Source organism: Bufo gargarizans, chromosome 6 (genome assembly GCF_014858855.1).
Source record: "Bufo gargarizans isolate SCDJY-AF-19 chromosome 6, ASM1485885v1, whole genome shotgun sequence".
Classification (NCBI taxonomy): domain Eukaryota; kingdom Metazoa; phylum Chordata; class Amphibia; order Anura; family Bufonidae; genus Bufo; species Bufo gargarizans.
Genome location: NC_058085.1, coordinates 100,125,911 through 100,270,089, shown reverse-complemented (window position 1 = coordinate 100,270,089; position 144,179 = coordinate 100,125,911). Strand labels below are relative to the sequence as shown.

At 43.9% G+C, this 144,179-nt stretch overlaps 1 protein-coding gene across 1 annotated transcript; it reads left to right on the top strand.

Moving 5' to 3' along the window:
* The first annotated feature begins 35,427 nt into the window (after nucleotides 1-35,427).
* Nucleotides 35,428-134,904, top strand: CFAP97D1 (CFAP97 domain containing 1). Its single transcript, XM_044299492.1, has 5 exons — nucleotides 35,428-35,538; nucleotides 98,976-99,094; nucleotides 123,799-123,922; nucleotides 129,573-129,623; nucleotides 134,738-134,904. The coding sequence occupies exons 1-5, from the start codon at nucleotides 35,428-35,430 to the stop codon at nucleotides 134,744-134,746; spliced, it is 414 nt and encodes a 137-aa protein (XP_044155427.1). The 3' UTR covers nucleotides 134,747-134,904.
* Nucleotides 134,905-144,179: the final 9,275 nt, after the last annotated feature.

The following is a 144,179-nucleotide window of genomic DNA, read 5'->3' as shown; positions in this document are numbered from 1 at the left end:
ATTTTTGACAACTTTGGATTGTCGGATGTGCATATATGGGGTGGTTCTTATGACTCTCTCTTGGGTCAGTTGATAGTGTTTCAACTCTTGTGCAACACCCTTCCTATGCACAGCTCTCCTAACACTGAGCAATTTAGAGCAGGTTGCGCTACAAACATATATTGCTGCTGTTACACACAATAGTCCTTACAAGGACTTTTGGGTCTCTGAAACGTTTTTGTACAAAAAAATATTCAATTACACTTCCTACACTCTCTGTCCCTTCCTATGCTTAGCTCTCCCTGACTACTAATGAGCAGAACATGCTATATTGCACCCGATGACTCGTTCCGGCCAGCCAATCACTGTAATGCCAATAGCCAACATGGCTACTGGCATTACAGTGAGGGCAGTACTTACCTGCACGTTTATTTATAAACGTGCGGGGAGGAGACTTGAGCACGGCGCTCGAACACATGCGGTACTCGGCCGAGTATGCTCGATCATCATTAGCTGACACACATCAGCAAATGGATACGCACCGTCTGAACAACCAGGTTCAGTCTTACCTGGACTGCTCTGTTTCTCTACCCTGTTCCCTGACTCCATGGTCTTCTGAGAAGGCAGATTGGAACAGTAGCCAGAACTAGCTTAGTTTGCTATCAGTCTGTTGTCTTATTCAGCCTCTAGTTTATTGTCAGAAGGGTAATAATCACGGCAGGTGGCATCGTCACACCCAAGCAGGCATTGTGTCATGGATCGATGAGGATCTGCAATTACTGACAGTGGCTATTTATCACCGACCCAATCACGCCACAGCTTCTGTCTGCCTGTCCTTCAAGTTCCATACTGTATTGCTGTTGTTGCCGTCGCAGCTTCTATTCGCCCTACGGCCACTACTACTACCCTTACACAGCTGCACGTCTGTCAGGTTCCATACTGTAGTTCTGCAGCCATTGCGTCTATTACTGCCACTACTACTACCCCTACACAGCCATAAATCTCCTGCCTTATCTGTTAAATGGGTTGTCTCACTTCAGCAAATAGCATTTATTATGTAGAGGAAGTTAATACAAGGCACTTACTAATGTATTGTTGTTATTTATATTGCTTCCTTTGCTGGCTGGAATAATTTTTTCATCACATTATACACTGCTCGTTTTCGTGGTTACAACCTACTTGCAATCCAGCAGTAGTGGTCGTGCTTGCACACTATAGGAAAAAGCACTAGCCTTTGTGCGCTTCCATGGCCCGGGCCACCACAGAGCTTTTTTTTCTATAGTGTACTGGTGCAGCTGCCCAAAAAAAAATATAATTTTGGGATGCTTGTTCAGAAAAAGCCACTGCTTCTTCTGATTCTACTATGTGTTCATAGACACAAGCAGTGGAGTAGCTATAGGGCTTGCAGCAGTGGCAGTTGCAACCGGGCCCCTCAGCCAGTGGCGCTCTGCCAATTACCATATTTTTTTGCTTTATAACAGTGTGTCTTATAAAGCGAATACTATTGATCTCTTCCATTATGGAAGCATTCACTAGTATGCAGGAGACACAAGGAGCGGTGAGTGAAGCGCTGTACTCACCCCTCTTCCCTGGTCTTCTCTGGACCCATGCTGCACTGTCCTAACTGTATATAGCGTCAGGACGTAGTGCACGCACTATGACCTGAAGTTGTACACAGTGTGGCACAGTGCCAGAGAAGACCAGGGAGCAGTGACTGCAAGAGAGAATGCTAGACCTGCAGATTAGCGGTGCAGCAGGAGAGGTACGTTTATTTTGGGTCTGATGGGGGTCTGACATGGAGGTCTAAAGGGGGTCTAATATGGTGTCTGATATGAGGATGTGATATAGGGGTCTGATGATCTGTTATGGGGGTTCTGATATAGTTGTCTGATATGGAGGTCTGATGTGATATGGGGATCTGATCTGAAGGGTAAGGGGGTATTAAATGGATATTTTTTGTACTGGCACACATTACCAAGGAGTATTTTTTTGTATTGACACACATACAGTAAGTGGGAATTTTTCTACTGGCAGACATTATAAGGGGGTATTTATGTACTGACACACATTACAAAGGAATTACTACTGGGGGACTATAGGAAACATGATTACTAGTATGTGCACAATGGAGGCATTATTACTATTGGGGGCACTGTTAACATTATGCAGTCTGGGAGTTAATTGTTTCTATTGGTGGGACTTTGGGGAGGACTATTATAGTGGGGGCCACCCTGACACATTATCAGCTTAGCACAATTATTTTTGGGGGACATTGTGTTTACATCATTAATGTCAGGGACACAATTTGCTGGGCCTAGTTATTTTTAGGGCACTGTGGGCCAATAATTATTGAAGGGGAACTATCTGTGTCGTAGTAGTATTTTCAGGGGGATTATCTGTTTCTGCAGTATAGTATTGGGTAGCATAGCAGGTACAATATTGGGAGTGGCAGGATGGGGTGTTGAGAAGGCGGGAGAATGATGGAAAGTAGAAAACTAAGATGTCTGTTTGTCAAACTCTGCAGAGATAAGAGATGGCGGAAAGAAATCATCATGACGGTCTAGTCTGAAAGGAGAAGCTGAGGAAAAAGAACTTGTATATCGTAGGAGATATGATTTGATGTAAGAGATATGTGACACTGTAATATCCTGTATATTTAGTAGCACTGTATGTAATGTTTTTCAAGTATGTCTTTGACAGTAGGTCTGGAGGGAAGGAGTTAGGTCCAAAATTTGGCATATGGAGAAGGGGGGGGGGCCGTTTCAATATTTGCCTCAGACAGCAGAAAGACTTGGTGCACCCCTGCCTCTAGCCACAAAGCACTGATGAGAGAGGGGCCCAAGCTTAACTCTTGCACCAGGGCCCACGAGTCTTTAGCTATGACCCTGAATACAGGCAGGCATGTACCTCTAATAACGGCGGACAATTTTTGGAATGTTTTTAATCAGGCTGATTGTTAACACCGTCAACTATGCGTTTTCCATTGCTACAGTATATATTTCACTTTGACATTATTTACCATTGCTGTCTTGAAAGGGTAGAGAGAGAAATAGAGAAAAAATAACGAGTGCTAGGACAATCGGGAGTCATAAACCAATTTTCAGGCTAATTGGAGCACTTTTGATTCAGGTAAAATCTGTTCGAACTCGAATCCAATTAGCTGAGTGATTTGTTAGACTCAGACCCAAAATTAATTTTTAAGAAATTCATGCATCTCTATTTGAAACACTTCAAGGGTCTCACTTGCATGACTGCATGAAGACACTGTGAGAAAACTAGATTTTCGTGGTGATAATCAGTGTTTTCGGAGACATAGGCAAAAATTTCTGTGTTGTATATCTTCTGGTTTTTCATCAGGGAGGTTTTTCATTGGCATTTGGCCACTACAGTTGGTTATCTCTTACCCAGTCTCAGCCATGCAAATCATGTACTGTATGCTACTTTTGGTTGGTGCAACCTATTCATTTCAGTCTAGGATGCCTATCAGCAGGTCCAGTAGCTTACAGATGCTGTTTAAAGTAACAGAAGTATATCCAAAGCTGTTTTTCATATTGGACCTACTGTATCTTCGAGTTAGGTGTCCTGGCACGTTAACAGATTTTCATGTGCGTTCTTAAAACTCTACAAAAGGTTCCTCATGTAAACTTCACAACTAAATTGAAGGTGCGGGATGACGTGAACACAGCACGTCTCGCTCTCCCGCGCCGGCCTCCTCCCCCCAGGCTCCCGGCTTACCCGATCAGCTGACTAGCCGATGCTGTGCAGCTGACGCTGAAGCGTTGATGCGCTGAGCGGCGTCTCTGTGCTGGACGTGGCTCCTGGATCCTGGATCACCTTACCTGCCGCTCATCGGTGCTTGGCTGCTGGACGCGCTGCACGGGACCCTCCGCTGCTCTTCTCTTGCTGTTGGTTCTCCCCCCCGCTTGTGCTTGACTTCGGCTGCTTCACTGCTCCAGGGACTTCCTTTCTCCTTTCCTTGTCGGCTGGCTCTTGTCTCTTGTCTTCTCCCTGTTTTGGATCCGGTGACCTCGCTGTTCTGCCTGCGGCTTCTCCTCTGCTGTCTCCCTGCAACTTGGACTGCTGGCCATCCCTGGACATTCCTGGACACGTGAGAACACAGCCTTGGTTGACCCTGTCTTTGTATAGTGCTGGTTTCTGTGTTGCTGAGTTGCTGGGAGGACGTATATTTAGTGCCTTGCCTTTTTCCGCTTTCCTTTTGCGGTGTCAGGTAGGGGGGGAGGAAGCGGCGGTTAAAAGGGGGGAGAAGAAGGCGAGAGAGAAGCTATAAGGAGGTTTTAAAGGAGAGCATAAGCTGGCAAAAAGAAAGAAGCAGTGAGGTGTGAAATCAACAGGGATAAAAGGAAGGAAGAAAAAAGAGAGAAAAAAAGGAAAGAAAGGAAAAAAAAAAAAAAAGGGGGGGGGGGGATATAAAGAAACTGGAAAATTTATAAAAAAGGGAGAGTACCAGCCAGAAAAAAAAAAAAAAAGGGGAAGAGAATGGCCCCAAAGCGACGATCAGTGGACTCCTCGGCAACCAAACTGGGGTCTAAAACACCAGAAAACAAGATTGATAAGTTTTTGAAATCACCCTTCCTTATTGAAAAAAATCCACCTAAAATTAAACCCTCTGCTAACGTGAAGAAAAATGCTAAAACGCCCCAGTTTGAGGAACCTTCTGAGGACGGATCAATGGAGGCAGATCAGGAGACGGTAGAGGAGGGTTTCCCTGTACAAACGCGAACAGAATATGATCCATCGGTATTAGATAAGATCCTTTCTGCCGTGGAAAACAACGGCTCCCTGGTGCAGGGGATGTCCACTCAATTGGGCTCAGTGCAGAGCGATATCACCCTAATCAGGGAAGATTTAGTAAAGATCCGTGACCGAGTTCTCAATGTGGAAAAAAACTGTTGTTTCACTGCAAACCGATATAGCCACATTAAAATCTCAAACTTTGCTTCTCGCCTCAGAAAACAAAGTGCTACAACACAAGCTGGAAGACCTTGAGAATAAGTCAAGGCGGAACAATGTCCGTATAATTGGTTTCCCAGAAGGGGCTGAGGGTCGGCAGCTAGAGGAGCAACTCAAAGATGTCGTCACACACAATCTAGGCAGCTGAGAATTTTTCTTCTATGTTCCAAATAGAAAGAGCTCATCGAATACCAGGAGGAAAATCTATTCCAGGGAGGCCGCCGCGCACAATTTTAATGAAACTTTTATTGTCCGCTGATAGGGATATGATATTAAGAAGAGCTAGAGAATGTACTCCCATTGAATATCAGGGCTCTAGGTTGCTCTTTTTTCCTGACTTTGCTCGCCAGACTCAGGAAAAGAGACGCAATTTTATAGAGATAAAGAAGCGCTTGGCGCTAAAGGATATTAAATATTCTTTACAGTATCCAGCGAAATTAAGAGTGATCTACAATGGGACTTCCTTGTTTTTTGAGACACCACAACAAGCGTCAGACTGGATCGATCAAACAGGCATTTGAAATTGCGTAATATTATGCTTGAAGGGATGCTGGGGGGCGGGGCTTGGCTGGGGGAGAGTGGCCGGGGGTTAGAGGTTCGCTGAGTAGTTCGGGCGGATCAATGGAGAGGAGGTTGGGAGGGTGGGGGGGGCTGGGAACACACCTTGCGGGCTGGGAACACACCTTGCAGGCTGGGTTTTTTTTTTTTTTTTTTTTTTTTTTTTTTTTTGATTGATGTCTATCAGAATTGTATCTTGGAATGTTAGAGGGCTTGGGGAAAGGGTTAAAAGGCAAGCTATTATGGATGCAGTAAAAAGATACCTTCCAGCAATTATATGTATAGTAGAAACTCACCTTACTAAAGAAACCCTGCGCCGTCTGACAACGGGATGGCACTCCCAGTCTTATCACTCCACTTTTAGTGGATCCTCCAGGGGCGTTTCAGTCCTGATTCATAATTCTGTAGACTTCATCCTTATAAAATCCTATATAGATGATCAGGGCAGATTCATTTTCCTACATGGCAAGCTGTATGGCCACAGTTACATTCTGGCTTTCTTTTATATACCCCCTCCATTCTCAATGTACCCTCTGAATCAGCTATTGCTTTTTGCTGAAAATAGACCAGAATGCCGGCTAATCCTGATGGGGGACTTCAATGCGGTTATGGACCCCAACAAGGATAGATTTACTTTAGATGCAGATCGGGGGAGGAACCCCTGTAACTCCTTGTTGCCCCAGTTCTGTTTAGAGGTAGGAGTGGTAGATATATGGGAACATCTCGGCGGAGGAAAGAGAGTATACTCCTGCGTTAGCAGGGGGGGGAGAGCAATGTCTCGGATCGATCTAGCACTCACTAATGAGAGCAATTTGAGTAATATCAGCAAGATTCGATACGGAGTACGAACCGTTTCGGACCACTCACCCGTACTAATTGAGGTTCGCACTGGGGAGAATAAGGCCATAAGGGGGCTAGGATTCAAGTTGAACCCATATTGGCTTGCCGTTATGGAGAATCCTCAGTCTATTACATTATTGATATCCTCCTTTTGGGAGGTAAACTTTCCCTCTGCTAATATCAATGTAGTATGGGATGCCTTGAAAGCGTATCTAAGAGGGGTCTTTATCAGTGAGATCGCTGCAGCAAGGAGAATATTTAGGTGTAAAGAGGAGGAATTGGTTAAGATCGCTGTCTCTACCAATGAGTGTTTTACCAGTCAACCCACGGAACACAACAGGGAAGAGATGCAGAAGGCTAGCTGCTGCTTGGAAAGGTATTTAGTAGAGAAAGCAAATCATAGAGTATTCTTTAAGGGGCTTAAATATTTTTCGGAGTCCGGACGTCCTGGTAAGCTCCTAGCAAGAATAATTACTCAACAAGATAGGAAAAATCAATCCATCACTTTAATTCGTAATTTAGAGGGGGAAACCATAACAAATTTAGAGGGGATTAGGGATACCTTCTTACAATATTTTGCTCAGATATATAGACCCCCTCCCGATACGACACCCGAACTGGCGATGCGATTCTTGGAGAGGATTCCACTTTCTACCTTGAATGAAGCTCAGGTGGAATTTTTGGAGGAGGAGCTGTCCCTTTCTGAGTTGAAGGAGGCTCTGGGGTCTATCTCGGGGAGCTCATCGCCAGGATTGGATGGCCTCCCATATGAAGTTTACCGTAGGTATGGTGAGACGCTCCTCCCCCAGTTACTTGAGGTGTTTTCCCAAGCGATCCAGGGAGGGGGCTTACCATGCTCCATGATGGAGGCTCTTATTGTTTTAATTCCGAAAAAGGATAAAGACCCGGCAGAATTGAGCTCCTATAGACCAATTTCCTTATTAAATACCGATGTTAAGCTACTATCAAAAATTTTGGCTAGGAGGCTCTCGCGGGTTATATCCACTATTATCCATCCAGATCAAAATGGTTTTATGCCAAGAAGGGGCACCCATCATAACTTGCATAGGCTATTTATGAACATCCAGTCCCCGGGGAGCGGCGCCCGCTCCATCCTGTCGTTGGATGCTACTAAAGCCTTTGACAGGGTCGAGTGGACCTTTCTCTGGGAAGTGATGAAGAAAATGGGCTTTGGCCCAAGATTCTTGGCGATGGTACAGCTCCTATATAACTCCCCAGTTGCTAGGATAAGGATCAATGATATGATAACAGAGAGTTTTATATTAGGAAGAGGTACCCGTCAGGGCTGTCCTCTCTCCCCCCTGTTATTTAATATTTACATTGAACCCTTAGCGGCTAGTATTAGGCAGGATCCGAGGGTGGCTGGTTTTGGCACAATGGGGAATCACGATCGAGTATCACTTTATGCAGACGATATCTTGATTTTTATACATCAGACAGACACTACTCTTCCTCGCATAATGGACCTGGTTGGTCTCTTTTCCGGTTCTTCCGGTCTCGAGATCAACTGGGAGAAGACCGTTCTCCTCCCTATAGATGAATTGCGGGGCGAACGGTACAACCAGCTAACGATCTCAGATTCAATAAAGTACCTGGGGATAACAGTTTCTGCCAAACCACAGGAATATCTACAACTTAATCTGCTCCCTCTGTTGACAAAGCTGAGGGTTAAAATAAAGATATGGCAAAAAATCCTGTCGGCAAGAGCCGACAGAATTTCATTAATAAAAATGGTGGTGCTGCCCCAGGTTCTATATATCTTGCGCAACTCGCCTGTATGGATCGTAGATAAGTATTTTAGATTGATAGAGCGGATGCTTAATGATTTAATATGGGGGAGGAAGCGTGTGAGATTGAAGGTACTCTATTTTTCTATGCCTTATAGTCGGGGAGGCCTTAACCTCCCCTACTTTAGGGGGTACTTTGTGGCCTCTCAACTCTGCTTGTTTAATGAATGGGAAAATAGCCAGTTCTGCAGCAGGGTGGTGAAAGACTCAGGCTTCGCAGATTTTTTTACAGTACTTGAGTCTGACTATTTACTAAATGCATTAAATGGGTATACACTCTTCTGCAGAATGGCTATAAAGTCCTGGCGAAATATAAGGAACTGGTGTGGAGCTGGGGCATCACTTATTTGTACTCCACTGTGGCATAACCCAAAGCTCTTGAATTTAAATGACCTTAGTTGCAGCCAGTATTGGAGGACCAAGAATATTCAGTACCTGCATCAAGTTGTCAGTGGTGGACACATTTTGCCCCTTGCGGATTTAAAGCAAGGGGCAAATCTAGGTGAGGTGGCTTGGTATGCATATTTTCAATTAAGGTCAGCACTTTCTAGCACTGCGAATCGCTATCTTCTTATTATAGAAACTCCTGAATTTTTACATGATTTAATTTCCAAGAAAATTGGCACGAGAATTAAAGTATCTCACTGTTATAGACACTTAATGAAAAAGTTTTTTTCTGATGTTCTTTCACCAGGACAGAGAGCCTGGTCATCTTCGCTTTCAGCGACGGGCTCTCCAAACTGGGAGAATATAGGGGAAAGTTTAAAATTGGTTTCGCATAACTTTAATCACATTGTGGTACAATTTAATATTTTGCACAAAATATATGTGACACCCACATGGTTATATAGGAGAGGACTTAGAACCTCCTCTGACTGCCCACGCTGTGGTAAATCCGAGGCAGATTATTTACATCTGTTCTGGGACTGCCCAATGGTGAGCAGGTACTGGAGATCGGTTCAAACCAATCTGGCTCGTAAACTCAACATTGCTGTTCCCTTCACTCCCAGGATATGGGTTCTGGGAGACCTATCGGAGGTCAATTACCAACCCGCAAATGGTCGATTGTTGATTAAGGTGATGTTTCTGGCTAGGCTTCTCATTTCTAGAGTATGGTTTTGCTCCTCCGCTCCAGATTGTAATAATTGGCTGGGTTTGGTTGAGAAGGTGAAAAGCTACGAGAAGATCTTGTATAAACAACGAGGATCATACTTAAAGTGGGATAAATTGTGGAAAGACTGGGATATGACCAACTAATTTAAATATTTTACTTTTTTTTTTTTTTTTTTTTTGTCTGCAAGGTGGGGGGTGGGGGGGGGGTAAGGTGGGGGATTCTTTGGGGAAGATCCAATTTGTCCGGCTTTTTTTTTGTATGCAACGTATTAATGCAGAATGTGAAGCCATAATAAAGCATTGGAGCATCTTTAGAAATGCCGGGGGCTGGCAGGACTCACCGGTATTAGATATTGGTTAATTTTTGATTAATCTAAAATATTGATTAATATTCTGGTGAGGGTTCGGGGTTCGGAATCTTGGGTGGTCCGGGCATCGGGTGCGACCCGGGATGCGGCCCTTCCTCTTGGACGTGAGTTTTTACTACGGGCAGCGATTTGACACGGGTGTGGTCTGGGTCCCGTAATTGTCCCTTCTTAAATGAACTGGAGTTGATGCCGGGCTCTGCTCTCTTAACAAGACAGTGCTGGCTGGCTACGTTTTTTTTTTTTTTTTTTTTTTTTTTCTTCCCTCTCCCCAAGTGCTGGAGATTGCTGAGCGACACTGCGATTTGTGTCCCCTCTCCATGAGGTGAACCCATGCGAGTTATGTTTAAACAAGCTATTAACATTTAATCCAACTATATGGGGATGAGGCAGGAAATCCTGGGAGTGGGTTTTATACCACTGGGATAGAAGACTGCTGGACCCCCCTCCCCTCTCCTTCGGCTCTACGGAAGGGTGCGATCAAAGATCGCTGTGAGCTTGCCCCATACGGGATAGGTGAGCACCAGAGATTCGCCCCACGGGTGTTGGTCCTGCCCGTGGTGCTTGCTTGCGTCTGAGGGAGGCCGTGGGGGGTGCGTGTTCGCTGCTCGGTGAGCCGCCCGGGCCTCGGGCCTATGCTCCCTCCCAGTATGGAGATAATAATATTAAATAAGATCTCGTTTTCTATCTGTAATGTTAAACCCTTTGATGCCGGGTTAGTCCTGCTTCCCCCCCCAGGCAGTGAGACCTCTATTTGATATTTGATTTGATTTTAGTCAATATCTATATAATTATGGGTATTTGCATGAAATCATATTTAATTATGCTTTAAGGACTAGAACTGACGGACTTTTGGATTTTATAGCATTGTAAATGGTATATTGTTATGTATCTTTTTGTATGATAACTAAAAAATAAAAGTTTATAAAGGAAAAAAAAAAAATTGAAGGTGCATTGAAATTCTTGCCGATGCTTTATGAGCTACCTTGTGATCACACTTCTCATGGCTCCATTCGGAGAAGAGCTCAGTCATGCTAATTCAACTGTGCATTTTTGACAAGTGTGATATTTATCTATCCTCCAGCCATACACACTCAGCCAATGAGGACGACTAAAACTGGGCCAATTATATGATGTCATTCCATCTTATGTACAATGCACACAGCGTACCCATTCTCCCTGTGATTCATCCCTAGTCTCAATGTAATTATGTTATAGAAAAGGGGATTCGTCTGGAACTAGTCAGAGAAGACCTTGCCCAATATTTCTACAAATGTCTGCTGGCTTGTAAATAAGGGTCACGTATTTATAGTAAACCTGTCACTGATGGGTCAAGGACATTTACAACACACCCCTAATTAGCTTGTGGTAGATATTAATTGGTCTAGCTAATCAGCCCTCAAAGTGAACAGCAGCAGTGAGGTACCTATGCTACACATCCATACTACAGCACCCACGGAGTATCTCTTAGTCATTCAGGACACTCACAGATCCCAAGAAACATAACCAACCAGGAGCAGATTGACCGTTCTGGCATTAGGGCAGTACCCAAGAGCTCATGAACATTAAAAAAGGCCTACACTAGCTGATCAGTGGGGATACCACACCCCGCACCCCTGCTGATCAGCTGTTCGGGTGTAGCTCCATTGCGAGAACTATACAGCAATGTCAACCTTGCAATGAAGGGAGCTCAGCCAACTACAAATCACATTTCTGTGTCGATAGAGACCAGGAAGTATAGAAACCAGCATGGGACATGAGAAACAGTAGAATTGGAGCAAAAAGGGATTGGTAAGGTGAGTATTACTTCTGTTATTAATATAAAGGCTATGGCCACCTTTAATATGGAAAAATCTTTTTTATACATTTTAGTGGTTACCTTGAGAAAAAAAATATATTTATAAAGTTTCATTCTGCAATCTTCATTCTTTCATTCATTTTCAGACCTTCTGATGTCCAGTTTATAAACCTACACCTAGTTTCCGGCTTTTCTCATCTGCTGTCTTCCCCCTCCTTGTGTGCGCTCTCCTCCTTGTCTACAGTCTGTGTGAGCTGCCCTCTTTTTGAGTGCTTTCTACCACTCCATGCATCTGCCATGTACGACCTCTTCACCCTCCCCGCTGCTAGAGAATGGAGGGGGGAGCAGAGAGAGCCTTCAGGCAGGAGCAGAGCTCTGCTTTATGTCCGTTTTAGCAGCAAAATGGTAGGAAATATTATTAGAAAGTTGCTTTGTTTTAGATTTGGGAAGCAAATGATACAAAATAAATAAATAATCAATGCAAAGATTTCCATAGCTTTTCATTGGGTTATCCGTGATTTTCTTTTAAATCCCCTCAGCGGTACATGAGAAGAGATCTTTACTGGTCCTATGTCTTCACTGGACTTTTAGTCCTGCCTGTCAACTTCTGCACAGGCGAGGGTCAAGTGCGCCGCAGCAGCCAATGACTCGCCTCAGCTGTAAAGTGTCCTTAAGTGGCACACCAATGCTGGGTTGTGTGCCACTTGAGGACATGTCACGGTCACCCCTGAGACCAGTTGTTGGCTGCAGCGGCGCACATGACCCCGTCTGTGTAAGAGTCAGAAGCAGGAACTGGAAGTCCAGTAAAGAGAGCTCAGGAGTCAGAAACAGAGCGACAGGAAGCAGCTAAGTATAGACTTCTTCACCGATACCGCTGGGTGTGGGGTGGGAATAAAAAAAAAAAAATTCCTTGACAACCTCTTTAAAGCACTCCGAATGGTTTTTTAACACATTTTACGTGGTCGGAGAACCCTATTTAATACACGGTTTGACCAAACAACACAGTTTTGTCAGCACAATTTGTTACAATTTTAAGAAATTCACTTAAAAACTGCTGCAGTACCACAGCAAAGCCATTATCCAGGCATTGGGGGTCACTTACAAATTGTGTCCAGACGTAAAAGATGGTAAATTTGTCTGGGCTGAAGTCCCGAGCCGGCCCCCACACTCCTTCCCCTCCTTTATTGCCCAAGAACCAACCACATCTAAGTCCACCCTTTCTAAGATCTGAAAATTGGAATGCTCAAAATTAGACAAATTATTAATAAATAATAATGCTATCATTTCCAAAGCCTAAAGAATTAAATAAACATCTGTATCATCTGTCAAATTGTTTTTTGCTTCCATTCTTGCTTTGATATCCTTCACAGTGACTCTCATTGTATGCTTTTTCTCAGCTCTGCTATGCTATCAATATCCAGCTCAGGTTGAGCAGATCTTCAAAGGCGGGGGTCACTGTGAGATCTAAAATACTTTGCTTCATGTAGATTCATGAAAATAAAATATGAAATATCGGGATGTTAAGAGGCTGCCAAGAAAACAACGTGAAATCATTGCTGTAGTCTTACATCTCCGTCATGAGGTAGACTAGCTGTGCCCATGAGGTGTTCAGTAATTTGGAAACTCTTTGAATATCTTAAAGGGGAAAAACTGTGTTTTAACAATTTACAGCATGCCACTGTTAAAGGCTATATAAAATTAAGAATGAGTTTGTAAATCCTTTGCTTTATTTATTTTACATGATGGTTTATTCTCTATTTCTGCCTAAAAAAAAGTTGGTTGGTGTGTAATAAAGAATAAAGCATTATTTATTAGCTTTTAAGCCCCAATGCTTTTTTTCTGGCTTTTGAGTAAGGTGGACAGTCAGTTGCGGGTGAATAACATCACCAGCTGTGTTTGCCCTCACCATTCATTTAAGCTGGAGCTACATGTCGGTCTACATTAGGCACGTGACTAAAGATCACAGTGTAGCACTACAGCATCACCACATAAGGAAAGGGAATGGGGTAGCATGGGGTTGCAATGTAATCCCATTCACTTATATTATTTGCGATACAGTCGGTGGTGCACAGCTACCATGGTCAAAATCAGTGTGCAGTTCACACTAAGGCCACATTCACATGGTTGGTTTTTAGTCAGTTCTTTGCATCACAGTTTGTAAGACAAAATCAGGAGTGAAACTTACACAAAAAAAAGTATAATGGAAAGATTTGTGCTTCTGTGATTTGGACCCACTCCTGGTTTTGGCTTAAAACACTGCTAAAAGAAATGTTGCCCAAATACTGACCATGTGAAAGTGGCTTTACAGTCACCATGACAGGTGAAAAATGGCCGCCACACAACCTTTTGAATAAAAATGATAGTCTATGGCAGGGTTGGCCAACCTGTGGCTCTCCAGCTGTTTTAAAACTACAATTCCCACCATGTCCAGCTGTAGGCTGTCTGGGCATGCTGGGAGTTGTAGTTTTGCAACAGCTGGAGAGCCGCAGGTTGACCATCCCTGGTCTATAGGGTTATTCACACAGCCGTTTTTTGACGGCATCAGTGAAAATTACCTTCGGGTGAATGTAGCCTTCGGGTATGGCCAGGGGCGTTGCTAGGGTCTGAAAACATCCGGGGCACAAGCCCACTGTATCACGCCCCCATCACTGGGGGGGGGGGGCCTTCACAGTAGTTATTAACCCCTTTCAGCAGTCCCCCTTCACAGTAGTTATTAACCCCTTTCAGCAGTCTCCCCTTCACAGTAGTTATTAACCCCTTTCAGCAGTCCTAGCTCTCTGGGCAACCTCACATATCATCCCCCCACCCCCCTTGTACTTTAATCCCTTTCAGCAGTCCCGCCTTCACAGTAGTTATTAACCCCTTTCATCAGTTTCCCCTTCAGTGAATGGGGGACTGCTGAAAGGGGTTAATAACTACTGTGAAGGGCCTAGCCATCTGGGCAACCCCACAGATTATCCCCTCATCCCCCTTATACTTGTTCAACTTCAGTCTCTTCAGTGCGCAATCCCGTCCTGCGGCGCGTGATCCTGCGAGAACCGTGACCTGCAGGATGAGATTGCGCACCGAAGTGACTGAACTCATACCCGCGCAGCCCGCAAGTAGCAGAACAAGTACAAGGGGGGGTGGGGCCAGCATAACATTCGGGGCACTGGACAAAACATCCGGGGCTCAAGCCCCAAATGTTTTGACCTAACGACGCCCCTGGGTACGGCCACACGGACAGGTTGTCTCAGATGGAGTAGCCCCCCCTGGGAATTCATTCAGCATTGCGACTTCCTCATCTTCCAGCTCCTGCTCCTCGATGGCTTCATCAATGACACGACACAATGCACGCTCCAGAATGAAGGCGTAAGGTACGATGTCACTGATGACGCCCCCTGGCTGCGACTGAGCAGTCTGGTGATCTCATCAAATGGCCACAGAAGTCCGCATGCGTCGAGCAGCCACTGACGCGGTGAAAAGAAATCAAGCTTGTTAACGGCACATTTCTGCTGGAGCAGCCTATCAAGCATATACAAGGTGGAGTTCCAGCACGTCGGGCTGTCACAAATCAAACGTCTGACGGGCAGGTGGTGTCGCCAGTGAACGTCAGCAAGGTGAGCCATGGCCGTGTAAGATCTTCTAAAATGGCCAGAGATTTTCTTGGCCTGCCACAAGACATCCTGGACCCTGGGGTATTTGGCAACGAATCACTGCACGACTTAGTTCAGGACGTGTGCCATGCACAGCACGTGTGTCATTTTGCTCTGTATCAGCTCGCTCAGGAGATTGGCACCGTTGTCGCGCACCACTTTACCAACTGTCAAATTGAGCTGGGTTAGCCACTGATCGGCTTGTGACAGCAGAGCTGAAAGGAGTGCAGGACCGGTCTGGCTCTTGGCTTCCAGGCACAACAGCCGCAGCACAGCATGGTAACGTCTCACCTGGCACGTCGAATAGGTTCTGGGGAGCTTGGGGGGTGCAGCGGAAGAGGCTGTAGCAGAGGAAAAGGAGGAGTCAGCTGAGGAGGAGACAGAGGATGGAGTAGGAGGAGGAGAAGAAGAAGCAAGCCTGCATGCAATCCGTGGCAGTAACACCAAATCCACACGGGTGCCACTGGTTACATGCTTGACGGCCATCAGAAGGTTCACCCAGTTGGTAGTAAAAGTTATGTACCTTCCCTGCCCGTGTTTGCTAGACCACGTGTCTGTGGTCAGATGTATCTTGGCACCGACACTGTGTGCCAGAGATACATTCACTTGCTGCTGAACGTGGCCATATAGCTCTGGGATGCCCTTTTGGGAGAAATATTTCCTTCCGGGGACTTTCCATTGCGGTTTGCCAATGGCCACAAATTTTCTAAAGGCCTCCGAGTCCAGTAGTTGGCGGGCTAGCAGTTCTGACAAGCCAGCGGTCAGCCGTTGGGCAAGAGGGTTATCCGGCGTCATCAACTTTTTACAATCGAACATTTGGGCCACGGAAGCCTGCCTTCTGCCAGATGAACGCCACAACGGCACGGTGAAAGGTGGAGTGGAGGAAAAATGGGAGGAGAAGAGGCAGGATGTGGGGAGCCGGGAGTATGGCTTTGTGGGTTCTGACAGTCTTGCTCCCACTGGGCTTGGTGATGAGAGGCCAGGTGCCTTCTTAAGGCGGTTGTCCCTAGGTGAGTGTTGGGCTTACCTCGACTTATGCGTTGACAGCACAAGCTGCAGATGGCAACACTATTGTCAGCAGCTGACACGTTAAAAAATGCCCACACTACGGAGCCATGTGCCGGCGTCCTGGGAGCGCAAGATGTGACCGTGCATGGTGGATGGCTCGCTCCAGATACATTTACAGTCTGCTTTTTGCCTCCGGTGCACTGCGAGTTCTGCCTGCATCTCCACCTTCTCCTCCCTATCTGCTGCTCTGTTTCTCCCTCTGAACTCCCCTCCTCTTCCTCTCTTGTGGGCACCCAAGTGATGTCCATCTACACGTCATCATCGTCAACTTCACTACCACTGACATTAGAGATCTCATAGTAGGCAGCAACAGTGGGGACCACCCTCCTTGTGCTGATCTGGGTACTGTCGTCAGACCGCTGGGTGGCGGCCGTTTCTACCTTCTCTTCCTAATCCGATGCCAAGAATGGCTGCGCATCGGTAAGGTCTGAAAATAAATGGGAAAATAATTCCTCTGACTCAAGTGGAGTGGCTATAGTGGTGGTGGTGTCTTTGGGGGTGCACACAGCAGAGAGTGAGGAGGGTGCAGATACAGAGGATGAGGAGGGTACAGAAGCGGAAGACTGAGTGAGCCATTCAACCAACTCTTGTGCGTCCTTTGACGTAATTGCACGCACCTTCTCCAACTTCCCACTTAGGCTGGGATATCAAACCCCTTAATCAGTATTTTGTGGAAGCAGGTGTATTGCAGGCCTCAATCAATATTTGGTGGAAGCAGCGATATCAATCCCCTAATCAGTATTTTGTGGAAACAGGTATATAGAACCCCTTAATCAATATTTGGTGGAAGCAGAAATATCGCACCACTCAATCAGTATTTTGTGGAAGCAGGTATATCAAACCTATTAATCAGTATTTTGTTGGACGCAGGTATATCAATCCCCTTAATTAGTATTTTGTGGAAGCAGGTATATCAAACCCCTTGATCAGTATTTTGTGGAAGCGGGTATATCGCACCCCTCAATCAGTATTTTGTGGAAACAGGTATATTGAACCCTTTAATCAATATTTTGTGGAAGCAGGTATATCGCACCCCTCAGGCTGGGTTCACACCTGAGCGTTTTACAGCGCATTCCTATTCGCTGTAAAACGCTCAACAGGCAAGAACTAATGATTCCCTATGGGAATGGTTCTCACCTGAGCGTTTTACAGCGCGTACGATCGCGCTGTAAAACGCCCGACGCCCCAAGAAGTACATGAGCTTCTTTGGGGCATCTTGTCACGCAGTTCCCGTACATAGACTTCAGCGGGAACGCACGACAATGGGCGTTCGCTTGTCTCTGTATGCGCGATTGCAAACGCCCGTACAATCGCGCATACTGAGCGTACATTCAAGGACGCTCAGGTCTGAACCCAGCGTCAATCACAATTTTATGGAATCAGGTATATAAAAACCTCTTAATCAGTATTTTGTAGAAGCAGGCATATCGCACCCCTCAATCAGTATTTTGTGGAAGCAGGTATATAGAACCCCTTAATCAATATTTGGTGGAGCAGGTATATCAAACCCCTTAATCAGTATTTTGTAGAAACAGGTATTTAGAACCCCTTAATCAATATTTGGTGGAAGCAGGTATATCGCACCCCTCAATCTGTATTTTGTGGAAGCTGTTATATCAAACCTCTTAATCAGTATTTTGTTGGAAGCAGGTATATCAATCCCCTTAATCAGTATTTTGTGGAAGCAGGTATATAGAACCCCTTAATCGATATTTGGTAGAAGCAGGTATATCACACCCCTCAATCTGTATTTTGTGGAAGCAGGCATATGAAAACTCCTTAATTAGTATTTTGTGGAAACGGGTAAATTGCACCCCTCAATCAGTATTTTGTGGAGACAGATATATAGAACCTTTTAATCAATATTTTGTGGAAGCAGGTATATCGCACCCCTCAATCAGTATTTTGTAGAAGCAGGTATATAAAAACCTCTTAATCAGTATTTTGTGGAAGCAGGTATATAGAACCCCTTAATCAATATTTGGTAGAAGCAGGTATATCAAACCCCTTAATCAATATTTTGTGGAAGCAGATATATCGCACCCCTCAATCAGTATTTTGTGGAAACAGGTATATAGAACCCCTTAATCAATATTTTGCGGAAGCAGGCATATTGCACCCCTCAATCAATATTTTGTGGAAGAAGGTATATAAAAACACCTAAATCAGTATTTTACGGAAGCAGATATATCGCACCCCTCAATCTGTATTTTGTGGAAGCAGGTATATAGAACCCCTCAATCAATATTTGGTGGAAGCAGGTATATCAATCCCCTTAATCAGTATTTTGTGGAAGCAGGTATGTCTTTCCCCGCAATCAATATTTGGTGGAAGCAGGTATATCGCATCCCTCAATCTGTATTCTGTGGAAGCAGGTATATCAAACCCTTTAATCAGTATTTTGCGGAAGCAGGTATATCGCAGGCCTCAATCAATATTTGGTGGAAGCAGGTATATCAAACCCTTTAATCATTATTTTGCGGAAGCAGGTATATCGCAGGCCTCAATCAATATTTGGTGGAAGCAGGTATATCAATCCCCTTAATCAGTATTTTGTGGAAGCAGGAGTATTGCAGGCCTCAATCAATATTTTGTGGAAGCAGGTGTATCGCAACCTTCAATCTGTATTTTGTGGAAGCAGGTATATCAAACCCCTTATTCAGCATTTTGTGGAAGAAGGTACATCGCACCCCTCAATCAGTATTTTGTGGAAGCAGGTATATCAAACTCCTTAATCAATGTTTTGTGGAAGCAGGTATATCAATACCCTCAATCAGTATTTTGTGGAAGCAGGTATATAGAAACCCTTAATCATTATTTGGTGTAAACAGGTATATCGCACCCCTCAATCTGTATTATGTGGAAGCAGGTATATCGCACCCCTGATTCAGTATTTTGTGGAAACAGGTATATAGAGCCCCTTAATCAATATTTTGTGGATGCAGGTATATCGCACCCCTCAATCAGTATTTTGTGGAAGCAGGTATATAGAACCCCTTAATCAGTATTTTGTGTAAGCAGGTATATTGCACCCCTCAATCAGTTTTTTTTAGGCAACAGGTATATCACACCCATTGCAAATAGTTGTTTCAATAGCGCTTGTCCCTCTATATACCTGCGGTATCGCAGCAGAACCTCACACAACTTCTGCACAATATAGATGCACTATATACTTTCTATGTTAGTAAGTATATTATATAGTAGGTATATCGCACCCCTCAATCAGTATTTTGTGGAAGCAGGTATATCAAACTCCTTAATCAATGTTTTGTGGAAGCAGGTATATCAATACCCTCAATCAGTATTTTGTGGAAGCAGGTATATAGAAACCCTTAATCATTATTTGGTGTAAACAGGTATATCGCACCCCTCAATCTGTATTATGTGGAAGCAGGTATATCGCACCCCTGATTCAGTATTTTGTGGAAACAGGTATATAGAGCCCCTTAATCAATATTTTGTGGATGCAGGTATATCGCACCCCTCAATCAGTATTTTGTGGAAGCAGGTATATAGAACCCCTTAATCAGTATTTTGTGTAAGCAGGTATATTGCACCCCTCAATCAGTTTTTTTTTTAGGCAACAGGTATATCACACCCGTTGCAATTAGTTGTTCCAATAGTGTTTGTCCCTCTAAATAGCTGCGGTATCGCAGCAGAACCGCACACAACTGCTGCACAATACAAATGCACTATAATATAATTTTTATGTTAGAAAGTATATTATAAGTATATCACACCCCTCAGTATATCACACCTATCAATAGCACAACTATACCAGTCCTTAAAAGGACTTTTGTGGCCCTATAAGCTAGCGTTTCGTGTCCATAACTGTCTGTCCCTGCTCCACAAAGCAACCTCTCCCTACACTGGCAACACACAGAATGTAAAATGGCTGCCAGATCGGGTTCTGTTATAGGGTGGGGGTGTGTCCATGTGCTTAAATGTCTCAATTGGCTGTCCTGTCCCACCTGATGGATGTGTCATGGGTCAAAGTTCGCAACGCAATGCAAAAGAATATGGCACATGCAAACATTGTCATATGTTCGCATGTTCACCGAATCGCGAACGAGCAAAGTTCGCCGCAAAACGACCGCCGGGAGAACCGCAAGGCCATCTCTAACTACAAGTCCCAGCTGTACAATGACACTGCTGATCTAACCCCTACCTGTTCTTATGCAATGCTCTGCAGAACTCCTCTGTCAGCTCCTGTGCCCAGTATTTGTCTCCTCACTGCCTGCAGCTACTCAGTAAAGCCTTCAGCCCTGAGTCTGTGCAGCTGAAGGGGTTAATGTTTTCTCTTAAGAATCCAGGGAGAGAGCAATAAGCAGCAGCCACAGTGCAGGGGGGCGTGGCTGTGACCATGTACAGGCACATATCTGCTCTCTCAGGCTTGTGCACAAAATTATTATCATCAGAGCAGGGAGAGAGACTGATATCACAGGTCATGTGACCCTCAGTGAAATCTGAGAAAGCAGCAACTGGAGATAAAGTAAGTGAATTGTAAAGTCCTTACATTTGCCTAGTTAGAAACATACAAAGAACAAAAATATAACTCAGAAAATCCATTTAAGGCTCGTGCAGGAGTAGGAGGGTATGAGATGGTTTTTTTCTTTGGTTTTCTTTAAATCACTGTCATGCACAAACGGTTCAGCACCTGGACTAGGTATTACACAGTGTATGTGTATTCATTTTAGGGTTCATTGCGGCCTTTGGAAGTGCTACAATTTGGATTGTAGCCCTTGGACCAGAACAACTTGTGTGCCCCTGATTAGGTTAACAAGGTCTAAGCAAAAAAAGCTGCATGGCCTGTAACGGCACCGCGTGCATAAAAGGGGGTAAAAGCCGTTTAAGAGATATTCCCTTTCCAGATGCAAAGGCAGCTACTAAAGACACCAATCTCCCGAACTGGAAACCATATGAATGCTGCATACAGCCGAATAGGAAAATCCATATGAAAGGTTTACACACCTAGCAGTCAATTGGAATAGCATACAATAAATCCCCCCCCAAGAACAAGACAAGGCGTCATGTTGAGGGTCAAGCAGTGGTCAGCCAGAGCTGTGTGTTTATTGTTCTTATATACACATTCTTACACATTAGTACCACCCACAGGGTTTTGTAAAACAACCAGTAACCACGTACAATACACTCAGACACTCCCACACAAAATCCTCCCCTCTGCCTGTGATACAATTACCTTACACAATGGGTTAATGTAATTATAACAGGCAGGGGAATACACAGTTTTACACAAAGCCTTCTGTCCTAGAGACAATTGGGAAGTAATCCAATTTATCCCCAAGGGCAGAGGCAAAACTCCATTAGCCACATGGTAGCAAAAGACAATAAGAGACATAAAAATATTTAACTGTGCAGCTATTGCATAAAACATAGACATTTAACATATCCCCAGATAGCCCAGGTCTGAGCGCATATTATTAGGTCAATGGCACTCAGACTAAACAAATACAGTAGAATTGCCATGGAGCCAAAATCTTTCACATAGTCCTTCGTTATTCGAATGGGCTCCATGGCATGGCTATCTGGGGTATCACTGTGCAAATAGGGAAAGTACCAAATTACCCGGCTTTCATGTCTTTACAGGGGAAAATCAAGTATTAGTATATTAAAATAGTATACGTACTATTGGTGGCTCAGTGCGGCTTTGAGTATCTGGCGTCTCCATCTGTGCTGTGTGCATGCGCTGAATCAGAAAGCCGGTCCCGTCCTCCCAGCACGCACCGCGTACCCACGTTCACACGCTCCCTTGAAATGCGGCGTAATGACATGGAACAAAACGTACGTAGTGCTAGGAGAGGAGGGGGCGGACATATGGAGACTAGAGATGTCCCGAACTATTCGCCGGCGAACAGTTCCAGGCGAATATCGCATGTTCGGTCCGCCTCCTATACGTCATCCTTGAGCAAACTTTGACCCTGTACCTCACAGTCAGCAGACACATTCCAGCCAATCAGCAGCAGACCCTCCCACCGCCTATCAAAAAGCAAGGACAGCATCCATCTTAGATTAATTCTGAAGCTGCAGTTATATTAATTGCATTGCGATTACAACTTAGAGCTGGGTTCCTAATGGTTATATTGATAGAATATAGTGCTATATTCGATCTAAGTTGTAATTGCAATGCGATTAATGCAGGTTATATTAATCGCATTGCGAATTCAACTTAGAGCTAAGTTCCTAATGGTTGTATTGCTAGAATTGACGAATATAACGAATATAGCACTATATTCTCAATCTTCGTTATATACTAGCAATACAACCATTAGGAACCCAGCAGCTCTAAGTTGAATTCGCAATGCGATTAATGTAACCTGCATTAATCGCATTGCGATTACAACTTTCTCCGTTCCGTTCCGCAAAAAAAATGAATGCACGCGGACGTCATCCGTTTTTTTGGCGGACCGCAAAATACTGAAAAAGCCATACAGTCGTGTGCAAGAGGCCTTAGGCTTATGATATAATTGGCGATTAAGATTTTTCATAAGGATGTCTTTTGGGGGCAGTGAGGGTCAGTGTTCAAGGATAGATCTAAGGAAAGGTTCTGGGAGAGTTGTCTAGTGTCAGTTATCAGTTTTTTCATCTCTGGTTATCATCATCCAGCTTTCCTGTTACCTGCTAGTGTTGTGATATAGACTTCATATTATTCTTCATTCGACTATCCACCTTTTTCACAATTTGGCCCTACTGTAAGTCCTGGGGGTAGCTAAGTACTGGGAGACAGTGTTATTACCCAGGAAAGGTGACAGCTATAGGTGAAGTCTAGTTCTAATGTCCAGCCAGGATCGGTACACCCACAGAATAAAGTGATTTATCCCATACAGTGAACGTTGTAGTAAAAAAAGGCCAACATTTTCCACCCCCTTCTCACGCAATAAAATTAACCAAAATTATATAATACATTGTGTACCCCAAAATGATACCATTAAAAATACATCTTTGTGTCCCTCATACAGTCATGTATAGAGAAAATCCAGTATAAGAAGCCAATCTAAAACAGCTCTGTGTAATAATAACCATTGGGCCCAGTGCTGTGAGCAAAATGTGCATGGCTTAATAGTAATAATAAAAGTGGTTTATTGTGCCATGAAGAGAGCTGGCACGTCTCTGCTTATACACATTGCTTCCTATTCAGCGGCACATTGTGTGCCCTGTAGACGCTGTACTGGAGTAAAGTTATTATAGCTAATAAAATAAGGCAGAAGAATTGTAGGTAACAGCATATGGTAGAAGGATCTCGCTAGAACATTTCTCAACGGCCCGTTTTCTGGAACATTCTAGCGTTACTACAGTTTGTTTGTATTAACCGGATTTTTGGCTTTTACAGCATTATGATGTCTCAACAATAGCAGCCGCCTGAAGAGGAACTAAAAATAAGTGTAGATTATACTCCAAGCCACCTTTGGAATTTAATCAAAACATTTTAGGAATTTTCCATCGCTACCACAAAATCAGACTTCGATTTTCTTTGGTATGAAATGTAATTAGCTGGAAAAAAGATATTTCTTTTTCACTTCAACAAATGTAAAAATAATCAAACTAACTTTACTAAGGCCTCTTTCACACGTCAGTGAATCGCGGATGTGTGCTGTCCGTGGACAGCAGATGTATCTATTGACTTTTATGTGTGTATTCACACATCGGTGGTTTTCCATGGACCATGGGTCTTCAGTGACACCACAGAGGCATGTCCTATTTTTGTCCATGATTACGGATCCCAAACGCATATTATAGTCATGAAAACCATAGACACAACACAGATGACATCCATGTTTGGTCCATGGTTTTCACGGATCATGTCCAGAATATTCTCTGGAAATTAACTCTCAGCCTAGCAGTGTCTATGGAATACTGATGACACACGGAGGACCCAAAAGAAGGACACATGGACCAAACTCGAATCCTTCACAGACAACTTCATGGATGAACCACTGACCATCTTCTTACAGATGTCATCACAGACACGGATGTGTGAAAGAGGGCTAAGGAAACAAATACAACAGTAAAAATGATGTCATGGTAAAGGTAAAACTACCTGGTTTCTGTGAATGGGAAAGTATGGTGGTAAATGTGCTGGGGGGAAGAAGAGACAAAATGTATATAATACACCTTTAAAGGGGTTGTCCTACCATTAACATCTTTTAAAAAGCCCCCATGATTACGGTAATACAATAATTCAGTACTCACCGATCCTCCACTGCTCCCCTTCCTACTCTTCATGTCCCCCTTTGAGCGGTTCACTGGTGCTGCCAGTGATGGGCTAAGTGAGTATTTCCTGTGTTTTAAGCAGAAAATGTCGGGGGACTAGGGAAACATGAAATGTTGGAACGGAGGCGGTGGAGGATCAGTAGGGTAAAATTTTACTCTAGGATTTTATGACATGAGGAGTCCTTAAAAAAAAAAATGAAATGGCTGGACAGCCTCTTTAAAAGAGTATGTGCACTTCAGCAACTTTTATCATTGCTCCAATGTGTCTATTCTAAACAAACAAAAAAAGTGAATAAAAAAAAAGGCTGGAGTATATAGCGCCTATGCCGAAATCATGTGTTACTTCTATCTAGACAAACGAGTAGGGGGTAGTTTGAACACTTGGCTGCAGGATCAGACCACACACAGAGCATATCTGTTATATGTTACTGTGGAGACATCTGGATCTGCATAGGTTCTGTGTACACAAAAGTGTAGTATTTTTTAATAAAGACTATCTGAAAGGTTGCTTCCTTTTTATTTATTTTTGATTTATTGCATAGTACCCCAGACCTGGGGGTACTATTGTAAATGTTTTGTAGTGTAATGCAATGTAATGTCATGCTATACACCTAGTACATTAGAAGATGGGGTACGGTTGGTAGTGTTTGGCAACAGGAATGGGACTTCCTGCCAAGGGAGGGGCACAGCTCATTAGGGAGTTGGAAAGAAGAAAGTGTAGGGAGTGATAGAGCTTGCAATCCAGCTCTGGCTCCTCCGGGCCATGAGGATCTCAGAGTCAGTTCATCTTGGAAGACCACTACTCTAGAGAGTCTTTAGGGTCCCAGCCGATAGAAGATCTGTAAAAAACATATTTTTTGTCAGCAGAGTCATCAAGCAATTAAGCTATACAGACTCCCCTGCAAGCTGGCGACCTGTGGGAGTACACTGTGACACAACCACTTCCATCCTCTGCACAGCTCCTCAGGTGCTCTCTGCATTTGAATTAATGTAAAAATGGCCCCTTAATAGCCACTCATTGTCTTTTGTTGTAGCTGTTTTAGAGGGAGAACACTTCTGGGAGCACTCGTGCTTTACAAACAAACTATGATCATCAGCTGTGGTTCTTAGAGCAGCTTTTTGCTCTACAGCCAGGACAGGAGGTAGCTCCAATCCCAACTGTTAATGTTTTAAGTTCCACGGTCTGCATGATCAAAGGGAATTTCTGCTCTAACTGGATCCCAGTGATCTGATTGGAGGCTGGGTAAGCTTCCCCTACAGTCCCTGGGGACCAAGTTCAATATTCACAGCATGTGTGCCACAGAGACACAGAGCATAATGTATTAGCATATAGTAGTATGATTTTACATTATAAGTATGTAAACATTTTGTAAGACAGTAATTTCTTAATGGGATAAAAAAAAATAAAAAAATTAAGAAAAATAAATAAATGAAAATTGATTCCAAGTGATTATTTTACATAAAATACAAATTATAGTGCATAAGTTACGTAAAAGCAAAATAAATTATACCTATTAGGTATCCATATGACCAAAATAATCTGCACAACTCATTTAACATGTTAGTGTTAAGTATGTAAAGTATAAAAAGCAATGTCAACAATAGTTTTTTTTCTATATTTGTAAAAAACAAATGTGTTTACAGTAAATTACAAAGAGTGCCAAAATACAATTTCTTCTGCATAAGGGCTCTTACACACGACCGTATGATTGGGTCCGCATCAGCTCCGCAATTTTGTGGAATGGGTATGGACCCATTTATTTCAAAGGGGCCACAAAAGATGCGGACAGCACACCGTGGGCCCACAAAAAAGATAGAGCGTGTCCTATTCTTGTCTGTTTGGCGGACAAGAATAGGCATCTATTCTTGGGCCGGCTGTTCCATAAATTGCGGAACACACACGGGCGACATCCGTGTTTGCAATTTGTGGACTGTAAAACACAGCGCAGTTGTCTGAAAGAGCCCTAAAACTTACAGCCATGTCAATGAAAAAAAATTGTTAAAAAGTTATGGCTGTCTAAACATACTGGTCCATAAGGGGTTAAATACTCTGTTACAGCTGCTTAGGTGGGTGAGGGGCCTCACTACACTTGGCTCTTGCATATACTGCATATTGGTGAGTTTTCATGTCAGGCTGCTCAGCCATGATGGCATATCATAGGCAGGATCACATCATTACCATCTACTGTAGAACAGTGTAGTGTGTAATGCGGCCCCTCACCACCCAATGCAGCTCTGCAAGTAAAGGGCAACCAGTCCTGTTCACATTCTAGGACATGCTGCTGGTGGCCAATTTAAATCATTCCCGAAGAACCCCTTTAAGATTGCTTTTGATTGGAGTATTGCATACTATTGGTTGTTTTTTATATGAATAGTGCTATGAAATAATGCTGGAGACCAGAGTCTCCCGATCTGTGAACCACAGATCGGGAGGCTCTGGTCTCCAGCATGATTTCACTGGTTATTAATATCTACATGTAGTGTTCTGTCACCGGTTTTGTGCCATTAAATATGATTATTAAATCAGTGCATCATTCACAGAAATGTAAGCTGGACATACAGTACATCAATTTGGCTCAGGTACTATAGATTTGCATACACTGCTAAAAATCTGCACTTGTTATAATAGACCCCAGCTATTGGCCTATGACCAAGTTGATGATTTGGAGGCTCATACTGTAAATGTAAAATGATGCCATTTGTGTCTCCAGCAACATCAACTGGTCTTCATTTCATAGAGTGATAAGGTGGACTATGCTGCTGGAGAGAGGGGCCTGGACTTTGCTGGTCCCATCCACTTTGCAAGTGGATGGTAAGTACCTGTGCAGGACTCCACTTTCCAGAGGAACTGCTTTCTTAGAAAACAAGGGGGTATGATGTGAGATCAAAATGGAGAAAGAATTATAAGGGTGGGGGTGCACCGCTAGCAGTCACACCGAGGTTTTTGTGACACAAGGACTAGAATTTACCCTAGATATTTTGGATGGAGTTCCCCTTTAAAACATTTCAACACATAGTACATTGAATTATTACCAATAAATCTATGCAGGTGGAAATACCTTGGTTTATAAATAATTTATTCTAGCAAAATGATGGCAAAGTTTCTATTTCCTCCGCAGGATACAAATGAAATGTTAGGCTCCTTTCACACCTGCGTTCAGGTGTCCGCTCGTGAGCTCCGTTTGAAGGGGCTCACAAGCGGCCCTGAACGCAGCCGTCTGGCCCTAATGCATTCTCAGTGGAGGCGGATCCACTGAGAATGCATCCGCCTGCCAGCGCTCAGCCTCCGCTCTGCTCAGTGAGCGGACACCTGAACGCTGCAAGCAGCGTTCGGGTGTCCGCCTGGCCGTGCGGAGGCGAGCAGATCCGTTCCGACTTACAATGTAAGTCAATGGGGACGGATCCGCTTGAAGATGACACCATATGGCTCAATCTTCAAGCGGATCCGTCCCCCATTGACTTTCAATCTAAAGACGGAACGGATCCGCTCAGGCTACTTTCACACTTAGAAAATTTTTCTAAGTTCTAATGCAGACGGATCTGTTCTGAACGGAGCCACCGTCTGATCCGATCGAACGCAGGTGTGAAAGTAGCCTTAATCGTACAAAAATTAAAGCTGTGTTCACTCTTCAATTGCAGAGGAGTCTTGCTGCACTTGAATTATTTGTAGTACTCAAATCTGAGATTAGATGCAAACCAGATTATGAAACATTCATTAGCAGTCTATGGACTACAACTCAATGCAGTGTCTGAATCTGAACTTATTCTGCATTTCTTGATCATTGTCATGAATAAATGTGCAGCGACCTCCCCCCCCCCCCCCCCGCTGAGATGACGGTGTAGAGGATAGGAGTGGTAGTGGCCCAGATTAAGTGCTGCGTCACGGTGTAATCCCTCAGGCCATGCTCCCAGGGGAACAGTGCAGTGGAAATATAGAACTGAAGAAGGAGGCCACAGTTAAATGTAAACACAGTCTTTTCTACTAAATGCAACATAAAACTTCAAATATATTCAATAGCAGCAATTTCCAAGTGCAATTCTCTCTGGCACCAGCAAGAAATCTGGAGGCAGGTTGCATGGCTGCAGTTAATCTCTGAGGTCGCACTGGTCTTGTAATGTTCTGGGTGATGGGTGTCTTAGCCATAGTAAATGCCTATAATAGGAAGATGACATAAGTTTAAACAAAAATGGGGTTGGTAACAGCTAAAATAACAAACAGTGAGCCCTCCCCTTTCTGATCCCTCTCCACTGTTTTGGTCCCCACTCCTCTCCACTTCTTGTTCTCAGGCTCGCCATGCTGGAAACTACTTGGACTGGCCTCTCTGCCGATCTAGAAAGAGAGAAAAAAAACTAGGGTTAATCCAATCTAATGGATGACTCCAAGAGACAGGATATAACTAGAGGCGCCAGTGGACGGAGAACAGAGAAAAAACAGAGGCAGGAGAAAAAAAAAGTAATGTAGCAAGGGAGGCAGCTGGAAGGGGTGTTCACACTGAAAGGGATCAGTGGGTGGGAGGAAATGAAAGGGACTTAACAAGTCATGGAGGTTACACCCCTAAAGAGAAGCGCCAAAAACCCAAGAGTGAATCAAAGATTTATCTTAGTATGCAATAAAGTGATCGATTGGTAACCAACTGTAAATAAAAGTTAGTCCACCGCCCAATTCCGGGTGACTAAAAGAGGAAAGTGGAGTCAGTGGACGATGAATATACCACTATAGCATACCTATAATCACAATAAGTGACCACCTCATTCAGGCACTTGTTGCTCTGGGTTTTTCTTTTATGTCTCTGTGCCCCCTGTTCCCAGGAAGCGATCCATGTTTGTTTACATGCAGTTTTCTCCTCGATCTGTCCAATAAGTGGGGGCAGCATCAGAGTGGCATACTCTCAGCCAGATTAAGTCTGATGTGGAGTGTGTGGTTTCACTACTTTCAAGTCTATAGTGAACTATGAAATCCACAGCATATGTTTTTGTGAAACACTCACACGCCCGTGGACATAACATCACAGGAAATAACCGAGAACAGCATGGTCGTGTGACCACAGCCCAGAGAACGGAAGAAAGAAGCAACAAAGGAAAAATAAATACATTACAAAATTTTAGCTACCTTTATAAATGATTAAAGGGGTTGTCTCACTTCAGTAAGTGGCATTTATCATGTAGAGAAAGTTAAAAGTTAAACAAGGCTCTTACTAATGTATTATAATTGCCCATATTGCTTCCTTTGCTGGCTGGATTCATTTTCACTGGATTCATCACATTATACACTGCTCGTTTCCATGGTTACAGACCACCCAGCAATCCATCAGTGGTGGTTGTGCTTGCACAATACGGAAAAAAGCACTAGCCTACAGTATGTGCGCTCCCATGGTCCCGGCCACTAGAGAGGCTGACGCTTTCTCCTATAGTGTGTAAGCACGACCACCACTGATGGATTGCAGCGTGGTCTGTAACCATGGAAACGAGCTGGTATAATGTGATCGAAAAATGAATCCAGCCAGCAAAGAAAGCAATATAGACAGTCACAATCTGTTAGCAAGTGCCTTGTGTTAACTTTCTCTACATGATAAATGCCACTTACTGAAGTGAGACAACCCCTTTAAAGGGATTCTGTCACCAGATTTTACCCTATTACGCTAGCTGACATTAGCGATGTGCTAATGACAGCTAAACCAAACTAGCCTATCCCTACTTTTATCTATGCCCCTGGTACGCCAGAAATCTAACTTTTATAATATGCTAATTAGCCTCTAGGAGCAGGGGGGGGGGGGCTTTGTTCCTGCACCTTGAGGCTCCGTTCTCCCACCTTTGTCGCCTCCCTCCAAGTCCTGATTGACAGGGCCAGGCAGCGCTCGCATCTGTCTGCCAGCCCTGTGCTCTGGTGAAATCTCGCACCAGTCAGTATTCTGCACAGGCGCTGTGAGGAAGCTGGCAGCCTGCGAGCGTCTTTCCCTCACCGCTCCTGTGCCGAATTAGCATATTATAAAAGTTAGATTTCTGGTGTAACGGGGGCATAGATAAAAGTAGGAATAGGCTAGTTAGGTTTAGCTGACATTAGCACATTTCTAATGTCAGCTAGCGTAATAGGGTTAAATCTGGTGACAGAAACCCTTTAAAGGGGTATTCTCATCTTAATGATCACTGTTAAATCTTCTAAATACATTTTTATTACCCAATTCCCACCCTTTTTTAGAAAATAAGTCCCCTCTTACCTGATGTTGTCTTTGGTCTCCCCTGGTTACGGCCACCCTTCCTGTCGAATCCCGCCGGGCTGCGCTTGCGCGGAAGACTGACGATTCTCTCCCGGCCGGGCCGCGCAATGTCCTGAACGCGCACGCCACCGTGCATGCGCCATTATGACTTCTTCCTGGCCAGTATAGTACAGAGCGGCGATGCGTGTTCAGGACATTGCGTGGCCCGGCCGGGAGAAAATCTTCAGTCTTCTGCGCAAGCGCGGCCCGGCCGGGAGAAGAATCCAGGAAGTGAACGTCGCGCTCAAGGAAGGTAAGTATGAAAAGGGAAGATGAGAATACCCCTATAAGGGTAAAGAATGATTCAAGCTGGAAACCCCTTTAAGCTACAACTGTGTCTGCCTGTTTCCTTCTACCATCCTAGAGTGGGAAGCTGCGAATTTCATTCAGGGCAAATAAAAATACTTTCTGTAAGGACTGATCCCCACCACCACCACAAACGCATAAACACAACAGATGGAAATATAAGAGCTGTAGATGAACAATTCCAGGATCGTTTTTATCAAGTCTATTTGCAAAGTTGTTTCATTCCCACTCCTGGGTATTCATTTCATTTTATGCATTTTATTACATTTTATGGATGTTTTTAACATTGTGATTGTTTGATGCATTGGCTTGTTTATAGGATTAATAAAATCTAGCCATTATTCATTTGCTGTTTGTATTCCCTTATACGGAGTGCCCCTCATTTATCTACTATTTTCTCTGGTCTATTCGTGCGGTCTGGGTGGACCGAGAGGTGAGCACCCTTATCCATTCGGTCTATAGGTTGAGTCACTGGTTTATACTAGTTACTCATTCCCACTCCTGATGACTGCTGAAACTCATTGAACTGGGTCATTTTATGGCACTACAATAAATATTTACCTTGACTGGTTGTGGACAGCTGTGAAGTCCCTGGTTAGGACCATACATTACTAACAAGTGATTCTGCACAAAGAAATTGAGGTTCTAAGAACTACCCCCTGGGAGAGGAGAGCAACCAAGAATTGGGATGTCTCATAATACTTACAGCATATATTCAGCGCTCTCCATTGCACACTATATTTGCTGTAAGTAGCAAGAAGGGGGTCTCAATTGATCAAACTTATTTTTCCAGCAGATGGTAGTTCAGGTTGAGATTTGGGGTATTTGGAAGCCAAGTCAACACCTTGAACATTTTATATATGAATTGACTGGTTCTGCAAGTTATAATGACTTAAAAAAATTACAATTTGATACGTTAATAGAAAGGTATAAAAAACAAATACAGTAAGTAGTTTTAATAAAACAAATAGATAAATAGTATCTATTAATTAGATTGAGTCAAATGTACTTAGTAATATAAAAAAGAGGAAATCCATAAATGCATTTAACATAAATATAAAACCAATGTAGTTCTGGGTCCAAACAAGTGCCAATGCGGGGCCCTCGCACTGCTATATATAGCTGCTATAAAAATTAATATATACTGAAAAGAAGCAAAGCTGCATTCAATGGATCACATTTCTCATTAAAATATGCCACTTTTGTGGTATGCAAAAGTCACAAACTGTGTGTTTGTGACTTTTTAAACAGCACTTGTGGGCGCCCACCATATTTATCATCTTCTACACCAGTTTTCCGGCATAAAAGAAGACAGAAATCTACACGAGCCAGGGGCTCGGACTGCTGGATGCTACTTCTCCCGTTGCGGGCCGACCCATGCACGTTGACAGCAGAGTTAAATTCACTTGGATAGTCTCGGGTTTTTTATTGACTTCTTGGGCATTCACGCTAACAATTGGCAGAAGTCAATAGTTTTTGTTAATCTTCGGTTGTCGAATTGTGCGCCGTTACTAGAAATATTGGCAATATTGTTAGGTAGCACAGCCTTGCACAATGCCAAATGCGTTTCGGAACAATCGTGCTCCTTCTTCAGTGGTATATTTCTTGCATTTTGTATGCCACTGAGGAAGGAGTATATTTACTCAGAAGTGCTGAGGTCCAGTGATGGGAAAGCAGCTGACAACAGGTAAGAGCCACTGGGTCATATGAGGGTGTAAACCACTGGTGGTTTACCTGGGGGTAGAGGAGACCCTGAGGTTGAGGCATCTGAAAATGGGAAATGCCTTCATTAAGCAGGGATGTACATAGCATAGTACTAAAATTGTAGGTGATGGCTGGTAGAGATCAGTGGGGCAAAATTAGACCCTGCCAGCGTTGTAGAGTCCCTGATAATTTTTCTGATGGGTTGCAGACTTGTAACTATCAAGCTGTGTGTCCAATGGTAACTGCAAGAAACACTGTTTATAAACTTTATGCTAGTGCCCCAGCTGGAATAAAGGTCTGTTCCCTTAAACTGGGCTTTGTCCACCATCATTACTGTGCCATCATTGAGTGACCCTCTTATAAACTTTTCTATAGGATCAGATTGGGAGTCTGCACTTCCCACATGCATCAATGATTCTTGGGCGCCTGTGACTCAGTCTCCTGTTGTCTTTTCTTAGATCACCATTGCTAGGTACCAACTCTTGTGGTACATACCACCCAAATCCACAGCTCCCCTGGAAGCCAAAATATGGTACCCAATCTATTCAACTATTATATGTAGTGACCAGGAGATGACCTGATGCAGGAATCTGAAACACTCTTGACATCTGATATGTACATCATTAAGGAAATGAGCAGTTGCCAGAACTTTTTACACAGTAGACATCCGCCATTGGAGACAACACCACTCATGGACTTTTAACCCCCCTACCATGGTTATTTGTGACCAGAACTTCTGAGGGGTCATGTACAAGGAGCGTGCTGCTGACCACATGAAAACCATGAAATTGTGGGAGCTATTTGGTTGCTATGGCACCTTGGGGCCCTCTGAAGGCTCCCAGAACTGCAATACTAATGTTCCTATTAAAGAAGTATTCCCCCACAAAAAATCTATTCCCTGACCTGTTAGAAAGGTACATGATGTAAACTGTAGTGAAGGAAATATTCTTACCAGTCACTATATATATGAGTTATAACCTTCTTTCTGATTCTGAGCTGTGTCATGTGACCAACAATCTGATCTCCAACTGACACAGGACAGAAAGTCAGTTACTTCTCTATTCATTCCTATGAGTCTGGCATTGGGGCTCCCATAGGAATACACAGAGGAACTGACTTCCTGTCCACACATAAGATGCTGTGTTATTTGGAAAGTCAGAGTGCTGGTCACATGACACAGCTGAGGGTCAGAAGAGAGAGGATAACTCACAAATACAGTCCCTGGTAAGAAAATGACTTTCACTACAGTTTACATTATGTATCTTTCTAACAGATCAGAGAATAAAATTTTTTGTGGTAGGGCTTCTTTAAGCTCTGCCTGTGGGCTTAAAGGGAGTCTTTCACCTAATCTGAGCGTTTTAGACCGCTCAGATCAGGTTATAGACTCTTTAACCCTCATTACAATCATACCTTTGTCTTATGTGTCCCTCGCCCAGATAATGAAAATAACACTTTTTAAACTTATGCAAATTACCTTCTGAAGGTGCCCAGGGGCGGCGTTACTGGGCGATGTGCCCAGAAAAACACACCTCCAGCCGGCGGACGTCACGAGCGGCACCAGAGGACGGCGGGCTGGGAACTGGCCCGCGCCTGCGCACTGCTCTGCCCATTATGGGCAGAGGAACAGCTTTTCATATTGCGCATGCGCCGGCCAACTAAAGACAGCCGGCCGGCGCATGCGCAATATGAAAGGATGTTCCTCTGCCCATAATGGGCAGAGCAGTGCGCAGGTGCGGGCCAGTTCCCAGCCCGCCGTCCTCTGGTGCCGCTCGTGACGTCCGCCGGCTGGAGGTGTGTTTTTCTGACAGTGCATGCACTGCCTGTTACCCCACTACATGCACTGCCTGTTACCCCACTACATGCACTGTCTGTTACCCCACTACATGCACTGTCTGTTACCCCACTACATGCACTGCCTGTTACCCCACTACATGCACTGCCTGTTACCCCACTACATGCACTGCCTGTTACCCCACTACATGCACTGCCTGTTACCCCACTACATGCACTGCCTGTCACCCCACTACATGCACTGCCTGTTACCCCACTACATGCACTGCCTGTTACCCCACTACATGCACTGCCTGTTACCCCACTACATGCACTGTCTGTCACCCCACTACATGCACTGCCTGTTACCCCACTACATGCACTGCCTGTCACCCCACTACATGCACTGCCTGTTACCCCACTACATGCACTGCCTGTTACCCCACTACATGCACTGCCTGTTACCCCACTACATGCACTGCCTGTTACCCCACTACGTGCACTGCCTGTTACCCCACTACATGCACTGCCTGTTACCCCACTACGTGCACTGCCTGTTACCCCACTACGTGCACTGCCTGTTACCCCACTACGTGCACTGCCTGTTACCCCACTACATGCACTGCCTGTTACCCCACTACATGCACTGCCTGTTACCCCACTACATGCACTGCCTGTTACCCCACTACATGCACTGCCTGTTACCCCACTACGTGCACTGTCTGTTACCCCACTGCGTGCACTGCCTGTTACCCCACTACGTGCACTGCCTGTTACCCCACTACGTGCACTGCCTGTTACCCCACTACGTGCACTGCCTGTTACCCCACTACATGCACTGTCTGTTACCCCACTACATGCACTGTCTGTTACCCCACTACATGCACTGTACTGTACCATTTCACTTGCCTACGATGGCCCTCATCACTGATGTCACTGTACAGGTTGCCATAGTAACCTCTCCAAGAATAGTTGTGCGATGCGACCCTAGGAATCAGCTGCTCAGTTCTTACCTGTGATTGAAAAAGGATGAACACTGTAGATTATTTGGCTTTTCCTCTAATAGTTGCCAATCACAGGCAAAATAACATCCTGAAGAAAAAATGGGACAGCTACCACTACCAATGCCACATGTCACGGGTGAGAGCTGGTAGGTCTATATTTACACCGACTTTATTTGGCTTAGTTATGTATTACAGTGCATGCTGTGGGGATGAGATAGATAGATAAATAGATAATATATAGATATTTGGATAGATAATAGATAGATAGATAGATAGATAGATAGATAGATAGATAGATAATAGATAGATATTTGGATAGATAACTAGATAGATAGATAGATAATAGATAGATATTTGGATAGATAACTAGATAGATAGATAATTAGATATATATTTGGATAGATAGATACAGAGAGATAGGCAGATAGATATAAATAACTATATACAGATAGATAAACAGATCTAGATAGATAGATATATAGATATTGTTTGGAGGTGCTGGTCTAGCTCTGTATTTTGCATTGTATATTTGGGTGAAAGGCTGTCCCCTATTCAGATCGTGCACTCTCGCTCATCTGCCTGGTGCTTTCAATCAGGTCAGAACACAGCTGGATTCTACATTGCCCTGAAATTTGTAGGCCAGAAGCCCAGGAGAGGCATGTGTTAGTGTAGTGTTAGAAGCCACCTTGTCACTGGTAGATGGGCCTGACACAATTTTGATCAAAAATGTGCTCAAAGAGCTTCCGTATAGTAAATATAGCAGTAGTGCAGTAGTGCATGGCAATGTTCTCCTACTTGTAGTCCTTGTTTGCTTATAGATAGATATGAGATAGATAGCTACTGTACATAGATAGGTATTTGGATAGCTATGAAATAGATAACTATATATAGAGATAGATAGATAGAACTAGAAAAATAATCGACCCAACTATTTTTTCCGTCATGTATAACGGAAACAAACTGAACCATTATTTGGCCCCATAGACATGTATTAGGACGGAGCAAAACGTAATCCCTCTTACAGGCTTCTGCTTTGCTTTCAGTCCTAAAATCCAGTTATATTCCATTATAACTCTGTTATACCAGAACCTATAATGGAATTCCCTAACGCCAATGAGAACCCACCCTAACATGGCTCAGTTTGTATATTTTGACCTATAAACTTTACATCAGTGCAACATTTATAGGGATTCTTCACCTGCCCGATCAGCAGCAGTCACTGATAACCGGGCCCCTGCTGTATGCGCTAGCATCGGTGAAAATACAGCCCCCTAGATCTCACAGGCAAGCAGGCTGTAAGTTTAATACACTGTGTCATACACTTAAAGCCAATGCATTACAATACAGATATTGTAATGCATTGTACAGGGGATAAGACCCTCAAAAGTTGAAAAAGTAAAAAAAAAAAGAGTTTTATATAATTAAAAAAAATATTCCAAGTAAAAAAATGTGTTCTTTTCCATAATTAAGTTATAAAAAATAGTAAAAAAAAAAAGAAAAAAAAAAGGAAAAGTAGACAAAAAGTGCAATACCAAGTGATCAAAAAGTTGTATGTATCCCAAAATGATACCAATGAAAACGTCTCCTCAACCCGCAAAAAATGAACTACCACCAGTGGCGTACCGCCCATAGAGGCAGACCACGCCACTGCTATGGGGCCCGCGGCACTGGGGGGCCCGTAGCGCAGAGAAGGCCCCGCCCACAGTATTTGGCCCCGCCCACTCATGAACTGCAGCCGGCTATGCGGCTGCTTTTCTCCAGCCCCAATTCATCTTCCGCAATCGCCGCCAAGTCCCCCCCCCCCCCCCGTTTGACCTGATCCTGACCTGACCTCCTCCTGACCTGATCCTGACAGTCTGCTGACGCGGAATCGGGATCAAGCCAGCCTGTAGCGCTCGAGCCGCTGGCCAATCAGCACAAGGTAACTCTGTTGAGGCAGCTGCTGATTGGCCAGTGGCGCAAGGGGGCGGGAGAATCGGCTCGAACTTCGCCGTCGCCAGAGTGCCTGAGCTGAGGAGAAGATTCTGAAGCACCGGGCCCAGCTGTGTCCCTGGCTGGCTGGCCTGAAGTAAGTCACTCAGACTCAGAACAAGTACCGTTCGTTCGTGCCGCCGTGTCACTGCCGGCTGCACTCCCTGCAGCAGTGCCTGGCCCGGCCGACTCTGACTATGACTATATTATATATTATGCTGCCTGAGGCCCGTATTAGTTTACAAATCTCTGGGGGGCAGGGTGATATCTGTTACTTCTTTACAATGTGCCCCCGTTGCCTGTCACTGCAGGGAGCTCGGCCCATATGCTGCATGTAGTTGCAGCATATGGGCCGAGCTCCCTGCAGTGACAGGCAACGGGGGCACATTGTAAAGAAGTAACAGATACCTGCAGACCAAGAAATCCTTATATGATGTCCCGCCTTTCCTCCTACTCTTTCCTGTATGAGCCCCCCCCCCATGAATCCCCTATGAGCCCCCCTAATGCCCCCATTACCCCAAAATGTCCAGGTTCGGGGAAGAGTAGGAGGAAAGAACACTGTCCTCTATGAGCCTCTCCCCCCCCCCCCCAGTCCTCTATGAGCCCCTCAACCCCTAATGCCCCCCAAAATGCCAGGGGGGAGAGGAGTAGAAGGAAAGCACACTGTCCTGAGCATTTTGGGGGGCATTAAGGGTTTGGGGGGCTCATAGAGGACAGTCTGCTTTCCTCCTACTCTGTCCTGTATGAGCCTCCCCCCTGAATTCTCTATGAGCCCCCCTTATGCCCCCATTACCCCAAAATGCCCAGGGGGAAGAGAAGTAGAAGGATAGCACACTGTCCTGAGCATTTTGGGGGGCATTAAGGGTTTGGGGGGCTCATAGTGGACAGTGTGCTCTCCTACTCCTTCCCCCCGGGCATTTTGGGGGGCATTAGGGATTCTTTAATGGGGGTGTGGCATGGGAGGAGCCAGGACAGGAGGTGGGACGGGCCAGGGGTGGATAGTGGGTGGGGTTAGGGGGCCCAATTCAGATGCTTGCTATGGGGCCCAGTGATTTCTATGTACGCCCCTGACTACCACATAAGATAATCACTCAAAAAATAAAAACCAATGGCGCCCGTAAACCAATCCATCAAAATCTGAGTTGCAAAAGCCATATGGAGCTCCTTCAGTTGTGAGTCCTGCCATGTGCCCACACAGCAGTTTACCACCACATATGGGGTGTTGCCGTATTCAGGAGAAAATGGGTAACAAATTATGGGTGATTTTTCTACTGTTACCCCTTGTGAAAATGAAAAATTTTGGCTAAAGCAACATTTTATTTAAAGAAATTAAACTTTTAATTTTGTGTTTCCAAATTCTGTAAAACGCTTATGGGTCAGTGCTCAGTACACCCCTTAATATATTCTTTGAGCGGTGTAGTTTCCAAAATGGGGTCACTTTTTGAAGGTTTCCATTGTAGGGGTACGTCAGGGTCCCTTCAAATACAAAATGGTGCACAAAAACCATATGGCGCTCCTTTCCTTCTGACCACTGCTCCTACAGCAGTTTACTGACACACATGGGGTATTTCTGTAAACTGCAGAATCAGAGAAAAGTATATTAAGGTTTATTTTGCTGTTAACCCTTGCTGTGTTGCAAGAAAAAAATTGATTGACATAAAAATAAAATCTACCATAAAAAATAAATTTTGAAACTTCACCTCCATTTTCCTTTAAGTATTGTGGAACACCTCAAGGGTTAACAAAGTTTTTAACGTCTCAGATTTATCACTAACATGAAGATTTATCACTAACAAACTGAAAAGAATGGCGTGGTATTAAACAAGCAGGAAGTGCTCAAACCCACATACAGTTGTGCATATATATAGGGGAGCAAATCCTGCACTTGTGGCCCGTTGCTAATGACGATCCCCAGCAAAAATGCATACCACGCCATTCTTTTCAGTTTGTATATATAGAGATGCCTGGAGGTGTATAAACTCCAATTTAACCACTTCAGCCCCGCTAGGTGAAACCCCCTTCATGACCAGAGCACTTTTTACACTTCTGCACTACACTACTTTCACCGTTTATCGCTCGGTCATGCAACTTACCACCCAAATGAATTTTACCTCCTTTTCTTCTCACTAATAGAGCTTTCATTTGGTGGTATTTTATTGCTGCTGACATTTTTACTTTTTTTGTTATTAATCGAAATGTAAAGATTTTGCAAAAAAATGACATTTTTCACTTTCAGCTGTAAAATTTTGCAAAAAAAACGACATCCATATATACATTTTTCACTAAATTTATAGTTCTACATGTCTTTGATAAAAAAAAAATGTTTGGCCAAAAAAAAAAATGGTTTGGGTAAAAGTTATAGCGTTTACAAACTATGGTACAAAAATGTGAATTTCCGCTTTTTGAAGCAGCTCTGACTTTCTGAGCACCTGTCATGATTCCTGAGGTTCTACAATGCCCAAACAGTAGAAAAACCCCACAAATGACCCCATTTCGGAAAGTAGACACCCTAAGGTATTCGCTGATGGGCATAGTGAGTTCATAGAACTTTTTATTTTTTGTCACAAGTTAGCGGAAAATGATGATTTTTTATTTTTATTTTTTTCTTACAAAGTCTCATATTCCACTAACTTGCGACAAAAATAAAAAAATTCTAGGAACTCGCCATACCCCTCACGGAATACCTTGGGGTGTCTTCTTTCCAAAATGGGGTCACTTGTGGGGTAGTTATACTGCCCTGGCAATTTAGGGGCCCAAATGTGTGAGAAGAACTTTGGAATCAAAATGTGTAAAAAATGACCGGTGAAATCCGAAAGGTGCACTTTGGAATATGTGCCCCTTTGCCCACCTTGGCTGCAAAAAAGTGTCACACATCTGGTATCGCCGTACTCAGGAGAAGTTGGGGAATGTGTTTTGGGGTGTTATTTTACATATACCCATGCTGGGTGAGAGAAATATCTTGGCAAAAGACAACTTTTCCAATTTTTTTATACAAAGTTGGCATTTGACCAAGATATTTTTCTCACCCAGCATGGGTATATGTAAAATGACACCCCAAAACACATTCCCCAACTTCTCCTGAGTACGGCAATACCAGATGTGTCACACTTTTTTGCAGCCAAGGTGGGCAAAGGGGCACATATTCCAAAGTGCACCTTTCGGATTTCACCGGTCATTTTTTACACATTTTGATTCCAAAGTTCTTCTCACACATTTGGGCCCCTAAATTGCCAGGGCAGTATAACTACCCCACAAGTGACCCCATTTTGGAAAGAAGACACCCCAAGGTATTCCGTGAGTGGCACGGCGAGTTCCTAGAATTTTTTATTTTTTGTCGCAAGTTAGTGGAATATGAGACTTTGTAAGGAAAAAAGAAAAAATAAGAAAAATCATCATTTTCCGCTAACTTGTGACAAAAAATAAAAAATTCTAGGAACTCGCCGTGCCCCTCACGGAATACCTTGGGGTGTCTTCTTTCCAAAATGGGGTCACTTGTGGCGTAGTTATACTGCCCTGGCAATTTAGGGGCCCAAATGTGTAAGAAGTACCTTGCAATCAAAATGTGTAAAAAATAGCCTGTGAAATCCGAAAGGTGCTCTTTGGAATATGTGCCCCTTTGCCCATTTTGGCTGCAAAAAAGTGTCACACATCTGGTATCGCCGTACTCAGGAGAAGTTGGGGAATGTGTTTTGGGGTGTCATTTTACATATACCCATGCTGGGTGAGAGAAATATCTTGGCAAAAGATAACTTTTCCCATTTTTTCATACAAAGTTGGCATTTGACCAAGATATTTTTCTCACCCAGCATGGGTATATGTAAAATGACACCCCAAAACACATTCCCCAACTTCTCCTGAGTACGGCGATACCAGATGTGTGACACTTTTTTGCAGCCTAGATGCGCAAAGGTGCCCAAATTCCTTTTAGGAGGGCATTTTTAGACATTTGGATCCCAGACTTCTTCTCATGCTTTAGGGCCCCTAAAAAGCTAGGGCAGTATAAATACCCCACATCTGACCCCACTTTGGAAAGAAGACACCCCAAGGTATTCAATGAGGGGCCTGGCGAGTTCATAGAAATTTTTTTTTTTTTTGCATAAGTTAGCGGAAATTGATTTTTTTTGTTTTTTTCTCACAAAGTCTCACTTTCCGCTAACTTAGGACATAGATTTCAATCTTTCATGGACTCAATATGCCCCTCACGGAATACCTTGGGGTGTCTTCTTTCCGAAATGGGGTCACATGTCGGGTATTTATACAGCCCTGGCTTTTTAGGGGCCCTAAAGCGTGAGAAGAAGTCTGGAATATAAATGTCTAAAAATGTTTACGCATTTGGATTCTGTGAGGGGTATGGCGAGTCCATGTGAGATTTTATTTTTTGACACAAGTTAGTGGAATATGAGACTTTGTAAGAAAAAACAAAAACAAACAAAAAATTTCCGCTAACTTGGGCCAAAAAAATGTCTGAATGGAACCTTACAGGGGGAGTGATCAATGACAGGGGAGTGATCAATGACAGGGGGGTGATCAATGACAGGGGGGTGATCACCCCTATAGACTCCCTGATCACCCCCCTGTCATTGATCACCCCCCCTGTAAGGCTCCATTCAGACGTCCGTATGATTTTTACGGATCCATGGATACATGGATCGGATCCGCAAAACACATGCGGACGTCTGAATGGAGCCTTACAGGGGGGTTATCAATGACACGGGGTGATCAGGGTGATCACCCCCCTGTCACTGATCACCCCCCTGTAAGGCTCCATTCAGACGTCCGTATGATTTTTACGGATCCATGGATACATGGATCGGATCCGCAAAACACATGCGGACGTCTGAATGGAGCCTTACAGGGGGGTGATCAATGACAAGGGGGTGATCACGCATATAGACTCCCTAATCACTTCCCTGTCATTGATCACCCCCTGTCATTGATCACCCCCCTGTAAGGCTCCATTCAGACGTCCGCATGTGTTTTGCGGATCCGATCCATGTATCAGTGGATCCGTAAAAATCATGTAGACGTCTGAATGGAGCCTTACAGGGGGGTGATCAATGACAGAGGGGTGATCAATGACAGGGAAGTGATTAGGGAGTCTATATGCGTGATCACCCCCTTGTCATTGATCACCCCCCTGTAAGGCTCCATTCAGAGGTCCGCATGCATTTTGCGGATCCGATCCATGTATCAGTGGATCCGTAAAAATCATGCGGACGTCTGAATGGAGCCTTACAGGGGGGTGATCAATGACAGAGGGGTGATCAATGACAGGGAAGTGATCAGGAAGTCTATATGCGTGATCACCCCCTTGTCATTGATCACCCCCCTGTAAGGCTCCATTCAGAGGTCCGCATGTGTTTTGCGGATCCGATCCATGTATCAGTGGATCCGTAAAAATCATGCGGATGTCTGAATGGAGCCTTACAGGGGGGTGATCAATGACAGGGGGGTGATCAATGACAGGGGGGTGATCAGGGAGTTTATATGGGGTGATCATGGGTGATCAGGGGTTTATAAGGGGTTAATAAGTGACGGGGGGGGGGTGTAGTGTAGTGTGGTGTTTGGTGCGACTGTACTGAGCTACCTGAGTCCTCTGGTGGTCGATCCTAACAAAGGGGACCACCAGAGGACCAGGTAGCAGGTATATTAGACGCTGTTATCAAAACAGCGTCTAATATACCTGTTAGGGGTTAAAAAAATCAGATCTCCAGCCTGCCAGCGAGCGATCGCCGCTGGCAGGCTGGAGATCCACTCGCTTACCTTCCGTTCCTGTGAGCGCGCACGCCTGTGTGCGCGCGTTCACAGGAAATCTCGCGTCTCGCGAGATGACGCATATATGCGTGACTGTGCGCAGGGCTGCCGCCTCCGGAACGCACATCTGCGTTAGGCGGTCCGGAGGCGGTTAAAGGTGCCTGTTTTCCATCTACAGGCCACATTTAGGTGCACCTGTGAGGCCTGGGCCATGTCAGTCTTGAGTGGGACTCGCAGACTCCTCCCTCCTCCCATTGCAAGCATGGTTACATGCTGGAGGTAACTGGTGAGTTGTTTGTGAGTCGGCCTCATGCTCCTGTAATTTGCCCACTGGCTCCGGGTATCACCCATACGGCTCAGGTAGGAGAGTGTTAGGTCCCGGGCTACTTGAGAAACCTTGGCGTGGTGCCCGGGCTTAGACATGTTAAGTAGGACATTTTGACTAATCTCTCAATTTTAAAATCAGTTTGAGGGTTTAGTAAGACCGCAGAGTGTACCTGTCCTCGTTATTATTTTGTTATATTGCTATATTGATTATCACATCCACATAATTTTTATCTTGTGTAGGATGTCTATTGTGGTACTTGTGGTTCGCTGCAGGCATCCTCCACTGTATAATACAGATATAACAAAGAGGTCAGTCCTGTGTCCCAACACGGACAATTACTTGCGCTGCTGCTGGTCCCGGAATAGTGCGGTAGGTTTCACACTGGCAAAGTCAAATCAATAGGTTTTGGAACCGCACTGCTGGACACTATGTGTTCCGGTCACAAGTGGAGGATACAAGGGTGTCCACCCCTCTCCTCAATACCAAGGAATACGATCCTCCCAGATCTCCTCCTCTACAGGATTTAAGGTGATACGAAGAATAGTGAAGCACCCTTGAGAATCTTATCTTAAAAGGTTTTATTCTACTTACAACAGATCAGTAGACAAAGGCATAAAATACAAAATGATCGTCACATTCCTGCCCGACCCGGGTTTCGCTGCCTCGCTTCTTCAGGGGCAATGACTGAGCATGCTCACCATCGAGCCCTTTAAATAGCCCAGCTGTCTCATTATACAAATGGGTGTGATTCGGGTCGGTATAATATACTTTCAAAATTTCAAGTTTTAAATCATATACCATAAAATTACAATCAACAGTTCATTAGGTGCAGTCACCTTTAAAATATAAACAAAGATAAAATGAAATACAAACACACACGAGAGCAACTTCTTACTCCCTATTATCAAATCAAACAGTGGTCTCAACATTGAGTTTGACCTAAAACCATGCTTACTGTAAAATGAAGCTATTGGTGGCGCCATCTGACTGTTCTCTACCTGGCCTCCTAAGGACCTTCGAATGACGTCAGGATCCTGGCTGTTCCATTGGTCCATGACGACTCGTGGTAGGAGCATCAGAGGTGGAGGCTGGGTCGAGAGCACCTGAATGACGCTATCAGAGTGGGTGGTGTCCGCCTTAGTGATGCTCCATGAATGGGTGGAGATTAATTGAGTGACGCCCCAGAAATGAACGGACGCTCCAAAAGTGCGCGGTGAACATCTACGTGATGCTCTGGGAGCAGACGGATATTACCTGCTGAATACTCTAGGAGGGGATGGAATATATAGGAAGATAGGATTATAATAGTTAGAGTGGGAATATTATCAAGATATGAGAAAACTAACTGGAGGAATGATCCCTATAAGAAGGCTGATTATTATATATTGAATGCGGATATTAGCGGAAACCCGAAAGGGTTTGATTTGATAATAGGGAGTAAGAAGTTGCTCTCGTGTGTGTTTGTATTTCATTTTATCTTTGTTTATATTTTAAAGGTGACTGTACCTAATGAACTGTTGATTGTAATTTTATGGTATATGATTTAAAACTTGAAATTTTGAAAGTATATTATACCGACCCGAATCACACCCATTTGTATAATGAGACAGCTGGGCTATTTAAAGGGCTCGATGGTGAGCATGCTCAGTCATTGCCCCTGAAGAAGCGAGGCAGCGAAACCCGGGTCGGGCAGGAATGTGACGATCATTTTGTATTTTATGCCTTTGTCTACTGATCTGTTGTAAGTAGAATAAAACCTTTTAAGATAAGATTCTCAAGGGTGCTTCACTATTCTTCGTATCACCTTAAATCCTGTAGAGCAGGAGATCTGGGAGGATCGTATTCCTTGGTATTGAGGAGAGGGGTGGACACCCTTGTATCATCCACTTGTGACCGGAACACAGTGTCCAGCAGCGCGGTTCCAAAACCTATTGATCCTCCACTGTATGCATTTTTGCTGGGGATCGTCATTAGCAACGGGCCACAAGTGCAGGATTTGCTCCCCTATATATATGCACGACTGCATGTGGGTTTGAGCACTTCCTGCTTGTTTAATACCACGCCATTCTTTTCAGTTAACGTATTTACACCCTTTTTTTTTGCGTTAAAATTTTGCTAATTATTCCACATGCTATATCCATGGCATAATTTGAGGTTTTGTGCGCTTCTCGTCACTTTTCAAAAGTGGCAAGAATAGTGCAGGGTTTTGCGGGAGGGGCGTGCTAGCGACTGCCTGCCAGATCTACTATAATTTACATCAGAAACTGGTGTAAATTATAGTTCAAAATCTACAATAGATTATACTTGGTGTAGATTTGACTGCTGGAAGATGCACCAAATTTATGAAGAGGCCTGTGAAGCATCATCCTCCTGCTGTCTTTTTACTAAGACTGGTGTATGAAACCCCAGGCTTAGCAAGGCCTCTTGCACACGACTGTATGTTTTTTATTAAGTATTTTGCGGTCCGCCAAAAACGGATCCGCAAAAAATATGGTTGACATCTGTGTGCATTCCGTTTTTGCGGAACTGAACATCTGGCACCTAGGGCCCCTTGCACACGACCGTATGGCTTTTTCAGTGTTTTACGGTCTGTTTTTCACGGATCCGTTCAGTTTTTTTTTCTTTCAGTTTCTGTTCCGTTTTTCCGTATGGCATATACAGTATACAGTATTTACATAGAAAAAATTGAGCTGGGCATAACATAACATAATCAATAGATGGTTCTGCAAAAACGGAACGGATACGGAAGACATACGGATGCATTTCCGTGTGTTTTCCGTTTTTTGCAACCCATTGACTTGAATGGAGCCACGGAACGTGATTTGCGGGCAACAATAGGGCATGTTCTATCTTTCAATGAAGCGGAAATACGGAAACGGAAGGCATACGTACCGTCTGATTTTTTTTGCGGATCCATTGAAATGAATGGTTCTGTATACAGAATGCAAAAAACGGAAGTAAACGGGATAAAAAGTTATGCGGACAATAATAGGACATGTTCTATGTTTGAACGGAATGGAAATACGGAAACGGAAGGAATACGGAACACAAAAAGGAACGGAATAGAAATACGGAAACGGAAGGAACGGAACACAAAAAACGGAATGTAAACGGAAAACAAAAAAAGTTTGTGTGCAAGAGGCCTAAATCTGCATCGGTAAGTATTTTTATCAGTTACTTAGAGGAACCTTTATCATTCCCCTTAAGCCAGAAAACTGATTGTCAAAAAGTTGCAAAGTTTGGTGCATGCCTTGGCTTGCGCAAAATATTATGACTTTATGGGGATTTAGAGCCCTGCTCAACACTTTTGCAAAAAGTAAGCCAGATGAGGTGGGGAGTGGGTGGTGCAGAGGCAGCTATAACCAGCTGGGCACAATCACTATTATCTACAGTATTCCAGAGAACTAGCCTAGATTATAGCGCAAATCTACACCAGACCAGCTCTCTTGATGGTCTAGTTTTTCATTTTCGTACACTGACCTACACAGCTGTCACCAGTGGGGGATAGATTAAGACTTGCATGTAATACACCGACTTTAATAGATGTCCCCCTTACCTGTGCCTGGAGCCGGTCTGAAATGAAATGACGAGAACTGCTTGCTCCCGGTGACCACATTTGATTTCAGACCAGATCCCGACACAGGTAAGGGCTTACCTGTGCATCGCCGGATGTGTGAGTCAAGATGGCAGCCCGCATGTGTTCGCTGGCGAACACTGCGAACTGACCATCACTGCTCAGAAGTGCTCAGAACTTTGATGTTTTCCTTTTGGAATGTGCCCTCATTCCACAGCAAAAAAAATATGTATCATGCATAAACTCAGTCACTAATACAAATACTAAGGGGGACATCTATTAAAATCGGTGTATTACATGCAAGTCTTAATCTATCCCCCACTAGTGACAGCTGTGCACTGCAAACTGACCATCACTGCTTCTGAGTCATTCATACTATCCAATATTTTTTTAACTAAGGCTACTTTCACACTGGCGTTTTGGCTTTCCATTTGTGAGATCCGTTCAGGGCTCTCACAAGCGGTCCAAAACGGATCAGTTTTGACCTAATGCTTTCTGAATGGAAAAGGATCAGCTCAGAATGAATCAGTTTGCCTCTGATGAGCCTCCATTCCGCTCTGGAGACGGACACCAAAACGCTGCCTACAGCGTTTTGCTGTCCGCTTGACGAAACTGAGCCAAACAGATCCGTTCTGGCACACAATGTAAGTCAATGGGGAAGGATCCGTTTTCTCTGACACAATCTGGCACAATAGAAAACGGATCCGTCTCCCATTGACTTTCAATGGAGTTCATGACGGATCCGTCATGGCTATGTTACAGATAATACAAACAGTTCCATTCATGACGGATGCATGCGGTTGTATAAGGGTCCATTCACACGTCCATAGTGTATTGTGGATCCGCAATACACCGGGCTGGCACCCCTATAGAAATACCTATTCTTGTCCGCTGGTGTGGACAAGAACAGGACATGTTCTATATTTTTCGGGAGCTGCAGACCAGAATTACGGAGCCACATATTTCCATCCCCATTGAGAATTAATGGATCCGCACCCGTTCCGCAGAATTGCGAAAAGGATGAGGACCCATTCTACGGACGTGTGAATGGACCCTTATTGTAACGGATCATTTTTTGCAGATCCATGACGGATCCGCCCAAAACGCAAGTGTAAAAGTAGCCTTGGCTCCATCACCTATCCTTATTCCCCACCTCCAATGACCTCTAGAGCTCCTAGGGGGTGGGCTCTAGAGCTCCTGGGGGCTGAACTGTGAACTTAAAGTTGCGCTGGAAAAAAACAAAAGTGGCCCTTATGTTGTAGGTGGATCTAAATTGACAGAAGGTGGGGCAACACAAGTAGATGGGGCCAATACAAGTTGTCAGGGTCAGCAATACCATAGTGCAGCACAGAATACTATCCCGAAGAACCAAATATCACAATGCAACACAAAATACCTCCCCAGATGCTTGTCTCTCTGTAACTGCCACATTCTGTCCTCGTCCTCCTCCAGTTAAGATATAGAGCACGGGGCTTACGAAGATAGATGTGGTCGATAGCACCAACCCAGACCTACTTTTACATGCTGCCTAGACTTTCTCTAATAATGACCCCTATAGCGCCCCAATAGTATGTGCCTAGCCAGTGGCAGTGAGGAGGGCTCAGGTGGACCTGTGGGGCATTGGTCAACTGGGACAATTCCCTGTAAGGTCTATGGCCAGTCCGCCCCTGGCCACCATAGTAGTCCAGACCTGAAAGAAACAGAATATAGGTAAGAGTATTATGTGGACTATCAATCCTATCTATAGACCCCATCCATGCATCCTACACTCATAGGGTACGGCCACATGATTAGGCTTCCTGATGCAGTTTTGAATGCCAAAATCAAGAGTGAATTAAAAACAAGAGGTCATAACTGTCCTTTATACTTTCTCTACGTTTATGATCCACTCCTAGTCAATTAAATGTGCTATAGGGCTATATTTATTCTTAGGACTAATTAAGACAATTATGCTGACATACTGTATTGGTTGCTGTCCATTTACTGCTAGTTACAGTGAACTGAGCCAGAGATGTCCTGGCAGAAAATGAGTTAATTAGATTAGGGAACCAAGAAAGAGAATGTTTGTGAATTATGACAGCTGCCAACAATATAATGTAAGATGTGCAGTGTAAGCAGTAATGGAAAACTGCAACAGCTGCAAGGCAGATATGTGACAGATTGATTTGGTCAGGGTGAACATCATCTGTCAATTTTGCAAAGGGAGGAACCTTGAAAATGATTAGAATTTTGTATTTTTCATTGGCCAAGTTTTGTTATAGCGCGAGGCACATTTAACAAAACCAACAAAGTGAATTTCTGCCCGAAGCTTTGGAATATACAAAGCGCATGATCCTCCTACATCAAAACTACACAGCAGTTCAATCACAAATCTAATTTTCAATACTCTACTGTGGGAAAGTCTATAGTGAGAATGCAATGAAACTATAACTAGTGATGGTCTTGCGGTTCGCCCGGCAGTCGGTTCCCGGCGAACTTTGCGCGTTCGCGATCCGCCGAACATGCAAACATATGGCAAAATCCACGCGCACCATATTTTTTTGCATTTCGCCGAACTTTGACCCATGACACATCCATCAGGTGGGACAGGACAGTCAATTGAGACGTTTCAGCACATGGACACACCCCCAACCCTATAACAGAACCCGTTCTGGCAGCCATTTTACATTATGTGTTTTGCCAGTGTAGGGAGAGATTGCAATTTGGAGCAGGGACAGGCTGTTAGGAACTTAGGGACACCAAACGCTAGCTAATAGGGCCACAAAAGTCCTTTTAAGCACTGGTAACGATGTGCTATCGATAGGTGTGATACACAGAGGGGTGTGATATACTTATAACATAGAAAGTATATTATAGCGCATTTGTATGCTTCCAGAAAATACTGATTAAGGGCTGCAATCTATAAGCTTCCACAAAATAGTGATAGAGGTTTTCCATATGCATACCTGTGTCCACAAAATGCAGATTGCGGGTTTTGATATACCTGATTCAACTAACAACTGATTGAGGTCTGCCGTATATCAGCTTCCACAAAATAGTGATAGAGGTTTTCCATATACCTGCATCCACAAAATTAGTGCTTGAGGGTGATATACTTGCTTCAACTAAAAACTGATTGAGGCCTGCCATATATCAGCTTCCACAAAATACTGATTGAGGAGTGCGATATACCGCCTTCCACCAAATACTGATTGAGGCCTGCGATATACCTGCTTCCACAAATATTGCTCTTCTCTAGGGACTTTGGCACAGCGTAATTTTGAAAATTAACGGCAGAGGAAGAGGCAGGCCATTCCGCAGGGGTGTTAGGGGTCGGGCAGGTGCACCAGGCCGGAGCCTAAGTAGAAAGTTGGAGAGGGTGTGTGCGATTATGTCAAAAGATGCACCAGAGTTGGTTGAGTGGCTCCCAAAGACACTACCACCACCACCATAGCCCCTCCACTCAAGTCAGAGGATTTTTTTTTTCCATCCATTCCCAGACCTTACCAATGCGCAGCCATTCTTGGCATCAGATGAGGAAGAGGAGGTAGCAACAGCCGCCATCCAGCGGTCTGACGACAGTACCCAGATCAGCCCAAGGAGGGTGGTCCCCACTGTTGCTGCCTACTCCGAGATCTTTAATGTCAGTGGTGGTGCAGATGACGAAGATGACGTGTCGATGGACGTCATGTGGGTGCCCACAAGAGAGGAAGAGGAGGGGAGTTCAGAGGGAGAGGCATAGAAGCAGATAGGGAGAAGGAGGAGAAGCAGGCAGAGCTCGCAGTGCACAGGAGGCACAAATCCGACTGCAAATGTATCTGGAGCGAGCCATCCACCATGCATGGTCACATCTTGCACTCCCGGGATGCCGGCACATGGCCCTGCAGTGTGGCCTTTTTTTAACGTGTCAGCTGCTGACAATAGTGTTGCCATCTGCAGCCTGTGCTGTCAATGCATAAGTCGCGGTAAGCCCAACACTCACCTAGGGACGACCGCCTTAAGAAGGCACCTGGCCTCCCATCACCGAGTTCAGTGGGAGCAACGCCTTCAGAAACCACAAAGCCACACTCCCGACGTTCTACGTCCTGCCTCTTCTCCTCTCTCCTTCCATTTGTCCTCCACTCCACCTTCCACCGTTCCGTTGTCGCGTTCATCTGGCACAAGGCAGGCTTCCATGGCCCAAATGTTCGAGCATAAAAAAATGATGACGCCGGAAAATCCTCTTGCCCAACGGCTGACCGCTGGCTTGTCGGAACTGCTAGCCCGCCAACTACTGCCATATAAATTGGTGGACTCGGAGGCCTTTAGAAAATTTGTGGCCAGTGGCACACCGCAATGGAAGGTCCCTGGAAGGAAATATTTCTCCCAGAAGGGCAGCTCTAAACTTTATGGCCACGTTTAGCGGCAAGTTAATATAGTACATAACTTTTACTGCCCACTGTGTGAACCTTTTGACGGCCATCAAGCATGAAACCCGTGGCACCCGTGTGGATTTGGTGTTACCGCCATGGATTGCATGCAGGTCTGCCTCTTCTTCTCCTCCTACTCCATCCTCCGTCTTCTACTCGGCTGACTCCTCCTTTTCCACTGCTACCGCCTCTTCCCTGCACCCCCCAAGCTCCCTAGAACCTATTTGACGTGCCAGGTGAGACGTTGCCATGCTGTGCTGCGGCTGTTGTGCCTGGAAGCCAAAAGCCACACCAGTCCTGCACTCCTTTCAGCTCTGCGGTCACAGTCCGATCAGTGGCTAACCCCTCTCAATTTGACAGTTGGTAAAGTGGTGTGCAGTGCCAATCTGCTGAGCGCTCTGAAACAGTGCAAAATGACGCACGTGCTGTGCATGGCACACATCCTGAACTTCGTCGTGTAGCGATTCGTTGCCAAATACCCCGGAGTCCATAACGTCTTGCGGCAGGTCAGGAAAATCTCTGGCCATTTTATAAGATCTTACACAGCAATGGCTCGCCTTGCTGACGTTCACCGGCGACACCACCTGCCCTTCAGACGTCTGATTTGTGACAGCCTGACGCGCTGGAACTCCACCTTGTATATACTTGATAGGCTGATCCAGCAGAAACGTGCCGTTAACGACTACCTGTACGAACTCTGCAGCAGGACAAGTTCTGGGGAGCTTGGTTTCTTTTCACCGCGCCAGTGGCTGCTCATGCACGATGCATGCAGACTTCTGCGGCCATTTGATGAGCTCACCAGACTGCTCAGATGCAGCCAGGGCGCCATCAGTGACATCGTACCTTACGCCTTCTTTCTGGAGCGTGCATTGCGTAGTGTCATTGATCAAGCAGGAGCTGGAAGATGAGGAAGTGGCAATGCTGAATAAATTCCCAGGTTGATCTACTCCATCTGAGACAAGTCAGCAGGAGTGTGAAGAGGAGTCAGAGGAGGATGGTGGCTGGGGGGAGGAGGAGGAGCAAGAAGAGCAGGCTTTGATGGGAGCTATAAAACTTTTTGCGGATCCCTGGTGTTGTCCACGGCTGGGGGGAGGAGACAGAGGATGACATTCTCCTGGGCGATGAGCAGGAGCCAGGGCGCTCCACTGCTTCCAATTTTCCAATGCATTTCCAGGCCTTGCTGCGAGAGATGCTGCATTCTGCTGTTGCGGGCAGTGACAGCCGCCCTCCGGATCCAGCCTCAGGGAATGCCTAGACCGACAGATGTCCGACTACATCGGGTTATTGGCGAGGAACCCCTGGACTACTGGGTGTGCAGGCTTGACCTGTGGCCAGAGCTGGCACACTTTGCCATGGAACTCTTGGCTTGCCCCTCATCGAGTGTCCTGTCCGAAAGGACGTTCAGCGCAGCAAGGGGGGATCGTGACCGATAGACAAACTTGCCTAGCTAAAAAATGAATGAGGCATGGATCTCTGAGGAATTCAATACCTGTGATGACCATGTGTAATTGAATTTTCTCATGCCAGCCCACACATATCTGCCTCCACAGAGAACAAAGAATGGTCCTTGCCTTATGTATATATAGCGGCATAAAAGGCCTTTTATGTCAGATGAATGCCTAATTTTTGGGGCCTGTACTCCACTGGCCGACAGTTACATATTTATCCTGCGACCGCCTAATGTACCTCCAGCCACAGTATCCAAAGTTCTTTACTGTCAGGTGAATGCCTATTGCCTAATTTTTGGGGCCTGTAGTGGCCGACAGTTACATTTTTTATCTCTAGCCACATAATCACACCCCTTTCTCACTCCTCCGCCTCTCATTATGGCAGCGTATGAACTGCATTCACCATAAGGACCTTCTAATGTCACAGGGTCTTTCGACTGTGCCCCCCACCACATACTGTGCCCCTCACTCTGTACTGTGCCCCCTTATACCCTGCATTGTGCCCTCTTACCACACCCTGTGCAGTGCCCCTAGTCATTCTCTGTACTGTACCCTCTTATACCCTTTTATCCAGTCACGGTATGGCAGTGTTATCCGATCACTGTACAGATGTTTTTATCTGGTCAATGTATGGCGGTGGTATCCAATATCTGGATGGCCATAACTGTATCCCTTTCCCTGCACACACCATCCTTTTTTAGACCTGGCATGAGCTGGAAAAATATGCAGATTGCGGTGCTAAGGACCTTTGTGTCAGAAATACGCCTAACATAGATTATTTCTATATAATAAATGACCACCTAATTGTATTATTATTCGGGGTAGGGCTAATATCTTTATATTATATAGATTCTAGTGTATTATACTGTGCCCTGTATTTCCCAGTAGAAAATGATCCTTGGGAAACACAATCCTCATCCCTGACCACAGGACCAGGTAGCGCTCTGTCAGTACATGGTGGCCTCCCCTCTCCGCCACGCTGCTCCGCTGTGTACTGGTGCTTATTCTGACACTAGGGCTGGGTTCACATCCTATTTTTGCCATTCATTTAATGCATACCAAAAATGTATGCGTTAACAGATTCCTCAGACTGATGCCGTACAGTGGTGTCCGTTTACCATACAGTTCCATGGTAGAAAAAAAAATTACTTTAACGTATGTTTTTTTTTATGGACTCTGCAGGATACAAAAACGTGCCGTGCTGCACATTTGTATACATCAAACCGATAGGAAATAAAACTTTTCTAGGCTGCAGCAGGGCACATTTTTGAGAGTTTCCCTTTAAGACGTATAAAAATGGCTCCTGATTAACATTTTTTTGTGGGAATTTTTGCAAATGACCCCCCTCTGGTATATCACTGTCCATGTTGTGGGACTATTTGTGTACTTCTAAAAAGTGTTTGCTGGCTGCAAATATGACCTGAAGGTTTTTCAGGTTCGCCTGCCATTAAAGTGAATGTAACCACGAACATTTCCCGAATCGTCCCGGACGATGTTCGGCCATCATTAACTGTAACCACGTTGCTTGTTTGTGGATAAGTCATCAATATCAGGAGCCTGAAAAAACCCTTTAATGTCATCAATAAAAAAACAACCCTTGTTCACATTAAATAAAGCAACATTAACAAAATGATCAATTAAAGGGGTTGTCAGATTAGAAACAAGGGTCTGCTTTTTGTTCAGGAACATTGGCCCTCTTGTCTGTGGACTCGTCATAAACTAGGTGCAGCATCTGGCAGTCTGTGCAAGTGAACTGAAATCAATGCCAGCCAAAGCGATTTCAGATCTTCTTCCATGCCATAAAATTGGCACATAAAATAACTGTGGAGGGGCTGCCGGCCCTCCCCTCGCCACCCCCTCTATTTGGACAAGTGGCGAGGCCAGTGGAGTAATGGTACTTGTTCAAAAATTTTTGGGCAAGTGGCATTAAAAAAAGAATCACAAAAAATTACAGGGCCACATTTATCATAAAGATAATACCACCTTTTGTGGCATGAAAAAGTCGCAATGGCACTTGCCTAAACATTTTTGCGCCAGTGCCGATACTCTGCAAGCCTCAACACTCTCCTGAAAAGGAGGCATGTAGAGGTTGTGGCCGCCACATTTATCATCTTCTATGACAATTTTCTGCCTTTGGTGTGCCTGGTTATCTTAGCCCGGTTTATGTCACCGACTATGATAAATCTGCCCCAATGTGCAATTCTTTAAGAGGATGTCTCTCCTGAAGACCATTTTTCAATGCAATATTGGGTAGTCATGTCAAAGTGTTTTCATTGCCTATAAATCCTGTTGCATACAGAAGGTTATAATGTGCGTGAGGAATTAAACAAGTTTTTGCTCAAGTGAAAAGAATTGAGAAAATTAAACTAACTGATGCCTCAGTCTACTATTCACCTACAGGGGTTCTGTTCATCTTCCAGTCACATCTTGCCTGCTGCCGTTTCACCACCTAGGACGCTTATTATACACCTTATTTGTGCTGTGTATCCACAGTGTGATCACTCAAATTCTCATGACATCTGCCCTTTATTCACAATTGTAATACCCATAATACCCAATATGCCAGCTACTGATTCACACAGCATCTGTCTACACCTCATCAGGATAATGATAAATAATACATCAGCTTCTCCTCATATTCATGCACTAAAACTGAACTGACATTTTTATCAAAAATTACATTCATTTGTATTCACCTTGTAACATTGGGACAAATATTTTCTGCACCTAAAAGGTAAATTTGGTAGGAAGATAATATCCAACTCATCAACTATTGATGTGTGTTCATCGTGAGTCAGATTTACGTAGCTTAGTTTCACATTCAGACAAAAAAAGGACAAAATATAGTTGCGTGCAACAGTATTTTGTGTGGCAAAATAGTATAGTATAGTATTCTCGCCATGCACTTAACGGACCCCATTATGGTGAATGGGATCCGCCAGTGTCTGGCATATGCCAGATCCATGTAATTCCAGTATTTCTGCCATACCATAATACCAGAATCTTAGTGCAGATGTGCAGTTGGTTTTCTGAAAGTTCAGTATTGATGACCTATCCTCAGCATAGATCATCAATATCTGATTGGTGGAGTTTTGACCCCCAGCACCTCCACAGATCAGCTGTGTCCTCATAGCTTATCAAGCACATTACTGTACATTTTATAGGGGCTGTGTTTGGTGTTGCAGCTCAGGCCCATTCACCAGAAGGCCACGTGACCTAGGAAGAGGCCACAGCGCTAACTAGGGTGCAACCTCTTCAAACAGCTGATCAGTGATGTGCGGGGAGTCAGACCCCCACTTTTTCTAAGAACAGGTCATCAATATAGAACTCCCCAAAAAAAACCTTTTAAGTAAAGATAATAATCTTCACATGTATGAAAATCTGTCCCTATGAAAGTCTTAAACCCAAACTATCAGTGGTGTAATCATTGTGGTCACCAGCAACTGTGATCATGCCTTGAGAGGATGAGGACCTTCTTGGAAGCCCCGAATAACCACCTCTTACTTGAAATTACGGCAATAATTAGACATGAGCAAATCGAAGTTGACGAAGTGGAATTTGATCCGAATTTCAGGAAAAATTCATTTAGCAAAATGGCTGCTGCATATGTTAGGACTTAGGGAGGAATCACCCACAATGCCATGCATGCAGCCAATCAGCAGTCAGCCAGGCCCTGTGGTGTCACAGCCCTATAAATAGCCTCAGCCATCTTAGTTGCTGCCATTTTCCAGTCTACTTAGTGCAGGGAGAGACATCAGCAGGCGCTAGGGAAAGTGGTAGAAAATACTTAATTGTGCTAAAAAAACAATTTATAAGTTCAGGGAAAGCTTATTCACAGTGTAGGGAAAGGATAGGGAGGCATCATCTACACTATAAAAGGAGAACAGGGTGCAATAGGAGTGATTCTATTACACCTTGCGGCACTAACTGGGGATCCAAATTGCACTAAATGATAGCTCAGTAATTCCAGCAAACCTTGCTTGTTATTGGGGTGAAAGTGCTGTGTGATAAAGCCATTTATGGGGTGTATTAATAGGAAATATACATACATCCTATTGCCGTTCTGCAGTGAAGTTACATTGTACTACAGCTATTTACAGGGTGTATTAATAGGATAGATACGTACGTCCTATTAGCCATTCTACGGTGATTTCTTTATTGTTATACCTTTTTTTGGGGGGTTGTATTAATAGGAAAAAAAATACGTCTTACTTGCCGTTCTGCGGTGAAGTTACATTGTGCTACAGCCATTTAAGGTGTGTATTAATAGGAAAGATACTTACGTTCCTATTAATCCTTCTGCAGTGAATTTTGATTGTTCTATTTTTTTGGGGGGGTGTACTAATAGGAAAACGAATACGTCTTAACTGCCTTTCTGAGGTAAAGTTACATTGTACTACAGTCATTTACGGGGTGTATTAATAGGAAAGATACGTACATCCTATTAGGCGTTCTAGGGTGAATTTTGATTGTTCTATTTTTTGGGGGGAGGGTATATTAATAGGAAAAAGAATACATCTTAATTGCTGTTCTGCGGTGAAGTTACATTCCAATACAGCCTTTTTGGGGTGTATTATTTTAATTTTAATGTAATTATTTTATTATACAGCAGGCATCCTCAAACTGCGGCCCCCCAGCTGTTGCAAAACTACAACTCCCAGCATACCCGAACAGCCTACAGGTATCAGCCTACAGCAGGGCATTGTGGGAGTTTTACAACATCTGGAGGGCCGCAGTTTGAGGATGCCTGTTATACAGTATGTCAGACAAACAAGTGACAGGCCCTTCAAAGGGATTCTGTCGCAGAAGAAGGGGGGTGGCAGCAGGAGTCGCTAAGAGAGGCATGAGCTTCCAGTGTCTAGAGGTTGTGTCTTGACCAGCGACCCAGAGGTGCTTGAATGGTTTACTCAGTCTTCGACTTAGTCGCAAGTGACATCAGACACCCCCAGCCAAGAGTCGGGATCCTCTGACACGACGCTTAGTTGGCATGGCCCGGGAGCAGGCCCTGTGCCCCCACCTGTTCTCAACCTGCCTCTGTAATTTTCTGTTCCCTCAGCACGAGAATTATTATATGCCGTAGGCTCGGCTCCACTTTTCATCAAGGATGAGCTACTAGAAGACAGTCAGCATCTACTGCCCAGCCAAGATCTGGAGGAGACATCCACCGTTTCCTCTGGTAGGCGGGCAAGTAGCAATAATGAGAGTTGCATGGGAGCAGGTGTAGCTAGCATTCAGGCTCCTGGCCCTGAGAATGTTGAGGGGGATGTAAGTAATGTGCAGACAGTAGCCGCATGTGATGATGATGAGGGAGCCGGGTGAATAAGGGGCTTCATCATCATCAGTAGAAGAGGATGGCAGCTTATGCATGAGGCAGTGGCTGAGCCAGCAAGGTGGTAGCGTGGCTGTGAGGCAGCAGTGGGAGGTCTGGAGCCAAACGTGCCCTGGGTAGACTGCCCGCTTCGCAGGATCCTACCTGCCCAGAAAGTAGCGGTGCAGGGGTTAATGGAGGCAGCGGTAGCAGGCAGTCAGCATGGAGTGTTGGGGGGGATGCCATACTCGGCGGCGTTGCAATTTTTTGTTAAGCCGCCAGAGGAGGTGAACATGGCCATTTGCCAAACTTGTGGGCAAAAGGTGAAGCGTGGCCAGGCTGCCAATGTTGGCACCACAGCCCTGCATCAACACATGCAGTGTCCCCATAAAGTGGCCTGGGAGAACCGTGTCTCCGATGTGGTGGTCCAGCCTGCCGCAACAACTGCTGTATCGCCCAATGGCACGCACCCGATTTCATGCAGTCAAGGCTCCAGCACCTCAGTCGAAGAGAGCTGTCTGACCTTCCCATCATCTACTGGTCCTGATGCTCCTGCTCCTGCTCCTCGTCCTCCTACTTCTGTCAGCAATCAATCACCGAAGCGATTGCCTAGAGACGATAATATGCATGCACTCATCCAAGGGTGAAGAAGCTGAACATGCTCCTGGTCAAGTTGCTGGTGCTGCAGTCCTTTCCTTTCCAAGTGGTGGACTCTGCACCTTTCAGAGAACTGATGGCTTGTGCCGAGCCAAGGTGGAGAGCCCCAAGCTGTCATTTCTTTGTGAAAAAGGCAGTACCAGCCCTGCACACATATTTAGAACAGAAGGTAGGCCAGTCCTCGAGCCTGTCTGTGTCTGCCGAAGTGCACGGCAGCGCCGATGTGTGGAGATGTAACTAAGGTAAAAGACAATATATGTCTTCTACGGCCCACTGGGTAAATGTGGTTCCTGCCCAGCCACACCAGCAACTTGCAAGACATCCTGAAAATGGCCAGGAAACTTTGCATGCACTTCAGTCGCTTGTACACCGCAAAGCACAGTCTCCTTGAGCTGCAGCAGAAGAACGGCATCCCCCAACATGAGCTAATATGCTACATTTCCACCCGTTGGAATTCCACCCTCCATATGTTGGACCGATTATATGAACAGAGAAAGGCCATAAACGATTTCTTCATAATACAGGTGGACAGAGGTACTCCCCTGAGTAACTTCAATGTTAGCCAGTGGCAGCTTATGCATGACACCTGCTGTTTGATCGGGCCCTTTGAGGAGGCCACTTTATTCGTCAGTCGCCAGGACTATGGGATGAACAACGTCATTCCACTGATTCATGTTCTTGAGCAGATGCTACTAAATCTGGCTGGACAGGGGACATGGAGACTACATCTCACAGCCACATGAGCCCTGTGGGGGCTGAACTAGAGGAGGAGGATGACATTCGCAAATGACCCGATGCATGCTCAGTTGCTTGCGTATTGACAGCCGACTTGTCACCATTCGGCAGAGAGATGACTACTGGTCCTCCACCATGTTAGACCCTGGCTACCAGTCCAAAATGGGGGCCTTTTTTACACCCGCTGAGAGTAAGAACAAACTGAACTACTATCGAGATATCATATGTAGTCAGTTGGCCGCTGCCTATTTGCGCCATCGCCCATCTGCATGCAGGTCTGACCGGGGGGTCCTCTGCGCTCACTTTCCACTGCCATGGCTGCTGAGGGGGGGGGTTGTGGGGACAGGAGCAGTACCTGCTCCATCAGCAGCAACTTAAGTCTAGAGTTGCTGATGAGGAGTTTTCTTCACCCGCCTATTGATGAAACTACTCACCAGCAGCAGGTAGACATAGAGCAGAACCTGAACCAGCAGGTTGTGAAATACTTGGAATGCACCCTACCACCCCACAGCGAAGATCCCCTGTACTACTGGGCAGCCAAACTTGATTTGTGGCATCAACTGTCCGAGTTTGCCCTGGACAAGCTTTCCTGCCCGGCCAGCAGTTAGGCATTAGAGCAGGTAGTGCGGCAGGGGCCATAGTTACCCCTAGGAGAACTTGCCTGTCCACCCAAAATGTGGAGAAACTGACCTTTGTGAAGATAAATTAGGCATGGACCAGCCAGGATTTCCACACACCAGTGCCTAATACATCAGACTACATCATCCATGGTGCCACACCTAAACATTGTCAAAAGAGACCTGTTTCTTCTGGCTACCTGCTTCAGTTGCTATTCTGATGCTACCACCCACCTGATGTCACACACCCACTGCCAGGTGCTCCTACTGCCACCCACCATCTTCAGTTGGTTCTGGTATTGCCTCCCACCTCACCACTATGTCACTCTGTGGTCTCCTCATGCTGCTGCCAGCTCACCTGTCACGGTCCATCCTGTGACAGAGGTTAGAAGATCTGAGAGACTGGCTGCACGTTAAGTTATCTGACAGTTTTCACTTATAGAAGCATAGAAACATAGAATGTGTCGGCAGATAAGAACCATTTGGCCCATCTAGTCTGCCCAATATACTGAATACTATGAATAGCCCTTGGCCCTATCTTATATGAAGGATGGCCGTATGCCTATCCCATGCATGCTTAAACTCTTTCACTGTATTTGCAGCTACCACTTCTGCAGGAAGGCTATTCCCTGCATCCACTACTCTCTCAGTAAAGTAATACTTCCTGATATTACTATTAAACCTTTGCCCCTCTAATTTTAAACTATGTCCTCTTGTAGCAGTTTTTCTTCTTTTAAATATTCTCTCCTCTTTTACCTTGTTGATTCCCTTTATGTATTTAAAAGTTTCTATCATATCCCCTCTGTCTCGTCTTTCTTCCAAGCTATACATGTTAAGGTCCTTTAATCTTTCCTGGTAAGTTTTATCCTGCAATCCATGTACTAGTTTAGTAGCTCTTCTCGGAACTCTCTCCAAAGTATCAATATCCTTCTGGAGATATGGTCTCCAGTACTGCGCGCAATACTCCAAATGAGGTCTCATCAGTGCTCTTTAGAGCGGCATGAGCACCTCCCTCTTTCTACTGGTAATGCCTCTCCCTATACACCCAAGCATTCTGCTAGCATTTCCTGCTGCTCTATGACATTGTCTGCCTACCTTTAAGTCTTATGAAATAATGACCCCTAAATCCCTTTCCTCAGATACTGAGGTTAGGACTGTATCACTGATTTTATATTCTGCTCTTGGGTTTTTACGCCCCAGGTGCGTTATCTTGCACTTATCAACATTAAATTTTAGTTGCCAGATTTTTGACCATTCCTCTGGTTTTTCTAAATCCTTTTCCATTTGGTGTATCCCTCCAGGAAAATCAACCCTGTTACAAATCTTTGTGTCATCAGCAAAAAGTCACACCTTACCATCGAGGCTCTCTGCAATTTCACTGATAAAGATATGAAACAATATGGGTCCCAGAACAGATCCCTGAGGTACCCCACTGGTAACAAGACCATGGTCTGAATATACTCCATTGACTACAACCCTCTGTTGTCTGTCCCTCAGCCACTGCCTAATCCATTTAACAATATGGGAGTCCAAACCCAAAGACTCTAATTTATTGATTTGCCTTATATGTGGGACAGTATCAAAAGCCTTACTAAAGTCAAGATAAGCGATGTCTACTGCACCTCCGCCATCTATTATTTTAGTCACCCAATCAAAAAAATCTATTAGATTTGTTTCACATGATCTCCCTGAAGTAAACGCATGCTGTTTTTCATCTTTCAATCCATGGGATTTTAGATGTTCCACAATCCTCTCCTTAAGTATGGTTTCAAGTAATTTCTCCACTATTGATGTCAGGCTTACTGGTCTATAGTTGCCCGATTCCTCCCTACTACCTTTCTTGTTAATGGGCACAACACTTGCTAATTTCCAATCTTCTGGGACGACTTCTGTTACCAGTGATTGGTTAAATAAATCTGTTAATGGTTTTGCTAGTTCACCGCTAAGCTCTTTTAATAGCTTTGGGTGTATCCCATCAGGCCCCTGTGACTTATTTGTATTAATTTTAGACAGTTGACTTAGAACCTCTTCCTCTGTAAAGAAACATGCATCAAAAGATTCATTAGTCTTCCTTCCTAACTGAGGTCCTTTTCCTTCATTTTCTTTGTAAAAACTGAACAGAAGTATTCATTGAGGCAGTCAGCTAGTTCTTTATCTTCTTCCATATACCTTCCTTCTTTTGTTTTTAATTTGTTAATTCCTTGTTTTAGTTTCCTTTTTTCATTTATGTATCTGAAGAATGTCTTATCGCCTATTTTCTAGTTTTTAATGATTTTGGCCACTTCTGCTGAGTACCACAGTGGTCTCTTCCTTATTTTGCTTTTACTGACAAGTCTAATGCAATTATCTGTTGCCTTAAATATTGCCACTTTTAAGTAGTCCAATTTCTCCTGGACTCCATTGAAACTGTGGTCACCTCATGCTGTTGTCAGCTCATCACTATGTCACTGAACCACTCTATGGTCTCCGCATTCTGCTGCCACTTCATTACTATGTGGTCTCCTAATGCTCCTGCCACCTCACCACTCTGTGTTCTCCTCATGCTGCTGCCACCTCTTTCCAATCTGACTTGCTGCAGTGTTGTTGTTGGTAATGACCACACCCCTTGTCTCAGGTGTAGCTTGTGGTCATTTCTGCTCCTCTATTTAGTCTTGACTTACACTTCATACCATGAGGTTGATATTATCTGCCTGGAGTTTTAAGAGCTGGTGTGAGTTCCTTATCTGTGTTCCTGCTCATTGCTTTTCTATTGAAGATAAGTGTACTTCTCTTTGTATTTTGTTGTTCCCATTTGCTTATTGTTTACTAGGCCTCAGGGAGACTCTGGTTCATTTATCTGGGAGGGAATCAGTGGTCTCAGACCCAGTCACTACTCCTAGGGCTTTCCAGGGTTTCTAGGGCCTAAGTTTCCAGTGTTTGAATATTCCAACCTTCGGGGTCTATTTATTCTGACAGGAGTCAGGGCTAGGTTTGGGGTTTCCTAGGTGGTGACCTCTTCCCTTTCCTTAGCCGTGAGGCCTAGTTTCTGGTTATTTTCCTTTTGTTGTCATTCTGGTGTTCCTCCCCTCCTCCCACTTTGTTACATCACCACTCTGTCACTGGGCCACTCTGTGGTCTTCTCATGCTGCTGCCACCTCAACACTCTGTCACTGGGCCACTCTGGGGTCTCCTCATGCTTCTGCCACCTCACCACTCTGTGGTCTCCTTGTCCTGCTGCCAGCTAACCACTATGTCACTGGATCACTCTGTGGTCTCCTCATGCTGCTGCCAGCTCACCAGTATGTCACTGGGCTACTCTGTGGTCTCCTCATGCTGCTGCCATCTCTCCACTCTGTGGTCTCCTCATTCTGCTGCCACCTGACCAATAAGTCACTGGGCCACTCTGTGGTCTCCTCATGCTTCTGCCACCTCCCTACTCTGTCACTTAGCCACCCTGTGGTCTTCTCATGCAGCGGCCACCTCTCCACTCTGTGGTCTCCTCATGCTGCTGCCACCTCACCAGTCTGTGATCTCCTCATGCTGCTGCCAGCACCGCTCTGTCACTGGGCCACTATGTGGTCTCGTCATACTGCTGCCAGCTCACCACTATGTCACTGGGCTACTCTGTGGTCTCCTCATGTTGCTTCCACCTCACCAGTCTGTGGTCTTCTCATGCTGCTGCCGCCACCTCACCACTATGTCAATAGGCCACTCTGTGGTCTCCTCATGCTGCTGCCACCTCTCCATTCTGTGGTCTCCTCATGCTTCTGCCACCTCCCCACTCTGTCACTGGGCCACTCTGTGGTCTTCTTATGCTGCGGCCACCTTAACATTTTGTCACGGGCCACTCTGTGGTCTCCACATGCTGCTGCCATCTCACCACTCTGTGGTCTCCTTATGCTGCTGCCAGCTCAACACTATGTCACTGTGCCACTCTGTGGTCTCTTCATGCTGCTGCCACCTCACCACTATATCACTGGGCCACTCTGTGGTCTCCTCATGTTGTTGTCAGCTCATCACTATGTCACTGAACCACTCTATGGTCTCTGCATGCTGCTGCCACCTCATTACTATGTGGTCTCCTAATGCTACTGCCACCTCTCCACTCTGTGGTCTCCTCATGCTGCTGCCAGCTCACCACTATGTCACTGGGCTACTCTGTGTTCTCCTCATGCTGCTGCCACCTCACCACTCTGTGGTCTCCTCATGCTTCTGCCACCTCAACACTCTGTCACTGGGTCTCTCTGTGGACTACTAATGCTGTTCCCACCCTCCCTACTCCATGACTGAGCCACTATTTTGCCTTTTTGGCCTGGATGGCATCACCATTTATTTGACCATTCTTCTGATCTGTCAGAAGGAAGGACAAAGTTAGACACACAGCGGATCCTGTCTAATCCTGCTGCCACCTCACCACTATGTCACTGGGCCAGTCTGTGGTCTCCTCATGCCGCTGCCACCTCTCCACTTTGTGGTCTCCTCATGCTTCTGCCACCTCCCCACTCTGTCACTGGCCTACTATGTGGTCTTCTCATGCTTATGCCACCTCAACACTGTCACTGGGCCACTCTGTGGTCTCCTCATGCTGCAGCCACCTCAACACTCTGTCACTGGCCACTGTGTGGTCTCCTTATGATGCTGCCACCTGTCCACTCTGTGGTCTCTTCATGCTTCTGCCTCCTCAATAGAGTTGAGCGGACACCTGGATGTTCGGGTTTGACGGGTTTGGCCGAACTTCAGAAAAAAGGGATCAGAACTTGACTCCAAAACCGAACCCCATTGAAGTCAACGGGGACCCGAACTTTTGAGCACTAAAATGGCTGTAAAAATGTCAAGGAAAGGGCAAATGGCACCACAATGTGGTTAAGAGCATGGCAAGTGCTCTTCAAACAAAAGTGGATAGGAAAATGACTTTAAATAACATAAAATACGTAAAAATAAAAAATAATCTTGATCTAGGAGGACGAGGTTCATATGGAGTAGGAGGTTGAGAAGGCGGTAGAAGCGGCGGTCGATAAGGAGGAGGTAGCCTACACTGCTTTTTGGTTTTACATTTTTATTTATTTTTCTAAATTAGGGTACACCCCAAAATATTGGGAAATATAACCTGTGATAAACCCCTCCAGTCATGCTAAACACACGTTCAGACAATACACTGGCTGCAGGGCCGCCCAGCACCTCCAAGGCGTAAAGGGTAAGCTCAAGCCATGTGCCCTATTAGGAGACCCAGAAGTTGCAGGGGACAGAACCATCAGTCAGTTTGTGTAGGCCCCACCATGTTGCACGTCCCCATGATGTTCACAATCCAATTGGATATCTGCTCTATCGACTTTCGATGATGTTCTTTTCTGAGCCTACCATGTTGATCACGGTTAGCGGCAAATCAGGGTTCCACACCGGAGAGGGAGCGTGAGAATGTAACAGACAAATTTGTGAATTTATTTAACAGTCTATTAGGTATAGCAGTGGTACATCACACCCAAAAATTGATGAATTTCACCCAGAAGTTGACGGGGGCAGACCCGTCATTCAGTACGTGTAGGCGTGTGCAAACATACTGCTCCACCATGTTGGTGAAATGCTGCCTCCTGCTAAGACGTTCCATATCAGCTGGTGGTGCTGGTTGTTGTGGCGTGCTGACAAAGCTTTTCCACATTTCGGCCATGCTAACGCTGCCTTCTGAGGTGCTGGCGGTGCCCCAGCTGTGGTGGCGACCTCTTCCTCCTCCTTTGCCTTCGCCTTGTGCTTCCACTGTGCCCCTGCTGTCAGGTGGGAATGCCACCAGCAGCGTGTCTACCAGCATGCGCTTGTACTCGTGCATCTTATGATCACCCTCCAGTGGCAGGATTAAGGACGGTACGTTGTCCTTGTAATGGGGATCCAGCAGCGAGGCCCAGTAATCAGCGCAAGTTAGAATGTGGGCAACTCGGCGGTCGTTGCGGAGATACTGTAGCATGTAATCGCTCATGTGTGCCAGGCTGCCCAGAGGCAACGAAAAGCTGTCCTCTGTGGGAGGTGTATCGTTTGTGTCCTCTGTATCCCCCCAGCCACGCACCAGTGGTGGCCATGAGCTGGTCTGGGTGCCAACCTGCTATGAACAAGGTTCCTCCCCCTCCTCCATCTCCTCCTCCATCTCCTCCTCCACCTCGTCATCCTCCAGAAATGTGCCCTGGCTGGACAATTGTGTACCTGGCGTTTGTGGGTGCAGGAACCCACCCTCGGAGCCACTTGTGAATGACTGGCCGGAAACCCTATGAAATAATCCCTCCTCCTCCTCCTGTGCCACATCATCTTCCATCATCCCCAGCAGCGTTTTTTCAAGGAGGCATAGAAGTGGGATCGTAACGCTGAGAACGGCGTTATCGGCACTGGCCATGTTGGTGGAGTACTCGAAACAGCGCAACAAGGAACACAGGTCTCGCATGGAGGCCCAGTCATTGGTGGTGAAGTGGTGCTGTTTCGCAGAGGGACTCACCTATGCGTGCTGCAGCTGAAACTCCACTATCGCCTGCTGCTGCTCGCACAGTCTGGCCAGCATGTGCAAGGGGAGTTCCACCTTGTTGGCACGTCGCATATGAGGCGGTTACGCCAAAGTTACGCTGCAGCTCTGAAAGGCAAACAGCAGCAGGATGAGAGCGCTGAAAACGCGCACAGATGGCCCGCACATATCGGGGTAATTTTTAAGGAATCTCTGCACCACCAAATTCAGCACATGCGCCAGGCAAGGGATGTGCATCAAACCGGCTAGTCCCAGAGCTGCTATGAGATTTCGCCCATTATTCCACACCACCAGGCCGGGCTTGAGGCTCACTGGCACCAACCACTCATCGGTCTGTTGTTCAAGGCCTGTCCACAGCTCCTGCGCAGTGTGGGGTTTGTCCCCCAAACAGATACGTTTTAAAACTGCCTGCTGTCGTTTAACCCCTGGCTGTGCTGAAGTTGGTAGTTAAGGTGTTACGCTGAGCGGATGAGGAGCTGGTAGAGGATGAGGAAGCGGAGTAGGAGGCGGAAGCAATAGGAGGCAAACTGAAGCACCCTGCAATCTTTGGTGGTGGAAGGACATGCACCAAACTACTATCCGCCTGAGGCCCAGCCACCACTGCATTTACCTAGTGTGCTTTTATCGAGATATAACGTCCCTGACCGTGCTTACTGGTCCACGTATCCGTTGTGAGGTGCATCTTGCCACAGATGGTGTTGCGCAGTGCACACCTGATTTTGTCCCCAACTTGGTTGTGCAGGGAAGGGATGGCTCGTCTGGAAAAGTAGTGGCAGCTGGGCACGACGTACTGTGGGACAGCCACCACCATAATGCTTTTAAAACTCTCCGTCTCCACCAGACGGAATGACAGCATTTCAAAGGCCAGTAATTTTTAAATGCTGGCATTCAGGGCCAGGGATCGCAGGTGGGTAGGTGGGTACTTCCTCTTCCAATCCAGTGTTTGGTAGATGGAGAGCTGAACGATTCCATTAGACATTGTGGAGATGCTTGGTGACCCAGACAGTGGTGTTGCTTGCAGATCCTCTGTTTGCGGGGTGGCAGGTGGCACTGTCACTGCAGAGGTGGATGAAGAGGCTGAGACTGCAGCAGTAGAGGAAGCAGGAGGAGCCAGAGACCTTTCTTAGTTTTTGAGGTGTCTACTCCACAGCAGCTCGTGCTTTGCACTTAGATACCTGGTCATGCAGGTTGTGCTCCGATTGAGAACGTTTATGCCTCGCTCCAGGCTCTGATTGCACAGTGTACAAACCACTCGTATCTTGCCGTCAGCACATTGTCTGAAGAACTGCCACACCAGGTAACTCCCTCGAGCTGGCTTTGGTGTGCTCGGTCCCTTGCTGCGGTGGGTAGTAGCAGGCATACTGTCTAGGGGATGGCTGCTCTGCTTTTGCACCCTGCTCCCTCTTCTGCTGTGCTGGTAGCTCTGTGCGACCACCACCTCTTCCTCCGAACTACACAGGTCACTCGCATGACCTTGATTCCATGTGGGGTCAAGGACCTCATCATTCTCCACATCATCTTCTGCCCAGTCTTCACCCCTGCCCTCCTTTTCGGTCTTCACACTTTCGAAAGCCCCAGCAGTTGGCACCTGTGTTTCGTCATCATCCAAGACGTGCTGCGATGGTCCTCTCATGTACTCATCTTGAAACATAAGTGGTTGGGCTTCGGTGCACTCAATCTCTTCCACTTCTGGGGCAGGGATAGGTAGATGGCCCTGGGAATCCCTGCTTACAGAGTCAACAAAAAGCAGAAAAGACTGCTGCATGACTTGAGGCTCAGACTGCTTGGCTGATTTGCAAGGGGGTGAGGTGAAAGACTGATGGACATCGGCTGCAGGTGCCAACTCTGATCTTTGAGCAGGAGACTGGGTGGGAGACAATGTGAAGGAACTGGAGGCACTGTCAGCAACCCAATCTACTATCACCTGTACTTGTTCTGGCCCCACCATTCGTAGAGCCGCATTAGGCCCAACCAAATACCGCTGAAGGTTCTGTCGTCTGAGGAAGGGGTTTCACTTGTGCGTGTAGCTGGCACAGATCGACCACGTCCTCTCCCTGCAACAGGAGCTCCACCAGCAGTACCACGACCTGGGCCACGTCCCTTATTTGACACTCTCCTCATATTTCTCAAATTTAGGATCTTGCCCTAAATGGGTGTTTTATTAATAGCAGAATAGAACCACAGTATCTAAAGGGTGTATCTCACAATTTGTTTTTTGTCCAAAATGGGAGTTTTTAGAAATAACAGAATATGACAGCAGTATATAACGCTTGAATTTCACATGTCCAGATGCAGCAAGGGCTGTAAAATTGTATATTTTGTACAACAAGGGTGTTTTTAAAAACCCAGAAAATTATAGCTGTATTTCTAGCTTAAATTGCACACTGACTAATCCTGCAAAGGCACCAGATGTTGGATATTGCCAACAATGGGTGTTTTTTCAAAGCCAGAAAATTATTGAAGTTTTTAAAACTTGTTTTTAACAATCACAGATGCAGCAAGGGCTGCGATTAAGTATTTTGCAAAAAAAAAAGGTGTTTTTTTACTAACAGAATATGAAAGCTGTATATAACGCTTGAATTTTACACGTGCAGATGCAACAAGGGCTGTAAAATTTAGCATTTTGCCAAAAAAGGGTGTTTTTAAAAACCCAGAAAATTATAGCTGTATTTCTAGCTTGAATTGCACACTGACTAATCCTGCAAAGGCACCAGATGTTGGATATTGCCAAAAAAGGGTGTTTTTTTAAGACCAGAATATTATTGCAGTATTTCAAGCTTGGATTTCAATGTCACAAAAGCTCAGATGCAGTGCTAGTGCACTGAGCTTGCATAAAATGACCCCCGCCGCCCACCTAAGTAACAGACAAATAAAAGTTATTTTTCTCTGTCACTGGGCTCAGGGCAGGGTAAAAAGATTGTGCACTGCACCCACACAACTAAATCTATGTAGATCTCTGAGTTCAATTGGAGTTCTGATAACAGATTCTGTCCTTCAATCTGTATTCTCTCCTTCACAGCAGCATCCTCTCCCTACAGTAAGCACAGCAGAGAGACGTGCAGCGCTATGTGACTCCAGCTTATATAGAGGGTGGGTCGCATGCTGGGTAAATGCTATAGCGGCTCACCTTAACACTCCTATGAATATGGTGCATTCTTCAGGAATCACCCAACTCCAAAAGTAAATAATAAAAAAATGGAGGGTCACATGCTGCACTGGCCAATCACAGCCATGCCATTAGTAGGCATGGCTGTGATGGCTTCTAAGGTCACACAGTTAAACGCTTGATGATTGGCTGCTCTGCAGCCTTTCGAAAAGCACCAAGAAATCGCCGAACACCGAACCCGAACTTTTACTGAAATGTTCGGGTTCGGGGTCCAAAAATCCTAAAGTTTGGTACGAACCCGAACTTTACAGTTCGGGTTCGCTCAACCCTACTCCTCAATACTCTGTCACTGGTCCACTCTGTGGTCTCCTCATGCTGCTGCCACCTCTCCACTCTGTGGTCTCTTCATGCTTCTGCCTCCTCAATACTCTGTCACTGGGCCACTTTGTGGTCTCCTCATGCTGCAGCCACCTCAACACTCTCTCACTGGGCCACTCTGTGGTCTCCTCATGCTTCACCCACCTCAACACTATGTCACTGGGCCACTCTCTGGTCTCCTCATGCTGCTGCCAGCTAACCGCTCTATCACTGGGCCTCTCTGTGGTCTCCTCATGCTGCAGCCACCTCAACACTATGTCACTGGGCCACTCTGTGATCTCCTCATGCTGCTGCCACCTCAACACTCTGTCACTGGGCACTCTGTGGTCTTCTCATGCTGCTGCCACCACAACACTGTGTCACTGGGCCACTCTTTTATTTTCTATGCTGCTGCCAGCTTACCACTATGTCACTGGGCCACTCTGTGGTCTCTGCATGCTGCTGCCACCTCACCACTATGTAGTCTCCTAATGCTGCTGCCACCTCACTACTCTGTGGCCTCCTCATGCTGCTGACAGCTCACCACTATGTCACTGGGCCACTATGTGGTCTCCTCATGCAGCAGCCACCTCAACACTATGTCACTGGGCCACTCTGTGATCTCCTCATGCTGCTGCCACCTCAACATTCTGTCACTGGGCCACTCTGGTCTTCTCATGCTGCTGCCACCACAACATTCTGTCACTGGGGCACTCTGTGGTTTTCCAATGCTGCTGACAGCTCACCATTATGTCACTGGGCCACTCTGTGGTCTCTGCATGCTGCTGCCACCTCACCACTATGTGGTCTCCTAATGCTGCTGCCACCTCACCACTCTGTGGCCTCCTCACGCTGCTGACAGCTCACCACTATGTCACTGGGCCACTATGTGGTCTCCTCATGCTGCAGCCACCTCACCACTCTGTGGTCTCCTCATGCTTTTGCCACCTTAACACTCTGTCACTGGGACTACTCATGCTGTTCCCACCCTCCCCACTCAATGACTGGGCCACTATTTTGCCTTTTTGGCCTGGGTGCCATCGCCATTTATTTGACCCTTCTTCTGATCTGTCAGAAGGAAGGACAAATTAGACACACAGTGGATTCTGTCAAATCCGGCTGCCACCTCACCACTATGTCACAGGGCCACTCTGTGGTCTTCTCATGCGGCTGCCACCTCAACACTCTCTCACTGGGACACTCTGTGGTCTCCTCATGCTGCAGCCACTTCTCCACTCTGTCACTGAGCCACTCTGTGGTCTTCTCATGCTGCTGCCACCTCAACAGTCTGTCACTGGGCCACTCTGTGGTCTCCTAATGCTTCTGTTACCTCCCCACTCTGTCACTGGGCCACTCTGTGGTCTCCTCATGCTGCTGCCACCTCACCACTATGTGGTCTCCTCATGCTGCTGCCAGCTCATCACTCTGTCACTGGTCCTCTCTGGGCTACTCATGTTGTTCCCACCCTCCCCACTCAATGACTGGGCCACTATTTTGCCTTTTTGGCCTGGATGGAATCACCATTTATTTGACCCTTCTTCTGATCTGACAAAAGGAAGGACAAATTAGACACACAGCGGATCCTGTCTAATTAGCAGCTGTTAGGCCTGTATGACATGGTCCCTATTTTCAACGTCAACACAACCTTACTGCTGACACCCACTTCACTCTGTCAGGGGGGCTTTACTTGTTATTTGATCAGTTTTGGCCCCATGAAGTTTGCAGTGATTCTAAGAACGTTGTCTGTCATCTGCATGTCATACTGACTCACAGTATTGTTTCACTGCCACAGCAGACTCCCTATGCGTGTTTCTGCAAGGCATAGTGTTCTACACCACTATAAAGGATCTCTGCAGCCAGTAAATAGCTGTTTTTTAAATGAGATTCACCACGAATAAACTCAGATCGAATCAAATCTTTTTGGAAAACTCAGCGAACCGACCGAATTGAATTTTTGAGAAATTCGCTCATCTCTAGCAATAATAGCAATTTTGTATACACAAATGTAAGTGCACCAATGTCAAATAACATGTATACAGGGAGATCTTAACTTATCTATAACGGGGCTGAACTGTATACAAACACTTAACCTAGGAGACAAATTATTAGGCAAATGTGCAAATTCTTTAAAAAAAAATATACGTTATTGAAAATTCATGCATTAAAATTACATTATGTTAATAATGAGTCACACAGTTGACTGACAAGGAAGCAATATGCCATCTAATGCTATAGATAATTACACAAGGTCCCTCCATTAATTATATACATTATAAACTGCACACTGTAAAAAGACCATATTGTACAAAGATCAATATAGTAATATAATACTAACCCATAATTAGCTAAACCAGATAGCATACATGTGGCCCGGCACGTGCTTCAGCACTGCAATGTCATCTAGGGGTAAAACCAAACAGTGCAAAAACACTCTGCAAATATTGACTACAGACTACCGGAAAACTAGAAAAGAACCGCTAGAAGAAGTTAACATAAAAAGCCTATTATACAATATGGCAATGCTGGATGGTGTTACATATAGTGATCAAAGTTCCAAGATTCGTACTTGACATACAGATGTTAATGCCACAGACATTTTTGGTCTGGCATCACTGTGGTTGTTCTTTGTCTTGTACTGCTTTTCATCTTCTTTCTTACAGGACTGTTGGGTATTGTTAGAGTGTTCACTACTCCTGCTGGACAACGGTGTACACCACTTGTGCAATTAACAGACTTTGCTAAGGGCCAAATAGTGGGAATAAGAGAAGCTGGATAGCCCACCTGTCAAATCTCATCAACAGTTAGATGAGAAGTTTCTGTAGTGCATTGGTCTTCTCAACCGTGGTCAGAGGAGGGCACTCGCACACGTAAAGAGTGTTCTGGATGGTCAAGACAGACAGATGCATGCCAAGCTTGCCAGTATAAGTAGAGCTGCTGTATCTTAAAAGACAGCCACAGCATTATAAATTGGTTCTGCAGTAATTCCTGAAGGACCACCTGGATAATAAGAAACCATCTACTTGAAACAGGACTGCATTCATGCACTCCACTAGTTCATTTGCCAGAATGGCACACAATAGTGTTCGTGAGAAAAGCAGGTTCTGTGATGGTACTGATGATGGCCACATCACAGTTTACTAGAGGTCTGGATAGCACTTACTGGCATCATGCATAATGTGGATACACACAGGACCAACAATAGTCCATTCCCATGTGGAGGGAACATTGAGCAGCTTTCAGTATGTCCAGAACATTGTGGAATAAGTCATACTGGCCTTTTTGACTCAGGAGATGCAGTGTTCTATCAAGATAACGCTTGTCCACATACTGCTTGTCCTACACAATGTGCTTTTTAGGGTATCCAGCAGCTCCTCTTGCCAGCTAAATTGCCATATCTCTGCTCCATTCAAAATAGATGGGACAATGGATCTGCCCATGCACAGCAGCCAACAACCAACTTCAGCTGAACAATGGGTCCAAAACGAAAGAATTTGGAATTATATGAGGATATCCAACCTGTATGACTGTTACTATGCCAGTATGGAGGCAAAGGGAGATCCACTATTAATGTGACTTTACCTCAACATATACCCGTGTGAATGTCCCCATACTCATCATTATCTGTTTCACTGAATAACATAGTATTTATTGCCATAAATGTACTCATATCTGTACTCCAGATACAATTATTCAGGTTACAATATCCACAGGCAAGCAAAGGAATTATGATATTAAGAGCAAAAACTCATTGCAAAATGCAAGATAAGTATATACCTCCAAAATAATAATTGAATATTATGAAAAAAACTGCCTGTGTGAAGTAAAAACCATGTGCGAATGAGCCTACATATATACAAAGCTAAAAAAGCATGAAGCAGCACTCTTCTAGTATCATGTGTCCTGGACCTAGGCCCTCCCCTGCTCACCTATGCGGCTATTTCCATGCACCTTAATACGTTAAGGTTTCAGCCATGCACACAAAAGGTCCTGATGGTAAGCAGTATCAGAACGTATGTTGTGTTTTGCGTCATATTGATTGTCCTGATGTTTGCAGTATCTGGACATCATATGTGCTGCAGCACAGGCTGGGCCTGAAGACAAGAGAAGCCAGGAGCAAGGATATATAAGCAGATGTATATTGTGTGTTTTTAAAAAAAAATGTTTAATCTGAGGGTCCCATCTGTGGGTCCCATAATTAGAATAGGTGCTATGGATTTAAAGGCTATGGACACCTTTGGGGGCAATTTTTTTATTATTGCATTGTATTCATTTTGAGCAAAAAAGATAATTTTTTCAATTTTTTTTTATTAAAAATGTGAGCCCCTTTCTCTGTACAGCCTTCAGATTCTCTAGTAGCATGATCTGTGTTTTTACTGTGTTCCATCAGGCAGCTCAGCTGACGGCTCCTTAGATCTGATCCCTGACTTTATAAACAGTCATAGTTCAATTCTTATCTTACTGATAAGAACGTTGCATACATAAGTATTTTTGAGCTATTAGTAATTTAGAGATAAGGGTTATTAGCGTACGATTCTCACAGCTAGGCAAAAAAATTAACCTTTATGACAAAACTGCTGAATATTTTTTAAAAAGAGCAATTTTAAAAATGATTTAAAGCCTTAGGCTACATGCAAACGACTGTGCCGTTTTTGCGGTCCGCAAACAACGGATCCGCAAAAAACGGAAGCCACCCGTGTGCCTTCCGCAATTTGCGAAACGGAATGGGCGGCTATTGATACAACTGCCTATTGCGGACAAGAATAGGACATGTTATATTTTTTTTGGCGTGGCCGCGGAACAGAGCAACAGATGCGGACAGCAGACAGAGTGCTGTCCGCATCTTTTGCGGGCCCATTAAAGTGAATGGGTCTACATCCGAGCCGCCAAAACGGCAGCTCGGATGCGGACCCAAACAACAGCCGTGTGCATGAGGCCTTAAAATGAGTAAAATGCAATAATGAAAAAGCTGCTCCTGAAGGTGTACATAGCCTTTAAAAGTGTGATATGGGGCCCAACATATCACACTTTTTAGCCTAAGATTAATACACTATATATTAGCGTATGTTAGAAATATATAATTACAGGCTGGTGAATCCAAAGGAAAAATAAAACCACCTAAAGACAGTCATTTGTCTTGTTCTTCGTTGTGTTGTTACCTTGTAAATGTATTTTGTCATTAGCCTTGATTTACACCAGCAAAATAGAGAATTTACCACTTGTGAGCAATGAAAAGCCTCTTTATGCAGGTTCCATGGGGATTGTAAGAATTCCCTTCAGTTATCATTTTATTATAAATAGCTGAAATGATGTACAGTATCATAGGTGCAGCGGCTTGACACATGGCAAATAAAGAATGTAATTAACAATGTGGATTCTTTGGTTAAAATTGTCTATGAAGAATTTACAGTATTTGTTTAATAAACCTAGTACAGATTGCTGTGTATAAGGTGTAATAATAACAACCAAGTTTAATAATGTGCATAACCAGTGAGAAATATGATAGAACATGTAATACCTATACTATTTCCTAGGCTATATGTTAATGATTCCTCAACTGCAGGGTAGGGCATCTAAAGTTGGCCATACACATTAGATTGCTGTCATCTCATTTGGTCAATGGCTACTGTACCTGTCCTAAAGAGCAGTATTGATGGGTGACCACAAAATTCTACCCTGCTAATCAATTAAGTGCAGCTTTTTAAATGGGTACAGGATGTTTTCATCAGATTATGCACATCCTACTTTGCCATGCCACCCACCATTGGCACTTTGTGAGTCCTAATAAAACATTACTTGTGATCTTCTAATGGCACCATGCAGGGTGCATTTAAGATACTATTAAAATAAGATCCTCTGATACGTTTCCTGGATACTTTACCGCAGCAGGTCCAAAAGTGATGTGGGTACAAATTACACTCAGTTCACTGCGTTTTGGTGGACCATGCGACTTTCAAGGTAGCCTCTCAAAATAAGAGTTATCCACTCCTGCACATATAGTTGCAAGAAAAAGTATGTGAACCCTTTGGAATGATGGATTTCTGCACAAATTGGTCATAAAATGTGATCTGATCTTCATCTAAGTCACAACAATAGACAATCACAGTCTGCTTAAACTAATAACACACAAAGAATTAAATGTTACCATGTTTTTATTGAACACACCATGCAAACATTCACAGTGCAGGTGGAAAAAGTATGTGAACCCTCGGATTTAATAACTGGTTGAACCTCATTTGGCAGCAATAACTTCAACCAAACGTTTCCTGTAGTTTCAGATCAGAATGTGCAGAACGGTCAGGAGTAATTCTTGACCATAATTCTTTACAGAACTGTTTCAGTTCAGCAATATTCTTGGGATGTCTAGTGTGAATCGCTTTCTTGAGGTCATGCCACAGCATCTCAATCGGGTTGAGGTCAAGACTCTGACTGGGTCACTCCAGAAGGCGTATTTTCTTCTGTTTAAGCCATTGTGTTGTTGATTTACTTCTATGCTTTGGGTCGTTGTCCTGTTGCAACACCCATCTTCTGTTGAGCTTCACCTGGTGGACAGATGGCCTTAAGTTCTCCTGCAAAATGTCTTGATAAACTTGGGAATTAATTTTTCCTTCGATGATAGCAATCCGTCCAGGCCCTGATGCAGCAAAGCAGCCCCAAACCATGATGCCCCCACCACTATACTTCACAGTTGGGATGAGGTTTTGATGTTGGTGTGCTGTGCCTCTTTTTCTCCACACATAGTGTTGTGTGTTTCTTCCAAACAACTCAACTTTGGTTTCATATGTCCACAGAATAGTTTGCCAGTACTGCTGTGGAACATCCAGGTGCTCTTGTGCAAACCATAAACGTGCAGCAATGTCTTTTTTCGCCAGCAGTGGCTTCCTCTGTGGTATACTCCCATGAAATCCATTCTTGTTTAGTGTTTTACGTATCGTAGATTCACTAACAGGGATGCTAGCATATGCCAGAGACTTTTGTAAGTCTTTAGCTAACACTCTAGGATTCTTCTTCACCTCATTGAGCAGTCTGCGCTGTGCTCTTGCAGTCATCTTTACAGGACGGCCACTCCTAGGGAGAGTAGCAGCAGTGCTAAACTTTCTCCATTTATAGACAATTTGTCTTACCGTGGACTGATGAATAGTAATGAGCGGGAGGTGCCATATTCGATTTCGCGATATTTCGCGAATATTCGAATGAATATTCGTGTTATATTCGTCGAAATCCAATATTCGTAATTATTCCAATTATCGCGAATAATATACGAATATATTTTTCGCGTATTGTGATTATTTATCTTGATAGTATAAGGCAACGTTCCTATGCTAATTGACAATGGCTAGGCTAATATGTGTATTTTACGAAATTTCGTGATTTGCTCTAACTTCGTCTCTTAGAATATTACGAATATTCTAAAAGACGAAGTTAGAGCAATATTACGAAATTTCGTAAAATACACATATAGATTGTAATTTAGCTAATATAGTGCTATAATCCCTTTTTTTCCTCTAATTTTTTTTTGCCTCTTCTGAACTTAAGTTTTGTAAAATATGTACACTATTAAAAAATATTACTATAGCAGTATATTAGCTTAAATACAATCTATGTGTATTTTACGAAATTTCGTAATATTGCTCTAACTTCGTCTTTTAGAATATTCGTAATATTCTAAAAGACGAAGTTAGAGCAATATTAAGAACATTTGCAAAAGCCGAAATTGCGATGCGAGTAATATAATACGAAATAATCGCATGAAGATTTCAACTTAGCACTGCTATATTCCATTTTCTAGCCTAATATGGAATATAGCAGTGCTAAGTTAGCACTGCTATATTCCATACTAGGCTAGAATATGGAATATAGCAGTGCTAAGTTGAAATCTTCATGCGATTATTTCGTATTATATTACTCGCATCGCAATTTCAGCTTTTGCAAATGTTCTTAATATTGCTCTAACTTCGTCTTTTAGAATATTACGAATATTCTAAAAGATGAAGTTAGAGCAATATTACGAAATTTCTAAAAGACGAAGTTAGAGCAATATTACGAAATTTCGTAAAATACACATAGATTGTATTTAAGCTAATATACTGCTATAGTAATATTTTTTAATAGTGTACATATTTTACAAAACTTAAGTTCAGAAGAGGCAAAAAAAAATTAGAGGAAAAAAAAGGGATTATAGCACTATATAAGCTAAATTACAATCTATATGTGTATTTTACGAAATTTCGTAATATTGCTCTAACTTCGTCTTTTAGAATATTCGTAATATTGCTCTAACTTCGTCTTTCAGAATATTACGAATATTCTAAAAGACGAAGTTAGAGCAATATTAAGAACATTTGCAAAAGTCGAAATTGCGATGCGAGTAATATAACACGAAATAATCGCATGAAGATTTCAACTTAGCACTGCTATATTCCATATTCTAGCCTAATATGGAATATAGCAGTGCTAAGTTATCACTGCTATATTCCATACTAGGCTAGAATATGGAATATAGCAGTGCTAAGTTGAAATCTTCATGCGATTATTTCGTATTATATTACTCGCATCGCAATTTCAGCTTTTGCAAATGTTCTTAATATTGCTCTAACTTCGTCTTTTAGAATATTACGAATATTCTAAAAGATGAAGTTAGAGCAATATTACGAAATTTCTAAAAGACGAAGTTAGAGCAATATTACGAAATTTCGTAAAATACACATAGATTGTATTTAAGCTAATATACTGCTATAGTAATATTTTTTAATAGTGTACATATTTTACAAAACTTAAGTTCAGAAGAGGCAAAAAAAAATTAGAGGAAAAAAAAGGGATTATAGCACTATATAAGCTAAATTACAATCTATATGTGTATTTTACGAAATTTCGTAATATTGCTCTAACTTCGTCTTTTAGAATATTCGTAATATTGCTCTAACTTCGTCTTTCAGAATATTACGAATATTCTAAAAGACGAAGTTAGAGCAATATTAAGAACATTTGCAAAATTCGAAATTGCGATGCGAGTAATATAACACGAAATAATCGCATGAAGATTTCAACTTAGCACTGCTATATTCCATATTCTAGCCTAATATGGAATATAGCAGTGCTAACTTAGCACAGCTATATTCCATATTAGGCTAGAATATGGAATATAGCAGTGCTAAATTGAAATCTTCATGCGATTATTTCGTGTTATATTACTCGCATCGCAATTTCGACTATTGCGAAATTTAGTAAAATACACATATAGATTAGATTGTAATTTAGCTAATATGGAATATAGCAGTAAGTTGAAAACGCCACTGACTGGAGCAGCCAGGAAGCCAGGAATCCAAAGGACAGGTAAGAACAACTTTAGAGAAGTGGGAAAGAAAAAAATATAATAATAAAATTAAAAAAAAAGAATATTCGAATTCACGAATATATAGAACGATATTCTAAATATTCGCGAAATCTCGAAATTGCGATATTCGAGAAAAAAAATCGCAATTCGAATATTCGCGCTCAACACTACTGATGAACAGCAGATACTTGGAGATACTTTTTATGCAAGTCAACAATTGTTAATTGTAGGTATTCTGAGAGCTCTTTTGTGTGAGGCATCATTCACATCAGGCAATGCTTCTTGTGAAAAGCAAACCCAGAACTGGTGTATGTTTTTTATATGGCAGGGCAGCTGTAACCAACACCTCCAATCTCATCTCATTGATTGGACTCCAGTTGGCTGACACCTCACTCCAATTAGCTCTTGGAGATGTCATTAGTCTAGGGGTTCACATACTTTTTCCACCTGCACTGTGAATGTTTACATGGTGTGTTCAATAAAAACATGGTAACATTTAATTCTTTGTGTGTTATTAGTTTAAGCAGACCGTGATTGTCTATTGTTGTGACTTAGATGAAGATCAGATCACATTTTATGACCAATTTGTGCAGAAATCCATATAATTCGAAAGGGTTCACATACTTTTTCTTGCAACTGTATGGGTAAAATATTAGTCTCCACGGGTATCTTTTTTTCCTCCAGTTATTCCTGCGGAATGCCCAAAAAAAAATCACACTGATAGTGAAGTACTGCTGCTATTAGCTGTATGCACTCCTGATGCTATACTCACAGGCGCAAAATGGTATGCAGACACTTCAAACTAGCGCTATAGTTACGAGCACATCAGGGTCCTCCTTTCCAGTGATGGTGTCACGCAGCCCCGGAAGGAGAGAGGGAGAGCGTGCACCCACTAGTCTGCTACCCATGCCCCTGTCCCTGCCTATTTGCACTTACCTGTCCTAGGCGACGGAGTGCAACTGGGCGGCGATCCCTAACTTGAGTAAGTGCAGGAGGGACAGAGAATACAGAGACAGTTAACGGGGGGCGACAGGAGCGTACAGCAGTCGAGAAGGGTCAACAAACTAGCAAAGGTCACAACGAGAGGTCACATCAAACTATGAGGGAGATGCAAAAACAATACCAATAACAAACCAGAGGTCAAACCTGGAGGGTGCGTCAGAGTACAAGGGAGAAGCAGAGCGTGGTCAAATAACTAGCCATCGGTCAAATTCAAGAGCAATGGAGCAGAGCCTATATAAACAGTATCGCAGGCAACCTGTGGCCAGCAGGTTGCCTGCTTATATACTGAAGGGCTGAGGTCCTGTGACGTGGCCAGCGCCAGATGACCTGTCCCAGGACTGATAGCTGAGTGTCGAGTGTCCGGCTCAGCGCTCAGCCCACACAGGTATCCTGGCAACAGAGGACGCCGGCCGCACATAGAAGGCCGAGCGGCTCCCCGTTCTGCGCGGAGGGCGCCTTCTGCAGCTTCCAGAGAGAAACAGGACGTTGGCGGCGCAAGGGGAAGGACGCACGTCGCCGGCGTCCTGTGACAGTACCCCCCTTCCACGGGGGGCCTCAGGACCCCAAGGCCGCAGGTGCGGTTTCTCCGGATGTTCCCGGTGGAACTTTCTAACCAAAGAGGAGGCATGCATCCGATGCATCGGCACCCAGGACCTCTCCTCAGGTCCAAAACCCTTCCAGTGCACTAAGTACTGCATGGAGTTTCGAACCTTCCTGAAATCAAGGACCTTAGATATAACAAACTCGTCATGGCCTTCTACTTCCACGGGAGAGGGAGGACCTTGTGAAGGAACCACAGGTGAAATGTACCTCTTTAACAGTGACTTTGGTGGATAACCACACCTTATCACCGACCACGAAGTCAAACCCCTTGGAGCGCTTCCTATTGCCTTGAACTTTTTGAGCTTCCTGGGTCTTCTCCAGGCCCAGACTGTGCACAGGTCTGATGTGAAGCTATCGGCCTCCGGGTTGAGAGAGGACACAGAAACATTTGAGCTAAAACGAGGATGATAACCCAGGTTACAGAAAAAAAGGGACACTCCCGTGGAGGAATTTACCCGATTATTAATGGCGAACTCCGCCAACGGAAGATATCCCACCCAGCGATGTTGATTATCGGACACATAACATCTGCGAAACTGTTCGAATGCCTGGTTTAACCTTTCCGTCTGCCCATTGGTCTCAGGATGGAAGGCTGACGAAAAAGGATAAAGAAATCTTTCACCTTTTACAGAAAGCTCTCCAAAACTTGGATACAAACTGAACACCCCTGTCAGAAACAACATTCTCAGGAACGCCGTGCAGCCATACAATGTGGTCAACAAATAAGGACGCTAGTGTCTTGGCATTGGGTAGTCAAGCCAGAGGGACGAAATGTGCCATTTTACTAAAACGGTCGACAACTACCCACACCACTGACTTCCCATCAGAGACGGGCAAATCGGTGATAAAGTCCATGGAGATATGAGACCATGACCTGCAGGGAATGGGTAGAGGTCGAAGTTCCCCAGCAGGGCGAGTTTTAGGAGACTTGGCTCTTGCACATACCTCACAAGCGGAAACATAGGAACGGACATCTCTGGACAAGGTGGGCCACCAGAAAGATCTGGACATCAGCTCCATGGTAGCTTTGATACCGGGATGGCCGCAAAAAACAGAGTCGTGACACTCACCTAACAGTCGAAGACAGAAGTGCCCAGGGACAAACAACTTATCTGAGGGGGTTTGTGCAGGTGCGAGATGCGGTGCAGAAATAATTTCGGAAGAAAGGTCAGCAGAAACCGAAGCCACAATGATATCAGCCAGCAGGATGGGTTCAGGAGGGGTGTCAGGAGACTGAAAGGTCCAAAAACTTCGGGACAAGGCGTCTGCCTTGATGTTCTTACTTCCTGGCCTGAAAGTAATGGACAAGTTAAAACGAGTGAAGAACAAGGCCCATCTAGCTTGCCTAGGATTAAGGCATTTGGCGGTCTCAAGAAACACTAGGTTTTTATGGTCAGTAAGAACTGTAACACAGTGTTTGGCCCCCTCTAAAAAATGTATCTATTCCTCAAAAGCCCATTTGATAGCCAGAAGTTTCCAGTTTCCTATGTCATAATTCCTCTTGGTGGGAGAGAATTTACGAGAAAAGAATGCACAAGGTCTTAAATTTGTGAAATTAGAAGACCCCTAGTAAAGGATAGCCCCCACCCCATCCTCCGATGTGTCAGCCTCAACAACGACTAGTACCTCTGGATCTGGCTGAATCAAGACTGGAGCATTCTGAAAACACATCATAAGGGATTCGAAGGCCTTGAGAGCCTCAGGTGGCCAGTTAACAAGGTCCGCTCCCTTCTTCGTTAAATCGGGCAAGGGCTTGGCGATAACAGAATTATTTTTTTTAATACATTTTCTATAGTAATTGGAGAACCCCAAAAAGCATTGTAATGCTTTAAGGGAGGATGGTCTCATCCAGTCTTGAACAGCCTGAACCTTCTTAGGATCCATTTTAAATGAGTGTGGAGTAAGGATAACCCCTAAATACAAAATTTCCTGTACTCCAAACACGCATTTTTCAAGTTTAACTGACAATTGATTCTCTCTGAGAATACCAAGCACTTGTTTAAGATGGGAGACATGAGATCTCCAATCCGGAGAGAAAATCAAGATATCGTCAAGGTGAACAATAAACGAATCTACCGATAAGCTCCCTGAAAATATCATTCATGAAGTTTTGGAAAACTGCCGGGGCGTTGCTAAGGCCGAAAGGCATGACCAAATACTCAAAGTGCCCCTCTGGGGTGTTGAAGGCAGTTTACCATTCATCTCCCTCTTTAATGCGTATAAGATTATAAGCCCCTTTCAAGTCAAGCTTGGAAAACCAGGAAGCCCCCAAAACCTGGTTGAACAAGTCAGGTATCAACAGGATAGAATACTGATTCCTAATGGTTCAATTTTCTGTAATTGAACAGGGCCTGAGACCACCATCTTTCTTTTTGACAAAAAAGAACCCTGCACCCATGGGGGAAGACCTAATATGTCCTTTTTCTAATCTCTCCCTTAAATATTCCTTCATGGTGTTGCGTTTGGGGCCAGAAAGGTTGTAAATACGCCCCTTGGGGAACTTAGACCTAGTCTCTAATTCAATTGTACAGTCATAGGGTCTATGAGGGAGAGTCTCCAATTCGGATGAGGAGAAGACATCTCTGAACTCTTCTAAATAACATCAGAAGATAGCCCTGCCTGGACAAGGGTTAGACAGGAACTACAATTGGGACCCCACCTTTTTAATTCTCCCGTGGTCCAGTTAATGAACAGGTTGTGGAGCTGCAACCAGGGCATCCCTAACACCATCTCCACAGGCAAATTCTCGAGAACGAAGAACGAACACCTTTCTGAATGACATACCTCGACAGATAAGGTTAATTCAGGGGTGCATAATTTAATGGTTCCTCCCAACAAGGGAGTGAACTCAATGGCCACAATACGGATGGGAGTGGGAAGATTCAAGACCAGAATTCCTACCTGACCTGCGAACCTGAGATCAATAAAACTAAGGGCAGAACCAGAATCAATAAAATCTCTACCTGATCCCCTGACAGTACCAAATTTAACAGAAATAGGTAATAACCACCTCTTACCACCTCCGGGAGTACCTTGCTTTTGGATCCCTCAAACTTGGGTGGTCTTCCTGAGGGAGGGATCTTTGGACATTGACGAATCCAATGTTCCGAGTCACCACTGTAGAAACAAGCACCCTGTAGTCGGCGTCGTTCTCTTCAAGTCATACCCAGCTGCATAGGCTCGTCCAAGTGATACTCCTGGCTAGGTCCCACGGATGCGGCTTCAGGTCTGGAGGGTCCCTGGGGAAAGAAAATATGTTCTTGCTGTCTCTCCCTGACACGTTTGTCCAATCTAATGGCTAAGGTCATGGTCTCTTCTAAGGTTTCTGGACAGAAGTAACCCACAAGCATATCCTTGAGATTCTCTGCGAGGCCTGATCTGAATTGACTTTTGAGCGCTGGTTCATTCCAGCCAGAGGGTACGCACCACTTACGAAACTGGGTACAGTAGTCCTCAACTGGTCTGTCACCCTGAGTGAGGGACTTGAGATGGGACTCGGCTACAGAGGCTCTATCGGGTTCGTCGTACAGAACCCCCAGCACATGGAAAAATGCCTTGACGGATTGAAGACAAGGAGAATCCGGGGGCAAGGCGAATGCCCACTCCTGAGGGTCGCCTTAGAGGTGGGAAATAACTATCCCCACCCTCTGCAGGTCGTAACCTGATGAGTGGGGACGCAAGCGAAAGTACAGCTTGCAGCTCTCCTTAAAGACCGAAAAACACTTGCGATCACCAGAAAAACAGTCAGACAATTTCACATGGGGCTCAACCTGCGGCGCAGTTGGGGCAGAAAGTGGGAAGGTCCAAGCAGATTCCTGGGCCTGTAATCTTTCCCCAAGCTCCTGAACTATTTGCGCTAGACTCTGCACGTGGTCGGTAAGGCTTTGCAGAGGGTCCATAGTGAATGTAAGGGTCTATGATTTTGTCACGCCGCCCCAGTAGGAGAGAGGGAAAGCGTGCACCCACTAGTCTGCCACCCATGCCCCTGTCCCTGCCTACTTCCACTTACCCATCCTAGGCGACAGAGCACAACTGGGCGGCGATCCCAGGAAATAGGCATTGTGTGGCAACAGGAACGTACAGCAGTCGAGAAGGGTCAACAAACTAGCAAAGGTCACAACGAGAGGTTACATCAAACTACGAGGGAGATGCAAAGGCAATACCAATAACAAACCGGAGGTCAAACCTGGAGGTTGCGTCAGAGTACAAGAGAGAAGCAGGAGCGTGGTCAATTAACTAGCTGTCGGTCAAATTCAAGAGCAATGGAGCAGAGTATCAAGAGCCTATATAAACAATATCACAGGAAACCTCCGTTGCCATGGCAGAGGAGACGCCGAGCGGTTTCCCGTTCTGTGCAGTGGGCGCCTTCTGCAGCTGCCGAAGAGGAACAGGACGTCGGCGGCGCAAGAGAAAGGACGCGCTTATCCGGCGTCCTGTGACAGATGGTCCTACAAGGAGTTCGCTCTGACAGTGAAGCACCGTCTCCAATATAAGTATAAACAGGTATTTATTATACTCACAAAATTCCATAAAAATAAAGGCAAAGTCAAAGATAGCAGCTTTGTGCACACCCGACCCGGGTTTCGCCTCAAGCTTTGTCAGGGGCAAGCACAAGGCCCCTGACGAAGCTTGAGGCGAAACCCGGGTCGGGCGTGCACAAGGCTGCTGTGTTTTATTTTTGACTTTGCCTGTATTTTTATGGAATTTTGTGAGTATAATAAATACCTGTTTATACATATATTAGAGATGGTGCCTCACTATCAGAGCAAATTCCTTGTAGGACCATCACTTGGAAGGAGGACCCGGATGTGCTCGTAACTATAGCGCTTGTTTGAAGTGTCTGCATACCATCGTGCGCCTGTGAGTATAGCATCAAGAGTGCATACAGCTAATAGCAGCAGTACTTCACTATTAGTGTGATTTTTTTAGCATTCCGCAGGAATAACTGGAGGAGGAAAGATATCTGTGGAGACTAATATTTTACCCATATGTTCTGGAGTGGCTACCTTGAAAATCGCGCGGTCCACCAAAACGCAGTGCATTTAAGATACCCCTAATATAGAGGTTAATGTAACACTATTACTCGTACAGTTCTTAGACAAGTAATTATGACTGTTACAAAAAAGGAGCTTTCCAACATGGAGAGCTGAGACGCTTGCTCCTTAGAAGCGGCACCATCATTGTTGATAGGCTTCAACAGGTATTGGGAATCAGCTGCTAAGCCCATGAACAAGACATGGAGTTGTCACTAGAGATACTCGAATTAATTCTACACTAATCAAATTTGTTATGAATTTCCCAAAAGATTATCATTTCAGCAATCCAAAAAATGTGTGTTCTGTCCTTGCTGAAATCTCTCAAAACAGTGGCCACAATTTTACAGATCAGAAGAAGGAGAAAAGGGCATTTTCCACTATTTCGGGACCTTTTTTTTATTTTACAAAAATATAAAATTGTAGTGTGTTTTTAACCAGTTCCAGACAGGGCCGTTTACCCCCGTTGCAAACCAGGTCATTTTCTGAATTTAGTGTTAGCACATGGATCCTGGAAAGACTTTTTTTTTCTTTTTTCATTTGGTTATGTAAATAGCTATGTTGTGCCCTCCATAAAGTCATACAAGACCTTTGAGGGACATTTAACAAAAAAAATGTATTTTATTTATTGCTGATTTCACCTGTAACTAGGGATGACATAGTAGTAGTGGTATACTGCCACCAGAGAGGTTATACAAGCTTGTACAGCCTCACTACAGAGCTAATCTGGGTCTACTAAGACCCAGCAGCTCTTGCAGACTCATGGTCCATGGTGATCACTTGACTGCTGGGAGTGGTGCAGGAAGCAGCATTTTTGCTCCCTGACCTCTGTGTAGAGCGGTTGAGTCTCTGTTATATCCCACCCTCTCTTCTTCTTTAGAGTGATGAGGAAGGCAGAGACGGTAAAACACTGTCCCTTCTCAATGTGGAGCCCTGCTGTCACTGATGGCGGGCTCTCTGCTCCCACAGTTGCATGATTAGCATGCAACTTTGATCTCTGCATAGATGTTTAGGAACAAACGGACTGAGATGTGTGCCGATTGCCCGGACGTATTTTGTCAACGGGTGGTCAGCAAGTAGTTAAACAGGCTGTTTGTTACCCCTGGTTACCATCAGTTTAGTTATAGACATACAGTTGTCTATACAGTCAATATAGTATATACAGTATGTCACTGTTACTTCGACATTACTAATGCTGTCTTCTCATCAAAGTGCTTGAAAGGGGTTGGACACAGTCCTAGAAGACCTCAGAGTGTTATACATTACTTTTCAGGGCATTTGGGGAATTTTTTATTCAGACCAAATCAAATCTGACAGTCAATTTGACAAAATTGGACGCTAATGGAATTTTGAGAAATTCACTCATATCTAGTTGCGATTCCATTCTCATAGTGCCATACAACCCCTTTTAGGCAGTAGATGCCATGGTTTAACTTTGCCTTCTTAGGCACTGTAGAGAACAATGGTGGTAAATTTCCACTTTGATGGTCTTAAGGTATTCTATATGATAGGACATGTTTTGTGCGTAACATCACATTCCAGTAAAGTAGAGCAATTACCCCATCCTGTAAAAGTGAGAAGTACGAAAAAAAAGTTGTCCTACTCCTATTACGCACATTACTTCTACATCTACTTACGCTCCAAAATAAAGGACTGTTTGTATTGTTAAGTTTCCAATGGGAATGGGTTACTTTGCAGTGAAAACCTATACTTATTGCAGAACTATATCTTTATGTTTCAGCCTGTACCATTCTTTGAATCCTATTTTAAGCTCTTGTCTCTGAAAGTAATTATGCTCAGTGACATTAGTAAAAGTCTTTATTTAGTACGTGTGGGTATATCACAGAGAAAATGGTTTTAACAATAATTATAGACCCTTGTTGTAAGATGGATTGCCCTCTTACAATAGAGAGGGTCTTAAAATATATCTATTTTACAGTTTCCCAATAGTTTAGTTCCCAAGAACAAAAATAAACCTCCAGTCCAATAATGACTGTTCATCCTTGGTCCAAGTTTGCCAGCTTCGGCTAAGCAGTGCAGATGCTGGTATGGAAAATCATATTTTTTATGGGGGTGTTTATTTCAGCTATTTTAGAAATGCTAGGCAATATGTATAATTATATGCTAACAGATATAGATTACATTATTGATTGTGCTCCTTGCTCCAAATTGTTGGGTCTCTAGGTTTGGTGACTCATGTATAAACTTCCCCATCAGGTTATTATGGCTTAACAATAGTAAATTCAAATTTTATTGCCTCTTATTAAAGGAGTTCTCATAAAGACAATCCCTTTCTTAATGGAAGCAGGCAGGTGAGTGATGGGTGAAGCTGCCTCTGGCTAGACATTTCTCCTGCAAGGGCCACTATGACTGTCAATGTAATGCATGGACAGATTGGATCCACCAGAATAGGGTATGTGGATGCATCACAGTTTTCTCTTCTCTCCACGTGTTCTTTATTGAGGTGTGCGACAATTTCTGGGGGGGTCATTGGTGACTGGGTCATGACCATCAAGGGTAAATGTTGTGTTATATAAATAATGTTATTGGCTAATCATTTAATATCTAGCAGAGGAAGCATTTATTTATGCAGACGATAGGATGGATCATGATACCACTCAATGCTGGTAGCATCATGCTGAGAAGGAACCATGTCAGAAGTAAAATAATAGATTTTAGGTACATATTTTAGCCACATTTGAGGCTTTAGTATTGTTATATAAATAAATCAGTCAGTAACAAAATTCCAAAAAGAGAAAAAACATGGTTCGCACATCTACAAGCCCTGCATTGATTTGTTGCTTCTCAGTACAATTTACATTGCTATTCAGCCTACTTACTAGTATACAACGCCATAGTCCACTTAATGTACACAAGGCCTTTTGTACACATTTTAATCAAAGTGTATAAGCCCACTCACCATGTCAAGGTTACCTCTTTCGATTGGGGCCTACTCTTACTTGGTAAAACACCAAAAAATAAGTACCATAAATATCTCGCGTGGAGTTATTCGTATATCACCTATAACGCTCAAAAAGCTACCACAGAAGTAAATATTATCAATTAATCCTTTATTAAACATACATATACAATACATTAATAATATGCTAAAAAACATAAAGCAGCAACCATGGGAACACAGAAGTGTATCAGAAGACTAAAAACAGAGTAAGCTCCAGACCACAAGGGACTAGTATACAGACAAGTAGCAGCATAAAAAATGTGGGGCTCATATAGCAACCGTGCATACAACCTACAATTCACCGCATAGCACTGAAAACCGTGCAGGGCGGTGTTGTTCTTGTGCACCCCTACACTGTGAGACTGCTAAAAAGGAAAATACATTCAGTCACATATATATTACTGACCCAGTCTGGAGCGGCCGCCCGACGATCGTTTTGCGTAACGCTTCCTCTAGGGGCATACTACACCCGCCAAATGTTCACTCCTATATACCTCTCTAATTTACCCTCCGCCAATGAGTGCGCCTCCGGATCAGCTGTCCGCCATCATAAACCAGTTTCGCTTCCGGGAAAGTTCGGAGTCTAGTCACGTGTCAATCGCGTGGCTAAACGCGTCACCCGCCTCACGACCCGCCCACAGGAATCCGAAATCACGTGACGCAGGCATCCGGAGTCACGTGATGCAGCCTGCCGCGTCGCGTAGCGTAGCATAGCATCGCGTAGCATAATTAGACTTATAAAATTGGCGAATCAGAATCTTATTAGACAGACCATTATCAACCATTATTATGTGTATATATCACTTTAACACAGAACCTATCATAGTTGAGGCAGTGTCAAATACATGATTACAATACAACTGTAGGCAATTCAAAAACAGTCAATACTAATTGCTATATACTATACTCTATACTATGATGTGCACTTTTTTCAAGTGCCCCCACGAAAAGTAAGCAGTGGACAATATCCTCCACTGACGTGATATATAACCAACATACCATATGCATATAAAAAACTATAAATAGTGATATGTGTTCATAAATTACAAAAAACGTGATACATGATAAGATCAATCATAATAATTGATTATAACACCTCTCTTATTTAGTCCTTACTCTCATAAAATATTACATAAAAACATATATAAAAAAAAAGATGTATGTTATATACTCTGATGTCATCATTCTCAAAAGTGCAAGTGCATACAGGAACGACCAAAACAGAGAGGGGAAATAAGGGGGGGAGGGGGGGGAAATAGGTGAACCAAATGTGAGGTGGGGTGAACAGGGTGCTCAGTCAACAAAGTGCAAAAAATGATGACATCAGGGTTAGAGTTCACCCTTCTCGATTCCCTGGTTACATTATTAATGTGTCGTGCATAATAATGCCAAAACCTACATTCTCTAATGCCGCAGGCTATTCATATGCCTTACATCAACGGCATAGGGAGCATGATAGTTCATGTACGTCTGTCATCCCACTATCTAAGGAAAACAACAAACATCATGAGGTTCCCACCACTACCCTGCCAGACTCAGGTAGTGTGTGTGCATGGTGATACTTCATCCGGTCTCGTCATCCCATCGGCTGCATGAATCACATATTGGGGTTGACAATGCTGTATCAATCAAAATAAACTAGAAGCAAAGAGAAAAAACGGATGCTCGCGGATCAGTTTTTTAAATTGGCGAGAGGTCATCCCCACATATATTTTCTTGCAAGGGCAAATGGCCCAATAGATCACCCCTATCGTTGCACAGTCAATGTGTCACGGCCACGGTTATGGTCGTGACTCCTTGGGAGCCGCATACAGTTGCCCGCGGTTGTGGTTGTTGTGTCAACCGCAGCTGAGGCATAATGTAGTTGGCCTCAGTGCGGTTGCCGCGGACAACAGCTATGTGTGCGGTTCCCGGGGAGTTGTGTGCGTGTGTGGATGCACTTTGTTTGTATGTCTGGTGTGCACTGTAGTTTATGTTTGGTGCGCACGGACATCGTCCTTTCACTGTGGCTGCCCGTGGCAACGTTTGGTATTATGTACATGTGGTGGCAGTGTCTCGGCCTTCGGGCTGTCTCCCAGGACGGCTGCAACCCATGTCGTTGCCAGCGGCAACAGCCACAGGGTGATCTTAGTTTGGTCACTTCCCCTGTATGTTTGGTGTTTTCCTTTCCTGTGGTGCTGGAAGGGTTAACCCTCTTCCCAGTGTGTGAGTGATGTCACTGGGTGTGTCCGACTGTGGGTGTGGCTTCTTGGCCTATAAAGCCTGAGTGTTTTGCATGGTTCAGTAGGTTGCTTCAGCCCTGCTAGCTGGAGCAGCCTCCTGTGTATTTGACCTGCCTGTGAGAGCCACCCCTGTGGTCATAAAAAGTGTTTAGTTGTTATGCCTATGTCTTTATGTGTGTGGTGTAGCATGTTGTTCTGTTGGGACCTTCTTTTGTTTCTGTGCAGCATACGGTTCTGGATCCCTGTCTGTTTAGAGATCCAGTCAGCAAGGCTGTGGCAGGTTGGTGAACTTCTTGTTCGCCTGCCATTTCCGTATTGCTGTTTGTGTTCCCCCTTTTCCCAACAGCTTGGCCATTGAGACTCCTGCTCCTCCTGTGCCAAGGAGGAGTAGGTCGTCTTACCCAGCTCCTAGCTCAGGGATCTGCGGAGGGTAAGACAGGGCTCCAAGGTTCCTGCGCATGGGTCCTCCTACCATCAAGGTCGGCCCATGCAGGTTAGAAGTTAGGGTCAGGGTAGGGATGCGTGAGGAGGTGACCTGCTCCCTATCCTGTTCTCATGGCCGAGTAGCCATTACACTACCTGGCATCTCACGGCTGAGGGTTTCCCCCATCCTCAGCCGTGACACAATGGGATATGTGATGGGATATGTGATTTTATATTCTTTTTGGTGTGTGGCATCCCAGAAGATCTCACTTCTGTCCATATTCACACAAGCCACACACCTCCCACATTGTTTATTGCCCCACCGGGGGCCTCTTGATCCAAAAGGATTTGGGGGGCGTACTATATAGTGGCTCTTTACTAAATAATCTTTTAGATTTTTTCCTCTCCTAAAGGTAATACTTGGATACTCTTTTAGTTTATCCTTTAAATGTGGATCAAGTTTTAAAATGTCCCAGTGTCTGGCTAATATATTGGTGATCTCCTTACTCTTGTCGTTGAATGTTGTTATGAATCTGACATCCTCCACGGTCTCCCTCTGTTTCTTATCTTGTAGCAGATATGAAAGTCTAGATAGGCTTGCCTGTAATTTCTGGCCTGAAATCTGTTGCGCAGATCTTCTGCCTGTGTCTCGAACAGCTGATCGGTGGAGCATATCTGCCTCGCCCTCAGGAATTGCCCCACAGGGATGTTATCAATCAATCTCCTGGGGTGTGTGGATTTGGCTGATAGTATGCTGTTAACAGAGGTCGGTTTTCTATATAAGTCTGTTACTATTTTCCCCTTCTCACCCACACAGATTTTTACATCCAAAAATTCCACCTCCGTCTGACTCACAGTAGAGGTCAGTCGAATATTCAGATTGTTCTTATTTAGTTGGCTCACGAACAGGCAGAACTCCTCACTAGTGCCCTGCCATAAGATTAGCAGATCGTCAATATATCTGCCCCAATACTGCACCTTCTCTACCAATGGTGTCCCTTCTGTTAGGAGTATCTCCCACAGCCCCAGGAACAAATTAGCGTATGAGGGCGCACAAGATGCCCCCATCGCTGTCCCCTGGAGCTGTAGGAAATGGAGACCTCCAAACATGAAGAAATTATGTGTCAACACAAATTCAAGTAGGGCCAAGATGAACTCGTGTTTCTTTGGAGGCACATTGGAGGTCTGTAGGTAGAAATTGGTCTCTCTCAGTCCATCTTCATGTTTGATGGAGGTATAAAGTGACTCCACGTCACAGGTGGCCAGTAGCATATCTGGTTCCAGATGTAAGTCCTCTATTTTCCGAAGCACATCTGTCGTATCCTTCAAATATGAAGACAATTCTTCAACCAAGGGGTGTAGATGGTATTCAATATATTTGCAAATCACATCATTTACGCTGTTCATCCCTGAAACAATTGGCCTCCCAGGGGGATGTTGCATATTTTTGTTGGAGTCACTGGAGTCACTGGATGTTCTGTCATTAAAAAAGACATCTGTTGTTTCGTAATGACCCCCTCATCTACTCCTCTCTCCAGGATGACACTCAACTCATCCCTGTATTTAATAGTTGGGTTGAATGTCAGCCTCTTATAGCAGTTATGGTCATTTAGTTGACGCCAGGGTTCTTTGGCGGTTGTAGTATGCCCCTAGAGGAAGCTTTAAGCAAAACGATCGTCGGGCGGCCGCTCCAGACTGGGTCAGTAATATATATGTGACTGAATGTATTTTCCTTTTTAGCAGTCTCACAGTGTAGGGGTGCACAAGAACAACACCGCCCTGCACGGTTTTCAGTGCTATGCGGTAAATTGTAGGTTGTATGCACGGTTGCTATATGAGCCCCACATTTTTGATGCTGCTATTTGTCTGTATACTAGTCCCTTGTGGTCTGGAGCTTACTCTGTTTTTAGTCTTCTGATACACTTCTGTGTTCCCATGGTTGCTGCTTTATGTTTTTTAGCATATTATTAATGTATTGTATATGTATGTTTAATAAAGGATTAATTGATAATATTTACTTGTGTGGTAGCTTTTTGAGCGCTACTCTTACTTGGTGCACTACCACGTGGCAACCACCGCCACCAAAATACCGCTCCCACAGGCGTCAAGACCCAGCAGCCCAACAGTGCCCTTGCTTTCAGACTGAGCCCCCTTTGCACTGAGCCCCACCAACCCACAGGCACAACATCAAAGCCACAGCAGCAACCACACAGTACTGCACCATTTGAACAGGTATCTAGAACTCACCTGTCCACATGGTCTCAGAACTTACACAAGTAGCCTTCAACCTATATCTTGTCTCCTGCTAATTAAAAACACCTGGGCCTAATAGGAGGAGAGCTGATACCATAAAAGATAGGCAAGACACTAATAACATTCCCAAAAGAGAAAAAACATGGCCCAGTGCCAAGTGGTCTCAGTCTGACAGCAGGGCTGCTGGGTCTCACCAACTGTGGGTACTATGTTTTGGTGGTGGTGGTTGCCACATGGTACTGCACCAAATTAGAGTAGGCCCCATTCGAAAGAGGCTACCTTGACATGGTGGGCTTATGCACTTTGATCAAAATGTATACAAATAACCTTGTGTACATGAAGTGAACTATGGCATTGTAAACTAGTAATTATGCTGATAAGCAATGTAAATTGTGCTGAGAAGCAACAGATCAATGCAGAGCTTGTAGATGTGCGATCCATGTTTTTTCAGTCAGTAACAATACTGTTACTGAACTGTATTGATCATTTGAACAGGGCCTGAGGGCCTGTGGGCAAAGAAGGGTCTGTAGACCCCTAGTTAAAGGAACACTATACGTAGAAAAATGCACAAAAGGTAAAAACATATTCCAGCAATTTTTTAAAGGGGTTATCCCATATGTTTATTAGCTACCGGCTACACTCTGGATAGGTGATAAATGTATGAGTGTTGGAGATCTAACAGCTGGGAGACCCCACAAAGTGGAGAGTGGTCCTGAGTCCCCTGTGTGAATGGAGCAGTAGTGCGCATGCTTCTCTTTACCGTGGTCCTATTTTGCCTTATTGCATTTGTGCCTGTGCCCAGCCGATCACCCAACAGGCAAGCAAATGCTCATTTGTTATGTGATGGAATTGTTCGTGCAGCTCCAAAAATCCAGCAGCACACCGCCCTGTGTAAACAGATTTGCTGCCAACCATATGCAAATTGAATTGGGCCAAACAATCAAAATAATCATTGTTTGTCCCTCATTCACTTTGCATTTGCCCATGTAAAAGTCCCTTTAAATGAGTGCTAATCAACTTGTATATCAATGATTGCGTGCTCGTCAGTGGAATCAGCCTGTGTAACAAAACTCTTTAAAGGTTACCTGATGAAATTGCTAAAAGAAAAAGTGTGCAATAGATACAGATGCAGCCGAGCTAAACTTGATGGTTAACGCGTTACGTTAAATATGGCACAAAAAGGTTAACTAACTCTTTCAATGTATTTCAATGGCTTTTGTCAAAAGACACTGTGCCATGTGTTATCAGAGTTATTAGAGTTAATTTTAGCGCGGCTACATCTATATGTGTTGATGATGAGTGACTTTCTTAAAATTTGTTTTAGGTCCGATTCATCTGAATTGACTGTGTGATACGATTCGGGTATGAATCGATTTCACCTGAAACGAAAGTACTTTGAATGCCTGAAAAAGTTTCAATCAGATTGGAGTCAACATCATGTTCCTTAAAGCATTTCCAAGCAATATTTGTAGTGTGGCAGGGCATACTGTATTGCACTGCTTAAAGAAACCATAGTCATAAAGGGTGATGCAAGACATGTTCAATGATTTGGTAGGTGGTACATGTCAAAGTAACATGGACATGAATACCAGGACCCAAGGTTTCCCACCAGAACATTGTCCAGAGCATCACAGTGCCTCTGCCAGCGTACCTTTTCCCCATGGTGCCTCCTGGCAATATCTCTTCTGAAGGCGAACCATGCACTCACAGCTGGCTGTCCACATGATGCAAAAGAAGATTTGATTCATTCAACTAGGGCATGATGGGTTTGTGGTGTACAAGGGCCAGCATGGACATTCTGACTGGTGTGTGGCTCTTCCTACCCCTCTCCTTCCACTTCTCTTTTTCTCCCTCTCTTCCCCTCTCTCCATCTCTCACCTGCTCTTGCTTCCTCTCGCTCTCTCTTCTCCCGAATTGAATCTCAAGAAATTCTTATTCTAGCAAATCCAAATTTTGATTCTGAAGAATCAATTCACTCATCTACAGGACCTATGTGCTCATCTCCCCTAAGATTATTGGCTGTTGCCTCTTTTGTCTAACCCTTGGCCATAAGTTCTTGCCATAATTCTGTATTTCAAAATTATAATTCAATTTTCATCATTTTCTGTAATAAATTCCCTGACAGAAACTGTCATTAAAACTTAAGATCAGCATATAAACTGCTCTTACAGAAAGCATGACGGTAAATATGTTATGGTAGGCTGCCTGCTCAGTGACAAGGACATCCTGGAAGGTGGGATTTACATTTCATTAATCCAGTGCTAGAAGTTCACTTTCTTCACAGCCCAAAACAGTTTATATATCAGTACAGTATTTATGGCGGCAGCACAGATCATAAATTTTACTGCCCCAGCTTGGATTAATAAAACTTCACAGAAATATTCCCGAGCTGGAACTATGTGAACGGAGGCAAATTCACAACATATTCCTGGTAATATTCCAAAAAAGCCAATAATTGACCTTTGGGGAAAATCTATCTGTTCTCTTCTATGTTTGACTGTATGATTTTGTCTTAGAATTTTTTTTTTTTAATATTATTCTTTTTATTTTCCAATACACAGAAAAGACAAATACATTAATAATCATAAACCATCTTTTTCCATTTGTCTTAGAATTTTGTTTTACTTAATTTTTATATGACTCTATTCATACAGAGGAGGTAAATAATAAAAGGAGGTAATAATATTCATACAAAGAGGTAAATGATGGACTTATGAAGGCTCAGATTCACTTGAGAATAGTGCTGCATGCTTCCTTCAGTAACCCCTACAGCGGCAATCCTTACTTATTATTATCAGGTAGTACTTAAAGGTGACATGTCACCATGATAATGCAATCTGCAGGCAATATTGAATGTATGTCTATTAGTTTTCATGAGTACTCTTCCATCTATTATGTATTTTACAGCTAAACCTGAAGTTGACAACAAGCCTCCAAGGATATTTTTACACCACCATGTCCAAATGAAAAAAATCCAGGTAGAAACTGTTCATATCTTATAAAAATGGCTGACTTCAAGAATGTTGTTATAGATTACAAACAGACGCCTGCTTTCTGCCAGGAACAGCACCATTCGTGACCATCGATTGTATCTGATATTGCAGCTTAAAGGGTTTTCCAAACTCCAGTTACATTTATATCTGATCTGTGAGGGTCTGACACCCCGCACCCCCAGTGATCAGCGGTTTCCTTCAGCCTCTCGCGCTGGAACTAGCTCTTGAATGGAACAGGAAGCAGACAGCTCCGTTCAAAGTGTGGTGGCCGTGCAGGGGTGCTTGTAATGGATCAGGTGTGGACCCACTGTGTTACTGAATTGATTTGACTTGGGGCTACTCCTGAGTACATTGTCTAGGTGGTCCCCTTGTATTCACCCTTTTACCTTATATGGGGATCTGGACTTGACTGCAGGGAACCACTAGGCCTCTATCTCTAGGAGTAGTCTCCGTTCAGTTGCTGCTGACTAAAGCAGATCAAGATACACTGGTGCATGGTACCAAGTGGACAGGCAGAGCCATGACCAGAGGGCAATCTGAGCCCAGGACAGGCAATACAGGGTCTACATGGTTAACAGGCAGATGGCAGGACATGGGAGGTTAGAATACACTGTAGCAGAACACATTTCCAGGAGTTAGGCAGGCTAGGAACCTCGATGCTTAGGCACCTTCCCATAGGGAAAAGTGCTGTATATACTGTATACCACAAGGAACACTGTAATAGGCTGGAAACAGATTAGCCTGTGCACGCACTGGCCCTTTAAGTGGCAGGTAGAGCATGCACGTACCGTATGGGAGCACACACAAGCAAGAGGAAGGATGTGTGGGTGGCTGCGAGTGATATGGACCGCAGCGCAGTGGGAGAGGTAAATAGTCTGGTGGCTGTGACAGTTGGGGACGGAGGGATGCCAATGGCCACTGACCACTGGTGTTACAGTGGTCTGACTGGTTGGATTCCAAGTGATCTTAAAAATGGATGTTACGGGTCTCCTGTTTGAATGGAACAGCAGATGAGCATGCGCAGTGCTTCTCCATTTATCTCTAAAGGACTAATGCCGCTAACTGAGCTCAGTACTTGGGCAGTCCTATGGACTTTGAATGCAGAGACAATGCACATCCTAAACTGCTGCACTAGGGGGCTCAGAGCTCCCATTCTCTTGATTGGTGGGGTACCGGCAATCAGACCACCACCGATCACACATGTATCACCTAACCTGTGAATAGGTGAAAATCTGTTATTCTGGGAGAACCCCTTTATATCCAGCGTGATTCAGTCTGACACCATCATCTATTTTTGTATAAATGCAGTATACCTGTCCAAGGAGATTCACTCGAAAGAGGCCCCAAATATTCTGCTGTATGAACCCAAAAAACATACTACATACCTTGACGTATGTGTAATACGTTGTTCCACGCTTTCTGGAATAAACTTCCGTAAACTCACGATCATCCAGTTGATTCTAGAACTGTTCAAAAATGTTCAGGTACACATTGGTGTTCACGGTGGTGTCACATCAAATGAGGCCTATGTTGTACAACCGAGACATCATGCAACATACACTGATGATGGGGGGGGTTTTTGAGTGGCTGCAGGATTTTCAGCAACCCATATACAGGTGTTTTGCGAGTTAACATAACCCAACACCTCATCTAAGCATCATGTGATGTCCGAAATTCCTACGTTGTCCATATACTGAGGAGCACATTAGCTTGCTCCGTCCTAGTGAGAGTTATTACAGAATATTCAGGGCCTCTTGTGGGTGAATCTCCCTGTATATTGAGTACTTGTTTTTGGCCTCAATCTTTTATTAAATACATTTATTTTTCCATGCGGTATTTGAAAAGAAAATGCTATGTATTCCACTGTTAATTCTTAGCGTCTTATGACCTTGATACAGTATTTTAGAATCTGTGGTTTTTCGTCACACCACATATCACATTAGCTGGAACTTGATTACAACATTATTGCAGGCGTCCGGCTGGGGATTTGTCTAATAGGCCCATTTTCTGCATCGCCCTTGTTCGTACAGATGGAACAAGAACGTCTGGCTGTGATAGAAAAGGACAACCGGCTGCTCATGGAGAAAATTGCTCACATTATGCGCACTAGGGGGGCAGTGGACAACTGGAACAATTGTCTTTTAAGAAGGTAATGCCTAATTTGATATATTTTATTCAAAAAAATTGTCCACTCATATAATTAAAGCCTCTGTAGTTGATTAACCTTTTGCAATGTTAGGCTGAGTTCATACTTCAGCTATCTGGTCAGTTATTGCAATCAGTTAGGCTACATTCATACAACCGCAGTGTTTTGCGGTCCGCATTTTGTGTATCTGCAAAACCCAGATATCGCCCATGTACATTCCGTGATTTGCGGACCGCACATGGCTGGCACTTTGATAGAAATGCCTATTTTTATCCGCAATTGGGACAAGAATAGGACATGCTCTATCTTTTTTGTGGAGCCACAGAACAGAACTACGGATGCGGACAGCATGCGGTGTGCTGCCTGCATCTTTTGCGGCCCCATTGAAATGAATGGGTCCACACCCATTCTCCTAAATTGCAGAATGGATGTGGACCCATTCATGCGGTCCTGTGAATGAGCCTTTATTGTGAGCCAAAACCAGTAGTGAACCCTACTCAGAGATGAGGTATAAGGGAAAGATCTGCTCCTGTTCTGTGTTTAGAGAAAGACCATTACGGTCGAAACGTCGCATTATTGCTGGTGAAATAAATTCCACAGAATTGAAGACAAGTGAGTGCTGTGTTTTTTTCATATATGACGTTCTGTGTTTAGAGCCGCACCTGGTTTTGGCTGACAATCACTGATGGAAATCACTGACCATCCTTAGGCCTCTTTCACACTACCGTATGGCTATTTCAGTGTTTTGCGGTCCGTTTTTCACGGATCCGTTGTTCAGTTTTTTTGTTTCCGTTTTGGTTCCGTTTTCCGTATGGCATATACAGTATACAGTAATTACATAGAACAAATTGGGCTGGGCATAACATTTTCAATAGATGGTTCTGCAAAAAAACTAACGGATACGGAAGACATATGGATGCATTTCCGTATGCATTCCGCTTTTTTTGCGGACCCATTGACTTTAATGGAGCCACGGAATGTGATTTGCGGCCAAATATAGGACATGTTCTATCTTTCAACGCAATGGAAAAACGGAAATATACGAAAATGGAATGCATATGGAGTACATTCCGTTTTTTTTGCGGACCCATTGAAATGAATGGTTCCATATATGTACCGTACACGGAACGCAAAAAACGGCCTGCAAAACGGAAACAAAAAACGGTAGTGTGAAAGAGGCCAAATCATGTTTCATTCAGCATTTTTCAAGATGTCTGTCAGTGAATGGAAGCTGAAAACCCGTCATGTCCTTGTCCTGCTGGTACAGCTGATTAATCTAGAAACCTTATGTGAGCTTATCACAGCAATCGCCCAAATCTTTCTCAATGCAGCTTTTTCATCGAGCTGAAGATATTTAAATAAAAAAAAATGGAGTAGGTGCTTCAAAAATATGGCTCTTACTCTAAACACCATATTATTCAATGTACTTATACCAGACAACTACCATAAATACATTGATACATCTCCGCTAAATCACTGCTGATCTTCATATATCTCATACCTCATATATTACAAAACTGGCTGCCGGCAGCCACCACTAGCAGGAGCTCAGGACATAGGAATGTATACAGTTACTGTAATAATATCATTGCACTGAGCTCCCCCTAGAGGCAGCTGCATGAAAATGCAAGGAAGCCCTTCCTCTCTTCCAGGCCCCAAAGCAGTCGCCCGATCTTCCTGTATTGAAGGTACGCCACTGGGTACAAGTGTGGTCTGGCAAATACAGATGTGGCTCAGCATTTAGTGGTGATCCATATGCAGATCCAGCTGCTAGACTACATCATGTATGTATGAGCAGCTTCATAGATCTGATACCTACATTAATACATTGTAACAAACTGCAGCTGTAAAATGTACAAGGTCATTGTCTTTCAAAAATGGCAAAAAACGATGAATAAAAAAAAAATATTTGCTTGACTTGGAATTCGGTGTGAATTTGCCATATTGTAGCATTTCACATGTATGGTTCTATATTTTGGCCTTAAAGGGCATCTGTCAGCAGATTTGTACCTATGACACTGGCTGACCTGTTACATGTGCGCTTGGCAGCTGAAGGCATCTGTGTTAGTCCCATGTTCATATGTGCCCGCATTGCTGAGGAAAGTGGTGTTTGCTGAGAAAACTGCTGCAACCTCTGCACTTTGATTGACTTTAAGAGAAGTCAAGGCCAGGTGTGATGACGTTTTCACTGCCTGGCCCTATCAATTAAAGTTCAGAGGGCGCGGTGGTTGCAGAGAGAGCAGAGTGTCTAGGTGTAATGGCAACGCCCCCGTTGCTCCTAGAGGCTCATTTGCATACATTCACTATATTTTTCTCAGTAATGAGGTCACATATGAAAATGGGACTAACACAGATGTCTTCAGCTGCTAAGTGCACATGTAACAGGTCAGCCAGTGTCATAGGTACAAATCTGCTGACAGATGCCCTTTAACTTATGTTTATAGGGACAATATAGCTCAATATCACGTATTTGTCTAAATTCCACATCCATATTTTTAGACACTATTGACTACTATAGGTATAGGGCCTGTATAAAGAGGGTGAAGGGTTGTGATGTAACGCCCATTTCAATGTTCAATGTAAAAAAAGGACACACATACAGTATATGGTATTGCTGTAATTATCATGGCCCATATAATAAAGTTAATCTGTTATTAAAAGGACATGGTGAGCCACATAAAACAAAAGGTAAAAAACAATGTTGGAATCACTTTTTGCCCATTTCTCCACACCAAAAAAGTAATGGGGATAATTTACCAAAGACCAGAATTTCACACGCTCGTCCTAGTAAAAACTCAACTGAAGAAAAATCCAACCAGTTTATTAGGCGCACACCTCTATGTCCCATCTTCTGCCAGAACTAAAATCTACTCCAGGCAGGAGCTAGAGTAGACTTTTGGGGTAATGTGTGCCAGTTTTTCTATTCCCCCCCCCCCCCCCCAGTCTGCCTCCTTCTGCCCACACCCAGCCTACTTTTTGGAAAAGTGGTGAGGATGTTAGAAAAAAGCTAAAAAGCCCCAAATCTGGTCACAAACTGGCACTTGCAACAAAATTTGTGCCTTTTATATGCTAAATTAAATGACTCCCAATGTTAATCAGTAGGTCCCATGAAACCCAAAATTATACCAATGAAAATCACATCTCACCCCCCCTCCCCAAAAACAAAACAAAAACTCATATGGCTACATTTTCAGAAAAATTATTAAGGTTTGGCTCTATGACATAAAAAAATATATAATTCTGCATGATGTACTACAGTATAATTGTGCAAAAGTGGTAAAAGATGTAAAGAAATTAAACGTTTGGTATTGCCGCAAATAAACTGACCCATAGACTAAAAGTAACATGCTTGTTATGGTGCATGACAAATGGCAGAAATTCAAAATATAAAAAAAAATTGTGTGGAGTAATTGTGGTCCACCATTTTCAATATTTCTTGGCGCAATGACACGACCTCAAGTGGTTATAGATAGTTCTTTTATTGTTTCTATATAGGTGAAAACGCGTTTCTGAGTTGGAAACCCTCTTTTTTCAAGTCTGGGGTTAGAAAACGATGTCTTCTGTGTCATCCATATATATACACAATAAAAGAACTATCTACAACCACTTGAGGTCGAGTCATTGCGCCAATAAGTATCGACTACAATTACTCCACACTCATATATTGTCTTTTATCGCTCCTCTGGAGGACTGGCAATCCTACAAGTGAGGAGAGAACGATACCGGCAGCACTGACCATCATCTAAACACACGCCTACACTAGAGGCGAGAACAATTCATCTTTTTCCTTATCAATTTACCCAAAAACTATTACCCTATGAGCACTTATCCCTCTTCTGCCACATTTGCCCCCCAAAACAATTGTGGAATTGCTGTTTCTTTCATTCACCCCCAAAAGTGATAATAAAAGTTAATCAATAAGTCATATGTACAGCAAGATATTTCTATTAAAAATATGACTCATTTTGCTAAAAGAAAAAACAAGCCCACATACAGCTACATTTACATAAAAATATAAGAAGTTATGGCTCTTGGAAAGCGGCAATAAAAAATAATTATTTCCTTGAGATGTGTGATTATTGTGCAAAAGTAGTAAAGCAGGAACTATACACATTTGGTATCAGCATAATCCGACCAATCTGTAAATAAAATGAACAAATTAGTATGCCGCACACTGAACGCCTCAAAAGTAAAAATGCTAAATCAATGCTGTAATGTCAGTTTTTTTTTTCATTCCTTCCCATACAACTCATCCCACAAAAAGCAAGCTTTCATACTACTGTGTCAATGGAAAAATAAAAAAGTTATGGCTCTAAGAATGTGTTCATTCTGTGGGCCTTAAAAGGGTCGTCCTGCCATATGTATTGATGACCTATCGTTGGGATAGGTAATCAATATCTAATCGGAGGGGAGGGGTTCGACACCCAGCACCCCCGGAGATCAGCTGTTTCAACAGAAGGCAGCGCTCCATGAGTGTGCTGCTTCCTGATCATTACACTATGCGTCGTCTCCTCTGGTGCAGTGTAGTGTAATTACAAGTACTCGCTCCATTCACTTGAAGGCTCCATCTTCTGTGTAGTGTCTTTTGCCGGCATACTGCAGCTCAACTCTCATTCACTTGAACGGCACGGCCGCTACACAGTGGATGGATCCTTCTGCTTCGGGATCCTTCTGCTACATAGTTTTCGGTGGCTGCTCAAAACAGCTGATTGGAGGGGGGTGCCGGGTGTCTGACACCAGCCAATCAGATATCGATGACCTATCCTGATGATAGGTCATCAATATATGTGGCAGGAAAACCCCTTTTAATGCAAAAAAATAGGCCTAATATGTTAAAGGGATAGGGCTATTCTCCTATATTAGCCAAAGCAATGCAAATAGAGCTATTAAATAGGGGTTTTCCAGTATTTAGATATTGAAGGCCTATCACCCTGAGGTCCAACATCCGGCATCCCCACCGATCAGCTGTTTTGGGCAGCCGCCGAAAACTTTGTACGCGAAGGAACCCAAAGAACAAGGTTCCATCCACTGTGCAGCGTCTGTGCCGTTCAAGTGAATGGGAGTTGAGCTGCAGTATGCCGGCACTAGACACTACACAGAGGATGGAGCCTTTCATCCACTATATAGTTTCTGCTGTCGGTGGTTATCTGAAATGGCTGATTTGGGGGGGGGGGGGGGCGCTGTGTGTTAGATCTGATATTGATGACCTATCCTGAGTATTGGCCATAATTATCTGTAGCCAAAATCCCCTTAAAAGAATACATTGCATAGCAGTGAGTCTGTGGTATTCATGAGGAGAGCATGCCCCCACCTCTCCTTGCCCTCCTTATAGTGATTAATGGGCTGCTGTGTATTTATGGAAATCCAGCTTAAATTTTGTACTAATAGTAATTTAAGAAAATAAAATTACTAAAGTAAATAGAATTTTAACTTGAAATGTTTTAAAATACCAGGGAGTTAAGCTGTATCGGCATTGTGCTGCTTTTCACACAGCTTCCCCCTCATTATGTCGTCTTAGTGCCATACATTATGTTACATAATAGACCGCTCTAAACCTCTATTATAGAAGAGTGAAAATTTAATAGCTTGAGAAACAACAGCATATTCAAGCTTTTTATTTTCAAATAAAGATAATATTTTGATTATTTTTATCAAAAACGTCACTCCATGTGGAAAATCCTTTTCCAGTCAAAGCTTTTATGTCTCATCGCCTAGGCTGATAAAACAAAGAACCGCAGAGAAATATTTTTTTTTTAGATTAAGATTTAAAAGTCTTCTTGTACAATCCATGTTCTTTCGCTTCCTCTTGACCTTTGACCTCTTTGGATTATGGGTTTGTATTAAAAAAAGGGGCTACTTTAGGGCCTCGAAATACATGCATTTGCTGTAGCATTTTTTGACTGCTCAAAAAACACTATTGTAAGCGCTTGCATTCTCTCCCATACTGCATGCGTTTTTTATGGCATTTTTTTGTACTTTAAAAAAAAAAAATGTTCAGTTGGCAGCAATTTCTTATAAAGGAGATGGAAAAATGCTGGAAAAAAACCTCTATAGCTTCAAGCTGCTCTGTTTTAATAAAAAATTGTAGAGACACGAAAAACACCACCAAATACAGAAAAGTCCACTAGTAAAAAAAACTCATGTGTGTTCTGCATTTTATATTTACCAGAGATTTTCGTCTAACATCTGGAGCTCGTGTTTTTGCAGCAAAATGCACCAAAAACCACAAGGTGCCACTAAAAATGCAAAAGTGCTGAAAACGAAAATTGTGTGAATCCACCCTTGTGTCCACACACACATGAATTTTGTCTGACCTATTTTTTTAACACTAAAAATGAAACTGCTTGCAGTGTTCCCACACCTCATGGACGTTTTATGGCATTTTTTTGTGAATTCCATTTATATCTGGTATTTTTTCCCTATAGAAGGAGATGTTCAAACACCAGAAAAAAATGCCCAAAAAGCTGCAATTCTAAAAATAAGCCAGAGACTACACCCCCCCCCCCCCCCCCACACACACACACACACACACACTGATTAAGGAAAATACCACCACTAGCAAAAATATCTATTGAGTGCCCTGCGTTTCATATTTTTCTATAGACCTTTAGCTAATATTTGGAGAAAGACAAGTATACCAATCAGTTTTTTTTTCCGATAATATATATGTGTTGCCTAAGGGGTACTAAGATCTAAGGGGTTCAAATTAGCTTTCTTAAGCCTATATGATGTCAGAAGATGTTAGATATAATATTTTGCTTATATTTTTCCCAAAAATCATGAGGAGCATTGACTAGCCTACCATAGTCATCACGCATATTAACTGGTCTCCATAATAGAAATAGTACCCACCCAGAGGTTCCCCCAAAGGCCTTGCAACCAGAAAAGCTGTTCCCATCTGCTTTGCTCTGAAAGACCTAGTTGCAGATGTGAGTCTGGCTTAGCTTTTTGGCTAAAAGGCACCTCTGTCAAACAGCTGTATGACGATAATGCAGTGCTCACATGGGTGCTGTGTTCTCCTTACTGTTTACATGATCACTGTGCAGCACTGAGCAGGTGTAATTCCACTGTCCCAATTCACCTTAGTGAGATGGCTCCTTCCTATTCACCTGAGGATAAATAATCAGTATAGCAAAAGCAGACAACCCCTTTTAAGAATGAGCAATACCATTTCACAATTTGCCTTACTTTTTGACAGGCCTTGTGGGTACTCTTTATCATTAGGGAGACAAAAAATATGCATGAGTATTGCATGCCAGGCGACACTACCCTTGGTTTCTAGGAAGAGTATATGCAAATTGCATATGTTTATTCGGCTGGCATGAGAAAAGATTAGCATTCATTTCTGTTTTGAATATCTTTTTTATAAAGATATACAAATTAGCTTTCCTAACAAAAAAAACAAAATAAAAAAGAGGCGATATCCTATCTAATGCCTATTTCTCTCTCTCTCGCGAATTAAAAAAAAAAAAATCTGGGGTACCTGGAACAAATCTTGAAAACTTTGCTTACCTCTTAACTAGTGATGAGTGGCATAGGCAATATTCATTTTCGCGATATTTCACAATTTATTTGCATAATATTCGCAATATCTTTGCGAATTCCAAAATTTGTGATCTCCAGTCATTATTTTCACGATTGCGCAAATCGACACTAATGATACGCATACTTTTTGTGCAATACATGCAACTTCACATTTTATCAGGTCTGAGTAGATATTACTGATTGGTGCACTGCAATGGTGCAGATACCCAAGCAACCAGACAGAGGTTAAACAATAGTGGATTTATTAAATAAACGGAAGTACAGTCCAAACCAGTAAGCATATACAGGTAACCAACCCAAATAACAACCTGTGCAGGGAAACACCAAGGGGACAGTCAGTGACCAGGCCAAAATTCATATGCACAGTATTAGTCCGTGTAACGTGGTACCTAGGGATGAGACGTCAGGATTTCCAGGGTCCGATCCAAGGTCATACATGAGAAAAACTGTTCAGCAAAGATGAGGTATCTAGAGGCAGTCTCTAGAGATAAATCGAGGAAGGCAGAGGTCATGCACAGGTAAGTCTGGGAGAATATGAACCACAACATACACCCGGGTTGTCAAAACCACAATGGGCACTGACCAGCCAGGGAGATCACCTTTTAAGTACCTGCTAGCCAATCACAAAGTGCCATGTGTCTATTCCTCATAGGTTATATAATGATCCTACTCCCTGACTCTTGTGCGGCCTAGGCTGGTCCTTAGTCACTTAACCCATGTCTGCCCTCTAATCTACTAAAAATTTACGTACAGGTATTTTCCCCGTCAGTGGCCGGCATAGTGAATAAGATGCGCATACATTCAGCCGCTTATCCTTTTGTGAACCTCCTCTCGTGCACGCGGACGCTCGAGCGGCCCAGCATTAATACACGATCGCGTCGACACGGACGTCGGAACGGAACCCGCAGGTGATACCGGAGACAGGACCGGCAGCTGCGTGCCGCCACCAGTCCGGTCAACCTGCCTCCAAGACCCCAGCGGTCTTCCCCTCCGGCGACCATGCGGACGCACTACCGCGTCTGCCCGCAAAGGAGTAGGAACCAAAGATTCCCCAGGCACATGCGTAACCTGTCCTGCTACTCCAACGGGGTCCCCCGCAGGCAGAGCCCCACGAGGACCACTGGGGGCCCCAGTGGATCGCAAAACAAGAGAGTGTCTTACATGCACTAAGTATTGTTGTGACATCACAGCACTATGTCTGTAGCATGTATGTATGGACAGCAGAGAAACAGTAATTCCTATCACACTACCTAACACCCTGCACTGGAACCAGCTACACTGTATCACTATCTAACCTACACTGACTATCTCCCACTATCTATCTGTATTATATATATATATATAATCGAAGAAATAGGACTGCACTCCAGATATTGACGAAATCAAGTGGTTTTATTCACCCATATTATGGCAAATCTTGCAGATTTGCCATAATATGGGTGAATAAAACCACTTGATTTCGTCAATATCTGGAGTGCAGTCCTATTTCTTCGATTATATTATTGGGGACTGCCGTTATCCCCCTTGGATTTTGCACCCATTTCCTAGGTTGGTGCTCCCGCTGGACTTTCTTTTTCTATATATATATATATATATATATAAGCTAACTAACTATCTAATGTGATTGGATAAGGAATAGGATCCAGGTGAAAACACAGAGCACAGCAATGTCACTGCTCCCTCACTCAGAAAATGGCTGCGGTTCTTATATAGTAAGGGGTAGGCAACTTTCCTATTGGTTGCTAGGGATGCTGCTAAGCTCTGACAAAGATATTGCAGCCTTCTCATTGGCCCACAAGCAAGAAGGGAGGTTACTGATGGAAAAAAATCTAGAATATTCGCGATTACGAATATATAGCACTATATTCTACATCTTCACGAATTCTCGAAGTGCTGATATTCGCAATAAAAATTTGCAATTTGAATATTCGGGATCAACACAACTCTAAACCACTCCATACAAAACAGAGCTATGATATGACTGTGTGCATAAGTTCTAAAACACAATCTCTGTGGTCACCATATGCCTTAGATAGCTGACGGCTTGACACTCATTCAGCCGTAAATTATTCTGCTGAACCCCTCCTCCATATACATATATACTTGGGTTGGCCAAGCAAGCCGGTATTCAATAGGGAGAGGGAAATAAGCTGCTGCCACCTCTGGTAACAATTTATCTCCTGCGACAAAAAAATTTGGCATGTTAAAATCAATATGCCCAATCCTTCTTTCCTCCGGCATCTGCCACCAGGTGAGAGTCAGTATACCCCCACAGACATCTGCCACCAGGTGAGAGTCAGTATACCCCCACAGACATCTGCCACCAGGTGAGAGTCAGTATACCCCCACAGACATCTGCCACCAGGTGAGAGTCAGTATACCCCCACAGACATCTGCCACCAGGTGAGAGTCAGTATACCCCCACATACATCTGCCACCAGGTGAGAGTCAGTATACCCCCACATACATCTGCCACCAGGTGAGAGTCAGTATACCCCCACAGACATCTGCCACCAGGTGAGAGTCAGTATACCTGCATAGACATCAGTGGTCAGCAACCTTCGGTCTCCATCTGTCGTGAAACTACAACTCCCTGCATGCTCCATTCTCTTTTAGGAAAGTTCAGATAACAGTTAAGTAGTGTTGAGCGCGAATATTCGAATTACGAATTTTTTTCTCGAATATCGCAATTTCGAGATTTCGCGAATATTTAGAATATCGTTCTATATATTCGCGAATTCGAATATTCGTATTTTTTTTTTTATTATAATATTTTTTTTCTTTCCCACTTTTCTAAAGTTGTTCTTACCTGTCCTTTGGATTCCTGGCTTCCTGGCTGCTCCAGTCAGTGGTGTTTTCAACTTACTGCTATATTCTATATTAGCTAAATTACAATCTAATCTATATGTGTATTTTACGAAATTTCGCAAGTTGCGATGCGAGTAATATAACACGAAATAATCGCATGAAGATTTCAATTTAGCACTGCTATATTCCATATTCTAGCCTAATATGGAATATAGCTGTGCTAAGTTAGCACTGCTGTATTCCATACTAGGCTAGAATATGGAATATAGCAGTGCTAAGTTGAAATCTTCATGCGATTATTTCGTGTTATATTACTCGCATCGCAACTTGCGAAATTTGCAAATGTTCTTAATATTGCTCTAACTTCGTCTTTTAGAATATTACGAATATTCTAAAAGACGAAGTTAGAGCAATATTACGAAATTTCGTAAAATACACATATAGATTGTAATTTAGCTTATATAGTGCTATAATCCCTTTTTTTTTCCTCTAATTTTTTTTGCCTCTTCTGAACTTAAGTTTTGTAAAATATGTACACTGTTAAAAAATATTACTATAGCAGTATATTAGCTTAAATACAATCTATGTGTATTTTACGAAATTTCGTAATATTGCTCTAACTTCGTCTTTTAGAAATTTCGTAATATTGCTCTAACTTCGTCTTTTAGAATATTCGTAATATTCTAAAAGACGAAGTTAGAGCAATATTAAGAACATTTGCAAAAGCCGAAATTGCGATGCGAGTAATATAATACGAAATAATCGCATGAAGATTTCAACTTAGCACTGCTATATTCCATATTCTAGCCTAATATGGAATATAGCTGTGCTAAGTTGAAATCTTCATGCGATTATTTCGTATTATATTACTCGCATCGCAATTTCGGCTTTTGCAAATGTTCTTAATATTGCTCTAACTTCGTCTTTTAGAATATTACGAATATTCTAAAAGACGAAGTTAGAGCAATATTACGAAATTTCGTAAAATACACATAGATTGTATTTAAGCTAATATACTGCTATAGTAATATTTTTTAATAGTGTACATATTTTACAAAAAAAGTTCAGAAGAGGCAAAAAAAAATTAGAGGCAAAAAAAGGGATTATAGCAGTATATTAGCTAAATTACAATCTATATGTGTATTTTACGAAATTTCGTAATATTGCTCTAACTTCGTCTTTTAGAATATTCGTAATATTCTAAGAGACGAAGTTAGAGCAAATCACGAAATTTCGTAAAATACACATATTAGCCTAGCCATAGTCAATTAGCATAGGAACGTTGCCTTATACTATCAAGATAAATAATCGCAATACGCGAAAAAAAATTCGTATATTATTCGCGATAATTGGAATAATTATGAATATTCGATTTCGACGAATATAACACGAATATTCATTCGAATATTCGCGAAATATCGCGAAATCGAATATGGCACCTCCCGCTCATCACTACAGTTAAGCAGTTGTGCATGCTAGGAGTTGTAGTTTCACAACAGCTGGGGTGTTGAAGGTTACTCACCTCTTCATTAGATGTTGGTCCAGTCCTGCCATTTTGTATGGTTCCCTTTGCACCCCAGAACAGCAGCTCGGGGTAAATGGCTACCGATCATAATCAGGTGAAGAAGATATAGTAGAAACAAATGACATTCAGTAAATAACAAAGAAATTACTAAATATGTGTTTTACAATAAAAAATAATAATATTGGTGATTCTTCCCCTTTTAGCAATGACATGCTGTACTTCACATCTACTACACTGTGAGATTTAACTTCTATTATTAATATCCATGATGGCTTTATGTAAATTTCATCCAAAATGTTGAAATAATAGGCCAGCTTGCCCCCCAGCACAAATCTCTGCGCCATACAGATACAGTGACTATACAATGGCAATTTAAACTGGAGACTATAGTTAGGAGTGGATTAAACTGTCATATTCAAAATCCATTATTTGTATTGATTACAATGAATGTCACAGGATGGCGTGGGAACTAATTTGCCATTTCTGTCATGCACATTTATTTTGATAATTTCTCTTCACGTTCATTCATTGTTGTCGAGGACGATGTGCTAACATTTTATATCAGACCTTTTCTGATTCATTATAAAGCCTAGAATTCATTCCAAATACCTGTCCCTCCATATGTAAAGAGGACCAGTCCTAACATGTCTGTTTTAGCACTTATACGCAATAACAATTCTGGAACATCTTTTCTTAGAACTCTTTGTGTTGTTCCTCTGTTATTCCACCTGGAACTGAATTAATGTATTGCTAATTGGGTGTAACCATCCCCCTTGTCAATAGGTTGTGTCCCTACACACTGGATGGACAGTGCCAACAATTGTAGGGATGAACTCTTCTGACAATTGGAGGACTATTGCCCAGGTGTTAATTGAATCATGCATTTCCAGGAGGAATGCCAGAGTAACAACATAGTTGGAGACTGGACCCTTCCTGCAGTATCAGACACAATTATGTTAGTGTGACTGTGCCTGGTACTGCAACTCAGCCCCTTTTAGAGGGGATACCCCATGATTAATGTAGAAAATGTAAATCATACATCATATAGTGCCAATTTCTTTCTCGCAAATCTAGAACCAGCCCTGTACATTACATGGATCCAGAGTTATTTTATTGGATTAATGGATCCCCATCAATTGCTCTAATTGCTCTACTAGATTTATTTTATGCAGCTAGCTCAGGTAGTGTGTGCTTTCCCGGGGGCACCCCCTGTCTGCTGTAGCTAGTTGTAGTTGAAAGATAGAACTGAGCATGTGTGTCCATCTCAGTGAGGTGGACAGAGAAATTAGAAAAAAAAAACAGCAGGTGGCGCTATACAGATACATTTTATTGAATAGCTCTGTGCCCACACAAAATTTTTAATTACATGCAATTACAAAAGCATTCAGATCCAGGTGCTGGTTTGATTACTGTAAAATATTTTTAATGGGACAATCTTTAATTGAATGAGCTGCAGTGTTGGTCACAGACACAATCATAGTGGTCACTATTCCACTGCCTATTGTTGGGGGTATCTGGGGGTTGGATTATTCACTGATAGTCTATCCTGAGGAGAGACTATAAAAAAGTCCAAGTAAAGTAGGAAAAACACATAGAGCATTATATATATATAATCACATAGTAATGTATATAATCCATTCTACAAGCAGCAGTCTTCTCACATGATATGTATTCTCTACTGGGGAGGTTTTTCACTATAATTTGTCAACATATCCAGCGCAAGCCCAATCTTCGGAGTCTGGCTGCAGATGAGATCCTTTTCCGTTAAATTCTTCACATACTGGAGATTAGATTTTTCTTTTTTCCTCACCATTTTAATTAGATTTCTCGCACCTCTCTGTCATGTGCAGCTAACCGCTAGATTGCCTCTTTTATCTCAGCATTACAGGGCACGGCGGGCTGTACAAGAACATTACATGTTTGCTACTGTGCACAGATTGTGCTTTGTTTTTCTTCAATTGAAATGTCTAACATAAGCTTCAAGGGTGTAATCTGAATGATGAAGATGTTGTTGATATGTGGATGTTTGCAAACCGATCACCAAAAGTCTACCCAAAGTACAGCTACAAAAAGTACAGCAAATAAAGAAAAGGGAATGGCGCAAAGGTTATGCCAAGAGGGAGTGGAAACAAGTGCCAGGCCACTGTGCCTCCAAATGGGAACCCGGGTGCTCCCGGGACATTTATACAGTATTTGTGCTGTAAAGGCTATGTACACCTTTGGGGGCAATTTTTTTTATCATTGCATTTCACTAATTTTTGACTAAAATTCATATTTTCAATTGACCTTTATTAAAAATATTGACCCATTCTGTCACAAAGTGTTAACTGTTTTTCTAACTGCACGACTGGTACTTTTACTTTGTGTTTACCTTTATCTCTAAACTACTAAGAGAACATAAACACTGTTTTAAGCCAGTTAGATAAGGATTGAGCTTTGATGAGGGTTTATAAGGGCAGAGAGCAGAGATAAGGAGTCCGTCTGCTCCCCAGATGACGGAAAAGACAAAAAATCCACAGGCTGCTACTACAGCATCTCAGCTAGGTGCACAAAAAAGGATTCCATATTTTTAACAAAGACCAATTGAAAAAAAGCTCAAAATAAGCATCTATTCTTAAAGGCGATGTATACCTTTGGAGGCAATTTTTTTTATTACTGCACTTTACTTATTTTGGGCTAAAAATCTTTTTTTCAATTGGTGTTTAGTAAAAAATATCGTGTCATACTGTCACAAAGGGTTAACTGTCTAGCTGTGTGAATCGTACTTTTTACTTTCACTTTGTGCTGGTCATCTAATAACCCTTATCTCTAAATTACTAAGAGGTCATAACACTTATTTAAGCCACATTCGTATCAGTAAGATCAGAACTGACCTATAATGAAAGTTTATAATGTCAGAGAGCAGAAATAAGGAGCCCGTCAGCTCCCTGCCTGACAGAACAGAGAGAAAATCTAGAGGCTGCTACTAGAGCATCTCAGCTCTGTATAGAAAAAAGGGTTTCATATTTGTAATAAAGACCAATTGAAAAAATTAGTTTTAGCTCAAAATGAGTACAATGCAGTAATAAAAAAAAAATTTGCCCCCAAAGGTGTCCGTAGTCTTTAGGTTGTGTCATTCCTGTATCATTCATAGTAAAATTTAAGAATCAATTGCTATCATTTTGCAGTGAAGGTCCTGTTGGGGGGGTGTCAACAGAGCATATATGATTAGAGGCCTACCTTGAAACTACTGGGTCCCCCTGCAAAATCAGGAAAAAGGGCCATCACCTATCATGTGGGGTACAATTAATATGGGGGGTGTTTATCAAGACCTATGATTTCCCCTGCGCTTTTGGCTGATTCTTCTAATTTATGGCAAGGTGCGGGCCTCATCATAAATTAGACGTGTCCTCTGGCAGTCTGTTTGCCGAGACTGAAATCTATGGCAGCTCAGAAAACTGGCGTAAAAGAAGGTAAATGTGCCAGGCCCCCTGTCCCCGCCCTCTACCTCACCACACCCGCTTCTCATGTGTAAGGACTGGTTTCTCCACGTCATCTTTGCACACGCCTTCTCACATATAACTTATAGGGACAGTATAGATGCAAACATTTTCGTCTGCAGCTATGATGCTCTGCATAAAAAAATCCAGTGTCTGGGAGATCAGCTCTAGGCCTTGGTTGTAGTATTGGTAATGCAATTTCTCATGGGTTCCAGGGGCCGGGCAAATATCTCTGATTGAAGAATACGAAAACGAGAACAGTGAAGTTCTGATCTTTTGAGACACTAGCAATCAATGGGGAAAAATGGTGACACTTGAAAAGCCTTTGATTCAGATGAAAAAGAAAGACTGACCCCAGACTGTGAGAACTATATGAGCAGTGATGTATGATCTTCTTTCATGAATACAATGCACAATCATCTTCTATCTGTCATAGCCAGCTCTGCCATAGACTACAGCAGAGATCTTTCACCTTCTAGCTCATGAGCCACTTGTATATGGTGCTGGTGCCATTCATACACCGCATTTGATTTGATATTTTTTGTATTTATTACATTGTATCTAATGTGTGTTACATATTATTTATGTACAGTATTTTACAGTATTAGATACAGTTGTGTCTGCAACTGCCAAGAACGGGTAAACCACATGCAGGGGGAGCTAATAGTTAGGGAGCAAACAAGGCCCCTGGGTTGGGCTCACATCCCATTTCTATCTTTAGATCCATCACATGCAACAGATTTTGTTGCAGAAATTTCTGTGACTGAAAACCAGTTCCTTTCATCTAAGGCTACTTTCACACTAGCGTTTCACGGATCCGCTTGAAGGGCATTTCAAACGGATCCGTCAATAAACTGACTAAACGGAGCCAAACGGAAGAAATTCAGACGGATCCGTTTGTACGGATCCGTCTGTATTACGGATCCGTTTGTCACGTTGGTTTCCGTTTTGTCATCCATTTAGCGGATCCGTTTTGAAAGGAAAAGCAGCTCTAGGTTCCATCTTCATGTATTGAGATCTATAGGGTTGTAATGCTCCTATATTTCTCCATGGCTATCTTGTTGAAGTTCCAAAGCTGGTCCGACTTTCTTGTGCACGACTACATGCACTTAAAGATGTATAGTGTTCGTTAGCGGGCCATATGTCCCTGATCGTCATTGATAGTACGTACAGGAGTACAGAGCATCATGATGCTGACCATGTTGTGCCGCAAATTGGGCTATTGTCCTGCACTCATATGATCTATTAGTGCAAGACTATATCCCAGCGGGCAGCTCAACTTGCACAGGATGATTGTATACTATGATGCTGTGTACTCTCGTGTGCACGATCAATGCCACTATGGGACATATGGCCCGCTCACAGACCATATGTCTCTTGTGGCATACAGTCGTGTGCAAGAGGCCTTAAAGGGGTTTTCTCATCTCATACAATGGGGGCATACCACTTTAAGGATATACCTACATTGTCTTATAGGCGCGGGTCCCACGGCTGGTACCCTCACATATATTGAGAACGAAGCTAAGAAAGTAGATGAGGTCGCACTGCGCTGCCGCCCTCCATCCATTTCTATAGTTGAGGCGGGGATTAGCATTTGGCGGTGGACATACCATGGGAAATGTGTCCTACAGCAACTGTGCTCCCCGCTCCGTTCTCAATATAGGTGCGGGTCCTACCAATGTTACCCACACCTATCAGACAATGGGGGCATATTCAAGTGAAATCCCCCCATTGTCTATGTGAATACCCCTTTAAAAACTCTATGTCCCTTGCGTGTCCCTTGTGGTAATCACACTAGTTATATTAGCGTCATCGGGAAATCATTAAACGTTAAAATCACAATTTATGAATTCCTGATGATGCTGACAGACCGTGACTACCACAAGGGCTCATATGAAAGGGCACAAGATTGAACAATGAACAAGCATTTGCTTGTTCATGTGCCAATCATAGGTTCTACGATCAATAAAGAGCCACAATTTAGCTCATTATTGATGGTCAGGTTTTAATGGATCTTACGACATTGGCACTAATGCTGTTTTGATATAAAAACTACCAAGGGTGTTGTAATAAACGCACAGTAGTGAGACTAGGGTAGTTTTTTATTTCAACACAGCTAGAGTGCCAATGTTCCCTGTACAGGACAATAAAAAGACAGACACAGTGCAGTAAAGTATAATTTTTTTTTTTTTCTGTCAATAAATAAATAAAATATAAACTTTTTTTTTTTTTTTACAACTGTTCATAACTGGTAGGGGAGGTGGACTCTTGTGGACTCGATGCACTGGGGCTGGCAATGGTAGCCCCCCTGTCCTGGCGAGCCACTGAGGTTAAACTACGGGCCATAGGAAAGGATGCAGGGCGTAATTGAGGGGTGTGGAGAAAGGAAGGATCTGAGGAGGAGGGTACCCGAGCATGTGTAGAGGTGGAGGGAGTTTGAAAAGAAGTAGGAGGAAAAGGGGCAGGAGAAGAAAAAGAAGAAGAAGGAAACACATGCTCGGTGGGGGGTGGGAAGGGAAAGGTTGGCGGTACTGGCCACTGCTGTGGGGTGGGGGGTAGGTGTGGGATGGGGGGTAGGTGTGGGATGGGGGTGGGGTTGGGGGTTGGGGGGGTGCATGATTTCCCATGACCCGTTCTCTACCATGATTTTAAACTGATGTAACTGCTCGGGCGTCATTGAGTCCATCAAACCGATCATGTTTAGCCCATAATGGTAGTTTGGGCTGCGTTGATACGCCGACTCCGCCCCTTCCCAGCGGCGAATCAAGTCAGCACCAAACTCCATTTGATGTCGGGCAAAACCTTCTAGAGCGTCGGAAACGACCTCTACAAGGTTCGCATAATCGGCTCGACTTGGCCTACCAGATCTCTGCCCGCTCACCAGGGCTCTTAAATTTTGACGGAAACCTAAGAGCCTCTGTTGAGCGGAGGGACCCGGTAGGGGACCCAGATTATCCTGAGCCGATGCATCAGGGACAGGAGGGCTGGCGCTGGCGATCTGTACTGGTTCCGCCTCAGGAGGTTGGTCAGGCTCCCGAGTGCTGCTGGCACTTCTGTAGAAAAAAAAAAGGAAAGTTAGGAATTGTTCTTTAAATAAAACATCCATGTTATATGCTATGTCTACCGTATAGCATAGGGGGCTGTCCAAAACAGGGGAGCCAAGCGCTCCACTGTCTCAGACAGCCCCTTACACTCAGACGGAGAGAACAGTTGTCCATCTGACTGTGGGGGGCTGTCCAAAACAGGGGAGCCAAACGCTACCCTGTCTCAGACAGCCCCTTACACTCAGACGGAGAGAACAGTTGTCCATCTGACTGTGGGGGGCTGTCCAAAACAGGGGAGCCAAACGCTCCACTGTCTCGGACAGCCCCCTTACAATTTATTTTTTAAACAGTTGTTATAAATATTTACCTTTTTGGTGCCATAGCCTTTCGTAGGAACCCCAGGGCCGCCGTATGGATGTATGTGGCCCCTGAGGTTCCTCCGGAGCCACTCGGGGCCTGACCCTCCTTGTTGTAATCCCTCCTGAAGCGGTCCCGGATAGATCGCCAACGCGTTATAACCAGTTTGACTATGGAAAAAAACTATAAAAACTAAAATCAGCATGATGAAAGGAAAACAACAATATTTTAATTTATTAAAATGCATATTGTTTTACTTACCATATTTCTCCTGAGCCGCCGCATCTAGATCCCCCCAGGTCTCTAAAACTTCTGCAGAGATGTCCCTCCAGAGCCGCTGGGTATGCCGATGATCGGCGTGGTGGCGGTCGGCGTGGTCCCATAACGCTGGACGCGCCTCCACCAGTCGGATGAGGAGCAGGTTATCGATGCTCGGAACCCCGAACTCCTCATCTTCCCTGGTGGAGCCTAGGGAACCCTGAAAAAAAGGAAATACAAAATTTAATGTAAATCCTAATACAAAATGCTAATTAAAACTACTAAATTCAATACTTACACGTCTACGACCGCCACGATCATTCCCGCGGACTCTGGAGGCGACTGGGGGATCCTCGCTGGCGGCTCTAGGTGCAGATTGCTAATACAAATTAAAAAATTTTTTGAAGACTGTACTTAAACCAATTTTTAAGAAATCTATATATATATATACTTACTTCTTGACAGCCCCGGTCCGGGCTTGGTCCACCTCCCCTGGACGCTGGCGATGCAGCAGGTGAGCTGGCCCCGGCAGCCACTTCGGGAGAGCCCTCCGCAGAAGATGATGAAGAAATCTATAATAAGAGCACATACTGATTAATGCAACAAATCAAACAGTAAAAAGTCCAAGTGTTGATTTTATACTTACGGGCCACTGGATACGGCGGCTCCTTCTGGGTGGGTTACGCCAGTCTATCGATGTCTTCTTTGATGACATCTGTACGCAACAGAATACCAGACAAAATGCAGATAACGTTAAAGGAACTTGTAGAGCACTATTTCCTCATATATCAACATTTTTTTTTTAGTTTTTTTTAATACTTACTTTTTAAAATATAGATATGGGCTTCCCCACCGCAGATGTCTCTTTCTTTTTTTTTTTTTCTTTTTTTGGAACGACCCTAATAATAAAATGATTAAAAAAATTAATCCGACAGGAGCCATAATCCCCCCAAGTTACATAAACACCCCGAGAGACAGCAGCCCAGCATAGTGCCAGCAGCCCCCCACAATGACATCAGGCCCCCAGTTCCAAACAACTCTCCCACAGTGCCCTCAGCCCCCCCAATGCCAGCAGCCCCCACAGTTCCAGTCACAAACACCCCTGCAGTGCCAGCAGCAGACACAGTTCCAGCCACAAACACCCCCGCACTGCCAGAAGCACCGCACAGTTCCAGCCACAAAAAACCCTGCAGTTCCATCCAGAAGCACCGCACAGTTCCAGCCACAAACACCCCCGCAGTGCCAGCAAACCGCACAGTTCCAGCCACAAACACCCCCGCAGTGCCAGCAAACCGCACAGTTCCAGCCACAAACACCCCCGCAGTGCCAGCAAACCGCACAGTTCCAGCCACAAACACCACCGCACTGCCAGCAAACCGCACAGTTCCAGCCACAAACACCCCCGCAGTTCCAGCAAACCGCACTGTTCCAGCCACAAACACCCCCGCAGTGCCAGCAGCAACCATAGTTCCAGCCACACGCCCCCCCCCCCCCCCCGGTGCCAGAAGCCCCCCATAAAGGCAGCCCACACCACCAGTGCCAGCGGCTCCCATTGTTCCAGACACACACACCCCTTCCCAAGTGCCAGCAGCCCCCCCACCCTAGAAATAGAGAGAGAGATAGATAGATAGATGGATAGATAGTAAAAAAAGAGAGATAGACAAACAGACAAAACTTCATACACTTACCAGTCTCACCAAGTCGATGATCCAAAATGGCCGACGATGAGGGGCAGGGACAGGAAGTTACTGGGCATGCGCAGAAACATGAACGTTTTCGAACGGATCCGTGTCAAAGCGGAGCCAGGACAGACGGATCCGTCCCCATTGACTTCCATTGTAACTATGAACGGATCCGTACGCCTCCGCACGGCCAGGCGGACACCAAAACGCTGCAAGCTGCGTTCGGGTGTCCGCCTGCTGAGCGGAACGGAGGCCAAACGCTGCCAGACTGATGCATTCTGAGCGGATCCTTATCCATTCAGAATTTGGCATTGGGGCAGTACGGATCCGTTCGGGGCCGCATGTGAGAGCCTTTGAACGGAACTCACAAGCGGAGCCCCGAACGCAAGTGTGAAAGTAGCCTAAATGGGGTTGTTTTGCCGGGAAGCACATGAAACTCTGCAAATCTCACTCAAATGAATGTAACTGATTTCAGTCGCAGAACTTTCTGCAACAAAATCTGCGATGTGTGAAGGTACCCTAACAAACTCAAAAAAAAGGGTGCAAACTGATGCCAACTGAAGGGCATACTTTTACATAGACTTCAATCTGTCACAGCGTGGTAGGATTATATCGGCTGGAGCAATTTTCTTTATTCTTACCCACTAGAAGAGCCGAACAATGAAAGTAACTGAAGTGCCGAATTTAGCACATACGTAGCTGAACTTAATGAGTGTAGTCCATTGGGTTTCTGTTCAGGAAGACACTTTTACCATGCATGCAGGACTTTTTTGTAGGTATTTTTGACGGAATCTGTACAGATACTCCGACACAGATGTGAACATGCCCTTGAATTATGATGTAGCTATAGTTAATAGCACACAATACATGATACCTCATTTGTTGTGATGCACCTGGCGGTTCATTTTAGAGTAGGGATGGACACATTTTTCTGGTCCAAGAGCCCCATGGTAAGACTGAACCATTCCCAAGGGCCACAATAAAACTTAAAGGAGCTGTCCGGGTTCAGAGCTGAACCCGGACAAATCCTCCATTTTCATCCAGACAGCCCCCCTAATTTGAACATCAGAGCAGTTCATTCTCCGATACTCTCCTTTGCCCTGCGCTAAATAGCGCAGGGCAAAGGCATTTTCCGGAGTTCCGGTGACGTACCAGGCTTTCCATGGGGCTGCCAGGAAGCCCGGTGACGTCACCGGCACTGATTGGCGGGTTTTAGCGCTACCCTAGTCTGTAAAACGACTAGGGCAGGGCTAAAGCACGTCCATCTGAGCCGGTGACATCACCTAACACACTTCTGGGCAGAAGCTTCCTCCCGGCAGTGTGTTATTGTAAACAAAAGAGCCCTTGCCCTGCGCGATCTAGCGCCGGGCAAGGGAGCACATCGGAGCATGAAATGCTAACATCAGGGGTGCTTCCTGGTGAAATAATGGGTATGTCCAGGTTCAGCTCTGAACCCGGACAACCCCTTTAAAGGGGTTTTACCATATCAGAAATTAACAGGGTTTTCTAAGATTTCCTTACTGATGACCTATCCTCGGGATAGATCACCAGTATCTGATCGGTGGGGGTCCGACACCCAGGACCCCCGCAGATCAACTATTTGAGAAGGCAGCGGCACTCCTGTGAACGACGCTGCCTTGTCTCTGCTTTTCCTAGGCCAAATGATGACATGTTCATCTCTCACGTGGCCTAGGAGCAGCTCAACCCCAAGCACAGCCACTATAAAATGTACGGTGCTATGCTTGGTGCTCAAAGGAGCGCCGCAGCCTTCTCAAAACAACTGATCGGAAGGGGTCCCGGGTGTCGGACTCCCACCAATCAGATACTGATTACCTATCCAGAGGATAGGTCATCAATAAATAAAAAATCCTGGAATACCCTTTTAATGGCATGTCTGGTAGGTGGCAGCTCCACCTCCAGGACTCCCACCTATTGGGAGAATGAGGTCTCCTTCTTCACAATTCACACAGCAGAAAGTGTGTCTATCTCACTTGTACTTTAATTAGTGAAACAGCCAAGATAATCAACAGTAAGGATAGCCTCTCTTATACATGGCCACCTCTGCACTTTTTTTTTAGTTCTTACTGGAGTGCCCCCACTCTGCCAATATATCTGGGTCTCAGAGATGGCCACTCGATACATCATTAGTACTTATCTGCTCCCACACTATGTGCCACTGACTTGTAAAATACATGTGAGCAATGGTCAGATACAAATAAGCATGTCTGTGACCAGATGGTTGGGGACCATACAGAATGGCGGCCCACAGGTTAAACAATGCTATTTTAGGGGAAGATCAGGTTCTTTTGGTGACCAAGTCACTCCCAGGTCCTTGATGTTCAGCTTATTCGCTGTCAGAGGTACAGGTGTGCAGCCATGATTCACACAGTTACAGTAACATGCTTGTTTAGCTGCAGTAGCCATGAACATTATATATTTCACAATGGTTTTATACGATGGAGTACCCTCTGAATTTGTATATGTATTAATTAGATAAAGACTTTTTTTGCCTTTTTTTATGTGATTTAATGGGTGCTGTGATTAGGGCACTATTCAAAGTGCACATTATAAGCTAATTACAGCGCCCCCAAGTTTGCTTGGTCAAGAGGTAAAAGGCAGTCATGTACCTAAAGAGATCATGGCTATGACCAGGTGGTGCCTCCTAGCCTACTAGGTAAAATGCATAGAATGTTGTGAGTTTGAACCCCTCTGGTGACAGTTTAAAAGTAAAACATTCTAAATTTACAGGGGTATCCCCATACAATGTCAGAATGCTAAAAGTGTTTGGGGATACCCTCAACGATGACTCTATATATGGAAATAGGCGTATATGGAGTCAGGCAAAAGTGGATACCACTGCATGGGAAAAGCAGTCGGCCCACCGGGAAAGTCCTGGTAAAGTACATTGCCAATTTGCCCCTAGCTCTTAGGAACTTTCGATGAAGCAGATTTTTATTTATTTTTTACCCTTCTCCAGATCTGTACCTCAACACAATTCTGGCCCTGAGCTCTACAGGCAGTTCTTTCCTCCTCATGGCATAGCTTTTACTCCGATATGCACTGTCAGCTGTGAGACCTTATATAGACATCAGCGTGTGTGTTGTAAATCATGTTCAATCAACCGAATTTACCGCAGGTGGACTTCAATCAAGATGAAACATCTCTAAGATGATGAAGAGAAATGGGAGGCCCCCAGAGCTACATAAATTTTAAGTGCAATAGCAAGGGAATTCTTAGGCTACTTTCACACTAGCGTTGGTTTAAACCGGCGTTCAATTCCGACACTGGAACTGCCCGCCGGATCCGGAAAAACGTGTGAAAACGGATTACATTTGAATCCTGATCAGGCTTTCGATCACAATGGAAAAATGCATTGGAAAAAACGGATCCGCCATTTATGGACTTTAACTTTTTTTTCACATTTTTCGGGTTTAACATGCAAAAGCCGGATCCGTTTTGACTGAACACACGGGGCCGGATCCGGCGTTAATGCAAGTCAATGGGAAAAAAGCCTGATCAGGCGTTCAGTCAAAGTGTTCAGGCTTTTTGGCCGGAGGTAAAAATACTGCATGCTACGTTTTTCTGAAAAGCCTGATCAGTCAAAAAGACTGAACTGAAGACATCCTGATGCATCCTGAAGGACTGACTCTCCATTCAGAATGCATTAGGATAAAACTGATCAGTTCTTTTCCGGATTTGAGCCCCTAGGACGGAACTCAGCGCCGGAAAAGAAAAACGCTAGTGTGAAAGTACCCTTACATTCGTGCTAAATTTCACTTTCATTTTCAATAAATTTTCAAAAAAAATTCAAAAATTATTTTTTTCACTTTCTAATTGTGAGAAACTGAGTCCAGATTGATGGGAAAAACTAGATTTTTTATTTTAAAATTTTAGCACAAGGCCGCAACGTAACAAAATGTGAAGGAAGTAAACTGTATAGTATGGCATAGTTTGATGTATAGTATTTTCCTGTCTTACTAATTTTATTTCGCTTAATTCTGTTTCATAGCTTTAACAGCAGCAGAAGGAACAGAGAAATTGTAAGGATCACTGCAGAGAACCAAGCAATACACAAGAGGATTCAGGACAGCAAGCCAAACTATGATCACAAGAAGTGGGAAGAGGAATGGAAGGTGATCTTATATCCGTGTTCATATAGTGAAGTAAACTTTCCTAATAGTACCTATGAGAGATGCACTTAAAAAACTGAAAACGTCCCAGAAATCAGGTGGAGAATGAGAGCATCATGTAACTGTGTATAAACAGAAGAAAAAGTTCCAGCATCCAGGATAAAATGTTGCCAATTTCTTTATTAAACTTCGGTTACAATCCAATTAAACAGACATGATCTCCATGTTTTGAACCAGCCAGGTTCTTACTCATAACCCTGGGTTATGAGTAAGAACCTGGTTGGTTCGAAACATGTTTACCGAGCAGTGGAGGGAGATCATGTCTGTTTAATTGGATTGTAACCAAAGTTATATAAAGAAATTGGCAACATTTTATCCTGGATGCTGGAACTTTTTTGTCTGTTTATACGCAGTCACTCTGTGGCTTCCTGATGCTGCTGCCACCTCCACACTTCATGACTGGGCCACTATTTAGCCTTTTTGGCTTGGCTGATAGCATCATTTATTTGACCCTTCTTCTGATCTGTCAGAAGGAAGGAAAAATGAGATTCACAATGGATCCTCGCTGTGTAGCAGCTGTAAGGCCTGTATGACATGGTCCCTCAGAATTGGCTTATGATTAGGTAACCAAAAGCAGGAGTGGGTACAGAACACAGAAGACATGCAAATATTCTGTTTACCTGTCCTTTCTGTTTTGGGTCCTCTCCTGTTTATTTTGGCATTAGCAATACTGATGGATTACTCACCAAATGCTGACTGAGTGAAAACGGATACTCCACAGACAGGATCAGTATTTTGTGGGTTATTGTTCTGACGGATCAGTGGAAGGGCAAAATAATCAGTGACGTCAACACAAACTTACTGCTGACACCCTTTCCACTCTGTCAGAGGGCTTTACTTGTTTTAGGCCTCATGCACACGACCGTTGTGTGCACCCGTGGCCGTTGTTCAGTTTTCCGTGATTTTCTGCGGATCCATTGACTTTCAATGGGTCCGTTGAAAACTCGGAAAATGCACCGTTTGTCATCCACCTCCGTGATCCGTGTATCCTGTCCGTCAAAAAAATAAGACCTGCCCTATTTTTTTGACGGACAACGGTTCACGGACCCATTCAAGTCAATGGGTCCATGAAAAAACACGGATGCACACAAGATTGGCATCCATGTTCGTGATCCGTGGCCGTAGGTTACTTTCATACAGACGGATCCGAAGATCCGTCTGCATAAAAGCTTTTTCAGAGCTGAGTTTTCACTTTGTGAAAACTCAGATCCGACAGTATATTCTAACACAGAGGTGTTCCCATGGTGACGGGGACGCTTCTAGTTAGAATATACTACGAACTGTGTACATGACTGCCCCCTGCTGCCTGGCAGCACCCGATCTCTTACAGGGGGCTGTGATCCGTACAATTAACCCCTCAGGTGCCGCACCTGAAGGGGTTAATTGTGCGTATCATAGCCCCCTGTAAGAGATCCGGGGCTGCCAGGCAGCAGGGGGCAGACCCCCTCACTCCCCAGTTTCAATTTCATTGGTGGCCAGTGCGGCCCCCCCGACCCCCCTCCCTCTATTGTATTAATATCATTGGTGGCACAGTGTGCGCCCCCCCCCCGGCCCCCCCTCCCTCCCTCTATTGTATTTATATCATTGGTGGCACAGTTTCCGGCCCCCCCTCCCTCCCTCTATTGTATTTATATCATTGGTGGCACAGTGTGCGGCCCCCCCCGGCCCCCCCCCCTCCTTCCCTCTATTGTAATTATATCATTGGTGACACAGTGTGCGGCCCCCCTCTCCCCCCCTCCGATCATTGGTGGCAGCGGAGAGTTCCAATCGGAATCCCAGTTTAATCGCTGGGGCTCCGATCAGTAACCATGGCAACCAGGATGCTACTGCAGTCCTGGTTGCCATGGTTATTTAGCAATATTAGAAGCATCATACTAACCTGCTGGCTGCTGCGCTGTCTGTGACCGGCCGGGAGCTCCTCCTACTGGTAAGTGACAGATCATTAAGCAATGCGCCGCACAGACCTGTCACTTACCAGTAGGAGGAGCTCCCAACCGGTCACAGACAGCGCAGCAGCCAGCAGGTAAGTATGATGCTTCTAATATTGCTAAGTAACCATGGCGACCAGGACTGCAGTAGCGTCCTGATTGCCATGGTTACCGATCGGAGCCCCAGCGATTAAACTGGGACTCCGATTGGACCTCTGCGCTGCCACCAATAATCAGGGGGGGGGGGAGAGGGGAGGCCGCACATTGTGCCACCAATGATATAAATACAATAGAGGGAGGGAGGGGGGCCGGACACTGTGCCACCAATGATATAAATACAATAGAGGGAGGGAGAGGGGGCCGGGGGGGGCGCACACTGTGCCACCAATGATATAAATACAATAGAAGGTGGGAGGGGCGCCACACTGGCCACCAATGATATTCAAACTGGGGAGGGAGGGGGGTCTTCCCCCTGCTGCCTGGCAGCCCCTGATCTCTTACAGGGGGATATGATACGCACAATTAACCCCTTCCGGTGCGGCACCTGAGGGGTTAATTGTGCTGATCACAGCCCCCTGTAAGAGATCGGGTGCTGCCAGGCAGCAGGGGGCAGTCATGTACACAGTTCGTAGTATATTCTAACTAGAATCGTCCCCATCACCATGGGAACGCCTCTGTGTTAGAATATACTGTCGGATATGAGTTTTCACGATGTAACTCAAATCCGATGGTATATTCTAACATAGAGGTGTTCCCATGGTGATGGGGACGCTTCAAGTTAAAATATACCATCGGATTGGAGAAAACTCCGATCCGATGGTATAAAAGGGACTCCTGACTTTACATTGAAAGTCAATGGGGACAGATCCGTTTGCAATTGCACCATATTCTGTCAACGTCAAACAGATCCGTCCCCATTGACTTGCATTGTAATTCAGGACGGATCCGTTTGGCTCCGCACGGCCAGGCGGACACCAAAACAACTTTTTTTTCATGTCCGTGGATCCTCCAAAAATCAAGGAAGACCCACGGACGAAAAAACGGTCACGGGTCACGGACCTACGGACCCTGTTTTTGCGGACCTTAAAAAAAAACGGTCGTGTGCATGAGGCCTAAGCATTTAATAGAACAGGTTCTGTAGACATCTATGTGGAATCAGCTGACGACGGTGTAAAAGGAGTGCACTTCTTCTTGGTGCTAACATCGACCTGTAAGGCTAAGTTCATACTTGAGTTATTTGGTAAGTTTTGGCCCTGTGACTGCCCAAATAAGTGAAGTGTGCATGTCATACTGACTCACAGTATTATTGCACTATCAAAGCAGACTCCCTATGTCTGTTACTGCAAGGCACAGTGTTCTACACCACTATAAAGCCTCTCTGCAGCCAGGAAATAGCAATTTTTTAACGACATTCGCCGCGAATATATTCGGATCGAACCAAGTTTTTCCAAACTAATTCCGTGAACCGGCGAATCGAATTTTTAAAAAATTTGCTCATCTCTAATCATAATCATTGTGCCTGTGAATAAACAAGTAATATGTAGTAGCTTTCTAAGCATAGAAATCCACTATTCTCATTATGGTAAGGCTATTGTAAGTAGTGTATAAGACACGTACATTCTTGGACACAGCTCTGCATTCAGCATGCTGATGTCTAGCCCTGTCAATCAAGGGGAGCAGGGAGTACACAGAGCACAGGGGTGTTACTAAAGCAGTACTCTGCAGATTCAGCCTCGCCCCCTGGTGCTCCAACATATTCACCTGCATCAGCCTTGGCAAATAACAGCTCTGGAACATATAGGGTGACATTATGCAAGCTCAAAGGCAAACTTTCCTGTTATAATTTTACAAACAGATTATGGAATCCTTAGAATTGAACCAGCTGGCCACAGTTTATCTGCAGATGTGACAAACCCTGGATGGCCAAATGGTGGACAAGCAATGTTGATTACCACTCATTACCAGGACTGCTTGCATGTATTGATTTTTCACCTCTAACAATTCAGGTCCCAGCTACTAAATAGATTGGATTTCATGTTTTGCTATTTGTCATCACAGCAATGGATTTTCCCACCACAACAAATGCTGACTTATTGCATTCATATGATTCTGGAAATTGGGACCATTAATGACTACTAGAATGAATGTTCAGTGATGCCCGTGGTGAACACACTGTATGTGTGCAGCAAGCCCAGGAGAGCAAAGGAGAGGATAGGAGTGATAGTACGGTGGTTGTAGTTAGTACTACGTCTGATGCTCCCCTGGACCATACAGTGATAGGAAGGGCACACCCTGGTCTTGGGGTTCTCCTTCCTAATGGTTGTTTGGGTGCCCTTGAAGGAGATCAGTTGTAAGGTTCAAGGCAGGGTCCCCTGCAGCCGTGGCGGCAATGATAAGGCGGTTGTGCGGTAGAACAGTTCTTTACTGAAAAATCAAGTTCAAGCACATGTGTTTGCAAATGCAATTTCCACAGATCTTACAGGTTACATGGAAGCAGAAGTGGTAAACAGGACAAAATGTCTCTTTAAAGCATTTCTCTTCACACTGCACTTCTGTAGCTGACTTTTGCATAAGCATCCAGAAACAAGTTGCAACACTTTCTTACTATGTAACCACAGGGCGGCCGCGGACCCCAACATAAGACTAAGCTCCGCAGTGCACTTTTGTACAGATTGCTGTACTCACAGTTAATGAGGTTATCCAAAATGCGCCCTGACCTTGTAAAGTGACCACTTCCTGGATCACGTGCCGTACATTGGACATGTGATTCTAGCCTGGGATTAGAACCTGCAGCGCAAGCATGAGTCTGAATCTGGCCACAGTGCTAGACTCCCGCATGTGCTTCTGGTGAGTTCAGGTGGGACTAACTGGCAAGGCAGACCCGTGCTCTTCTCTGCACATGGTCCTTTCTTGTCTAGCCATCTCATTGGTCTTTTTTGATTTTTATAAGACACAGTGCTGCTCTGCCCGGAAGTGCAACACAGCCTCATTAGTTTTTCTGCACAAAGCCTTATCAAAGGTGGCGCTGTATAAAGGTAAAATTTAATGGTCCTCACCCTTTCGTTATTCTGATTGGTTGGGGTCCAGTAGTCAGATCCCCACCAATCAGTGGCATGTCATCACTTCAGGTGGGACCAATTGACAAGCCAGACCCAAAGATCTGCCATTTCTGCATTCACACAATCAGTTATATACACAATGTTAACAATATACCGTATTAATAAGCTAAACTGATGGAGGTTCCTTTGTGGAGCCCCCAATGTCAGCTTATTCATTCTAGTTTATTCAAGTTCTCTATATTATATACAGCTGTGCTATAATCTTATTTATAGCTCTGGTACACATACATTGCAATACTCCTCTGTGAGCTTCATTGAATCTTGTATTATAGCATATATCAGCATTTCCATCCTGGAAACATCAGAGACAGAAGCCACATGGGAAGGAGATTTGTCACCCTCCAGTATGAAACATAATAACAAGTCCAACTTCAGCTTCAATCGATTTGTTAAAGGCCAATTACAGTTTTCTTGGCCAGTTCAGTATGACATACGCAGTAATATGTCATTTTCGATACACTGTAAAGGAAGGCAAAACCTCGGTTCATTTCAGTCTGTCTGATAGCTTGCTAAGAAGTGGCTTACAGTTCTATGTTCTCTCACCAGGCTACAAGAAAATACCTGCAGAACACGTCTTCTTACCACACTCTGGCCAAGGTATGACATTTGTGTGTTTATCGTGCCATGAACAAACAGAAAGTGCACTAGAACATGTCACTAGTCAGGACTGCACCCCAGAGGTGGACTGCTGGGCCCTGAAAAAAAAAGTGTCCCCGGAAAAAATATAAATAAAAAATAAAAGTGGCATCTTGTTGTAGGCAGGTCCAAATTGAAAGATGGCAGGCCAACACAAGTAGGTGAGGCCAGCAATACTGTAGTGTAGCACAAACTACTGCCCTAGGAGGACCAAATAACACAATGCCGCTGGCCAGATGCATAAGTACCTGATTAGCCTAAATTAATGTTGAGAGCATCATATTGTTTTGTACCCGGCCGGAAGCCGTAAGGAGGGCCCAGGTGGCCCCCTGGGCATTGGCCTACCAGAAAATTTCCCTGTATGGTATATGACCAGTCCGCCCCTGCTGGGTCCTCATATGTAGTTTAGTTTAATTCCATCTTATGGGCCACTGGGACAGCAGGCATAGCAAGCTTCAAGAGAAACTCCAGGCAAGTATCGTGGAGTTCTAGATCCTCAAAAATGTGTTTCCACCATTCTGGAGGTCCAGCAGTGTCCTCAGCAGATGTCTGAGTAGCACTAGCATTAATTTCTAACATTCTACATGGAAAATACTAATGTCATTGCAGTATTTTCTACACTATGGCTTTTGCCAGTCATACTTCGATGCCAAGTTGCCACACAATGGCTCAGTGGTTAGGGCTAATGTCTGCATGGAGTGTGTGTTTTCATCCTGTGTGCCTTGTATGCCTAGTTCCGCTGAATGTAATGATACAGTGGGATGCGAAAGTTTGGGCAACCTTGTTAATCGTCATAATTTTCTTGTATAAATTGTTGGTTGTTACGATAAAAAATGTCAGTTAAATATATCATATAGGAGACACACACAGTGATATTTGAGAAGTGAAATGAAGTTTATTGGATTTACAGAAAGTGTGCTATAATTGTTTAAACAAAATTAGGCAGGTGCATAAATTTGGGCACCACAAAAAAGAAATGAAATCAATATTTAGTAGATCCTCCTTTTGCAGAAATTACAGCCTCTAAACGCTTCCTGTAGGTTCCAATGAGAGTCTGGATTCTGGTTGAAGGTATTTTGAACCATTCCTCTTTACAAAACATCTTTAGTTCATTCAGGTTTGATGGCTTCTGAGCATGGACAGCTCTCTTTAAGTCACACCACAGATTTTCAATTATATTCAGATCTGGGGAATGAGATGGCCATTCCAGAACGTTGTACTTGTTCCTCTGCATAAATGCCTTAGTGGATTTTGAGCAGTGTTTAGGGTCGTTGTCTTGTTGAAAGATCCAGCCCCGGCGCAGCTTCAGCTTTGTCACTGATTCCTGGACATCGGTCTCCAGAATCTGCTGATACTGAGTGGAATCCATGTGTCCCTCAACTTTGACAAGATTCCCAGTCCCTGCACTGGCCACACAGCCCCACAGCATGATGGAACCCCCACCATATTTTACTGTAGGTAGCAGGTGTTTTTCTTGGAATGCTGTGTTCTTTTTCCTCCATGCATAACCTTCCCCTTGTTATGGCCAAATAACTCAATTTTAGTTTCATCAGTCCAAAGCACCTTATTCCAAAATGAAGCTGGCTTGTCCAAATGTGCTTTAGCCCACCTCAAGTGGCACTTTTTGTGCTGTGGGCGGAGAAAAGGCTTCCTCTGCATCACTCTTGCATACAGCATCTCCTTGTGTAAAGTGTGCCGAATAGTTGAACGATGCACAGTGACTCCATCTGCAGCAAGATGATGTTGTACGTCTTTGGTGCTGGTCTGTTGGTTGACTCTGACTGTTTTCACCATTCGTCGCTTCTGTCTATCTGAGATTTTTCTTGGTCTGCCACTTCAAGCCTTAACTTGAACTGAGCCTGTGGTCTTCCATTTCCTCAATATGTTCCTAACTGTGGAAACAGACAGCTGAAATCTCTGAGACAGCTTTCTGTATCCTTCCCCTAAACCATGATGGTGAACAATCTTTGTCTTCAGGTCATTTGGGAGTTGTTTTGAGACCCCCATGTTGCTACTCTTCAGAGAAAACTAAAAGAGGAGGGAAACTTACAATTGACCCCCTTAAATACTTTCTCATAACTGGATTCACCTGTGTATGTAGGTCAGGGGTCACTGAGCTTACCAAGCCAATTTGAGTTCCAATAATTAGTTCTAAAGGTTTTGGAATCAATAAAATGACAACAGTGCCCAAATTTATGCACCTGCCTCATTTTGTTTAAACAATTGTAGCACACTTTCTGTAAATCCAATAAACTTGATTTTGCTTCTCAAATATCACTGTGTGTGTCTCCTATATGATATATTTAACTGACATTTTTTATCGTAACAACCAACGATTTATACAGGAAAATCATGATGATTAACAAGGTTGCCCAAACTTTCGCATCCCACTGTACCTTTCAATTAGCGATTCGTTGCTTCATTCTGGAGAAAAACGTACGTTTGATCCATATGCAAATGAGCAGTTATGAGTACAGAGGGTGGGCCCAAGCCACTCTGTGCACCCTTACTCCTCCTGCTTCCTCTGCTAGCCCCCTCCCCCTCCTTCTGGATTGACAGAGTCAGGTTCCTGCATAGTCATCTAGCCTGGCCTTTTCAATAAAGAATGAAATGGAGGGGCTGGCAGAGAAAGTAGGAGGATCAAAGATGCACAGAGTGACTTGGGTCCTCCCTTGATGCTCTTCACTGCTTAATTGCATATGGATTGAAAATACCTTTTCTCCAGAATGAAGCAATGGATCACCAGGTGAAAGATATCATTACATTCAGCTGAGCTAGACCTACAAGGTGATGTGTGGGTTTAATATTGAATTTCCTGGTGACAGACTCCCTTTAATGGGGTCTTCTGGGTTCACGAAAATGACAGCCTATGCTTAGGATAGTGCAATCAATATCAGATTGGTGGGGTATGACTCACGACACCCCCATCGATCAGCTGTTGGTGAGCACAAAGGCCTATTTATTGTTAACCCTGCATGACGTCTACATACTTGGCTATGTAGGGTTTTCAAGATTTGTCCTATTAAAAAGGGGAAAAAAAGGAGAATCTCCTAGAGCACGGGTGGGGAACCTCCAGTTCTGATCATTTCATGTGGCCTCTGGCCCCCTGCCAGAAACTTTTGTGAAAATGCTAATGACCACTTCCATTATGGAAGCAGTCATTAACATGCGGGAGGCAAGGGAGGTGAGAACAGCACTGCACTGGCTGTCCTCAACTTCCCTGGTCTTCTTCCGGCCCCGCTCTGTGTCCTGACACATACAGCGTCCGGACATAGACGTGCACGTAGACGCGCATTATGACCTGACGCTGTGCGTGGTCAAGTCACTGTACAGCGCGGCAGGAAGAAGACCAGGGAGGGTAAGTGAATTTGCCCAGAGGCAGCACCATACGGAGCTGGAGAGGTAAGCTTATTTATTTATTTTAAATGTCTGATATGAGGTCTGATTGGGGCTGATCTGAGGCTAATGGAGGGTGAGGAGGGTGTGATGGGGGTCTGATCTGAGGCTAAATGGTCTGATGGAGGCTGATCTGAGGCTCGGTAGGGTCTGATTTGTGGCTAGGGGTCTGATCTGATCTAAGGCTGGGAGGGTCTGATCTGAGGGTCCTATTGGGGTCTGGTATGAGGCTGGGGGGTCTGATGGAGGCTGATCTAAGGCTGGGGAGTCTGATGAGGGTCTGATCTGAGGCTGGGGGGTCTGATCTGAGGCTGGGGAGGGTCTGATCTGATGCTGGGGGGTCTGATGGAGGTGTGATCTGAGGCTGGGAGCCTGATCTAAGGCTGGGGAGGGTCTGATGAGGGTCGGATCTGAGGCTGGGGGTCTGATGGGAGTCTGATCTGAGGCTGATGTAGTCTGGGGGGGCTGATAGGAGGCTGATCTGAGGCTGATGGAGGTGGGGGGGGGGGCAGATCTGAAGCTGAGAAAGGGACAAAGGCAGGGACTGTTGCGAAGAAAGGGACAGGGACAGTGGCAGGGAGAGTGAAAGCTGGGTGAACCCCTCTCTGGATCTCCTGGGATTAGCTTGGCTGCCATTAATGCCAAATAAAGAACTAAATATGTAACTTAAGTTCTGAACTTAAAACTTAGACTGCTATGTGTGATCAAAATGGCACCTGTACTATATGTAATATGTATAGTGCAGACGCCATTTTGTGCTGCAAAAATACAGCACTCTAGATTTTTTTAAATTGAAGTGCAATCTCTGTAACTTAGCCCTAAGTCAGTTATACGTTTGACCAAATATAGAAGTCAAATCTTTAAGTTGAGAATTTTGTATGGCCCGCGAATGATGTTACAAATATCCAAATGGCCCTCGGCAGCAAAATGGTTCCCCACCCCTGTCCTAGAGGGTAATTAACCTTTCAGACAAGTTTATTTCCAAATGTTCTATGTGCCCTGAAATTCATTTTTGTGATTATACTTTATCAATATTACTGTTTTACTAAAAATACAGGCACCCAAAGTACAGGATGTCCATCACGCTTTGGAATTAGTAAACTGGCATGCCCCTGACAAGCTAGCAGTGTATGGATTCCACTGTACTGCTAGAATAGGGACTGCAGCCAGGCACACATCGATTCTCCTGCTAGGCTAATCCTGGCATAGCACATGGGTACAGGCTCTCCTGCACTATGTGCTATGTAGAGCTTTTAGCTGAGCAGTACAGGCGCAGGCAGTAGCAGAGATGTGTGCTTCTACCACGACAGCACTTGCTGCAGCCCCTATGCCAGCAGTACAGTGGAATCCGTACGCTGCTGACAAGTCAATGATGTGCGAGTGTACTGATTTCAAAGCACAATAGAATTCTTGAACTTTTGGTGTCTATTGATTTAGCAAAAGAGTAAAATCGATAAATACAGTATAGTACAAAGGGCATTGAGAACATTTTTAAATAAGCTTGTCTAAAAGGTTAGTTATCTTTCAAAGTTTGTTCCCCAAATAATAATGTCAGGGGCCGTGGTATATGTGTGTGTGCATGCATTCACAAACGCTGCTATCTAGATGTCATATATAGGTGCTACTCGAATGTATTTCATTGTATTGTACATTTATTCCATTTTACTATTTACATACAGGGCAAATGAATGGGCTGAATTCCAGCTCTTACATCACGGATATTCCACGTCCCAAATAAAAGGAACAGCGCGGAAAAGAACATCATGGAGAATATGTCATTCTTAGTCTAGATTTTCTTTACAGTCCTGCAGATTGGGATAACCTCTAGGTGACATGTGTAACACTATCTACCAGTAAATGTGTCATTATAATATGGTCTATTAACAGTAATTGTTGAATAAAAATGGCTATAAAATATACATACGATGGCAACTTTACACTTTCACCGGTTGCATCCTGTGGTTGACTGATATTGTGTAATGGTGGCACTACCACGTTGTGAAATATATTATTAAACACCACATTGACGTGATCTTAAAGAAATTTCAGTGTGAAAATGCCAAGTGCCAGTGTAACGTCCAGTTATTACTAGTGTTAGGATCCTGACCATGAAGCCAAGTAACCGTGATGTGGTTCTTTTGTGCCATTTACAATAATATGGTTCCCACCATGGTGCCAAGTTCTTCTTAAAGCGTCAAAGTACTTTCAAATAGTTTCATTTCATTTAATAGAGAATGGTGTAACCAACACATTTCTAAATCATTTCATTAAAAAAAGCCACCTAATTTGGAGTCCACTGCCTGTTGTCAGGCAAGATCCGTCCCTGGTGACAGAGACTCAGAAGACGTCTGAGAGCAAGTGGGGGCGTGTCAGAGCTAGCTGAGTTCCTGAGCCTGATAAAAGAACTGCTTCTGCACAGCTTCTGGACATAACAGGAGCCTCCTGCCTTTCTGTATGTGTGATCTGTCCCTCCTTATCTGTTCTGTGAGCTCTGCATAGTGGGAAGTAAGAGAAAGGACTTCACAGCTGTACACTGCTGGCAAATTCCACAAAAGAGTGATGCCCCTGCTTCTGAGAGAAATTCTTCTAGCTGTGCAGATCAAGAGGGGAATAATTAGGCTGCAAAAGGCATTACGAAAGCCCAAAAAAAGACCAGTTTTTTTACAGTTATGATTGTACAAAGAAGCACAACCATTATGCAAACTTTTTGGAAAACTCAGGTTTAAGTTGTTATATAATACATAGTTGTTATATAATACATATATAATACATAGCAAAATATGGCAGCACACAGAGTCAAAGAACAGAGCCATGGGGACTCTCTGTGCCTCGAGTCACAGGTGAAATAAAAAGAATTCCACAAATTTCTGGAATTTATCCTTTCAGGGTCTCACCTGCCTACCCATTGAAAAAGCAAATGGGATTTAGGGTACAGGCACTTGGTGCAGATTTTCCCCAGTAGAATTTTGCTGCAGATTTGAGCGGCTGCATTGCAAAGGATGAAATCTACAGTGGAAAATCCTCAGCAAAAACTGACATACTGCAGATTTAAAATCGGCACCACATGCAGCATGAGGATTAGATTTCTTAAAATCTCATTCACTTACTGTAAAACACTGTGGATTCTGCAGAACCCAAATCCGCGGCAGCAGATCTGCACTGGATACACCCTTTGTGGACATACACTTAGAGTACCATAGGTGACAACCATATTGCGCCCAGCACCAGCCACTGTGCAACCAGGACTAAGTAGAGTCTCCAGTACCAGTCACATTGTCCCCAATAACAGCCACTTTGCCCCTAGTCACCTTCTTCATACTTTCCTTGTTCTTCTGCCACAAGAAGATCGTTAACTTGTCATTTCTAAATCTTGTGCTAATCTGCTTAGGACAACATCTGGATCACTTCTGGGGGACATTTATGAAAACCGGTGCTAAAGAACACCGGATTAGTTGCCTATAGCAACCAATCAGATCCCATGTTTTATTTTTCAAAGCTCCTTAGGAAAATGAAATGATCAATCTAATTGGTTGCCATGGGCAACTGTGCCAATTTCCTAATCACCTGTTTTGTTGGTGTCCTGGGAAATTGTACTGCTGAATATGGGACAGCTGGAAAGGCGCCATGCACACCTTATCAGGAGCTGAGGGACGCCTCACAGTTCTTGGCGAGTGCTGGCGCAGACTAGGTAATTTGGTAACCCAACCTAAACCTTTGTGGAACAGCTAGAACGGTATAGGATTCAGTACACTAAATGGGGAAGATTTATTAAAACTGGTGTAAAGGAAAACTGGCTTAGTTGCCCATAGCAACCAATCAGATTCCACCTTTCTTTTTCCAAAGGAGCTCTGAAAGGATGCTGTCCGCAAAAATACGGATTAGATGCTGTCCCGTTCCCTTTTATGGTGCATGGATGACAGTACATGCTGCCCATTTATTACATCCGGTGGGGCAGATTTGCTAATGAAAAATGACACTTGCACCACTGGTAGCACCACTTTTACCTGCATCCGTATCCTCAGGACATGGATATGGTTGAATACAATGCTGAAGCAGGGAGCCATCACCTCCCTTCTGTAACATTCACTCTGCAACTGGTGGTTTGATGCTGGCAGACATGTTGAAGTGCCATCCTACAGGGAGTGCAGAATTATTAGGCAAGTTGTATTTTTGAGGATTAATTTTATTATTGAACAACAACCATGTTCTCAATAAACCCAAAAAACTCATTAATATCAAAGCTGAATATTTTTGGAAGTAGTTTTTAGTTTGTTTTTAGTATTAGCTATTTTAGGGGGATATCTGTGTGTGCAGGTGACTATTACTGTACATAATTATTAGGCAACTTAACAAAAAACAAATATATACCCATTTCAATTATTTATTTTTACCAGTGAAACCAATATAACATCTCAACATTCACAAATATACATTTCTGACATTCAAAAACAAAACAAAAACAAATCAGTGACCAATATAGCCCCCTTTCTTTGCAAGGACACTCAAAAGCCTGCCATCCATGGATTCTGTCAGTGTTTTGATCTGTTCACCATCAACATTGCGTGCAGCAGCAACCACAGCCTCCCAGACACTGTTCAGAGAGGTGTACTGTTTTCCCTCCTTGTAAATCTCACATTTGATGATGGACCACAGGTTCTCAATGGGGTTCAGATCAGGTGAACAAGGAGGCCATGTCATTAGATTTTCTTCTTTTATACCCTTTCTTGCCAGCCACGTTGTGGAGTACTTGGACGCGTGTGATGGAGCATTGTCCTGCATGAAAATCATGTTTTTCTTACCTTGCAGACTTCTTCCTGTACCACTGCTTGAAGAAGGTGTCTTCCAGAAACTGGCAGTAGGACTGGGAGTTGAGCTTGACTCCATCCTCAACCCAAAAAGGCCCCACAAGCTCATCTTTGATGATACCAGCCCAAACCAGTACTCCACCTCCACCTTGCTGGCGTCTGAGTCGGACTGGAGCTCTCTGCCCTTTACCAATCCAGCCATCTGGCCCATCAAGACTCACTCTCATTTCATCAGTCCATAAAACCTTAGAAAAATCAGTCTTGAGATATTTCTTGGCCCAGTCTTGACGTTTCAGCTTGTGTGTCTTGTTCAGTGGTGGTCGTCTTTCAGCCTTTCTTACCTTGGCCATGTCTCTGAGTATTGCACACCTTGTGCTTTTGGGCACTCCAGTGATGTTGCAGCTCTGAAATATGGCCAAACTGGTGGCAAGTGGCATCTTGGCAGCTGCACGCTTGACTTTTCTCAGTTCATGGGCAGTTATTTTGCGCCTTGGTTTTTCCACACGCTTCTTGCGACCCTGTTGACTATTTTGAATGAAACGCTTGATTGTTCGATGATCACGCTTCAGAAGCTTTGCAATTTTAAGAGTGCTGCATCCCTCTGCAAGATATCTCACTATTTTTGACTTTTCTGAGCCTGTCAAGTCCTTCTTTTGACCCATTTTGCCAAAGGAAAGGAAGTTGCCTAATAATTATGCACACCTGATATAGGGTGTTGATGTCATTAGACCACACCCCTTCTCATTACAGAGATGCACATCACCTAATATGCTTAATTGGTAGTAGGCTTTCGAGCCTATACAGCTTGGAGTAAGACAACATGCATAAAGAGGATGATGTGGTCAAAATACTCATTTGCCTAATAATTCTGCACGTAGTGTAGTGGCTGCTGTGTATAGCTGCCAGACAAACCTAAGCAGATCTGCAGAGATCTACTCTGTCCCGGGACTGTAGACTAGATGATTATTTTAGAGCAAAAGGGCACCATAGGGGGAATAAATGGGAGTATTTTTCTGTGTTGGAGGCACATAAAGGGGCATTATACTGGTTGGAGGTACATAAAGGGGCACCATATTGTATGAGGGGCACATAAGGGGCACTCTGTCTAGGGGCACATAAGGGGTCATTAGCTGAGTGACATAGTGCAGAGCTTAGTGCAATAGGGCAGAGCTTAGTGGTGCAACAGGGGCCCCTGTTATTAGTGCACATTCAGCTTCATGGAGCCCATCAATGAACAATATAGAGATCCTTCAACTTTTCATTTCCGTCTGTTTAGGACCCAGTTGATAATTCATAAAGCCCAGGGAATAACAGTTGTCTTGGATAGATGTCATTCACAATCTGAAAGGGTTTGTTCAACTGGGAAATAGCATCCAGATTTCTCATACTACTTATAACGCAGAACACTCCAGACATCTGATATATACAATAGCTAGGATGACAGCTCCAAGATATCTGGACTCTATATCCAAAGTCCCAGAATCATATGTGTTTCAGAACTACAAATCTGGTGGCATTATATGTACCACAATTTGGGCAAATACTTTACCCATATCCAGATGTCCCAGGAATATCTACAATTAAGGCTTTGGGAAGCAACAAATTACTAAATTAGGAGTATCATTACATTCAAATTAGTTTGTCATAGAAGACATTGTGCCTGGTTTAACAGATAATTTCCTGGTGACAGATTATCTTTAAAAATTATATGGGCACAAGTAAAAGAGTCATCTGATTTCTTCTTCTCTGGCTTCACTAGATGGACAGATCTTTCCCTATGGTTCTGGTATCATGAATAACCTGACAAGTTCCCTTTAAAGAAGTTGCTCTGTGCGACATTGGCATCATATCCTAGCAATATGTCATCAATGTCCCAGGTTGGTGTGGGTCCCACCTCAAAGTCATGCTCCTACACCTGGCATGCACATTGTGCTCTCCATAAATAATATGAAAGGTTCAAAAATAGCTGAGCAAGCATGCTTGCCTGTTTTTGGAAGTCTCATAGTGATGAATGGAAGGGTGGCCGCACATGCATGGTTGCGAGATAGGAGCGGGTCTCAGAGGTGGAACCTGCACCTATCTGACATTGATGGAATATCCTAACGATATGCCACCAGTGTCCCAGATGGAAATACCCCTTTAAGATACCTTTTGTACTGTGTTGCATCAGTCATATAAAACAAATCAGAGCTCTTTCTATTAGCACCACACTACTAATTGATATTTATTATGACCAGCAAGTACTTCGTGTTCCTTTTTGCACTTTCATCACATCAACACCATTAAACTTTCTACTTACTGCAGAGCTGACTTGGCTGGACTCTGGGCCGCAGGGAATGGATTAGCGCAAGTGGAACAGTGATAAATCCCTTTACTGATGCTGTGCTGGCAGATGTCGAACACGGGCACACACAGCCGTTCCAGCCTTCACTAAACCTTGTACACCTCTGATTGAGAAGCCTGCAGTGTGCCTTTTAATAGCTGCTAAGCAAAATTAACTAATTAGCACTATGCCATGCAGAGCTAAACAATATGTTAAATAAGGAAAGTCAACCCTGTGTACTATATAACACATATCCAGCAAAGGGCTGACAAGTGCTGGCAGGGGTCACAATACTACACAACTTATTCAAAGAGCATTTTCCCCTTAAGATATTTTCAAAAGGTACTGATTTTCCTTGTGGAGATCCAGCTGGTAGGGATACTTAAGAGCACTGCGGCCTGGGAAAAAAGTATGCATAATAGAACTCCTGCAGAAGGTAGAACTTTATCTCTCTAGTGCCACCTATAGGTGGCTTACCTGTAAGTCAATAACCAAAACTTTTTGAAACTGCCAAACAGCTAAACATGGTACATCCATCTGCAGAAAGTTCCATCTTGTCAGTACAGAGTATGCTCTGGTTTCCTGTATGATATACATGTGTAGCATGAAAAGTACTGATTCTATGAGTGTGGAGATCCGGCTGGTTAAAATCCAAAACCGAGTCACTGTCCACTAATGCAATCCATCTGTAAAGCTGAGAGTATAACCTGGCTATGGTGTAAATGTATGCCACTAAAGGAAGTTTTTGACTATCCTTCATCTAATCCTATTACAACATACTTTTTACTGATTATCCTGTTTGTTTGCCCCCCCAACCCTTCTTTTAGATTAGTTGATTCCAGTCATTGCTCTGATGAAAACTGACAATTAAGCCCGAGACAGCTTTATATAAGTTAGACAAATTGTCTTTAATTTTAGTCTATGTCTATAATTAGTGTTAAGAGGAGCGAATCGTTCGAAGAGGAATTTGGTCCGACGTTTACAAAAACTTTAATTCGCAAAAATCCGAATTTTTGCGCACTTCGTGGCAAGGAATCAGTTTTTCCTAAAATGGCTGCTGCACATGTTACAGAGTGAAAGTAAGAAGCTCGGGAACTCGAGATCACCCATAATGCAGTGGAGCCAGTCAATCCGCTGATAGCCAACTCCTGTGATATCACAGCCCTATAAAAGCCTCATCACGAGGGCAGCATGGTGGCTCAGTGGTTAGTACTGGTGCCTTGCAGCGCTGGGGTCCTGGGTTTGAACCCGACCAAGGACAACATCTGCATGGAGTTTGTGTGTTCTCCCCATGTTTGCGTGGGTTTCCTCCGGGTACTCCGGTTTCTTCCCACACTCCATAGACATACTGATAGGGACCTTAGATTGTGACCCCCATTGGGGACAGTTGGATGCCAATGTCTGTAAAGCGCTGAGGAATATAGTGGTGCTATATAAGTGCATAAAATAAATCAATAAATCCTGCAGGGTCTATGCCATTGTCCTGTGAACTGAACATAGGGAGAGATGTAGCAAGCTAGGGACAGTGTTGCTGAAAATGATTTATAGAAGAATATTGGAGAGGGAGAATGTATCTGTTATTTTAGTGATAGTGTGCCTCAGTAGTAAAGAAATTGTGGCAGAAAAGGGAGAGGCTGACTCCTCGTGAACTGGAAAGAGGAACCATGGTAATGGGAAGAAAAAAATGTTTTCATTGCGCCCAGGTGTCTTCTGTATGATAAAGCCAGCACCCGCTGGCTTACTGCAGCAGCCCGCTCCATACATTCCCATGATGTATGGGTATACCTGATTTATAGCAAATTTCTTGGCTAACTTTGGCGAAGTTGCCAAATCTAATTTTTAAAAAACTTCGCTCATCACTATCTGTAATACTGTATATCAGGGAATATACAGAACTTCATAGAGTAAGTCACAGAGGGGAAGTGTCTTTCACCAATATCTGAATGGCTAAACATATAAAGCTTTGTCCAGTTTGGCTCCTCCATACATATCCTCATGTATACTACTCTATCACTGTTATCACCACCTTACTCTCTGCTACCCAGGACTTCACTCATCCTCTGGATTTCCCATCCTCATGCCATCCACCTCTCCAACTATCCAGGTGGGGTCAAACTAGCCCACCAGAAATCCAGGGGATCTTCTGGTGGCCCCAGCAGAACACAACCCCATCAAATTTCCAAAGACAAAATTAGACCTCTAATACAACACCACCCTAAAGATGGAGCAGAAGACAATCCTATTTGGAGCTCATTAGGGTCTATTTTTCATGGGTTGCTTCACAAATAAGTCTTCAGACCTTATGGATGATACGTCCTAGGTAGGGATGTCAACATGTTCTGTATAGATGAAGTCTGCACCCACAGAGTGTCAGCCACTGCCTCAAAGAGTATGTTTGTTTCTGTTTTCAGTCTTCAATGTTATATTTTTTTTTTTCTTTAGAGATTTTAACAAAATAAATCCAAACCACTCAGTAATATTTATAGCTCTTTTGATTATCATAACATATGTCTAAATTTGTGCCTAAATTGGCATTAACTTGACTCTCAACTAAAACAGTCTTTCCACTTTGCCTCTGGGCTATATCTACACCCTAAAATACACATCAAACAAAACTGATAGGAATAAGTGACAAGTGTGTCATGGAAATTAATCTCTAAGTAATATTTAGGAGTTTATTTTGGTTTATTTGCATTTTTATGCCCATTCTCTAGGATATGTCTTAACTTGCCAGCGTGTCTCATTTATCACTTCGTATATACACTGGCAGCTTCTTCTGGTTTGCTACACGTCTGATAAAATTGTATCCTTTATTTCTCTCTGTAATGTTCTAATACATTTCTTCAAGGGAGTTCAACAGTGACACCTACCGTATGCTGGCTAAATGATGACAACTGCAGTACAATACCTCCAAATGACAGCAGCAGAAAAAGAATGCAGTCTGAGGGTGCCAGGATTATACTTGAGTGGCTATACATAGTGTCCCACAGTTGTTTAAAGCCCCAACCATAGTATTTTGGTGCACAAGATGACATGAATGGTATTTCCTAATACAAATGTAGCAAAGCTGAGATTGTTGTTGCCACAATGTATCATACTATTGAGAGCTGCTTTATGCTTGTAATCTAAAAGCAGAATACAGGTTGCCGTTTACAGGGGCCACTGTAGGAGCAGTAATCAGGTAACAAACATTTCAAGCAAAAACTGAACTTTAATATGCAAGAGCATTGATTCAGATGAAGTACACAGTCGTAGAAATCTCTGCAACAAACTTGGACCATGAGAATATATCCAAAGAATGAAAACTTGGCCTTGAATGGGGAAAACCTATCCTTGGTGCTGATGACTGATATTTATAGACAACTGTCATAAATTGTGGTAGGGGATTTCGTGACATATACACTTTTCATCTTTAGAGACTGTCAGTTGTGTACATTTTTTCTTCCCAATTCAGGGAGGATGGAGTAGCCTTGATGTTTCCAGTCTAGTCCAGTCAAAGAATGCCTGAACCTTCTTTCAGTTATGATTTTCTCACCTGGTAAGAGTGGACATATAATATAAAAGATACTCTATAAAAGAGAATTGCTAAAGTAAATGTTCATTCACGACCCTACTACATCCCACATTAGGATCCAGTCCAAGCAAAGAAAGCTCAAATAGAAGGGCAAAAAGTGTCAGTTGGACAGATTGGGCTTGGGATCACTTCCAAGGGCATTATCTAGGTGGCCCTGGTTTTCACCCACCGTCTAACCCATATAAAGAGATCTGGATTTCACTCCAGGCATGCTAAGTCCTGGAGACAACAGTGTGGGACACCGAGGGATCAGGCACAATCGTAGACTGGAGGTCAGGGCAGGCAGAGTATGTGCAATTCAGTAAACAGTTCGAGGTCAGGGTAGGCAGCTCTGGGTCAGTACAGAGATCAGAAAGAAGTCAGGACAGGCAGCGAAGGGTCCAAATCCAGGGAACAGGCAGAAGTAGGTACACAGACAG

What these genes read in the sequence shown, in the direction of transcription:
- CFAP97D1 (XM_044299492.1), top strand. Translation starts at nt 35,428, where the DNA reads ATGAACACTGTAGATTATTTGGCTTTTCCTCTAATAGTTGCCAATCAC. An exon ending in ACCAATGCCACATGTCACGG is followed by an intron (nt 35,539 to 98,975) that starts GTGAGAGCTGGT and finishes TTGTTCGTACAG; the next exon opens with ATGGAACAAGAACGTCTGGC. An exon ending in AACAATTGTCTTTTAAGAAG is followed by an intron (nt 99,095 to 123,798) that starts GTAATGCCTAAT and finishes TCTGTTTCATAG; the next exon opens with CTTTAACAGCAGCAGAAGGA.